General features: G+C 43.2%; 2 protein-coding genes across 5 annotated transcripts; one reads left to right on the top strand and one right to left on the bottom strand.

Annotated features, from left to right (window-relative positions):
• Positions 1–20,291: 20,291 nt before the first annotated feature.
• Positions 20,292–37,286, top strand: FDX1 (ferredoxin 1). Of its 4 annotated transcripts, none has more exons than XR_007508810.1 (5): positions 20,292–20,572; positions 26,471–26,595; positions 29,395–29,524; positions 29,937–30,108; positions 34,716–34,810. XR_007508810.1 is itself a non-coding variant. In XM_049822853.1 (4 exons), the coding sequence occupies exons 1-4, from the start codon at positions 20,403–20,405 to the stop codon at positions 34,828–34,830; spliced, it is 540 nt and encodes a 179-aa protein (XP_049678810.1). In that variant the 5' UTR covers positions 20,303–20,402; the 3' UTR covers positions 34,831–37,286. The 4 variants fall into 4 exon arrangements, 1 of the variants encoding a protein (XP_049678810.1); XR_007508811.1 differs by having other exon boundaries at positions 20,294–20,572; positions 29,947–30,108; XR_007508812.1 differs by having other exon boundaries at positions 20,295–20,572; positions 29,962–30,108.
• Positions 37,287–63,298: 26,012 nt separating this feature from the next.
• On the bottom strand, positions 63,299–126,868 carry ARHGAP20 (Rho GTPase activating protein 20). The gene is made up of 15 exons (XM_049822800.1): positions 126,684–126,868; positions 116,550–116,635; positions 96,703–96,873; positions 91,185–91,334; positions 89,259–89,300; positions 88,192–88,276; positions 85,255–85,332; positions 81,187–81,253; positions 79,068–79,250; positions 74,429–74,607; positions 71,299–71,460; positions 69,797–69,906; positions 68,681–68,870; positions 68,078–68,189; positions 63,299–66,511 (listed from the first exon to the last, which is right to left on the bottom strand). The coding sequence occupies exons 1-15, from the start codon at positions 126,780–126,782 to the stop codon at positions 65,451–65,453; spliced, it is 2,775 nt and encodes a 924-aa protein (XP_049678757.1). The 5' UTR covers positions 126,783–126,868; the 3' UTR covers positions 63,299–65,450.
• Positions 126,869–144,179: the final 17,311 nt, after the last annotated feature.

The raw sequence follows: 144,179 nt of genomic DNA, 5'->3' as shown, positions 1-144,179 counted from the left end.
AGTTGGCAGCGTGGGTGTTTTCCATTCGAAGACCCGGGAGGAAATAACGTGCCCTCCTTCTTGGCTGGGGAGAAAAAGGCAGGCGTGTATTTCAGAAGGCCCTGTGGGTCCGATAGGCGCAGCTGAGGCATGGTGGGAGTCCAAATGTTTCGGCAGGTAGGGATGCCAGCAGCCAGGGGATGCAGCAGGCAGGAACGGGGCTTGTGGTGTGGTGAGCTGGGGACTGGGAAGGCTCAAGCTGTGATGGTCCTTGAGAAGAGGGAAGCCTTCAGAGAAAGAGCGCAGAATGCAGTTTGAGTGGAGAGCACTGACCTTGTTCCCCTTTTCCCTCTCATTGCACTGATGGGACCCTTGCTCCTTTTTGATCACTCGGGTGGGAGAAAGAGTCACGCTGGGGGATGGGATCAGACTTTTTTTTTCATATACATGTTTTCATTTTTTTGTATACAATTTCAATGGGGATGGAGAAGCAAACAGCAACAAGGAGAATCCTTCTGAAGGACAGAGAGCTTGAGGCAGTCCCAGCCCCCTCTGTGCTTTTGCAGTTTATTTTTGTTTGTAAAAAAGTGAAGGTGCTCCCTGAGCAGGGTGGCAACATAGCCAGGGAGGCCAAACAGCAAAGCTCAGTGCAAAGGGATCCACTTGAGCTACCAACTCTGAGTCATGCAGCTGCTATTAATACACCTCGCCCTCTGGCTGTCTGATAAATAAAGAAAGGTTAGGGGAAGAACTAAAAGGAATTTTCAATTAAAGCTGCTTCGAAAAGAATAATAAGAACATTTTAGGATGAATTGGAGGTGAGGAGAAGGGGAAGAAGAGGAGAGTAGCCTGGTAAACAGCAAGGAATAATCTCCGAGAATCTGTGGGAGCCTCACTGACCAAATTTTTTTAAATTTGTTTGGACAAAATTTAAAGAACATTCTGATAAGCTAGATGACTACATAATACAAACTATGATGAAATTGAATTATATAAGCTTGAGTTTAATTGCTTCTTCTAAAGGCACTTAATGAGTTTAATCTGTGATGATTTTATCCATTTTATTGTGTATTTCAAACAGGCATTTCTCTTGCATTCATCACCACAGAACCTGAACATCTCAGTCTATTAAAGGTATGTTCAATTTCCTCCCATGGGCTAAAATTTCAATTCCAGCTTTGTTTATGGCATTTTGCTCCAAGGATGAAGTGACAGTGGCTAATTCCTCTTTCTCTCTGTTGTTCTTCACCCTGAAGAACATCCTGGCTTGAAACAGAATATTTTGCAGTACATTAAACTTCTGAAGTGTCTTGCAGCCTCTGCAGATACACAGTGCCACTGACCAGCCACCATTAATATGCAACATACTCTTCCCTGTTCATACAGCCTTTTCCTGCAGGTCAGAATAAGATCCAAGGGAAATGGAAAAAAAAAAAACAAACACTGAAAACCAAACTCTGTTTCATTCAGTCACCTAAAGAAATTGTCTATGATTCAGTGCAGTGCACAGATAAATGTGTTTACTTTAGTTGACTGAATTAGAAGCTCGCTTTTCTTCCAGAATAGTCCATTGTGAACTGGCTCAAATACAAGATTATTGCACTAGGGCATGGTTTCTTTACTAGTGTTGATACCATGTGGAAGAAAGTTCCTTTCAGTTTGTGCATTATCACCATAGGATATGGTTTATCTCTTATGCTGTTACATGAAGAATATTATTGCTCAAAAATGTCAAGGTAAATAATAGTCTTATCTTCCTTGTCAACAGTATAATGCGGTTTTCTTCTCACCTTGCTTCTTTAACAAGGTGTAAAATTGCAGTTTGTCTGATAAAACAGGGCAGTAAAAACAAAAGTGTAGTTAGAGATCGTATTCTTTTTAGCCATGAAACTGAAACTACAGAAAGAACTACAGGCAATAAAGAGAGCTTTCAGATACCCATATCAACTTAAATTACACAGTTCTTTAAGAGGTAGGTTATAAAGATAAAGTTTACAAGAATGCCGTAACTGCAGTTTATGATAAGAATGCTAAAACTGCAAGATATAAAAGTTTGTCTTCCAGCAATAATGCCAAAATACAGCTCTTCATTAAAAAACAGATTTTAAACTTTCATTGCCCTACCTGAGGAATCAATTCTAGAATCGCTTTTGAAAGTAAAGATTTCTGGGCCAATGCTTCTCTTCTTTTTCAGTGTACCTGCAAAGGCATAAAGCATTAGTGAAGACCCACTTGTGTGTTGGACTCTGCTTTTACGAAAGCTAAATGTACAATCCAAGGGGCATTTACTGGACAAGCATTTTGGAAAGGAGAACTAAGGGAAAAAAAAAATCACCTTGAGGAATTTCTAAATTTTTTTGGCATCTTAAATGGTATGCAACACACCTTTACTTTATCCTCTAATTCAATTAAGATTTATGCCATCAGCTAGGATAGAAGTGTAGTTCTGCCCATATCATGCCCCTAACATGAAAAGTTACACGTGGACTTAGTCTAAAAGCCTGGAAGCTAGCCACTCTGTCCGGGAATATTTATGCATATGACTAAACACACACATACTCATCTATTAATATGTTTACAGAAGCAGACCTTACATAATCTAAAATTATTGCAGGATAATTTTGCTATTACTAATCGTGTGGTCTAAACCCAGATTATTTATTCTTTTGTTAGTATTTGAATAACAATAATAGGATATGTTACCTTAATGGACATTAATTGTACTTATTTTTCCAACAAGTATTTTAGATTGCTTTTTAAATTCTTTGCTAGAAACAAAGGAATTGAAAGAATTTGTGGTCATTAGATGAGTCCAATTCACAGATATTTTAAATATTTGGTGAAATTACAATAAATGTCTGAAGTAATAGTTTCTATGTCTGTTGTTAAATTTGTCTGTCATTTCAAATTAAATGTATCTAATTCCAGAAAGTATTTTTCATCCATTATTAAAATACCAGATTTCAATAAAAATATAACAGTTCCAGTAGCAACACTGAGCATTCCAAGTTGCCTTTATTGTGTGCATATATATAGTCTCAGCTTTGATCAAGTTCAAAAGGCAAAATATGGTCCGACTCTGGAGGGATTTGTCCTTTTCCTTTCTAAAATACCATAGAACACTTAGGTGTCCTTCAGTGCTGTGACCCCTCCACAAGCCTTGGCTCCAGGGAAGATGTCGGGGAGGCCAGGTCCAGGACTCTCCAGCTGGATATTCCCCAGCACCAGTGTTGTGATGAGGGAGGACAGACCTAGCGTGCAAAAAGTTATATGGAAACGGGATGCACCCTCCTCTTCAGGGACACACAGGAAACAGGAATGATAAACCAGCACCCAAAAGCCTGATCAAAACGCCAGAAAAACAGCGATCAGCAGGATAATCTACTAATGAACTGCTGTGTTGGCAGCTGGCTTGGTGTCAGGCTGTTCTACCTTTTGTTTTAATAACCTAGCTGAAGAGGCTTAGCCTCCAACATTGACATTGAAACTTGGCTGGCCAGCAGACACCTCTACCAGTGAAAATCTGTAAGGTTGTTTCCAAAAGTTTTGTCCTGCGGCCCAGTGAATTCCTGCTGGTGAAAGACTTCAGGAGAACATTGCTTCTCTTGATGACTGTGCCCACCAGAAGCAGACACGTTACCCTGGCCTAGCACCTGGGTGAGTGAGAAGCCCAAAGGCTTTACCACTGACCATCTCTCACACATGATGACCTCTTCCAATGACACCTCCTTGTTTTTCTCTTAGGTATTCAGTCTCTGGTACTACAGCAAAGATACCACAGTGGCATCAGCCTACCTCAGGGCCAAATTTTAATACCTTTTCTGCTCAAGATGGGAAGTAGTAAAATCACTTGTAGAGGAGTGTGTTTATTTAACAGTGTCAGATATGGATCTTACCAGTTCATTCTAAGTGAATCAGTATTTGCGTCTCTGTGGTAATATTTTCCTAATTTAATTTTTGTACACAAAGCATGTATTATGCGGTCCTTATGTTCCATCTATTATTTCAACCACCATTATCATTTTATGATTTGTTTTTATAACTGTTGGTAATTGCACAAGAGACAAGTTAACAAATTAAGCTGCTTTGCAGTTAAGGTTGGGGCGAGCTGTCTGATTTCCTGTATCTGAGATGGGACATATCTGCTCGTGTCACTGCTCTCGTGTCATGTCACCCAAACATGCCTTCACTGATACATATGGTTGTCATTTAACAGCTGACACTTAGCTGCAGTTCCTGCTTCTGGCTACTTAATGTTTTTATCTCATTCATATTTATAATTATTATGACAAGTGCAAGTTGTTCCACAGTGACAGCATTGTTTTTTTAGTGACAGCGTTTATTTTAGTTATAATGTGCCTGTAGCTGGGTCCTGTCCATGGCATTGGAAATCAAAGTCATTGATAATCATGGAGGTATTCACTTCAGTGAAATAATGTTAAGTATTTATAATGAAATAAAATAGGATGTAAGGTGCTAGCAGAGTTAAAGGCAGCAATCCAGACAACAGCTTTTTTGATGTAACTATTTCTATGGGGAAAAAAATGAATATGGTTACCAAGGAATTGGATGCAAGTGTTTGAAAGCTTGAAGAATATATACAACTGTTAGAGCCACAGCAAATGCTTTTGGTTTGGTTTTTTTTTTTTTCTTTTTTTTTTTTTTCTTTTCCTAAGGCACATGTACACTGTTCTGCAATACAGCCATACAACTTTCTGAATAAACAAAATCATATTAAAAAGTAGCACTTTTTACTAGGAATCTGTCACTGAAATATTTTTAGGTCCTGACCCCTTCTAATTTTTACTGCATTTACTTGCTTCCTTATTAACAAGCAGAAATAAGCAAGACTGTGGAAGGAGAGTTACAATTTTTCAGGCTAAATACATTCTCAAGACTTTGTGTCACCTCCCTGTTCTACCAAAATGGACATGTCAAAACCTCATAGAAGTCCACCTTTCCCCTCAACTCTAGCCAAATAGAGTGGCTAAGACTCCTTTTTTAAGACAGGAGTTTCCTGGATTATTTATATATATTTAGAAAAAAAGAGTGAAAATTGAAGTAGACTTAAGTTTTGTGTCTTCCAGATATGGGACATTTTTGATAGCATGCCAGTAGCATCACAAAAGATGAAAAAATGCCTGCAGAACCAAAGGAAATGCCCCATTACCTCTTTAAAGGGGATATTCCACAACAGTCTCCCCAACCCACTTTTATTAAGAAAATGTTTTAGTTAGAAGAAAACAGATAGCAATTTTTGCCAAAGTTGTTTTCAGCTAAACCCTGTGTAGCCCTTAATCATGAAACTCTGCTGAAGAAAACAATAGCAAAACAAAAAAATAGTCCCAGCATAAACATTATGTAATGAAGTAGAGACTGAATACAATTCCTCTCATTTTAAATGTTACGCCTCCACTGAAATCACTGGCTTATTTCAGAGTTAGTCTAGTAGTACTGAGTACAAGGTCGTAAGTCCGCAGACATTCTGGGCTTCTGAAGGAATTTAGGAACAAAAAGGCTGAGCTGATATTAGCAAAAGCATGTGTCATTGAAACCGGCTACAGTTCTGTTGCTGAAGCGGATACCCCCACAGTCTGATTTTTTTTTCACCTCACAAGCATGGCAAGTGAGGAATGTATCAAGGCATTTAATTTGCAGATCTAGATTAATCTCAAGGCTTTATCATCAGCACACCTACAAAGATGCAATTTTGAGTCTGGAAGGTAATTTAGCCTTAAGAGGGCACCTGCTCGTGCAGGAGTTACTGAGTTGCAATCAAACCTTACCAGAACAAATCACCTGCTATTAAAGTTCAGCAAAGAGAAATATAAGACAGGAAAGGGAGAAAAGCAAGATAATTCTAGGATGCTAAGAACTTCAGTGTGCTATATATGTCTCCCAAATATATTTTTAAAGGCTGTTCCTTTTTCATTTCACTGTGTATGAAGGAGGTCTGAAGGATTTAAGAGTATTTATTTTCTTTTAGAAAAAGTATTAAAAGACAGTCTTTGGCTATCCTTAAGCACACCTCAAAGGCAGTTGAAGAATCAGATGGGCTAGAGTACTACCAGAGTACCAAAGCAATGAAATATGATTAAACTGAAATGGGAAATTAGTTTGACTTAGTCCCTTTAAGGGTCTAAATTCTACTAATGGTTTTCTATGACACGTCATTCATGAAGTTGACTGGTAAACAGAGATTGAAAGGATGGCACATAAGGACAGATTTTATACTTCGGATGCTGCTGAAGTTGAAATTACAAAATAGGTAAGTTGCTCCATGAAACTAGATTGACTGAGGTTGTGTGTGTTTGGAAACAGAGCGCTATAACTAACTGACTTGGTGTAGCTGTAATTCTTTCCTGTGGCTGAGGTGAACTTGAGAGCTCTGCCTGGTGTGGATTCCCTGCTGACTGAGAAGTTATGAGGTCACTCAGTCAATCCTTCCCAGCTAGGGACACCTCAGTTGTCTTTTTCTTCTTTCCTGATGGCTATTTCCATGAAATTTGTAGGATATTAATTTCTTTCAAGGCCCCTACCTTTGTTGCATTTGGTTGAAATTGGCTAGTAGGTTTTAAAGTTATCAAGTAACTTGCAGAGGAACCTAGTTTGATGACAAAAGCTGGGCTGAAAATAGTTATAAAACTGAGATCCACTATGAAGGCAGAAGTACCAATCCAAGTCATTCATCTTGTTGAACAATGAAGAATTTCTTCCGATATCCTGAACTAATGTTCAGACTAGACAGTAGATAACGCATTTTTAAGTTCAACATTTAGCATAAAATGCTACTCACAGCCTACATTGAAACCAGCAGGTTTGGTTACTGCTTTTTCCATCTGGAAGTTCAAAATTATGTTACGTCCTGGAGTTGATGAATTCTGGGACTAGTTTGAACATCTGTCTGCTGCATACATCTCTATACCTCAGATGTTCATCTTTTGAGTTTAATTAGATGAGATGAAGCATTCCTCCTGCTAAGACCTCTGGTTTGGTCATTTTTTGTTTCTTTTAAACAAAATATGTTCCTTGCTCCCACTTAACAGATGAAGAGGAGAGTTACTCTAGTTGCCCTGCTGCTTGTTCATCATCTATATGGAGTTTCTTCTACATGAAGCCAGTCAAAACCACAGAGGCTGTGCATGAAAATGGAGGTTTGGTAGCTTGAAGATCTGCCCTTTCTTGCTTCTTTACATCATTTCCTATTATGTAAGTACAGCTGAGAATTTTTTTTCCTCATTGCTTCAGCTGAGCCCTGCAAACTTCATTTCTGTTGTTAATCTACAAAAGACTGGGGGAATTTCCTCAGTGTTGGTGTACAGGGAACACAATGGCAAATGAAGTTTGCAGAAGGCAGAGAATGTAACAAATTAATCTTGCACATTATATGTTGACAATATTGTTTCCAGAAGAAGACAGAGCTATCAGTGTAGATAGTACAGTATGTGGCTGTGATTAACAAAATGTTTAAGATTCACATATGTAAGATCATACAACCTCAGCTGAAATCTGTGTACAGCTCTGATTGTTGCAGCCTAAAAAACTACAGAATTAGGAGACATTTGGAGACACTGAAGGGGCACAAAAAAATTCCCTCTAACTGAATTAGAGCTTTTTGCCTAAGAAATGAAATAAATAAGAAGAGATTCAAATATGCAAGCCTGAGGCTTAGGGAAAAAAAACCCAGCAGCCCTTTCCTGAGCACTGTAGAGGAATGGAAAACCAAGAGGGGGTGAGTGCTCCATTGGCATCTTGCGGATAGAAAAGGAGTTGAACAGAAACAGGCAGGCTTGAAACCTTCCATTGGAAGTATCTGCTTTATTGTATTTCTGTTAACAAGTCAGCCACTGAGAAAAAGCATGGTATAAATTTGAAACAGTGATGTAATTACAGTAATGCGTGAAAAGCCTGGGCAAACTAACTCTGTAAATGTGCTCGGGGCTAGCAGTCACCCTAATCTAAAACCTCCCTTTCAGCCTGGGGTTGCAGCAGCTCCTAGAAGTGGAATGGAAAGCTCTGTAAAAACCAATCTTCCTTGGGCAACAAGGTTTATTTCTGTCTTTATATGTAATCCCTATGAAAAAGCACAAAATCACTAATGAGTAACTACTGAAAAGAAACAGCCAGCAGGATGGTCAGTAGGAAGGGATACCAGGTGACTCGGAGCAACCAACCCAAATTACATGTTGACACTTCAGCATGCAACAGCCTAAACTGGGGCAGATGGTCAATCCACTGGACTTGACACTAAGTACCAGTGAATAAAGTACTACCTAAGGAGGTTAGTAGCTGTCACCTGCCCTAAGAAATCAGAGGATAACTCTAAATTAAAACTACTGTCTTTTAGGGAAAGTGTAGTTGCTGTCCCATTTCCCTTCCTTTACTTTCCTTCTTTCTAAGTTCTGTTTTGTTAAGCTGTTTGTAAATGGGAAGTACAGTATTATTTAGGTCACTTTTTAGTAAATATTCCCTAGAAATACTGGGTCAAGATCTAGCAAAAGGCTTGCAAACAAAAAAATAGAATAGAGAATGTTGTTTGTGAGCTTTCATTTTCTTAGTCTTGTAGTACAAGAGGAGGCAGACTGTGTAGCTGACAACTCGTATATTTGAAACCGAGTGTTGTCTTTTCATCAAAGAACAAAATAGACTGTGAAACTCACTGTTCCAGGATGTTATTGAAGTCAAAACACACAGCAAGAGTCCAAGAGGAAGGGCAATATTCTCTTGTCCCAAATTACTGTATTTCTGGATATTCCTGTTACTTATATAAGAGGTATTAAAAGAGAAAAAAACCCAGCTTGAAACACAAAGTTCAAAGAAGTCAGTAATTAGGATGAAATCTCCATCACCCCAATTCTGTCGAAAATATATTTGGGTTTGTTTTGGTTTTGCATCTTCTCAGAAGCATTGGGAATTGACAACAGTTAGAGATACACAACTGGGCTAAATGAACATAATGCAGTGTGGCAAGTTATATGCTCCAGTGAGCTCCACATTTTCTTAGAAATAAAACTAGGTTTAGCCCAAAGAGAGAACATGTCAGTGATCAAACTGTACATGCCTTGAGGAAAAAAAGGGGAAGGAATCTCTAAGGTTTAATTCTGTAAAGCAAAGTTTCAAAGACACTACTGAAGAGCAAGTAATTACTCGAAACTCCCTCTTTCTGAAAGGTCAATTTTTAGTTCCCTTTAGGACAACGTAAGAAATACATGTTACACAACTGTTCAGAAAATCCTTCATTACTGTAGGAAGTCAGTTCTTCTACGCAACTTAGGCTTCAGGGAAATTCATTTATGCAGAGGTCCATTTCAGGTGTTACTGTACAACTACTGGGGCTCAGAAAACCTTGTTCACAAATGCAACAGACCATGAAAATGGTGAGTTAGATTCCTGTTTATAGCTCTGCTTAGCAATTAAATTTCTAACTTAAAATGCAATCACCAACTGTTGAGATCCTCAAAAGTGCTACCATTCCCTGTGGAAGGGTCTGTCACGGTTCCACCCGAGATTCTTTAAAGTTCACTGTATTTGCAAAGGCTCGTTTTGATATTTATTCTCCCGCACATACAAAATCTGATGGCAGTAGTCCTACTATACAACTCTGTATGGAAGAAGAGAATACAGCCCTTAGTGTAACCTGCTCATCCTCCAATAGTAGCATAGTCACACTATTACTGCTAATAGTAACAGAGCAGAATACAACATTTTTGCTTATGTGTCTTTTCCATTAGTAGTTTTATAACACTGAAACACCACATCCTGGAAAATACAGCAAGGCAGGCTGTATTGTTAAAGTGGTTTTACAAGCGAAATGAAGATACATCTGAAGTCTGCGTAGCAGCTTTTAATCCAGATATTGTGAGTAGAACGAGAAGCTGCATTGTCACCTGCACTGAGACGTAGGCACATTCTGTGTTTGCTTCTTCATCTTGCCACATAAGAACTGCTGCTGAAATTGTTTCATCAAGACAAGAGCCTTCAGAGCAATGCTATATAGAAGGTTCAGGCCTTCTTCAAGATGTTAGTATAACCAGATGTCATTTGCTTCTCATCACATTTTCAAAATCCCTGGAAGAGATTTTTAATTGCTAATGTTTTTCATCAGTTTAAGATACTCAACCTGCTAATCTGTATCTTAATATATTCAGAAATCAGTTACAAAAATAACTGTAGTACCTAACGTAATCTATTACTCAGAGGCTCACAAACTTCTATTGCAGTAAGTTAAAATACAGAGTAAAGTTAGTCTCACAAGACTTATGAGTCTCATTAGTAGTCCTGATTATTTCAGTCAAAGAACTTCTCATATGCATTTTAGTTTGCAGAACTGGTGATCTAAATTTTTCCAGATTCACTGAAATCTGAACCACTGGACTGGTATTTTTCCTACACAGTAGGCAAAGCCGCTAACAAATCTATAGGACAAGAAAGATAATTCTGCAAGTCCAGCAAAGATAGATTACAAGATACTGTTTACCCCAAATTAAGCTGGGACCATTATACTTCTTTACACAAGGTGTCAGAACTCTAGCAAAAATCTGGGAAGAGAACACAGGATTTCTCCCAGATGCACTTGAGACATTGATACTGCAGAGAAGGTTGTGGGTAATTCTGGTTTCATATCTGGTCTGAGTGGGTGTATCTCAGCTGCCCTTTGAGGGGTGCTCCACACTCTTCCTCTAGAATAGATGCACTGTCAGGCATAAACCCAGCTGTGCAACATCAAGACACCTGCTAGCGCATGGGGATCTGAAAGCAAGCAAGCACACCTCAGAGACTGGTTCACAGTACGTAGGGCTCCGTTCTGGGCACCACGCTGCATCGGTATAGAGACAGGATGCCCATGGGCTGCCCGTGAGCATTTCTGCAGGTGTCACACGGGCTGCTTGAGAGGCTGACATCTGCATGACGGACAGGCATACCTTGACACAGGCTATGCTCCGGTGTAGAGGGGGGTGCTGTTATAACTGCTAACTTCTGTTGTACTTCTATCAAAATGTAATATACTCAAATAAAAGCATGGAACTCTGTGACCTTGTGTTTGAATTGAAGTATTTTTGCTTGGGTAAAATTTGAGCGTTTTGTGATAAAAATCCAAGCATTTTTGCTTTAGCTGTTGTGTGATGACATCTTGGTTTTTCATGCAGTGAGACTAGTCTTTTGAATAAAACTATTCATAAGTTTGCAGTGCCAGAAACTTCAGTCTTTCATACACACCCTTTAAACTATTAACCCAGGATGGAGAGATACAAAAAGAAACAAGTTCAGTCTAGTTAATTGGATGTCCCAGCTAGCAAATGGCAAAGACACAAGCAGGTCTGCAATGACTGCAACAATGGTGGCTCAGGAAACAGCCCACAGCCCCCCACCCTCCCTTGATAAACAAATGGTAATTTCTGGAAAAGCATTTTCGTGTCCATTATGTAACTGAATAGTTCAAGTTTCTTCTACCTTAGTAAGACACCAGTCTACAGATAAAAGCTGTCAAGTGCACAAACACCAGTCCTGAAATCCCAACTGCAGGCCAGTCAGCAAGACCAGGATGTTAAAAAGAAACTTTTAAAAACATTTGCTTTTAAGATTACTAGAAGAAGCATCATGCTTAATCACATAGGGCATAAAAACTGGAGCTAGACATTGCTTTATTTGTCTTTGCACAGGCCTCTGCATCGTAATGGTTAGCCCAGCTCTGTGCTGGTGTAATGCAGCAGGACTCTGCTAACTTCACAGCTGTGCCAGTTTAAAACAAAGAATTTGCCCTGTTTTAAGGCTTCAGAGCTCCATGATTCTGTTACCTTTGTTTCTATATAGAAAACAGAAGTGTATAAAAAAGTAATAGGGTAGAGCACTACCTCAGCACTTTGGAACGACAGTGGTACTGCTATGGGTTACTAACTCCAAACTTGTGCCAGCAGTTTGGCTAAGAGCCCTAGGAGCAGTGCAAGAGAAACCTACTATATGATGTATATGTGCCAGCAGAGTGCTCTGCCTTGAAATAAGAGCCAACAGGCAAAGCCAGTGCAATACATTGGAAGCATTGTTTTATTGCTGCCTTACTGCTGAGATTGCTGAACAGTCACGAAAATGCCTGGCGCTGCTACTGCACTGTTCCAGCAGGACGTGACCTGCTGTAGGAGATGGCCGCATGCTGTGTCTGTTTGTTGTGCAGCAGCAGCTCGTGTAAATGCTGAAGAACTGGAAATATCAGACGAGTTATCTCTATGCAAGTGAGTTTTCAGCAGTTGGATTATTGCCAGCTAAACTAGCACAATTCAAAAGTAAAACAGAATTTCTACACCAGTCGGAGTGTGTCAGCTGCACTAAACCCACATAGGTCCCAGGGAAGCGGAGCAGGCCCTTGGCTCCTCACCTCAGGCCCACAGCCCACACTGCCAGCCGGGTCCCACAGCTTTGGGTCACTTTGTTCATTTCCCATGTTTAAGGGTTCTTGACTGCACACAGCAATCTTGGATTACAAAGGAGCATAGGCTACATCTCAACTGTTTTAACTGCTGCCAAGAAAAAAGGGGACTTGGGTCAAGCCCAAGCTAGCCAAGCACAGAATTGCCAAACCAAGGCTTTCAATAAATCAGTTCCCAGAAAGTCATGAGACTGGCATTAAAAAAAAACAAACAACAGCTCATGAGGCCTTAAGAATAGTTCAGGGTTCTTTTTATTTCCTCTCCTTGCTCTTATATTCAGGTTTCTCTTCAAGCCTGGGAAGAGAACTTTCTGTTTGCTTGGTTTTAGATTTCCAATTCCTAGCCAATTACCTGATTTTGAAATGACAGAAAAGAAGGCTTTGATTACAATACTTTAAAAATTACAAAATTTAGCAGCATTGAAAACACCATTGTTCACATTTATGATGTGATATACATGTTCCTAGGGTGTCAGAGAGAAGGATCATTGTTTCTAACTCCAGTTACACTGTCAGAGCAGAAGCATAATTGATAACCTTATTACAACCTGGATTCCCAGGGAGTCCCAAATGTGCTACTACTTACTGGTAAGCCTCTGGATGGTTTTGTAATCTTTTTTATATTTTTAAGACATAACAGATATGATCATTCACATGCATAAATATTTGCTGCATCAAAACTCTGTCCTCCACGTGTACATGGAAGTATGTAATTTGGCCTCTTACACAACTGCTGATGTATACCTTAAGAAGCTGAGTCCCAGCATTGCTTTATACACTGATTAGCATTTTTATTTTCAGTCATATCAATTATGACTTCCAATGACTGTGAATGACAGCAACAAAATTTATTTGAAATAACAGCCTTTGACCAGAGAACATTTTGACATATATGCCTTTTATTTCTTCACCTTCTTGCCTGTTCTCCACATTTCAATTTTTATTCCAGAAATCTCTTAATTTCCTACTTCCGGATGTAAAAATCTGATTAAAGCTTTAGCCTCCCTTCACTGCTGGTACGTGCAGTTATGTTCAGGGCTGTATGCAAGACGGAGCCCTAGCTTGCTATGCCTCCTGGTGGACACACAAACCTTCTGCCTTAGTACACTACCTCTGTGCATCACACTTTCCCTAAGTATCTTATACTCCTGTAATTGAGCTGCTTCTCATTACAAACCAATAGGCTACCACTAAAAGTAAATGCATTCTTTCCTAGAGGGCTATATGAAGATGTATTTTTCAAAGGTAGTGAAGACCAGCATGCAGGACCTTATACATCAGTCACTCCACTTGCTACTGACAGGACAGCAGGACTTGCAGCATGTACAGCAATCAACATCCTTGCTTAACGGAGAGATTTTGCTTACACTTTCTTGCATGTGTTCTTAAAAAACAATTGTAAAGACTCCTGGGAAGAGAGTAAAAATGTGTTACTGATAATTCATAACAGCATCATCCAGAGAAGAAAAGTGGGCACCAGTAGGCAAAAGGAGTGGATATCAGGCTGTAATTCATTGTCAACACAAATCTTGTGCTATCGGAAAATGGCTTTTTTTGTTTAATTGGACACTCTAATTACTGTCTTGATCAGGAGTTGGGACACTAGTAGTGAAAAAGATTGCCCCAGCACAAATTCACCACGGAAGGTGTGGTGGATTTTGGTCCTCAACTCCTCTCCTCCAGTAAGAACTCCACAACTTCAACTTCAGGGTGTTATTATATGCATGAAAATTAGGAAGGAGTTAGACCAAAGAAGAGTCCATTTTGTGTTATACCAAAGGTCCCTCAAGCCCAGTATTTTGTCTCGGCAACTGTGAAAGCTGACACCTGGGAAAGAATGTGAGAATGGAGCAAGCATTGACTTACCCAGAATACATTCCCATGTTCCAACAACTTGCAGATCAAGGACTTCAGACATGAGCTGGACATGGTGGTTTTGTACTTAATAGCCTGCACAGTGGATTTCCCTTCCATGACATTTTACAGTTGTATTTTGAACACACTTTAAGATCCCCTATTGATGGAGACAAATATTCACAATGGAAGTCTGGCTCTAACTCAGCGATGACAAATTCTGCTTTGTTTTGAAAATTCCACATTAAACTGTCCATGCACTTTTTCAACTTATCATAGGAAGGAGCTGTTGCTATGAAATGTTATGCATAACATGAAGTAGAAGAATTTCAGAAATTCAGAAGAGTAAGAAAAGTTTTCCTGTGGAAAAACTCACACATCTTTCTATTAAAGAGTATCAAGACTTTCAGACACCTAACTTTAAAATCCCCTACTCAGAGATGCAAATTCTCAAACAGATATTGCAGTCTCTTATGTATGACAGAACCATGGCTTTGAAGCAATGAATTATTTACATTTTAGCAGAATTCCATGGCAGTAATTCACCCTCCTGTCATAAGAGAGGACCCACCTCCTCAGCTTTCCTCTCTGAGTGGCTAACACCAAGCTCTGGCTTATTTCCAGAGCTCCACCTCTTTGACAAAACTCCAAACATTTCTATCTGTTTCCTGCTGTATTTCAGATGCTATAGTGAAACCAGCAAAGACAAAGCACTTGCAAACAAAACACCCTCCTGCCCTGTTGCACCACAGTTACCAGATCCTCACCATCAAAGTGCCAAAGTTCCAAAATTTCCCTTCAGCTGCAGAATCACTTGGCAGCAACACACACACTTTGATGGTACTCAGATTACCTGCCTTTTACAGAAAGGCTTACAATCCATTTTAAGTCCCCAAATAAAAATCCTTCATAGGTTGATGACCTCTCCTTAAACATTTCTGCCTTCTTTCAAGCATGGGTTATTTCAGATCTCACTGCTCTCAAGTCCTATGCTCCTGGGCTGAAGGTAACAACCAAGTGCCCCGCCTGTGTCTGCCACTCTCAACTACAGACTGAATCTCTGCGGGTTTCTGACTGGTTGGAGCTTCCTATGATCAATGACTACATTTTATTTCAATTTGCTTAAAATTAGATCAAGGTCTGCGATACTGAACTGTGAGGGGCAGGTGGAGAGACAGACCTTGGTCATTTACACTGTCTCAGAATCAGAAGAGCTGGCATAGTTTGGAGGAACAAATATGTAGAAAATGTCCTGTGTCAGCAACTCACATGACCACTCCTGCCCCCAGTCACATGAAGGTTGCCAAGGTGAAATAACATGACCTGCTGCTCTCCTGTCTTTTTTTAAGAGGGCTTATTTGCACTCTTCTAATCAAATTGTAGCCAGAGGACTGAACTGAAAGAGTGATGCCAAAAACCAGAGTGGGGAATCCTAGGATATCACAAATCAGGCCACCTTAGAGAAGTGACTTTGGATGCAATGGTTCTGCTCCCATGCTGGTTAACAGGAGACAATCACAAAAGGAAGGCTCCACATGGACCATGGATCCTTTCCTTTCTCTGGATCTCCTTGAGTATTTCAACTGAAAGGGATAATTTGACACAACTTTGCTTCCAAGAAAATCCAGGTTAAAACACATGTTCACACAGAACTTTGATAATGACCAGAAAAGCTAATCACACACAGAAGTCAGATTACTTGGTGGATTTGTTATTTTAAAAATCTCTTTAGAACAGCTGGATTTGCATTTTGTAAATATGCATTCATGCCATGTCTCTTGTAGGTAGAAAGCCAGGACTCAGAGAGATCTTCTGTAGTAACTTATAGAAATTACCTGCTGATCATTGGTATACATATGTAAAGTTTTTATCATCCTGAACCTTGGAATTTTATGCCAAATAGAAGAATATGCAGTACCTTTGCTCAGCAGCATAAAACAATCGAAGCTGGGACTGCTGTTCTCCCAGAATGCGTATTCTTGTCTTGCACAGGGGGTCTGTAGGCTGGTTGATGGAACCAAAATGGCTGGATACCACTTACTTTCTTCTTTTTCCTTTCCTTATTTTTCTTTTTTCTAGGTTATTTTTTGCATAGATCACGTGTATGAATCCACCCCAAACCTGGCTCATGAACACTAGGACAGAAAAAGGGAGGGAGAGGCAGGGAGGAGAAGGACCGTATCAACTTCATCCCAGATTTCTATAAATTGCCATGGGACTACACTCCATGGCCTCAATGGTGAAGCCGAGGACAGAAGACTGTGTGAACTGGTTTGCCACCTAGTGGTTTGTTAGCCTCCTACAAATATAAACTTAAAAAACAGTAAAGAATTGGATAACATAATTATAGAAAAAAGTTTGTATTACATCTGTTCCCCAATGTGCAAGAACCTATATGAATACATGGGAAAGATGAAGCACCTCTCACAGAGTGTTTACCATTAGAATGAGCATGCCATGGAGGCAAGCAACAAAAACTTGCACACAGCTAAGGTGAGATTCAGAGAGATGTTAGGTAAACACTGTTCAGAACTTTTCCCTTTTATTTCACTCTGCTACTCTTACTTCATTAAGGTATCCTGACCTAATTTGCTCCACCATTTTCTTCAAGCTTGCCCGCCCAAAAGCATACATGATATAGAAATTATGAAGGAATTAGGAGGGTTCTGTGTTTGGGGGTGGGGGGTATTAGGGAGCAACAAGAGTTGGCTGCTCTGCAGAGGAAGGTGTGCCGGGAGCTAAGCACAATACCAAGGTGGGTGAAAGCAGTCACCTCACCAGCAAGGACTCAGGATGCAGAGTGGCAAGCCAGGGTCAAGACTGGGTTGAGAGACAGTGCTCAGGGTCAGACAGAGTCCAGTGGTCATCCAGCAGGGCTGCAGTGACCAGGCAGGTCTGAGGCCAAGTCAGGATGCCAAGTCAGTGAGTCCAGACCAGGGCCAGACTCGCAGAGATGTGAGACGGTGCAAACAGAGCTGCTGCATGGCTGCACTGTGGCACAGGCAAGAGCCAGTGCAAAGCCTCAGCTTAAAAGTGGCCCTCAAGGGAAAGGAGAGGCAGGCCCTTGCTGCTAGCTTTTTTCACAACTGCTTTTATCAGCGAAGGAGCTGACCTTGGACTCTGCCAACTAAATTTCTGCAAGTGGGTAACGAGCTCAGCGCCATGACAGTCTGAGGGCCGGAACAGAGCTATGGAACGTGTCCAACACAGGGGTAAAGTTGGTTAATGGAAATGACCTTCTTCATTAAAATGGTGTATGAATGAAAATCCAACATGAAAGCAGATGAAGCAAAGTTCAAACAGCTTACTGTGTTCAGTTTGGGGGAACCAGGAACTCTTGCTGTTAACGACAGCTTCATTAATGAGAAACAACAAGGGACATCTGGGTTATTAACTGATTACAAAATTATTTGAGGCTACTAATTTGATGCATACATGGAAAAAAAATCAAATACAGTCTTAGGATGTATCAGGACCACACATTTCTATTACAGACACTGTACAAGACCTGCAGTGAATGCACTAACTAGTCACCCATGTTTAACAAGGGTGAATTCAAACTAACATATGCACAAATGGCTCAGTGCGATAATCAGGAGAATAGTAAGAGTTTCCTGTCTTATGAAAGGATACTACAACAGAGACTAAAATAAAAGCGCTGGAGGGGGCACAACAAATGATGTGTGAACTCTTTAAACTCATTGGCAGCACTGGCCAGGGACAAATCAGTATAAATAATCCTATATTAAGAATTAAACTAATAAATTAATTTATTTATTTAATAAATTATTAGGCCTTCTACCTTCCAAGGAGTGAAATTTTGGGACTGTTTTACAGTGCAGTTGATACCAGCAAGAAAACTTTAAGAAAGGGCTAAATACTTCTATGTTCAGTTACTTGAGTTGCATGTGACAGCAAAGGTTTACATTAGAAGGTCCAGAGGATCCCTTTCAGACTTATTTCCTGCATTAACCATTAATTTATGACAAGCAGCCTTCTGGTTAAAGTCAGACTAGATTGTCTGATGTGATCTGTTGGCTTTACAATATTAGAAGTCCACATAAAGTTATAAGTTGTAAGGCAGCTATATACTGCCTTACGTTACGAGTGTGTATATATGACCGTATGCTGTAGTGACAATATTGAAATAAACTGTATTATTTGTGGCCACATTCTCTTGTGTTGCAAGAGAGTGAAACCTAACAAAAAAGAACTCAGCGTGGGTGAGGGGATACTGAGGATCGTGCCCTCAGATTATTTATTTCAGTGACTGCTCTATGATATATTCGTGTTACCTGCATTTATATTAATATGTGATTTAATAAACATATTGAGTGCATTGATTTCAGTTATATTTAAAAACTATTACTTTATGAATGGTATATTTGAACAAACATAATTATTTTGCTAGTAATCAAAGAACAACTGAAAGCTATTCTGCCTGTATTACACAGTCACAACCTGTGTCAAGTTGCTGCGGTTTCTGTGACAGGTACAGTTTTTAAGGAAATTGCCTAGAAAAAATGGTCAGCCTCATGTCAGCTGAAATGTAGAGATACACTGTGCATCTAGATAATTGTAACACTTTTAAAATTCTATACTAAATCTAGATGGGCACAGCAGCAAATTTGTTTTTATAGAAAGAATACTGGATTGTAAAGGATAATGACATGAAACAAGTTTGGTAGAACAGGATTCATACAGCGTAGGTGCTATAAAAGCTACTCTGACGTAGCAGTAATTGAAATAAAGCTTAAAAGACAACATTCAGACTATGTAAAATCTTATGTTGGCCATATTTGTAATGGGTAAAGGGAATCCCTCTGACGACACTGAGTCTAACTTAGAGGGTAGAAGCTATATACCTGAAGCAGAGAAAACTAGCACATTCAAGTCACTTGGTTTATGGCCGGACAGTTTGGAGGCTCTTGACGTTTCCAGCACAACCTTCTCTTCTTAAAGGTCCTTAAAGAAAAAACACCAGTTTAAGTTATATAGTGTAATGTTACCTCCCTCTTTGCTCTTACTCTGACGCAACAAAAACACACTCCTGAAATCAAAAGGCATCAAAACAATCTTAGCTACCTCAAGCGCATCAGAGGTAGACAACATTTCCTCCTTTTCCCCATTTATTTCCACTCCTGTTTGAAAGAATTATTTTGAAGTAAATGCTCCATTTCTTCCTCATTCACTCAGCACCCTCCAGTCTGGGTGTGGTAGACTGAAGGGGATCTACACAACCAGCTAATCAAAACTGGTAATGTGTACATTGCAGAGAGCCAAATTAAGTCTACACGTGCAGTCTGTAATTGCTCAAGAAATGTCAAAATTTCCTACTGCGCATACTGATATTTGAGCCGTTTGCCACAACTGCTCACCTCCTGTTAAAACCTCTAATAGCACTGCCGTCCCATTGCCGATGCCTGGGTTTTAAAAGCTGATCCTCTGTCATAAGAAACAGTTAATGAGGAACTGGGAATTTCTCGGTGGTCCTACCTGGACAGCCTGGCCCACAGCTGAGACTCCTGAGCTGCCAGCTCCACTTCGCTGGGGCAGGGCTCCTGGCACTGCCTGGAGCCAAGGATCCCAGTCCCTTACAGGCCAGGCCTCCCAAAGGGGCATTTGGGATGTGGTGACGGCTCCTTGGGTGCCACCCCCACAGCGTGTCAGGGACCCCGCCGGGGCCCAGGCAGTGCTGAGCCCAACCGCACATGTCGGGCTCCACGGGACCACCTTCCCGGCGAGACTAGCGCTAGGGCTTGGATTTCGGAACCAGAGAGCGTTCACCGGCCTACGGTGCGGTCTGAGGGGAGCAAGAGGGAAGCCGCCGGCAAGGCGACGGCGGCGGCGGCGGCGGCGGGGCATTCCCCGCCGCCAACCCCTGGGGCGAGCAGCGCCCTGCGCCTTTTCCGTAAGGCCCGGGCCCTTCCCTCAGCGCATCGCTGCGCGCTTTGCGTAACTCCGCCCCTCCCGTCGCGGGGTCACCGCTCGCCGCCGCCGCCGCCGCCAAAAAGGGGTGGGACGTACGCCGCGTAGACGGCTGCGAGAATCGCCGCAGCCCGCGCCAGAGGCGTAACCGCCGGGACTTTGCCCCCGCCCCTTCCCCGGTGCCGGCGCGGAGGCCCCGCGCTCCCGTCCTGCTGCCGCCATGGCTGCCCCGGGGCCGGCCCGGCTCCTCCGGGCCGCCGCCGCCGCTTCCTCCCGCCGCTGGCTCTTCTCCGCCTCGCCGGCAGCCGGGACGAGGCCGGGCTGCGGCAGCGCCGCCGCTGCCGTGAGGACGGCCCGGCTGCTCAGCCTCTCTGCCCGGGCGGTGCTCAGGTAAGAGGGCCGGAGCCGTGAGGCGCCGGGCGGGCTCCTTCACGGCGCCGGCCGCCTTGCGCGCCGCGGCAGCGCCGAGCCGCCGCCTGGGCCTCGGCGCCGAGGGCACCCGGGGCCGGCGGCCGCCTGTGGCGCGGGCCGCCCGGGCGAGGACGGCCGGGCCGAGCCGGGCCGGGCCGGCGCTGCGTGACCTTCCCCCGCTGTCCCGGCCCTGCCGCTGTCCCGGCCCTGCCGCTGTCCCGGCCCTGCCGCTGTCCCGGCCCGCTCGGGGCAGGTGCCGACCTCCTCCTCGGCCCCCTCACGGCCGCGCTTCGCCCCGGCTCTCGCCGTCCACGCCTGGAGCGTCCTGCGGTGGGACCTGCCACCAAGCCTGTCCCCGGCTCGTCGGCCGGGGACAGCTGCGTCCCGCGGGGCTGCGCCGGGGGCTGCAAGCCGAGGTGCCTGTGGGCCGGCCCGGGTTAGGCACCGCGCCGAGCCAGCGGCGGGGTTGAGGTGCGGGGCCTGTGGCATCCGGCACCCCGTTGAAAGAGCCTATACGGTTGTGGAAGGCTAAACTAGGGTTCCTGATGTTCAAACCAGTGACCTTATCACTGGTGCTTTTCCATGCAGTGCAGCGCTTGCCTTTTTTTTTTTTTTTTTTTTTTTTTTTTTGGTGTGTTTGTGCATGTGTGAAAGTCTGACTAGGCTCGTGCTATAAGTACAGCACATATCAGGCAGAGCCCCGTACTGCAGACCTGAAGGTCTCTTCTGCCTTTGGTATAGTTTTTCTTCACTGAAGAGCACTCGTGCATCTGAGTGTGCAGAACCCCTCCTCTCCTCACCAGTATGTATGAGTAGGTGTTTCAAAATGTGTTACATCTGTAGACATTTAATATTCCACAGCCCACAGCTACAGATTTGCATCTTAGTACATGTAGTCAAAGACTGTTTACGCATAGCCTTATGGCTTGTAGTTTGTATATTCAAAGATAGGTCAGAGTCTACAGTTAACTTTCAGTATTTAAAATACAGAAGTTTTAAAAGCTTAATTCACTTGCTTGCTGGAGAAGTTTATTTGACTTGGAACAGGACACGCAATCAGCTGCCCAACGTCAGGGGCGTAGCCTAGCCTGTTTCCAGAGGGTTGGGTAGTGCCCTTGCCATCAAAGCTGTTTCAGTAGTTTGCCTTTAAACTCCCCTGTAGGTGCTCTTTTAGTTTTTTCCAGCAGATGATTTTAATATGGAGAGACGAACTAACTCTTTAGTCTAGGACTCCCATATGAGATGGGCAAGTTGCTCATTTAGATCTCTTCTCTGAGTGAACCTGCTGAGTACCTTAAAAATAAGTCTCCACTGAGTGTGTGCCCTGGCGATCGGTTATTTTGAGGTCCCTGATTTGCAGTTATTAATTCAAAAAATCAAATGGTCTTTGTAAAGTATTGTCAAGTTTTTAAAAGTTATTAAAATCATTGAATAAGGTAAAAATGGAAGGAGAAAGAATATTAAAAAGGGAAAACATTTCCTTACCTAATAGTAATGTAAGGCCTGTAATCCCTCAGGTCTTTCACAAACAGACAGTACAGATTGGAATTTATTCACATTCATTGCGCAAGCATACCAGCAAAAAAGCTCATGCAAACAAGTATTTCAGATGTATTGTTTTTATACTCCATGTTGTAACCTGACTGAGTGGGAAGAAAAAAAAAATCCTTATTTCTTTCCTATATTAGTGTTTTCTCCATTTATGTACCAGTTATTTTCTCTAGCCTTACCATTTCTGGACATCCTATTACTTGAGACCCAGGTCATGAACTTCATATAAGTCAGCATTATTCCAGTAAAAAGATAACATCATTGTTTGTATATGTAAAATTAGCTGTATTTGTATCTACAGGATGAAGACCTAGCTATATAAAATCATCAGCTGAGGTGATTCTTATGAACAGAGGTTCCCAAGTGTTTCAATGACGCATCAGGCATTATGTTTTCATTTCCATTTCATTCTTTTGATCCATTTTTATCCATTATTCTTCCTTTTCATTTCATGTTGAACAGTAGTTATCTTGGAATTCTTTTATACCAGTTTAGATAGCTGTACAATATTTTTTTGTGCACAACATAATTACTACATGTTTTAAAGATTAGTTCAGATTTATAACTTCTGTATTTTAGTTGAGGCCTGCATAATAGCTTCATTCATGAAACTATTCAGGCAGTTAGCTAGGGCTGTTAGATTTACCATTTAATAAAAGATCTGGGTCTCGCCATGTGCAACACCAGGCTACAGTTGTTATCTTTGTTTTGTTTGGAGGAATGTAGGAGCTGATTCTTAACTTGGAAGTAGTAGCTGAAGATTCAAAAGCGTACTTCTTTTAAGGGGAAAGAGGTAGCTGTCAGGATTCTTAGGGTACTTACTCTTTCTTGCATAGGAGGGCAAACGAACAGCATTTACAGTTCTCTGGTGCTCTTCTGTGTATTTGCAGTAGGCTTAATTTAGGGTATCCTAGTGAAACTTGATAACCAAGCTGATAGTACTGTGGTAGCTATATGAAGAAATTAATTGTATTTTACATCTGGTGAAAAGGGTTCATCTGAGCATGAATTGGGATATTTAGGCTTTATGCAGATTACACAAAATGTGTTTTGTTCTTCCTGATAATCCTGAGGCTATTTATACTTGCATAGACCTGGCACATGTTTCATGTTAATTGCCTGTGACTAGTTCACAGTATGGTGGTGTTTGTTTTATTTTTCCTCACACAAACAATGTCTGGGTAGACAAAAGCCATGTTTTTTAACATTTATAAAGCCTACATATTGTTTCATGCAGGTATGATTATTATTATTTTTATAATGGTATCTCCCAGTCATTGAAAATATCTGTGCAGTATGTGCTTTGATGTCTGACTAGTTCTGATTATTATGCACACAGACTTCTGAAAGTATTTTCACCACTCAGGCTTGTGCACAATAAAGCCTCAGTGATTTTTTTTAAATTAATCATTTTGGCTGTATGAAGAGTGGTAAAGATGGCAATAGCAGAAAAACAGATTCTACTGGAAGACTTAAGAAGGCTGTCTCTAACTTTATTACAAACAAATAAATTTTAGTTTCAGTTATCAACCAGGGTGGATTAGGTCCCATAGAAAAGATTAATTACTATGGTGATCTTTAACAGAATTCAGTGACTTAGTGGTGGTACTTTGGTTTGTCCCCTTGCTGCATGCTGTACATGTTAGGCATGCACAGCCACAGTGCAGTTCCACAACTGGCTGAAGCTAATGTAAGACTGTTACTACTGAAAAGGGGATCCCACTCCCGTTTCCTCATTTTTGTTCTGGGCAGTGGCATTTCTGTCAGTTTTGCTTGCTGGTTCAGCTGGGACTGCTTTGTTTTTATGGTTGATTTTCAGCCAGATTAGCAAAATGAGTTGACTTGCAGTAGTACTGGTATAAGGATGATGGAAGGGTGATTTGGAGTGGGGATCACCCAAACCCACGTTCTTATTAGAAAGGGATCGGTTTAAGATGGTGGTGAAGCTTAGATTGTGTTATTGCATCGTAAAGTTGCAGTAACACAATTGTTTTAAACTGATGTAAATTTCATATAAGGGGCAGATCTGCCAGAGTACTGGTTCTGACGTTCATATGGCCTTTGAGCTGTGAAGGTTGGGTTTCAGTCAGTTTTGTTTCCAGACCCAATTTACTGCATGACAGTGTGAGTGCTGGAGGTAGAACATGCAAAGGAGGGAGGGCAGCAGCATTCTTCTTGTGGCACTGCGGTGTTATGCCAGGTTAAAGTGTAATTGCAGGTGAAGACAGTTTCAGGTGTGTTTTGAAAACTGGGAGTAAGATGACTTGTCTTTTACAAAAGTTCCTGTGATCGAATGGATGGCCAGATATCTTGCTGTTTCATCCATGTTACTTGTGATCTCCTCATCCTATAATAGAGGAAAGGGTATGTTTTGGATATTGAACAAATATTTACTACTTGTCATGTCTATACATTGGGCAGATGATGCCCATAAATGCAAGTACATCTTGCATTGTGTCTCCTGTCAGGGTTGCATTTCTCATATTGACAGAAATATTTCAGTAAATGAGAGTGTATTTTGGTGAGCTCTGGAAGGGCTTTTTGAAGCAGTTTAAAATTACACTGTCAGTGGTTTACTTTGGCTGTCAGAATGTGGATCTATACCTTTGCAGATGCAATCTAAACCCATCAGTCTTAAACTACCAGTGGAGGTGGTGAATTTTGTACTAGTATATCTAAGAACTAGGTGCTTGTTTCCTTGGTTGGCACAGCAGAGGAGCAAAAAGAAGAGCAGAGTGGTAACTTGAACTCCCACAGAACGATTTGCTGGAGGTAGTCCTTTGATATCATAGGTGACTGTACAACATTAATTACATTTTTGTAAAGATATATCTTTAAGATTTCTGAATTTTATTATAGTTTGTGCTTCAGTTGCATTCTGCAGATTAGCAAGGTCAATCCTTCATTATTGATTATAATTTTGGAATGAATTTATAGTTAATAGTAGCTTGTGGCTGCCTTCCAGAGAATGGACTGAGGGATGATATGACAAGAATTGAACACGACATCATAATGAATCATGGTGCGTACTGCTGCCAACAGAGCTTACACTTGTGGCAAGTGTATTAAGTCTAGAGCAACAAACATTTGTTGTTTTTCAAAACAAGCTAGGACTCAGACTGCTAAAAACACATTTCCTTTTACAGCCAGTTCAAAAAATAATCTGTTCACTGATGTTTTAGTATGACCACTTTCAAATTTTTGCTTTAATATTCAGCTATACAGGTTAGTTTTCCAGGGGGTGACTTGATTTTCAAGCTTGTATGCTTTCCATAGGATAGATCACTCAAGGCTCACAGTTACTAAAAAGATTAAAGGTAATATTAAGCATGCTGTTCTTAAACATGGATTTCACATTGAAACATAGATTTTTGCATTAGCTTTCAGCTGTTCTATTTGTATCTCTCATCTCTTGGCAGGTTTCTTCACTGTCAATCCAACAAGTTTTGCTTGTTTTGCTCACTATAAGAAAGAAAATAGTCTGCTTAAAAACAGACAAACTGTATTTTATTTGTTAGTATATTAAAAGCTTTCCTTTAATTTGCATGTGAAATAACATCATATTGGACATAAACCCCCTCTATTTTTTCCCATATTAAAAGCTTTAGTCTTAAGAAATTTTTATGCAGGCTGCAAACGAATTTTCTATTAAATAAACATAATTGTCTGAAAAGCAAAGTAGGAAAACATAAAACCTTCTTTTTTTGAAGCCAGTGTCAAAACTTTGAACTTCACTAGAATTAATATTTACAGGGTGAAATCCTAGGAGTCCTAGGAGAATCTGTGCTCAAAAAAAGCAGAATGCTTTTGGAGTATTTCTGTTTTGGGGAGGAGAGGAGAATTAAATTTTGGAACTAATAAAGTAAAATGTCTTAAACTCTAAGCAGAAATGGGAAAATTTAAAATTGGCCTTAAATGATAATGATGAGAACAATTAAAATTGCATAAATCCAAAGCAAGAGTCTGCAGAAAGGTATGTAGAGAAGCATTTAAAATAAGCTCTTTTTTTTTTTTGATAAAAATACAAGTATTGTGCCTAAAATAAAATGGCTCTGACTCTCTTCGGTGAAAGGCAAAGCATCAGGATCCTATACAGCTTCTAGTGACAAAATACAAACCAAGGTTTTTTCTTATTTTTCATGGCCTTTGTTCAACGTACAGCAGTAAATGCCTGTACCTGTTACAGCTTTTAAAAGCCAGTAACTTAGGTTTCTGTGCTCTTAGAGTTGATACTGATTACTGGTTTAGTAGTGTTCAATCAATTTTAAAGATCTAAAAAAATCTAGAATTCTTTCTTTAATTCCATTATATACTTTTCTTTTTCAGCTCAGAAGATAAAATAACTGTTCATTTCATAAATCGTGATGGTGACAAACTAACAGCCAAAGGAAAACCTGGGGATTCACTGCTGGATGTTGTTGTTGATAATAATCTAGACATAGATGGTTTTGGTAAGTAGATTCACTGAATACTGTATTCAGTGTCTAGAAATTATGTTCTTTTACCAGTTCATTCATAAATATTTATAGAATCATGGAATCATTTAGGTTGGAAAAGACCCTTAAGATCATTGAGTCCAACTGTAAATGAATATTTATTAATTTATTTGTAAAACCCAGCTGTACTCTATTTGGATTTTCTCCCCATTTTTTTTTCCTGTGGGTGCATAAAAATTTTGGGTCAAGTTCTAAAAAAAAAATGTTTGTGGTGAGCCTTCCTTGAATGTTAAAGGAGTGGAATGTGGACAGTGCTGTTAAGGTGGAATCTTAAAGATGCCACCTGCAGACTCTTCTGTGCTGAAAGGTTCTGGAGGCAAAACTGGTGTATTTCTAACAGTGTCTGGTTACTTCTTTATTGCCATATTGTCTCAATTTATTATCAGGCTTTTTGTGGCACAAATTGCAGTAGTATTTGACTGCTAAGTGAAAGAAACGATCAAATTCATGTCAGTTAGCAGGGAAGAGGAAAAAATTTGATTCTTATTGGAAGACTGGGGTGAAGTAGACCAAGGTCCTAGCAAAATTCTAACTAGGTACAAGTTCTGTTTAAAGTCAGAATAGGAGGAAGTTACAACACCTCCAATTTCCTTCAAACCTGCACTTTCCGTAGTTAGTTAGTTGCAGTGAAGTTGTAGGATTCTGCCCATGCAAAGCAGTGGTATTTGGTAATGGCAATTAAATACCTCAGGATAGATATTTACGTGAACATGAGCTTCATGAATTTAATAGTACAAACTAAAGCAGGAAACGAAGTACAATTTGCATGAATGAATGCATAGCATGAAGCAATTGGAGGAAAAAATTAGTAGGCTAGTGTAGCACAGTTTGAAATCTGAGGTATGTTTTATTTAAGTGTAAATAAGTTTCACTCCTAGTATTAAAATTATTGCAAAGATTTTAAATCTCAGACTTATGTCTGAGAACAGTTATGTCTAGAGTTGCATACATCAGGGGAAGGAGAATTGTCTCTTAAAAATTGTAATGCTTTGGAGTAACTAGCTTTATGTATTGCTTATTAAATGTGTCTTACAGGCTTATGGCTAGTCTTCTTGTAGTCTACAGTAAATGGTCTCTCAGTTTGTGTAAATAGCAGCCATGTTAAAGCATTATGGTAAAGTGGAAAAAAGATAATGCTGTCAATGAACAGAAGCCAAACTAAAATTTGGAGTTACTGTAACAATTGTTAATTATAACATGTGCTAGTCCCATTTAAATAATCATTTTCTAATGAAAGGTCATATTAGGGCAGAGAAATAATGCAGTATAAATAATGTAAAAATGTATGTTCTGTTTTTAGGAAAAAGTACTGAGGGGGGAAAAAAGTAAAATGTAAACCTTACCTGTTTAGTCCTATCACTAGGGGGCATCCCATGTGCAGTAATAATAGAAATATCATTGTATAAAGACTTAGAAAACTGTTGAATGATTCAGCTGCACTCAATCTGTTTGCTACTGCTAGCTTTACAGTTGCAGAAGGACCTTCCACTCTTCAAATGGACTGGTCAGTGTTCTTTCTTCCCCCACCCCCTTCTCCCCTCACCTCCCCCAACATTAAAATGCTTAAACTGCTGATACAACAAATTTTACATTATTTGGCACTTTAAATAAACTGTACTTTTTCACATGCATTTGTATGTACTTGAAGGTGTGATATATTTTAAAAAAGCAAGTCTTCTAGTACAGTGTCATACTCATTGAATATATGCTGTTGATACCATTACTACATGTAACAGCACGGTGCTTTCTGTATGGTTCTTATGATCTGATTCTTTCCATAGCAGTGGAGCCTTGCTTCCCGTTGTTTCCATATGAGTACAAAGGTGATGTGGTCACAATACTCTTGGTTCTGCTTTCCCTGGAAATGAGTAAATAAATGAAACTTGGCTATGCTTCTATCAGTTTAAATCAGTGGTGGGGGTTTGTGTGCCTCATCCCCAATTTCTGCACAAGTATGAAGAGTTCAGCTTTCTCCTCCTCTTGAAGTTGCATGTTTCTTCTTCAACAAAGTGGAGAACTCAGTGCCAGCCCTGTACAGTGGCAGAGACAAATTTGTTAGTGTTCAAACTTCTTCTGTTCTGTGATGACCTAGCAGGTAGATGTAGTTGATGCTTGCTCTGTTGAACCCTAGCAAATTATTAGATCCTTGGCTTGGGCTGGATTGCCTAGTAATATGTTGTATTCTTTTAACACAAAGAAAACCATCTCTCTAGCCTGACTACCTTTGTTGCTGTGAATTAATGTTCTGTTGAGTGAGAAGAAATACCAAGTATAAAATCCCTCCTTCATGTACTTCTGAGGAATTTTTTGTATAGCAGGTGTCTTCTGTTGAACTTCTTGAAGAAGGCTTCTCAAAACCATGGGAAAGTGAGGGGCAGAAGGATCAGCCTTGGAAATAAATTAAGTAGTGTTGATTGACAGCATTGTCTGCTTTTTCATTCTTATAATAGAAACCTTTTATTTCTTTAAATGGTGGAAAGGGAATTAATTAGTTAAGTATTTTAACTAACTACACCATTCAAGTAAATCTCAAATCTTGTAGGAACTGTAGAAGTGGTATTGACAGTTGAATGCAGAGTAGATATGTGAACATGGGAATATATGAAGCATCAATTTTACTAATCAATAGAGATACTTCTTGTATGAGACAAACTTATATGAAGGATTTTTTGTGAAATTCTGCTGTAATTCTGTTGTAATTTGAAACTTGGATTTTCTGTTATCTTGATTTGTTTTATTTTTTTTTTCCTTTAGGTGCATGTGAAGGAACGCTCGCCTGTTCAACTTGTCATTTAATCTTCGAAGACCACATATTTGAGAAACTAGATGCAATTACTGATGAAGAGATGGACATGCTGGACCTGGCATATGGCCTCACAGAAACGTAAGGCAACATAATACTTCACTATATCAAAGAATAGAAGGAAGGGTTTGCAGATGGGGCAGTCCAGTTTTCTTAGAATGTCTTAATTGGCTTTTAATGAATAGCTGGATTCTGTTACAGAAATGGGACTGCCAAGTTTAAATATTGTTTATGTGAATTCATATTAAAAAGATGTCAGTATTGTTTTTGTAACTGAAGAGTGGTAGTTGTCAGTACTTGTTCTTCAGAGGTGTCTGATGCAGAAGTGTCAGATATTGAAGTATGACCAAAAACCCAGTTCCTTCAACAAAAACTGCCACTGCTGTTGTGTGTGAATTTTCTAGTTCTTGTTTCCCTTCCCTTCTGTTTTCTGTCTCCATTAGTCTGTAGCTAGTTAATGTATTTAATAAACGTGTTTACATTAGTATTTTAGTTTTGGTCAGATCTTCTTTTTGCAGAATCGCAGAAGGGTTGAGGTTGGAGGGGACCTCTTGAGGTCCTCTGGTCCAACCCTCTGCTGAAGCAGGGCCACCTAGAGCCGATGCCCAGGACCAGGTCCAGACGGCTTTTGAATCTCCAAGGATGGAGACTCTACAACCTCTCTGGTATTTATGTACATTGATAAGATCCTCCCCCCAAGCCTTCTCTAGGATAAACAGTGTCCCACATGGCAGTCTCCCCACTTGTTATGCTTTGACTCATGTCAGAGTGCTCTTGGTGCACAGAAGCTAGATTCCCTTTTGGGTGAAACTAATCCTAAAGTGTGGTCTGACTGCTAATGGGCATTTCAGTGCATAGGATTAGACTAGTGGTAGTCTAAAGTAACCCTCTGTTCTATATCTCCTCCACCATCACATGCCTTGTAATTAGGGTGTGACTTTCTCATCACAGACCCATTCCTAGTGGGTTGCTGTACTTGCTGGTGTACATGTAGCCTATATCATAGAACATACCCACGTGAATGGTAGGCAGCTATGCCTTACAAAGTTTCATAAGCCCTTTCCTTCATGCTTCAGTGGAACTGCTTGTTGAAGTTTTTGAGAATCTATCCATTGTCAGAGGGCTTTATACCTGGCCTGTATAGCATAGCGTTTTTTATGTCTCTGCAAAGAAGTACTCTGAATTAACTCGTTTATCTCCTTATACCAGTAATCGAATCCTGTACTAATTGTTTCTACATGAGATATGCTTCTCACTTCAGCCAAATCTTAACTTTTCTAGGAGGCTGTGAAGGCAAAGAAGTCAAGCTATGCAAAACTTGTTTCATTTTCTTTTGTTTTATCCTTTTTCCTATCTGCCAAAAAAACATTTTCAATTTCGAAAAAATCATAAGCCTATTAAGTGCAAATTTACTTCACTCTCACTATCTACCATAATTCTCGTAAGCGTAACTTTTAGGCTCTGGGCCAAACCAATTCCTAAATAGTTCTGGAGGCCAATGATCTAATAAAAAACTTTTTTCTTTGGCTATCTTTAATTAAAGGTTTAATGCAAGGAGTTTTTACTGAAGAACTGAAAAACAGTAGAAAGCCAGAGCACTCTGTTTAAATATTTCTGTTTTCTCTCAAGGTTCCTCAGGCCAAATTAAGTTTTAGACCCTCTGAAGTCTCTTGTTTCTTCTATCAGGTTTTCCTAATATCATGTGTTCTTCCTATGGCCAGAGATCTTTCATGTTGTGGGAGGCTGACTTTTCTGGAAGACAGAGCTTTAAGTGACCAATATTTGCTATAGGTTACCTGGTCTCCTGTGTTGATATAAACTTGTGTAATGGAGACGTACTGCTATGCTCTGTCATAAGGATAAAAGCTTTTTCTTGTCAGTGACTCTCTGTATTTGGGAAAGTTTCAGCTAGCAGCTGCCATGAAAGCTCATGTTTTTTAAAAGGAGGGACTAATTAGATTAAAACAAAATTGCTTTAACTGCAGAACAGTAGAGATTATTAAAAGTAGTGAGATAGGGGGGATGCAAATGCGGGCAAGTTAAGTGTTTAAAAAGAATACTGAAGAAAAAAATAAGCTGAGAAACAGATTGCTAAGAAGTAGAAAAATATTTTTTTTTCTAACCTATCAGAAGCAGGAAGGTTGTCTGCATGAAGAGCCAATGGGTGATGTAGAAAGTGCACTTAAAATATAAAAAGATAACATAAAAGCAAAGTTTCTTTTGCATTGTTATCTCTAGAGATGTTATGGGATATCCATGCACTGGACGTTTTCTTTGCAGAGGTCTTCCTGCAGTATCTGTCTCAAACTGATGTGTCCATTGAAGTAGTATTACAGCAAATAAGTAAAATGAGGAGTAACAAATGGTAATGACTAGGCAGCATTCACCCAGGCATTCTACAGGAATTCAGTATGACATTTCTGAACTACTGTCTGTAAGGCTTAGTTGGGTTAAAACTGATTCCACATCAAAGGAATGGAAGGTAGCAACAACTTTTAAAATTAGATCATTGGAACTGGAGAACAGTGAGTCTGATTCCATACTGGATGCATTAATCATGCGTGTATGGGCTGTTGTTTTTTTATAGTTTCTACTACATAATGGTAAGGAAAGAATTCAACAGAGCTTTTGTAGAGGGATGTAACAGATATGGGAGCTCTTCTGATAAGTCACTGAGCATGAGGAAAGATCTTACAGTTCATGTAGTTTACTTAGGTCCAGAAATCCTTTACTAAGTTTTGAGTTGCAGTGGGTTAAGAGCAAAGGCCCTGTAAAGGATTGGTAATTGGTTTAAAATCCCGCACATTTGAACAGGGTAGAAGTATTTGGCTGTCTGGTAAGTGTATGTGATCAACAGTGTGATCTACAAGTGATCAGTGCTAGGTTTTATGTAGTGAGCGTATTTGTGAAAGACTTGGGAAAAGAAAATGAAGAGTAAGGTTTGTGTATACTGCTATGTTATTCAGTGTGTGTCATAGTTTAACCCGGCAGGCAGCTAAACACCACACAGCTGTTTGCTTACTTCCCTGCCTGCAGTGGGGTGGGGGAGAGAATCAGAAGGGGAAAAAAAAGCAAAATTCGTGGGTTGAGATAAAGACAATTTAATAGGACAGAAAAGGAAGGGAAAATAATGATAAAAGAATTAGAATATACAAAACAAGTTATGTGCAATGAAATTGCTCACCGCCTGCACACCGATGCCGAGCCAGTTCCCAAGCAGTGACACCCAGCCAGCTTTCCCCCAGTTTATATGCTGAGCATGACATCACATGGTATGGAATATTCCTTTGGCCCGTTTGGGTCAGCTGTCCTGGTTGTATCTCCTCCCAGCTTCTTGTACCCCCCCCCCAGGCTACTTGCTGGTGGGGTGGTGTGAGAAGCTGAAAAACCTTGACTTATAGTTGTTGCGGAGCGGTGTTTACACTAAAACATCAGCGTGTTATCAACATAATTCTCATCCAAAATACAAAACACAGTGCTATACCAGCTACTACAAAGAAAATTAACTCTATCCCAGCTGAAACCAGGACAGTGGGGTAAAATCGAAAACTGTCAGTGAAGACACGCACAAAGATTTTGTGCTATTGAGCGATAGGAAATGACGTTTGGTGTTAAAAGGTGCAGATAAATGCATATGGGGAGGTGGGTAGAACAGTGGTAACTTTGCATACTAGAAATAGTCTGTCAGCTAGGTAGTGTCTTTCCAGCTTAAGGTTTGGTGTAAACAAAAAAACCCAAACAAACACACACACCCCCCCCCCCCCCCCCCAACAGAAAAAAAACAACTCAAAAGGTAAATGGAACATTGGCAATATTAGGTAGAAACGGGTGGAAAACCAGAAAATACCATTACATGACAAAATGGGGATTCACTATAGCTTTATATTTGTGCAACTCCAACTTCCTCTTTTGTTGTTTTTTCCCTTTTGTTAAGGTAGTAGAACGAGAGGAAATAAAGGGAAGGCCCATGGAAGTGGTTAAAGGGGGAATGGCTTTCATGCAGGGATTGACTAAATCATCTTTTTGGGGGTCCAAGGCTCTTCAGCTTCAAGAGGTGGGGGAATCTAGTTAAATATCTGTAAAACTGTAAATGCTGTGGAAGAATTTGAATAGAAGGTAGTTTGTTTCTCATAGTGTTATTTACTGCTGCCTAGGTTCTTTTTGTACTGCTGTGTAGCAGGCTCAAAACAAAGGCCAGTGCTATTTCACATGAAGTGAATCCATTGCCACACTACAGAGTACATATGCAATTAGCATTGGTCTTTAATGAAAAACAGACACTTCAGTAAAATTAAGCCTTATAGGCAATGCCCCTACATATAAGTATCAGAAATCACATCTCTAATAGATTTCATTTCTAAAGCTATTCTTAGGGATGCATATTCATGAGATTAAATCTTCTGGTAATGTATGTATTTATACATACGTTCCAGTAATTTGAAGTTGATGTATACAGTCATTTACATAGAAGTATTACTTCCAAGTATAGTACTGAATTGGGAGCTTTAGCAACAGTTGATCACTACATGCTTGAAAGAGCTCTGTATAGATATTAATTTTTTTTTACCATTTTTTTATAATATCTCTGCCTATGTTCCTATACTGATTAAATTATTCAACTAGTGCTACAGAACATTGCCCATCCTTGCTGATGTTTAAGTATTCTATACTTAAGTACCACAGCATGGACACTGAATTAATGATATCCCAGCAGTAAAAGCGGCTTGTGATATCTGCAGAATTTTGTTGTAGTATTACAGATTTTAATTGCTCACATACAACATTTTTTCATGCTGAACGATAGGTAGAAAAATGAAAGATTGCATCTCCTCAGGTGCCATGAGTATTTTATCCTTCTCCTTTCTATGTTTCTTGTCTTTTCACTCTTACCTTTCTGGCTTAATGACCCAATCTTGAGTTGTTTATTTTGAAAACAAGCATCATTCCCTGCACTTGACTGAACTGTTAGTGACCCATTGAAAATGGAAGGGTCACCCTTATTATATGTTGTCTTACCAAGTAGGAAGTACTTGCTGTACAACTTTCCAACGTACTGAACTCTGTTACTTAATGTAAATCATGATTATTGCCATGTGTATCTTTGCATTGATGTGTGCAGTTTACTATGGGTCTTGATTAAGACCAGGCACAAGAGTGGCTGTTCCTAGATCATAATGTGTTTGGTATGGCTGAACGTTGGAGGCATAAGGGGGTAAATGCTGTTGGATATATGATTGGCTAGAACTAATGACAATGTCCTATTTCCCTACAGATCGCGTTTAGGCTGCCAAATCTGCTTGAAGAAATCGATGGATGATATGACTGTTCGAGTACCAGAAGCTGTTGCCGATGCTAGACAATCAGTAGATATGAGTAAAAACTCCTAAAAGAAAATATCTTAGGGGTTTTAAAGAAGCTTAATTATTTTTATAACTTATTTTTAAATGTGTAATTAAATATGGAAACTTACATAATTGTGAGTTATTTTATATGACTATCAATATTAGACTAATGCTATTTTAATTTTCTTTATAGAACCTCCTATATTTTTATGCTTAAAATGCAATAATACTTCTTATAAGTGATCATTGGATTATAAATGTTAGCAAGTGTATTACAGATTTCATATGACATTTTTCTGCCAAAACCTCTAATGGTGTTCAAGAACTGGATCATGTCTACAAGACTTCTTCTGAAAACCCCTGGCGTTTCTAGGTTTCAGACCTGGATATGCAAGAGAACAAAACTTGTAAGACTGCATGGGGTCTCTTTAAAGTGTTGCCATTAAAGATGGTGTGCTCAGAGCTAATTCACGTTCTCAGTATATACGATACTTCCTCAGCAAATAGTGGATTTTCAGGGTAGGGATTTTCTAAACTTTGGAATCTTAATGAAATGTGGCAAATAGTCTTGCAAAAGTACTGTTAAAACCATGAGATCTAGGGGCCAATACAGAATGTTGGCACCTGCAGTTTAATTGCTGCAGTGCATCTCTGTTGCCCAAATCAGAAGTCAATAAACCTCAACTGTATTTATGTTTGGCTACACCACAAATACAGGGATACACATGACTTAGGAGAGTAAAGCCTTGGAGCTGTCTAGTGGGAGAGCATAACCACTGGAGGTAACAGTAAATTCTTGCTGTTCTCTGGAGATGGCTGAGTTGGGATTGAAGATGGCAATCTTTGTCAACATAAGACTTGTTCTGAAATCTTTATCCCTTTTTCAGTTATGAGCTTGTTTAGGAGGCAGTCTGATGTTAGTTAGGGCATTTAGCTTAAAGAGATTCCTAGATTCTGGGCCTTGCTCTCAGGATCATTTCGATAATGGTTGACGTAAAATGACCAAGTATATTTATTCCATAAAGATGGACTAGCTTCCCCAGAAGGGGTAGGGAGACCCCCATGGTGGGATAGTGTGTGGACCGATGATGAAGAGCTTTCAGTTGGATTTTGTTTTAATCTTTCTAAAGTAGACCAAAATAAAATAATGTCTTTAAGACTCTACTATTCTCTCCAGTTTTTGTTGCCTAAATATTTAAATGAAATGGCTGTCACCAACAGAGTAGTTGTTACCCTTTTAAGGTTATTTTAATATTTTGGGTGTATTTATGTAAAAAATATGTCTATTTACATTTGAATGATCTAATGCATTCATTAATGCCTTATTTGAACTGGTGACAATGATATCTAGACATCTTTTCTTGTATTATTGTATTTATGGGAGAGAGGAAAAAAACCCTATTTTTCCGGTATCGAATATTGGGATTATTTTCAGCTTCATAAAAAGGAAAAAAAACAGTTCCTTTGTTATAAAAAAAATATTTTCTAGAACTGTACTGAAAATAGATCTAGTTCAGATTCTTTGATTTCCTCTCTGAGTAGCTAGTACTTTGTTTCCTGGTGTTCCCTCTGGACTTTCCCCTAAACCAAGATATGCTTAATGTGCTCTGCTCAGACCTTAAGCCTATGGGGTTTTCAGAATACACTTCCTATCTCATTTGATTCAAGATGCTACTTCAGAGTTGAAATTTCCTGGCTTTTTGAAAGACACAGAGAGTGAGGTCAGGGAGGAGGATGGAAATAAATTGAAGAAATGTTCTGAAGATACTGTTGTCTTCCTCTTCAACTGCTGTGACTCCAACCATAATTTAGAGGTTACCCTCCCACAGTCAGGCGCTAAGGTAAATCAGTTCTCACTTTGTATTGCCTTTGTCCTGAGTTCATTTATATGCAGTAATTATTACTAAATCTTGAACTTTTTTTTTTAATGTGAGACATGGCTCTTTAGCTTCCAGGAGAGGGAACTCAGGTCATAACCAGATGTACTGTGCATTCTTACATCGGAAAGAAATCTGAGGTTTCGGTATAGCTGTGGGGTTTAGGGGCAGATGTTGGTGTTTGGGTTTGGGGGTTTTCTTGGGTTTTGTTTTGGGGTTGTTTTCTTTTTTATTTCCTTTTTTTACGACCAGCACCAGGCACTTCTCCACGTGGGAATCTTGAAGCGCTTAACACTGTGTTAAACAAATGTGAAACAGCTCTCATGCAACAGTTTCCTTCCTAAGCCAAGGTTGTTTCGTTGTGTGTTTCCTGTGACAGCTTCTCATAACAAAGACTTTGACTCTCCTATAGTGTGCCTGTGGAAGGAATTTAGCACAGCAAGGCAAAAAAGGACACTTGAAAGTTCTTTTTGAATTCTAGAGGTATCCCATATTGCATGCAAATGGAAATCTCGGAAGCCAAAGGAACTGACATGTAATCCCCAAAATGCACAGCTCAGAGATACTTGTTTCCTTATTGTCCAAATGATTTGCAAATAAATCTTATTTTATACCACTTTCTGATATGCCTTGTTTGTATTGATTTTTCTTCCCTTTTTCTCCAAGCCTTTGAATGCATTTCTGGATGTAAAATGGAACTTAACAGTTAATGATGCACATTCAAGTGTAAGTATGAATTATTGTGCAGTAACACACAAAGCATCAAAACTAGTTAAATATTTATTTACTTCCTTGTCCAAATAAAGTTTACAGGTAACTTGCTTTCTAAAAGCATTTCCGTTCTCTGTAAAAAACATGAAATCGGTGGGTCTCTTCTGTCTGTCTCCCCTCACAAATGAGGAGAAAAATCAGAACTGACTGTTTGTTTGCTTCTAAACTTTGCTTTACAACACATCCTTTAATTCACAAGCATTGGGGGTTGGGGGGCACTGCCTTCTGATTCATGGGGGTAAAAATCCCTTGGATTTGCTTGGTTTTGTGAGGAAGCCAGGCCAAAACCACCCTCTGGCAAAAGGAAGGGTCGTGTAGTCCCCTCTGCCTTTCTGAGGGGGGGGGGGGGGGGGGGGGGGAGCGTGTCTAGCTCTAGGTCAAGTCCCTTGCCCTCTACCCCCTTAAACCCCAGTCAAGTTTGGCGTCCTGCTGGCTTCTGTTCTGGGCAGGAGCCAGTAGTCCCTGTCCCTATCACCATTTCTGTGACATTTTGTGTGTGTATGTTTGTGTGATGTCTGAAGGGGAAAGAAGGAGGTGCGCTGCACTCCCATGTCACTAGATCTTGTTCTGCTACTGGAAGTTTCCGCCATCTGGACTGCAAGCCATCACTGGGGAGAGGAGAAGGCAAGTTCTCCAGGCAGTTTGTTACTTCTTGGAGAGAAATCTCCTAAATCCAAAGTTCACCATTTTTGGCTACAGGGCTCCAAAAGATTGAAGGCAGCTGTATCCAGACTGGATTCACATCCCAGTTGGAGGCAAGTTGAAAAGGCTATGTCCAAAAAAGCTGCAGTGAAAATGGCAGTGCTTCCCTCACTCGCAGGTCTGGGCTAAGGTATGGGGAAGACTCCCTACAGCCTGACTGTTTTGCCCTCACGGAGGACAATGTGGTATACAAAGACAGGGTAGACAAAACAAAAATGCTGATTCCTTGGAAGGAAAAAGGAGAAATAAATCTTTAAAGGAGAAGAGTTGGAACTCACTTCCAACTGAGTTGCTGAGGTATCAAATAGAAAATGCTGGGAAGAGGCTGCAGCTGCTGTAGCTGCTTTCTCCTCAAATGATCTGAAAACGTGAAAGGGAAACAGGGATTTCTTGCATCATGGGGGAAGGCTGTTGCTTCTATGGGTGGCCATGTACATCCATGTGCTGCTCTGGGCTGTAGTGCCTTGGTGCTCTTTCTCTCCCTGTTGCACTGCCAGGAGAGCAGCAAGGAGCATGGTTCATGCATAAAACAACAGGCATTAAAAGTAACTGAGATTTACTTTCTAATCTGCTGGCCACCACTTCCTTTTTTATGAAGTTAAATGTTTTTTTGATGTGAACCGGGCCAAATTTAAAAATGTCTTAAAAGTAATTTCTGACCAGCAGTGATTTAGCATTTGCAACTGGGGAAATCTCTTCAACTAAAGCTGTGGCCTCATTGCGCGTGGAGAAGTATCTCTGGAGTCCCCCTCCACAGTTCTGGAAGCTACCTTGACCCCAGCCCAGCAGCCAAAACTTTATTTTGAGCACTGTTTAATGCTGCTTGTGTGCTTCCACCAGCAACTGTGTTATCTCAGTCCGGCCAGCATAATCTCCCTTGTGCCTAACCCCTTCCACAGCACTGCGCCTTCTTCCCCCAACAGGCAGTGGGCTGCATCTCTGGCATCTGCTGGAGATGAGAAGGATAAAAAGGGTTTTGAACAGACTTGGTACAACCTTCCTTATGTCCACGCAGGTACAGCAGAGCTTTCCCCTTCCCATTTCTGACTCTCAGAGCACGTCCGTGCTAGAAAACAGGATACAGTCTGAAATTCTCTCCGCTGGTGCTGGCCCCAGGTGGTCAATCCCCGCAGCGCCGCGCCCGTGGGGATTAAACTTCGGCCGTGGGAACCGCGCAGGACGTTAAAAGCAGCGGTGCGTGTGAGCCCAGCGCAGCCGCAGCTTTCGGATGGAGCTGGTTACTGTGGAGCCAGCTCGGATGCCTACAGCTGCGAAAGAAACGTGGGTTCCGTGTTACAGTGGAAAAGAGCTATTGCTGGATCAGGCCAGGCTGCCACGGCTCCGGGTACCCGTGCCTGGCTGGCGGCGAGGCTGAGGATGTAGTCCCATAGACAGACAGATGCACAGACACGCAGACGCACGTGCATGGGCCATGCCAATCAACGCGGACAGAAAACACGGTGCCAGGCGTCTGCCCCGTGAGCCCCAAGCCCCCGCGGGCAGCAACCCCCTCTGGCTGTGAGCTGATGGGGACCCTCTGCCATTCACCGTGGGGCTGGCGGCTCCCCGTGACAGCCCTGCTAGCAGCCCCGGCAGGGGCTCAGCTGGCTCTGCTGAGGTTATGGAGGTTTTCCTGCCTGTCGTGGTGCCTTTGCTCCTTCGCGTTTGCAGGGGTGAGCTGTCAATCTTATAACCTAAGCACTGTTCAATGACAGGGCAGGACATCTGTGCTCCTGGTTTCTCCAGCACTGCAGCAGGCAACAGAGTATGTCTTACACGTGAGAAGTGACAACACTGTGGGACACTGGTGCCAAGTAAGTAACTGCTTCCAGATACTCCACAGAAGTCTGCGGACACCTGTGGCAGCTGTACCCAGGTTGTAGCTACAGCTGGGTGGGTTTTCTTCACCCTGGCAGCAGCAAACTGCTGCTGGCAGCTGGTGGGCTGAAATCTCTGGATTTGGAGAAGTCTGTCCCATTCCACTGAAGAAATGCCAGGCCATAGATGCCGTTTCTCCTTCAGGCTGTGTTTGATCAAAAATGGCTCTCCTTAAGGATCCAGATTTGGATCAAACAAATATCCAGACAAGTTGGATGTTCTTACTCCATCCAAATGCATCTGAGCAGGTTCAGAGGCGGGTTAGCAGCTCATTCTCATTTTACCCTTCCTCAAGTAACAGCCCTGCTTTGCACAGGTAAGCCAGCACTGGCTTTTGATCTGGTGAGTGCTCACAGGCTTTACTGGTAATGGTTTGGAAGAAGGGCATTGCCTTCCTAGAAAACTGGCTGGAGGGGATAGAGAGAGAGGGGGGGAGAGCGGACGCAAGATCCCAGTGATGCAGCTGCAGCCTCTTGGATCCAGGAGAGAGGCAGGCACATACCACCCAGGGAGCCAGCGCTGGGTTTTGGCTGGAGATAAAGGTAGAAGGTCTCATCTCAGAGGAATGTTTAACAACAGATGAAAATAGCTGTAAAAGAAAACAAATGGTGTCACAGAGGCAAGGCATATGGTAGCTCAGAGTGACGGGGAGGCTCATTCAGGCTGTGGTTCTCTTCCAGGGGACTGATGACTGTCAGAAGGGAGCACAGCAGGGGATAGCCAGAGCAGAAGAGTCTCTGCTTCAGATTTCAGCACTTTTTTTTTTCCTTTTCTTTCAGCCTAATTGAGTTGTTATGATCATCACAGCCATTGGATTTTTCATCAGCAAATTAGGAAAAACACATTCTTCCTGGCATGGAGAAATAAAAACAATCAATGTCCCTTGCCTTGAAGTTCCCTGCCCTTCTGGGGCTGTCCTTCAAGGAGAAGGGCAGCACAGGAGCCTCTGAGGCAAAGGTCTGGGGAAGCAGAGCTGAGCTGCCCTGAGGGTGAATGTTGTCCTGGCAGGGAAGCTCAAGAGACTGGGATCTTCCTCCGCTGAGTGATGTGTACAGGAAATGTTGTATTTCCAACTCCAACAGCCGTTGTCTGAGCATCGAACACGAGCTTCGCATTAGAAATGACCTTAATGAAAGACCTCATTGCCAGTCTTTATTCTCTACCACTTTTGCATTTTATGAAGTATTTGTCTCTGGATAAGAAGGATGGGAAAGGTTTATCTTCTGATTTACCTGTTACCGTACTTATTTTCAGAGGTAAAAATGCCTAAAGGAGACACAAGACATCAGAGACCTTTACAGCAGCACACAGAAATGAAGGGGGGAAACCAATTACCGGGGAACAGGAGTTAATTCTTACAATAAAATTACAGAGTAACCGCAGGTTATGTGCTATGGTATTTCATTGCTTATATAACTCGTTAATCAGTGCTGTCAGCCGCCCAGCACTAGGGTGCTACTGGTTTACCGTAAAGCCCTGCCTTCACCACAAATAATACATTTTACCCATTCCTGCTTCCTTCCAGCTGAAGAGCCCCTATAATGGCTCTAGATCCCAGGATCTTTGTAACATTAACCTTCCTCCAAGGGTCAGGTGCCAGAAATTCTTGCTCACTGGCAAAATAATTTCCCCAAATCTTTTTGCTAGCGAGTGAAAAATGAATCCCAGCTCTGAGCCTGAAGGGAGCTTGAGCGGCAGAATAATCAGTGCAGGTACAACTGCCCTGGCACTTGCCATATTGCACAATGCAGACGCAGTCAGCAGTTCATGGTTTCTGCAGTGAGATATTATTAACCAGTCTGATAGGGCTTTTTTTGCTCCTTCAAATCTGGAGTGCATTCAGAAACACACAGGAAGGTCCACTTGCTGAAAACTCATGGTTACCTTTAAGCCTGAAAGGAGACCCTCTTTATTTAAGGAGTTCATTCCTGACAGCAAATTTGCGTGGATGCTGCTCTGACAGCAGGTCTGATTCTGTAAACACAAGGGAAGAAAAAGACCCTTTAGCCAATCCTTGCCACTTGCTCCCCACCTCTCCAAAATAAACAAACTGTTATGTTTTGGTTTAGCAAAAATGTTGAAACAAATTACATATGATACAAGTCACGGTACTATTTCAGAAGTGAAACCAGCAATATTCCTTCCAGAGCACGCTGAATATTTCAATACAAAAATAAAGCACCTAGCCAGCGCCTGTTCGCGTGTGCGCTGAGCTCCCAACCCTCTCCTCTTCTACTTCGTATGCTGCTCCTGCCAGAGAGCCCCTGATTTATTGGCTGTTTCCCTCCTGCTCCATCGCCTGCAGCTCCTCAAGACTTCCACTCAGTGCGTACATCTGGTTTGGGTTTTTTCTGCTCCGTTTATGTCCTTTTTATGGTGTTTCTTTGTCAGAGGGACATCAGGTATCCTGCAAAAATTTCCTTTTTACCGCTCAAGTCAATATTTGCTTTAAAAGCAAACTGTGCTTTTTTCAATAATCATTAAACTCTTCAGCTTTCCCCTTCTTTCTGAGTCACTGTGATGCCCAGAATCCCGGTGGGGTAAACTGCTGGTAGAAGTAAAAGCCCCTCCAGGAGCTGGCAGAGGAAACGGGGAAAGGGCGCAGGAGCGGCTCCTGGCTCCAGTGCCGCATCCTTGTGTTCCAGTACCGGCTGTGGCCCCTCTTCGGGCCCCGGGAGCTGTGGGGGGAACCCAGGGCTTGTCCCCGGCACCACGCTGAGGTACGGCTCGGTGCACGGGGCTGCAGAGGAGCAGCCAAAATGGATTTGTGGAGCACGCGTTCTCAGGGCCATGCAACACCAGAAAACCTCATGCCTCTGCTGCATGGCTTTCACCAAAGCTTCTCCTGCAAAGTGCTGAAGATACGTCGGAGAGCTGAGCGTACAGCAAGAGGCAATTTAGTTAGTGACTACTTAGAAATCTCATGTCTGAACACTTCATCCAGCGCTGCGTCCTTTGCATGCTGTCTCTGCCAGGCACGGTTCTCGCTTCTATTACTTATAACTTTGATAGCCTGCTTAGAAAAAAGTTATCATAATTACTTCTGAAGAGATGAAGCAGCAGAAATCTTGAGCCAGCTTCTCCATTTTCTCCCAGGTTATCCGCAGCTCTGATGCCATCTGTAATGCCAATGTGCTTTTTCTAATTTCATAGCCTTGATATTAGTGCTTTTGAAAAAAATCCCCACTGCTGATAAGTTCTTGAGGTCCTGGCTGGGAGCTTTTTGATTTCCAAATGGAATTTCAGGCTACAGTATTTTCACAATTACTGCTTTTAGTTTCTCATGAAAAATGTGAAATAAATTTCTGACTAAAACAATTTTTTTTTTTCTTGAAAAAGGTGTGAAATTTGAATATTTTTCTTTTTCTATAGCTCTTCATACAGTGAAAGCTGGTCATTTAAAAGGCACGTGCAGAAAATCAATTCTGTTGGTTTACACATGAGACCATTTAATTCTGGTAAGCTTGTTCATAAAATTTTCCAAATCTGATAATTACTGAAATTGTCTTTAAGTCTTTCTACAGCACAGGCTCTGAAAGATCTTTTCTAAGATTACATTGTTTTCCAAAATGACGTCACAGGGCTATAAACCCAGGATATTGAGTTGGGAAGTCACACAATCACAGAACAGTTTGGTCGGAAGGGACCTTCAGAGATCACCTACTCCAGCCCCCTGCGTACTTGATTAGGCAACTGCATAAACTTTGTGCATCTGATAAGTTTATTGTGCAAAATTTCTAGTGTACCTGATAAACTTATTGCAGAACTTGTCCAGATTTTTTGAGGAAATTGATTGTATTGAAATTTGGTGTTTTCACAGACTTCATTGGTTTAATCTGTTAAACAATTCCCAGTACATTATAAACCAGTTGTCATTAACATTTTTTTTAATTGAGTATGATATCAGGAGTATTGCCCACATGGGACTTTTTCCCTATATCTATAGGGAAAAAAATTACTTTTTTTTCTCACTAATATCCCAAGAAGTATGACAAGTAAAACAAAAAGAAGTTGAGGTGTGGATCCCGTCTTCCTGGCCAAGGGCTTCTTGGGGCTGGAGCTCCGGGGGCAGAGTGGTCGTAAGTCTGCAGCAGGCAGCCACTAGACAACCCTTGACTTGTCTGTAGGGTAACAGAGAGATTTAGCAACATGTTGAATGGTGTCTCCAGTGCCTTTGAGGGCGTGAGCCGCTGTGGGGACTTGCTGGTACCCACAGACTGGAAGGGTACAAGGTGAACTGAGCAGTTAAGCGGCAAAAAGTATTAGAGGTGAAAACAGTAAGAAGAGGTTTAAAGGAAGGAGCTGTTGGTCTGAAGTCTACCAGCAGAAGTCAGTTGACATTCAGGCAATTCATAGAGAAAAAGTCCAGTGACAATTGAGCGTGGATCAGATTGCTGCTTCTCAATGGTGTTTGTTCATGAAGAGTCAAAGTGCCAATAAATCTAAAATTTACCCTAAACTGTAGTCAGTAATTTTGTCCCCATCTGCTTGGTTAACTTAGAGGATCTTGGGCTATGAAAGTGGTTTTGTTGCTGTTTTTTATAAATAGAATTCCCAGGAGCAATGATTTAGTTGAAGAGTTAGTTCCAGGGTTATTCTTAGTGTTGAGCTTCTGGTGTGACGTATGTGAACCCAGTGTGTCCTGCCCTGACGTGAGCTGGGTGGCCACACAGGGACATGTTGCTCTAGGAGGCAAAACTGTTGTCCTAGTGAAAGAAAAAAAAATAAAAATCTGAAAACACCCTTCAGAGATCAAGGCTGAGAAGGAGAAATAGTAATTGTTAGGAAACTACTCAGTTGGAAAAATAGCCATGCTCATGGAGTCCATGGTATTTAGTGTCTGAATTAATTATGAATTTCTCTTCCAACTTTTACCTTTTGAAGGTAGTTGTATTCCTTGAGAATCAGAAGCTGAGACCCAGAAGTGGAGTGGTGTGAATGCATGTTTCTTGTGGGTAACTAGATACTTCTAGGTCTTTATCAGCTTTCCCAGTTAGTCAGTTTTGGTGTCTAATGGTCATTTAGTTTTCACCCAAATAATTTCCACAAAAGCATTTTGGTTGAGTATGACTATCACCCGTGGCTTTTGGTGCTTCTATCACAGGGACACACTGTAGAGCTGTATCAGCCTGTTTTGTATGTGCTTTGTCAAGGTCTGTCTCCATTTGGTGTTGGTTGGACAAGAGGTATCTTGCTTCTGGTGATGAGATTGGAATGGGTGGGAGGTGCCTGGAGGGCCAGAGAGGTTGTGGTAGAAAAGATAGTTCTAAGTTATTTCAAGGCTATATCTTTTGGCTAGGTTGTAATTATCCAACATTTTTCAAGATATACCAAGAAGGAGGAGAAAACATGATCTTGGGTGGGAAGATGGGTCTTTCTGTTTTCCTGTCAGTCTGCATGAATTATGTAAATACTCAGATGGTATCATTTGTCTTGGGAGATTAAGGAAATTAGAGTGGGAGGATTAGAGACATTTTTAATCACCCCTGGCTCTGCATCCAAGGATTTTTTTCCATGATTCATCTTCATCATGGGCAAGGAATTTCTCTGCTGGGGCTCAGAGGGTACAAACCCCACGGCTGTGGCTGCATCACTGCAGTTAGGCCCATTTGCCACCGCTGAAGGGTTGACTCTTAACCTCTCCATTTGCGGTTCATGGGCTGTTTCGGCTGTCTACACGTAGAGAGTTTGATATGGCGCACCTCGCCCCCAGGGCTGTGTAACCCCTCCCTGCCTGCACTGCCCAGCCTTGTCCTGCCCGTCGCGGGAGCCTGCAGCTCAGGGACGGTGCGGGGGCACGCTGCCAACCTTCTGACCACTGAGGCACCTTCGTACTTATGTCCCTTCAACACCTTCTGTCTGGTAAAGTCCATAATGGCAGTGCAGGATGAGGGGTGATCTGAGGACCCTCTACGGTTCATTTCTTTCCCTGTAATCTCTGGTAGCAGCCTTTTTTTTTTTTTTTTTTTTTTTTTTTTGAGGGGTGCATTAATGAAGGGTGATAGCTTAGGTCCAGCCCAATACTTCATGACGGATCTTTCTGCTCCCTGAGGGTTTGCTGTGCCTGGATGTGGCTTAGGGTGGTTTTGCATCTTATATTTGATGGATCTCTATGCTCAAAATATTTACTAATCCCAGCTTTACCAGGGACTACACAACTAGATGCCTTAGTATATCCTTTCTACTTAATCTTTGTTGTTCAAATGGAATTTGAAGCTCCGCCCAAATTGACGCATAATCTCTTGTTTTGTACAGCATGCATTTTCAACTGATTGGTGAGGTGAGTGTGTGCTGCTTTCTTGTTTTCCAGGTTAGGACAGTCCTCTTCACAACAGAGACTCTTTCTATCCTGGGAAATGATCTTTGGAAGATGTCCTGAGAGCATATAAATATGACAGGGTTGGAAATAGAAATGTGGCATTTATTTATTGGGCCAAATATCAAGCAGCAAGCAGGGAGTAAAAAGGATAACACAGTAATTGTGTTATTTAAATGTATTTAGTGGATAATGCTGATGAGGGGTGAGGACATTATTGGAAAGCTTTTGTTACAGGGAAGGATAAAAATAGAATTAATATCTCCTGTAGGCAATTACTCTTAAAAATCACTGCTTGTTCCCTGTCTCAGAAGCGCAGTGGGATGATGGGGCTCTTGTATGGGGCCAGAAAGGATGAACAGGAGAAAACCTGACCCTTGCTCCATGCCAGGTTTCTCCCTGTGAAATTCCCCCCACCCACCCACACCTTGCTCTTCCCTCTACAAGACGGAGAGAAGGTCACCCCTAGGCAGCTCGAGGGGTCCAAAGGGCACCTGTGCACACAGTGGCCACCTCGGTAGTTCAAAGCAGGGTTTACGTGGTTGGTGATGGCTGCCACTGCCAATGGGTGGGCTGCAGTGCTTCTGGCTTTAGGCAACCTCTGGGGTGTACAAGGCAAAACCCCCTCCTGCTTCACCCCACCACATCTAAGTCATGTCTAGAGGGTTTGTGACTGCCCTTCAGTGTACTTCAGACAGTAAAACAGAGGTAATCATGGCTAGAACTGGTCCTTCTAAATCCCACCTAAAAGGGGATTTAAACTGAATTCCATCTAAAGGTGCCTAAATTTCCCCTAAATCCTAGAGAACCACTGAGCCTCCTGTATGGCACGACACCTATTTCAGATGATTCCTTGACTGAACTTCAGTTTCCTCGTGCCTGAAGTTGGGAGTGGGTGAATGCTGGGATGCCCTGCTCCAGGGGAAAGGGGTGGCCCTCTCACACCTAAGTTTACTGCAGTCCAGAGGGTTGCCTGTAACTCTGAAAAAACCTCTCACTTTTTCAACAGAAGTCAGCTATTTCCTTTAAGGGGAAGGAGGAGTGAATCCTAAGGAGGTGTTTTGCTATTCATTCCCTGCACAGTGAACGAGAAGGGTTAGCACCCAGCGTAGCTGGTCTAAATTGCTCTCTGGAGGCACCTGAGCTCAGCGTATGGTGAACAGGTCGGACCAGAGGCTAACTTCGTGTGTCCTGGATTAGACTCTGGCAACTGAGTCCCCACCAAGTGTGTGGGAGCCTTGGTGTCATGGTACACTTGGCTGTACTTGGAAGTACCTTCTGATGTACCTCCATCCACCTGGCGGGAAGGTGGTGGGACTAAATCAGCAATCAAGGCTCCTTTTTGGGGAGTTGGAGAAGGAGACATGCATTTCACCATGAAGAACAGCTCGGGGTGGGAAGAGGCACCTCTGAATGATACTTCAACTGTAGAGGAAACCCAACACCAAGCTCAAACTAATTCTTGGATGGTTGAAACTTCACCCGGGCTTTAGGACAGTGGGCCATTTCCTTCTCCTTCAGTTAGTAGCTTGAAATTCAGGCACAAATAGACATAAAGTAGACATCCAATCTGTGTGTAAATGACCTGGTTCATTAGTGAGAAGAAAGCAACAGCTGCATTTGGAAACTCCCTGCAATGAGCCTGCGTTTTTTCTCTGATGTAGGTACAGCTAAGGAAAATGCGGTTTTTGCATGTTTACTCATTAAACATTAAGGCCATAACTATCTCTTCATTGGGACTGCCTGTGTGATTGTCCCAAACAAAACGAGTAATCATTATGGAGTTGTCATTAATCACTGAGGACTGGGAGTCTCCTGTATCATTAAAGTCTGTTCCTCGGTAGTCATGAATGTCCTGTCTCTGCACTGTGGTCCCTGAGGCTGTCATGGATAGCAGGCCCCTGGTTTGCAGCACTTCCTTAGGCAGGATTCTCAGTAAAAAGGGTGCAGGACCGCTCGGAAGAAAATCTGAGGTGGCCATGACTGGATGGTCTGAAGAATGTGGAAATTACAGATGCACATGTTATCCCACAGTCCTCCTTAGGTCTCCAACGCATGGCACCTCCAGCAGCTTTGTCTTGTTTGTGTTGCAGTTTGTATCCTCTCAATTACCGCACACATCTTGTACTGAGCCCCAGATTCTCCTGCCATTAGTCTCTGGTCTATTCTCTTGTCCTACATGCAAGGATCATCAGTAAAGTCTTTTCCCTTTTGTAAACGTCTAGTCCCCACAGATAATGAGTCGTGTTAGAAAGGATGTCTCTGCTAGATGGATGAACATCACCTCTGTCCTACACATGTTGGCTGACTGGTGTCAGCCCAAGTTTAAATTTAAAGGAGTTAAGAAAATCTGGCACCCATAAAATCAGCGGAGCTGGGACAGGGGCACCCACCCTCTTTGCTTGCTGCCCCTGGACCCCTGAGTTTCTTCCCTGGGTGTTAATGAGCACAGAAACCATTCGGGCTACAGAAAGTCCTGCAGCCACCCTGAGAAGGTGAAACGTGCTCTTGTAAGGTCTAATGAAGGGATGGGCCAAAAGAATGGCAGCTCAATTTTTTCTTTAGCCTACGGCAGAGAGAGAGAAAGCCAGAGATTCACTTGGGTAACTCTCCAGCCAGAAACCAGCGTGGTTCTTCTGGAGGGAAGGATCTGAGAAATGTAAATAAATTGGATTGATGCGGTTGGTTAAGGGCATGTTATAGGAGCATTTGACACTTTCCCCCAAATGATCTTCTTTTAGAAAACAAGACTTTTGGCAGTTACGAAGACTGGCAGGCAAAGGAGTAAGTGGCTGTACCTCCACTGCTGGCTGTTGCCTCTGGCACAGCCGTACCACATGAGCTACGGTGCCAGCTCTTCCTCCCTTCCCCTTCCCTTTCTCCTTCCCCTTCCCTTTCCTTTTCCCTTTTCCTTCCCCTTCCCTTCCCCTTCCCCGAACAGCACATACTCCTGGGTGGGGAGCTGTTGAGTACCGCTTGCAATGGAAATGTCCTTCCTGACACCCTTCAATGACATGTAAGCAAAGGAGCTCTGAAATAGAAAAGAAGAATAGTTCATCATCTCAGGAAGGAGTATTAAGAGGCAATGTCCCTATTTCTGCCTCATGTTAGCATCAGTTCCCCCTCACCGATGCCTGAGCACAGCCTCACAGCATGGTGAAGTGCTCGTTTTTGTCACACCATGCTGGAGTCCAAAGCTGTGTAATGAGCTGCTTCAAGGTAAATGCAGCTTTAGAGAAAAACATGGGCTGGATCCAGTCGTGCATCTCCTTCAGCTGTGAGGCAGCTTTTTCTTGAGCCAGCTCATGAATCGGGGCCGCGGACATCATTCCTGAGAGGCCCTACAGCTCTGCGGGGTGTGTGGGGTGGTGGGACGGGTGCCCTGTGTCCCCAGGCCAGCATGCTGGGTCGAGGTGGGCGCTGGCACTCGTCACACTGCTTGCTCTGGAGCAGGAACCTGGTGGGAGCCTGTGGGGTGGCAGGAACAATGGAGGGGCTGGAAGACCCCCCCAGGAGAAGACGATGAGTCCAGCATAGTGGTGTGCTCAGTGTGAGATGAGCTATCCCCCTCCCAAGCTGGGCTGTGGTTATCTGTCCCTGACGGTTAATGAGAACAAGTCTTCCAATAATTATTCCTAAAGCAAGCTGCTGAATGGAGAGCTCTGACCTTCGTGTTTTAGAGCATTCCGAGATCAGCTTGCTTCTCTCTCCTTGTCTGAGCTAATTTGTCTGATGCAGAGAGAGGCTTGTTCTTCTTGCCCTGTTAGATGCTGTTCGGTGCGTCACTGGCTGCTGAGGGCGCAGACTGATGGTCATTGTTGAAGCACTTCCTCAACGACCTAATTAAGGAGGAAGAGTTCATTTGACTGGACAGAACTCATTAATAAAGCCCAAGCCACTGTTCTGGTGAAAAGTTCTCCATAATGTCCTTGAGAGGGAGAGTAATGATGGGTTTGCGAGCAGAGCAGGTCTCCCCAGGTGAACCCAGCTGAGCTCTCCTGCCCTGCATGCACACACGTGCTGGCCAGGAACCTTTCTCTCTCCTGCTCAAACTTTGCCCAATTCAAACATAGAAATTCGGAAAAAAAATTATTATTTGATTCAGAAAAATCTATTGTAAAAAACGCTTCTTGTCTGTCTCTTCTGCCCTCTCATTAATTTCTTACTCTGAGAGTCACCTGGGTAAAAGAAGGTGGAGGAGGCAGCAGATACTCTATATCTTGAGTTCTGATGCCAAGGACCGTGGCATGCTTACAGGGAACAGGGGAAATATGGCATGGACAAACAGCTGCATTTGGAGAGCAGTCACCAGCAGGTGAGGGGCCCCATGGCCGTCTGCACTGGAAGGGGCTCCAGGCAGTCTGTCCTTCCCAGCTTGCCCCTGTACCTTAAGACCATTTGGAGACTGGTGCTGAGAAGATGCTTTTGCAGACAACGCTAAGGTAAAAGGGATCACAGGCTGGGATTCAGGCTGGATGCGGGCTCTTTGGGTGCCCACCAAGGTTTAGGGGTATATACACAGGTGTGCACATGTGAGCTAAGTCCTGAGCTCCCACAGTAGCTGCTGGGGATCCAGTCAACGTGGTTAGCGGAGTCCAGCGCGTGACTCCATTCCCCTAAAGCAAGCACCAGGAAAGGAGCCGGCTGCCAAAGTGTCGGTGTCTAGTGCCACATTGGAGACTGCAGGCCCTGCTTGGTCTCCAGATGCTGTCCCAGGGGCGGAGGGACGCTGCACACCCCGGGTGGTATCTGCTGGCCCTCTGCAGGTGCATCGACTGTCCTAGCACATTTCAAATAACTGACGTTTGCACCACGTATCTCACCTGGCAACCCCCTCTCCAGGCCATTAGCTGTTGACCAAGGTGCTGTCTACGCTCTACTGACCGCAGTGGGGGCTGGGACGCCTCGCGCATGTGTAGACACCTGAAATTAGGAGTCTCAATCTTGAAGTGAATCCCATCAGGAAAACATAAATGCAGAAAGACCTGATGACACTGGAGTAATAACAAGATATCATGAAGATGATGTTCAGCCACGAGGGGCTGTAGGACATCCAGGGTGGGATAACTGTCTAGATCAGGAGGACTATCTGAACATCTTGGACTCAGGGCAGACAGCCAGGCCTTCTTCTATAGCTATATCTTAGTCAGATATTTTCTCAATTAAAAAAGGCACTTTACATCCCCCTGTCCTGCCCTCTGTCAGGGTGTGTCTCCAGATTCAGGCCGGGCTGGCCGGTGTAGCACTGTGTGATCGCTGATGGCTCTGTTCCCTGCTCAGCCACCCCATGTCCTCCTCCCAGCAGATCACTCGGGCTGCAAAGCCTTGAAGGCTTCTCAACCAACAGAGAAGTTGAAGGAAATCTCATGGAATCAAATGGAACATTTAATTCAGCCTGAGACACTGAATTTCTGTCTTTTTTCCTGACTTTTCTAAAAGTATGTCATAAATTGAAGCAAGATCTGATATAGAATTTCATTTTGCTTTTTTCATCTAAAATGTCAGAAGAAGATGTGGACTTCCATGGATAAAGGGAACGGGGCTTCAGCACTTTTTAAACAGAAAAAATTATGCAAAATTTATGTGTATTTATGAAATGTTTCAATAGAACTTAAACCCTTGTCTTCCAACAGAAAAATTATTTTGGCCAAAAATCTCCACCCAGCCTTTTTTGTGATCTGCAACTCCACCTGCAAAGAGCACAATGGACCTTCTGAAAACAAGCTCCGTAACCACCTGCCACAAGCCTTGTATTTCCCTTTTTGCTTGCAAAGAGCTGCTCTCTAGTCATTACTGCAGCAGTAATAATAATTGCCAATATTGCCAAGGATTTGCATTTCTGGTTATCCTGAAGCTTGGTATTTCAAATGAGAGGCTTCAGAGAACTGATTAGCACACAGGCTCATTAAATGCTAAAAAATACTCTCACTAGGTAGATGGAGCATCCAGGCTGTTAACCCGTTTCCCAAAGGCAAACGCATCTCTGCCTCCTTAGGCTTTACTCAGAGCAATCTGAAACCTTTACGCTGCGCACGCTCAGGGAATGCCAGTTTATACCACCTACCAGCTTTTTGCATCCGTCTTGGGAGGCCCGGGCGCTGCCCCATGGCCATCACTGCCCGAGCCCCGGCACCGTGTCGGCGTGGGGCAGGACCCCCGGCACAGACCGGTCGTGAGGGGCGAGGGGGTGGTGGGTTCAGCGGTGCCTCCCTCCCTGCTGGAACGAGCGGCCTGCCTGCGCTCCAGCACAGGCACGGTGTTGCCAAAAATGCCGTAGTGAGCCAAGCTCAGCCTGCAGCCAGTGTGTGTCAGCTGAGAGAGAGAAAACCGAAGGGAAATTATAGTAGCTCTGTGCTCACATCCCCCTCTTACTCCTTCTCAGAACCTAAAGAAATGGCTGTGGCTTTGTGTGGAAGTTAATTAATGATAGTAAATAATATTCCTTTGTGCTAAGAGTGAATAGTGCCCTTTATTTGGGGATCTTGGTGTGCTTAATGCTCTGTATTTAATTCAGCTTCACAGCAAAAGCTAGATGAATTATTCATTGCAAATAAATTATCTGCTGTTTGTGAGCCCAGCCTGCTTTCTTTGATGCCCTTTTCCATAGCCAGCAGTGTCTCTACAATGATTTGGGCAACCGACCCACAGCGCACAGCTCATTGTGCTGTTTGCTAATTGTGAGAGTGTGTGCGTATGTGTCGGGGGCGGCGGGAGGAGGGCAACAGCCTCCAGGTCTTGCTGATGGTCTGAGCGAACCTTTGAATGGGAGAGAAAGTAATAAGCAATGCTGAGCATGTTCCTCCTCTGTGCACATAGATGAATACACACATATGCATAAGTATACGGAGCTTTTCATACACACGTGCTTGTGTTCATGGAGTGCCCAGATTCCGGTAAGACCAATTGCATATGGTAAGTCTGCAAATAAAGGACTCAGATAACATCATTCTGGACTGATTTTGGTATAAGGCTCAATGTTACCTACAAAACACATCCATTTCCTGATATTCAGGCAAATAAAAACCTCTCCCCTACACCCTCAACCAGTAAAAAGCTCTGTATTGAAGAGCAGAGATTTAATTACTCAAAGCGAGCATGAACTCCATTGCTTCAGGAAAAGCAGCAGGCTGTATGCAACCCGGCCTCCTGAGGAGGTACATAGGCTCGGACCTACCCACATCTGGATCCCAGGGCTTTTTGGATGCCCTGGGCCTGGGGACACTTTGGTTGCAATTTTAGCCAGCTCTTCATCAGCACTTTGCTGCAGGTGGTGGATTTGAAAAAAAGCCCAGGATGCCTTTTTCATGCGGGCAGAGCTCAGCGGTGAACTCGCTGCTACCAGGAGGTTCGGGATGCCAAAAGCTGACGTGGACCTAAAAAACTTTTTGCCTAATTCACCTACATGGAAATGCAGAGGTGTCACTTGTGCAAGGAGGCAAAGGCCACCGCAGCTGGTGCCCCTCTCCCACGTCCCCACTGGCTGTCCCCGAGGAGGGAGAAGGGAGGCAGAGCCAGTGCCAGCTCCAGCCCTGATGCTGCAGGGAGGGTCTTCCCGAATGGACGGTCCCATCCCCAAGTGGGTGCATGGGACAGCCCTGTCCTCACCTTCCCACCTCTGGAAAGAGTTGCTGCTCTGGACAATTTTGTTAAAAGCATCGGTTTCATCAGTATTTGATGTGTTTCTGCATGTTCGTGAGCAGTGAACCACCCAGATCTGGTGGCCACCAGGGAGGGTCTCAGGGATGGCTCCCTCTGGGGGACGTTAGAGCTGGGCTGGACGTGGATATTCCTCAGCCAACAGTCAAAATGCTGGGCACATGGCAATGTGTCACTAAATCTCTAGTTTAGGTCTCATGGTATGTGAAAGCATGATTGAAAATCATGAATTTCCAAGATGTTCACACAAAACTTTTGCTTGCTGTTTTTTGTTGTTGTTTTGTCTGTTTATTTCTTTTAAAAATTAGGTCACCTTTGTAAGAAGGGCTTGTTTTTCTGTTTGAAAAGATCATTCCATGCAATTTTTTTTCCTTTGGAAATAGCTAAGCTGACAGAAAAAGAAATCTTAGGTGCGTGTTTTTGTCAGTTCCTTGTAATCAGTAACACCCACGTAAAAAAAGCTGAAATTAAGCATCAGCAAGGGAACAGGCTGAATCCATAACAGTTGGGCTGACCTATTTTGTAATCACATTTGCTGAGAGGAAAATAAATCAAATTAATCCAGCCTCCTGCCTCAAACCTGATGCGTTATCTTGGGTTTGTTGGGTGTTCGCCCAAATGCCCTCCAAGCACTGAGTGAGGAAACACTCAGACAGCTTGGCTGGGGTCCAGTGGGGATGTGATGCTCAGGAGACAGAAAGAGCTGGGTTTCCCCATCCCAGGAATGAGCCTTCTAAATGTGGTCCAGTCCTGAAGCCCCTTTTCAGTACACCAGTACACTGCTGTCGGATGTGAGACATTTTCATTTTCGTTTTGACTTGCAGATGTATAGAAATTCATGGTAAAATGGCTGTGCTTCTCTGCATGGACTCGCCTGCTGGAGCCAAACCCAGACCTGCTGGGTCTGGCACACACAGCCACCTTGCAGAGTTGAGTTATTCCAGTGTCACCTGGGTAGGAGATCAAAGCATGAGAGACTGGCAGAAACAAAAACAGCAGGGTGCTTGCAACAACAAAAGGATGGCAAGTTCTTCCAATGAAGGTGACAAGTGTGATATCAGAGCCATTTTGTCACTGGAAATACAAGAAGCGTCAGGGACCGGTGGTTTACACCGCTATTAACTGATGACTCCAGGTATGATGGACACTCTCCTATGAGAGAGCGTAGATGAGAGTGTAGAAGATCCACATTCAAGAGACAGGTTCTCCCTCCAAGGGTGGGATCTAGTCCCTCCCATGGATTAGGCATATTCTGTATTTGTGACTTTGGGAGACTAATGAATCATTCCTCCTATAGGTAGTGCCCATGTTCCCTTTACAGGCATGGATAGAAGAAAGTGGCCTTAAAGCTCCTTGGAAAGAGTCCGTGTCTGCTGAATTTAGGTGTCTAAATATAGGTGGAAAGGAGAGACCAGGGTAGAATCACAGAATCATAGAATAGTTTGGGCTGGAAGGGACCTTTAAAGGTCATCTAGTCCACCCACCCTGCAATGAGCAGGGACATCTTCAGCTAGATCAGGTTGCTCAAAGCCCCGTCCAACCTGGCCTTGAACATTTCCAGGCATGAGGCATCTACCACCTCTCTGGGCAACCTGTTCCAGCATTTCAACACACTCAATGTAAAAAATGTCTTCCTTGTATCTAGTCTAAATCTACCCTCTTTTAATTTAAAACCATTACCCCTTGTCCTCTTGCAACAGGCCCTGCTAAAAAGTTTGTTTCTATCTTTCTTATGAGATCCCTTTAAGTACTGACAGTCTGCAATAAGGTCTCCCTGGAGCCTTCTCTTCTCCAGGCTGAACAACCCCAACTCTCTCAGCCTTTCCTCACAGGAGAGGTGTTCCATCCCTCTGATCATTTTCAGGGCTCTCCTCTGGACCTGTTCCACCAGGTCCATGTCTTTCCTGTGCTGAGGACCCCAGAGCTGGACGCAGTACTGCAGGTGGGGTCTCATGAGAGCAGAATAAAGGGGACGATCCCCTCCCTCAACCTGCTGGCCATGCTGCTTTTGATGCAGCCCAGGATATGGTTGACTTTCTGGGCTGTGAGCACACATTGCTGGCTCATGTCCAGCTTTTCATCCACCGGTACCCCAAGTCCTTCTTGGCAGGGCTGCTCTCAGTCCCTTCATGCCCCAGCCAGTATTGATACTGGGGGTTGCCCTGACCCAGGTGCAGGACCTTGCACTTGGCCTTGTTGACCTCATGGGCCCACTTCTCAAGCCTGTCCAGGTCCCATCCCTTTCCTCAGATATGTCAACCGCACCACTCAGCTTGGTGTCACCTGCAAGCTTGCCGAGGGTGCACTCAATCCTACTGTTTATGTCATTGATGAAGATATTAAACAGCACTGGTCCCAGTATGGACCCCTGATGGACGCCACTTGTTACCAATCTCCATCTGTACATTGAGCCATTGACCACTACCCTCTGGATGCGACCATCCAACCAATGCCTCATCCATCAAACAGTCCACCCATCAAATCCATATCTCTCCAATTTAGAGAGAAGGGTGTTGTGGGGGACCATGTCAAAGGCCTTACAGAAATCCAGATAGATGACATCCGTAGCTCTTCCCTTGTCCACTGATGTAGCCACTCCATCTAGGTTGGCCAGGCAGGACTTGCCCTTGGTGAAGCCATGCTGGCTGTCTTGAATCACCTCCCTGTCCCCCGTGTGCCCTAGCATAGCTTCTAGGAGAATCTGTTCCAGGATCTTCCCAGGCACAGAGGTGAAGCTGACAGGTTGGTAGTTCCCAGGGTCATCCTTTCTGCCCTTTTTAAAAATGGGTGCAATATTTCCCTTTTTACAGTCACCGGGGACTTTACCTGACTGCCATGACTTTTCAACTATCATGGAGAGTGGCTTGGCAAGTCCATCAGCCAATTCCTTCAGGATCCTGGGATGCATTTCATCAGGTCCCATAGACTTACGTATGTTCAAGTTCCTCAGGTGGTCACAAACCTGATCGTCTCTTGCAGTGGGAGGGACTTCGCTCCCCCAGTCCCTGTCTTGCAGTCCATCCACTCAAGAAGTGTGGGAAGAAAGGTTGCCAGTGAAGTCTGAGGCAAAAATGTTGTTGAGTACCTCAGCCTTCTTCTCAGCCACTATTACCAGTTTGCCAGTCTGGGATAGAGTAGACCAGTTACCCCTTACGTCCTGCATGGACCATACATCTGAAGTATAGCCAGGAAACAGCCCTACAGAAGGGGATCAAGCACCCAAACTCTTGCAGGAGCGTCAGACAGAGGCATGGATGCAGTCCACCCATGTGCCAGCTCCTGGTCTGATGCTCTGACCCAGAGGAACTGCTGCCTGCGGTGAGATTATTTCCTTTTTTTCAGAAAACAATTCAGAAGAAGATGCTTTTGAACTGTTTTTCTTGCAAACAAGCAGCAATATGTCTCCTGGGATGCTTCAAGGACAGAGAAGCAGATCAATGTTTGTTCTGAACCTGGATCCAGGCTCCACACGTCCCTGGCCACCTCTGTCCCTGCCCTGCTCCAGAGGGTTGTCCTTCTCCTGTCCCTCCTCTGGAGGTATTTCACAGCCCAGCTGGGGACACAGACCTGAACACTAGAGACGTGTTGTCCCCTGCATTTGGGAGTTCAGCAGCCGATCCCACCTTCTCCCCTTCATTGCAATAAACCCCAATAAAACAAGTTTATTTCAAAATAAATAGATTTCAGGGCCTGATTCTGCCCCAGCCGCAGAAGAAAATCAGATTTGAGCGCATCCATCCCTTTATGAGATGAGAGCCTATGCATTCCTAACAGAAAGCTAAGTATGGGGACTATATTAAGGCTATAAATACCTTGGAGTGATGGGCCTGGACTAATGACCCGTTTTACAACAGGACCTGCTCTGCACCCACACCGTGTGGGTCTCCTGACCGCGAGGCAGGGCTGGGCTTTTGTTCACAGAGACCCATTTGCAGAGCTGTGGTTTTATGGCCTTTTCGAAGGTGAGAAAAGTGAAGAATTTACATAGTAAAAATTCTTGGCAAAGTTGGAGCCTCCAGTTTCTGTGTAATAAACCAATTACTATGCTGTTGAATTTACACACCTCAGACAAGTGTACTGTAAACTCATATCCCAAGGTAAAAAAATGTAAAATATTCAGACTTTGGCTTTGCCAAACATTTTATTGGAAAAATTATTATTTTTTTTTTTTTAATCTAGACAGGATGCATAAGTACTGGATACTTTTTCTTAGTTCTTACACAATGGAAGAATATTTTCAAAGTCTCTACTTTATAAAACAATAGATAGGTGTCTGTAATAGAAATTAAAATTGTAAATGGAAACTTGATAGGGATCGATTTTTTCCAGCAATGCAGGAACATCTGCTATGGTTTCAAATTTATTTAGAAAATAGGCACATGGGCTCCAGCCCAGCAAGGAACTTAAGCACATAAACAATCTTATGGGACTTCTCTGGGACTGCTTACCCATTTAGACTAAGCCCAAGCCCAGGGACTCTGCTGAAGTTGACTTTCCAGACTCCTCATGTTATCTCTGCAGGAAAAGTATGATGTCATTTAGATGCTGCATATTTCTGCAAGTATTTGGATATTTAGTAGAGGTATAGCAGTGCCTTGGAAGTATTCAGATAGGCCTGAGCAATGAAGAGCATCCTTCCATGCCAACCATCCATGGAGACCAAGTCCTGCTTGAAAAGGTGAGTTTGCGGCATGAACTTCCTTGGCTGCCCGCTCACCTCAGGTTCCTCAAGTCAAAGGCACTGGTGGACATGGTGTCAGACGTCCCTCTCCCAAGCAGATGTGCCAATAAAGCACCTGAGCGCAGCCCTGACTCCTTCCTACCACCCCCACCAAGTCAGCCCCCCAGCTCTGCTAGGGGAACGTTCAATGGTGCTTTCAGTGGTGTTTCAGATAACACCAGTTTGTTCAGGTAAGACATTTTAAGTAGGCTGCTTGCGTTAACGAAGCTGTTGTTGCCTGCTCTGAGGTTGGGTGTCCACACGAGCTGCTTCCCATAGCAAATGGGCGACTGACCCCTTGGTGGTTCCAGCTGGATCTGGGGGGAATCATCTCTCTCCCACCTTAAGTTCTTTCAGAACATTTTACACTACATCTTTTGTGCAAGCTGTCCAGGGGGCACTTGACATTTAAAAAACCCCTTCTTGTTCAAAACGGTTTGCTGACTATGTCGTAAGGTAGCCACTCACACACAGTGCTTGCACACACGTGAACAGCGCGGGCAGCAGGTACCGTTCCTCTCTGGCTGATCAAGATCGATGTTACCAGTGAAATACATACTCACACATGGAAAAGGGGTCTCTCTGGTGGCTGGCATTAGCTACTCAGTCTGTGCCAGAGCTGGCCTCAGGCCTGGTTTCCCCAGGTGCCGGTACCAGCACCCTCCAGCCCCTGAGGTTCATGGTCCAGCTCCAGCTGCCGGCACTTGGCTCTCATGCTGCTGCCCACTAGTCTGGCTTGAAGGTTGCTGGTGGTCTCTCACGCAGGCTCAGAACAGCGGGTGTGCCCACACGGAAGGTGGGTGGGAAGAATGTGAGAGTAATTAGTATTATTAGTAGTAATAAATAATTATTCTTCTTATCATGTAAGAATATTTAGTAAGACTCTAGGGCTGGCTGTGGTGATCAGGTGCCAGGTGCAGGGCTTGGTCAGACGAGCGTAATGACCAGCCAGCGGTTACCCTGACCAGCCCCTTTTATCCCCTTTTCCCTCTATTTTCTCACACTGGTTCCTAACCCCAGTCCACTTTGATCCCTCCCTTTCCCTGCCTTCGATCCTTCCCCTAAACATCCCATAACAAGTCTTGCACATTCCCACAACCTCCTTAAAACACCATATAAAGAGGAGAAGGAGGAGGAGAAGGAGGTGGAGGAGGAGGACAGCCCTGCCTTCAATGGTCACATCAGAATTACAGCTGCATCTGAGAGCAGATTTGTAGCAGGTTGACAGAAATAGTTTGTGACAAGAGAATCAAGTGCAGAGAAATAATTTCTGTATTGAAAACACCTCTCCCATGTAGGGTCACAGAATAGCTAAATTCTGAAATATTTAACTGAATGCAACTGGCAGCAGCTACCGGACTATTTGTCCTCAAGCAACTGCTGACATTTGCAGTGAAGCCACTATGAAACCCAGACAAAACAAGGCCTGGAGCAAACCAAGTATCAAGCAGAAATCATTAGGGAGTGCATTGTACGTATGTATAAAACACAAGTGATGCCCACAACCTTTAGGCCCTGTGTGGCAACCATGTCCTAACGGAAATATTCAACACCTTTAACTAAAGAGTCTTCCCCTTTGGACACTAGCAGGTCAATCAGTTTAGCTTGACTGTGGCCTCAATACAGAGATGTTGGTAACTCTTCTTGAAGAGTAAGTGAAATCATGCAAGCGCTTCTGTGAATGAGAGAGCTGGCTCGCTTCCCTTCGCGTTTTAGCCGGCAGACATCATGCTCCACCGCCTCTTACGCTTGGCAGGAGCGAAGGACTCTTCCAGAGGGAAGTGGCCTTGCACAAATGCCAAAGACAAGGCTCCACATGGCCGCTCGCTCGCTCGGCCTCTTCCTGCAGCAGCCCTTGGTGAGGGAAAAGCCCCCAGTGTGGCTGGTGCCTTGGGTCCTCTTCTAGATGATTCCTCAAAATGCTGCGAGTGCATGAGGTTGCCCAGTGGTGTCAACAAGGCTATCTCCTTATGTGTATTGAGATATTTTGGACCCAGGATACAGGGAGATGTTAAATACTGAGGGAAAACATCTGTCATAGTCTCTGCTCCTAATATAAAAGGTTATTGGGGTAACCTGAAGATTGGGCTAAGACTACAGCTTTTGCTGGTTTCTCAGACATTGTCTGGGTTCTTTAAAAAAAATCATCATCATCATCTGTTCCAAAAGATTTTATTCAGCTGTCTGAGTCAGCTACCTTTTGCTAAATTTCCCCGGCCGTGATGAACAGCAGTGAATTGCTGGGTTATTGCAATCCCCCCCTCCCAGACACGAGCTACATGGATGTGCAAGCCCATGTCAGGAGGTTGCACCAGAAACTTCCTGAGGCCGCTTCCAGCCTGAATTATCCCATGCCCCTGTGTTTTTATGGATGAAAATGAGAGGACGCTGATAGGTCCAGCTCACTGACGTTGTCTTGGATGTGCTGTAGATGCACAGGTCAGCCTGCAAGGCATGTGAAGCAAGTCTGTTTGCGTGGGTCATGGCAGCCTCACTGTGTGCACACATGTGTGAGTGCGTGTGTGTGTGTGGGGGGTCCCCAAAAGCACTGGCCACCTCCCGATCTCCCATGTCTGGTTATGCATGGGTGAATAGTTATGTTTGGGATGGGAGGAAGTACCTTCAAGCAGGACCTTCTGCTCCCTCCTTGCTCCGGACACAGGCATGGGACAGGGATGTGGTTGTCACAGAAAGTTAAGTAACAGCTCTGTGCTACCAAGCAAATTGGTTAGCAAGTTCCCCATCTAACACAGAGGTCACCACGGTCATAATAATAAACTCAGGGCTGTCGGTGGGTTTCACTCTTTTGCAGCAGCACCGTTGTCCAGGTCGCACACATACAGCACCCCACCCTGTGCTGGGTCATGTGCAGATACCAGCAACCCACCAGCCTGTCCCAGCAAACTAGGATGTTTAGAGAAAAGGCTAGTGGTGTGAAACAGGGAGTAGAGGAGGCAAATAAGTTTGCTAAATGTCATACAGCAGATCAGGATCAGAGCTGGAAATGAGATGTTGACCACCAGGTCCTGGAGCCACATACGTCTCCAGAACAAGAGAGGAGCCAGACCAGCAGGTATTAACAGAAATCTGGTAATCTGGAGGCATGGATAGAAGGACACCTTCAGTTTAAAGGCCATGCTTCAGCCCCAGGATCTATAATCTACTTTGCTTGAACTCTACAAACTCGTTTAAGCAGAGAATTGATGGGACACGTCTTCCCGCTTCCTCAACTAGGCTGTGTTGGATAGAGAAAGCTTGCAGGGATGAAGCAATAGCATTTATGAGACTGATGGAGAAAAATGGCAAACCCTACCAAAAAAAAAAAACCAAAACAACAACCAAAAACCAAACAATGACATTTCAGGCACATAAGCCCTTTACCAGGGCTAAAAAAAGGGCAAAAACTTTCAGTGCAGGTTGAGAACAAATTGCTCTAAATTTACATTATATGAATCTCTGAAATTATTTGAAAGGAGTATTGGTTAGTACTTGTGAAACAGAGGCAGGTTGCTTCTTAACGATGAGATCATGAACCCCTGTGGGACAGAAAGTCCAAGTGCGAGAGGTACTTTGTCGGCTGGCTTCATTTTGAGCACTTGACAGCAGTGAACGAGGAGTCATTGCCACTGTTTCTTCTCTAAATCAGTTATCTTTTTATTCTATTATTTTTCTGTGAGATTTTGCCACTCCAGGAAAGAAGAAAACATTTTGGAAACATCTCACCTACCATCTGTCACTAAAACTTGGGCAGCTCCTCCAAAGCAGCCACCGCAGTCGAGGGAGGCAGGCGGCTGGGGAAGACCTGGTGTCCCACGGTGACCAGGACCTTGCCAGGGACCCTAGCGTTGGGGGCACCCAGCTGGGGCCAGGGCAGAAGGGGGGGCTCAGCCTTTGGGGCCACCCTTCCCCCAACACCTTCTCACAAGCCATCAGCAGGACCATAAAAAAAGTTACAACACTTTCTTTTCAGTATTCCCTGGACCCAAGATCCTGTCCCAGCCCGCCAAGATGCCCAGGGGAAGAGAGCAGCAGGGACCCCCGTGCATTAAAATTTGGCTTCCCAACAACAACATACCTAAAGCTGCTGCTTACTGCAGTCTTCAGAGTCGCACCTGACACTCCGAAAAGTTTCCGTATAATCCATTTTGGATCTTAACAGCATTTAATTCCTTCAGTGAGGACTTGCAGACAGTGATCTTCTCCATTAGTGCTTTTTTTTGTGATTGTCACAGAACATGCCTCGTGCAGCAGCGGGGTGTATGTCTTGTAAGACAGAAGTGCATTTTAAATTGCACTTGGTCTACATCCAGCTTGTTCACCATATGTTTAAAGCTGAAAGCACTCTAGCATTAGCTACAGCTCAAAAGCAGACACATAATTTGTTTCCCACTGAAGCACTCTTGGATATACTTTTACTTTAGACTACCAGAGATAAATGACTTGCTGGAAGATATCATTTGTAGGACAGAACATTTATATTGCACAGACTAGAGATTTTTCTAAAGCTTTATTATTGTTGCAATGAATCAGCATTTGCTACTTGATGTAATCTTGGCAGCACGGCAATATGCTTTTTACCGTTTCGAAAAGAAATGCAGAGTAGCTGTTTTATTTCAAAAGAGCATCTTTTTTTTTGTTTTAAAGGAGATACATATGTAGGGCTATTAGATGACAGATCTCAAAATACATACAAAGGATTATTCCTTTGGAAGGTGACTACTACAGGTCAGATTCTGTGTATTATTACCATTTTTATTAAAATAGCTGAATTTGAAAAAGATGAAAAAGAACAAAATAGCTGAATATGATAAAGATGAAAAAGAACAAATTGCAGTGAAGTCTTTGAGCCTGCACATTATTACACATGCTGGTATAGTTCTAAGCACATGATGGTTTACTGCATTACGTGGGTCTCCACAAATGCAGCTCTGCTGACAGATACAACATTTGCAGGTTTAGAGCCCAAAATAATAACCCTCTGATCGTCTATTTTCAAGTAAGACTATTTCTAACTTTGTTAACAGACATTCCCCCCCCTCTCCAAATCTGCTGGAGAGTATCCGTTCTGTCTGATACAGAGCTAAAAACCTTTTAATCTGATAATACTTGGAAACAGCTTAGTGCACTAGACAGTGTTTACATTTTTCAGAAATGCGTAGTGACTTAGGAGCATAAGCACCTTTACGAGAGCACAGTTTAGCAGAATAGGATCTGATCATCCAGTACTGGCCAGTATTAACTGCAGTGGGGGAGTGCTTTTGAAAATGGAAAGCTAATGAATGAATCAACACAATTTCAGAAGCACTGTATGCATGTGCACACGCCCAGATGGGTTTAGTTTAGCCCTGCTGTTCCTTCTTGCTTGCTCCATAACCCTGTTAATATTAAAGAATAAATCTTGCTCTCACCCAGTGCCTTGCCCCCCTCCTTTCCTTGATCCCAGTCTTAATATCTATCACCCCAAAAGCTCTCTTTGCACCTCCATATTTTTAACTGCATTCCATCAGCTGAAAATACCCTCATCTCTCTAGATGAAGAACAAAGGGTAGGAATTCTTGTTTGAATATTACTAAAATTTACAAAAGTCAACAGGATGGTGACATACAGTATGAATGATGCCACCCAAAGTGGAGGAAAAATGCTGCAGTCCTTCCTCACGCAAGATTTGCAGTGGCATCACTGGGACTTTTGCTTCAGCAATACCTTGTAGAACTGACACCTAAAAAAAATTTACACAGAATATAAATTGAATTTATGACATAACAAATAATATTTAATATATAGCATTGAATGCATACACATCAATACCAGTGCTGTAACAACAAAACAGAACTCGTAAAATTAGCAGCAGTTTTTTGCAAGTACAAAAATACACATTTTTTTCAGAACATATATAATAGCAAAATTTATCAGGATATATTATACAAACTCAAAGCATTTAGATAATGCATTACTTTTAATATATTATACGATGTTTTAGATGCTGCATAATAAAATTACATATGTTCTGCTTGCAATAATACATAATGCCATTTACAGCAATGTTAAGAAACTATTCACAACTTAAACATGAACAGAACAGCCAACGAAGCACAATAAATGGAACACACAGAGTTGCAAGGTGTTAGTTACAAGCTTCAGCATTTCGGTTTACATATTTTTGAGCTTATTTTTTTCTTTCTTTTGCAGTGTGAAAGAAATAACTACACCTATCAAACATACTTTATAAACATACAGAAAACAATACACTTATTCCTTGGAGGACAATGAAAGTAATACCTATCAGTTTCAGAACAGTAGTATAATACCACAGTTATGGAATCTATGCTGACTTTGCACGCTACATCAAAACCACAAAGGACTGGGACTCACATTCGCAAGGCTCAACACACGAGTGGTCAAGGGGAGAGGACCAGCAGGTACCCCGCTGCCCTGGCAGGCTCAGGGAGCAGGGTGCTGCTCTTAGTAACCTCCTGGGACCCTTCCAGATTTTCGGGACATTTCTGTTTGCTTGCTTTTTAGCAGTTTTTATTATTCTTACAATGTTCTTGCAAAGCTTTATGTGGGAACGTTACTCAGTTTCCTAAAAAAAAGAAAACCTGTGAATCTGGGGACTGCTCAATTAAATTTGAACAACCTGGATATTAGACTTAAAATGAACACACATTAACACCAAAGGCATTTTCTTTATGGTGTTTATTTTAAGCATTAAGATTCCTCCACAAAAAAGCTTTGGTCAGTCTCTTCAAACTTTGGATTGCTGTAAGGCTCTTCTAGACCTCCTCTTTGATCTTGGATCATGAAGTCTGTCTCTTCCTGTGACTTTCAGAGGTAATGGCTGAATGTCAGGCTTAATCAAATAGCCGTCGACTCCGTCAGTAGGTTTCAGGGGTGCTGGCCTGCTGTTGGGCTCCACCAAGCCCCTCTCAGCCAAAGCATCGGTAGGTTGTGGAGATGGTGGCACCTTGGTGGGTGCAACCAAATAGTCATCAGCCGCTCCAGCAGCAGTGTCTTCGTGTTTCTTTAGCGACTGAAAAGTGCTATCGAAAGGGGAGGAGGTTTCAGTTGGGGTAAACACAGATTGGTCTGAAAACTGAGAGAAAGCACTGTCCAGAGAGCTCATTGACGACAGAGATGGAGACGTCCCTGGAGAAGACAGGCTAGAAGAGCTAAATCCTGAGCAAATATTTAATCCCTCTGGCGTTGGAGGCAGGAGGCAATGGGACAAGTCTTTCTTTTCAATGTTTTGGTTTGTGTTGTCACTTTTACCAACATTAATACCTATAATCAAGCTCTGATTGATAAGCTTTTGCCCTTCCATCTGCAATGACCGAAGCTGATGGAGATAGTCTTCATCTTCGTGAGATAGGACAACATCACAGCTGGCTTTGCGTGTTGCTTTCTCATGACCGTCACCAATGTGGGTGAAGCTGGGGGCAAGGAGGCCAATTGCGGGCTCTGAGGAGCGCCTGTGTCTCCTCAAGGTTTTGAGGGCACCTGAGGTAGCTGCTGAAGAGAAGCCCAGTGCACTGGAGCAGAGAGACTCATTCTCTGAGTTTTCTTGCGATGAAAACTTGTGGTGTACGTCAACAGAAATTGTCAACTGTTTCGATTTGGTTTTACTTTGGATTTCATCCACCTCTGTCTGCTCCGAATCACCGTCACTCAGAGTGAAGACAGACTCCCTGCTTCTGTTATCCTGATCTCGGTTCTTAATCCAATCGCTAGAAGAAGAGTCAGCTTCATCGTTCGCCTCGTTTTCCAGGCTGTCATAGGAAGAGTCATTCAGATGGAGAGAAGCGGCATCTGCAAGGACAAACCAAGTGTTAACACATCAGTGACTGAATCACCCTGCTGACAAGCAGCTGCATTTTTTTTTTCTTTTGGCAAGTACCCTTTACTTTCAGGAGCATTTGCCCTTTAAAGATTCATCAAGCAGAAATGCCAATGATTTCAGAAAAAATTACTGTCTCATTTTGAAATAGAAAAACTGAAATGAGTCCTAAGTTGCAGTTCAGTCAAGAAACATAGGATAATGGCACAAATAAGGGTTAGGTTTTTTTGTGTTTTTTTTTATGAAGTGGGGAACTTTAGTAGTCGGTAATCCAGCTGTAAACAATAATTTACATACAGTGTATTGAATCAGTAATTTACTGAATTTTTCTTTTCCTTACTGAGTATTGAAGCAACATTTAACCTTTCTTTCCTTCTTTAGACAAATGAAGAAAACAGGGCATACTTCATACTCTTATGGTCTTCCAGAAAATACAGTATTTTTAGGAGCAACACTATGAAGAAATTTCTAGTCTCAGTTTAAACAATCACCACATTTCCACTGAGGAGTGCACACCTGGGCCCTATTCCGTATATGCGATAATTGGAATTACATTAAATCTCTTTTGCTCTGGGCTATGCTAAGCTGACTTATCTCACATTTGCAGCAGCCAGAATTCATGCATGGGCAGTCACCATGCCTCAGTGCGTGCCTGAAAACTTGTTCAGCTGCCGTAACCTATCGTGAGTCTGAGCTCTCAGTCCCAGCACCATCCCAGCACAGCAGATCCCATGTGCTTCCACTCTTGGGGAGGGGGCAGCCCAGATTTCACTGGATTTCACCAAATTTCACTGGAGGCAGAGCATGAGGAGTTTGGGATGGCCATGCTGAGTCTGGCATGCCAGAGCAAGTGCCATTACCCCTTTTAGTATAGGCGAGCTGTGCCAAGATTTATTTTACAGAGATGCTGCTTTAGAAATATTTTAAGGAGAGACCCAAAACTCCAGTCAAAATTGATACTATCACAGAGTTGGAGAGAAAAAGAGCACTAATGATATTCTGGAATGCTCTGCCAACTAGTCTGTCAGACATTTTCAGTCACCAGTTGCATGAGTTTTCTGTGCTAGTAGCAAAATCTGGATGTCCCGTTCAAACTCTGGAGATCTCTCCCTTTTGATAATGAAGAATAGATGCTTTCAACCCTAATATAATGGTGTGACAGCTGTATTATAACCGTAAGTTGATCACTGACTTCCTGATATACTGGGAAAACATAGGCTGGGGCAAAAATTCTAGACTTGAGATGAAATCTCCAAATTCGTTTCGTTCTTTTTCTTTGTTTCCCCTCCCTCCCTTTTTTTAATATAGTGGCTCAGATGACTGTAATAGGAGCAAGGGATTCTTTGAGACAGCGTTTTGTGATATGGTCCAAGTCTATAAGTTGAATCAGTGATTATCACCAATACTTTGGGCAAAGGAAAGATAACAGCAGTGTGTGGGAACACCACATGAAGAGGGAACAGCATTCTTCCATAGAATATACTGATCTTTTGCCTGGCTGAGTTTAGCTAACAGGATCAAAACATCATCTGTATTACCTGAGCTGTTCTCTCTCTTGCATGTCATCAGTATTTCTCCAAAGAGGGAGGTAATTTCCTCTCCAAAAATCCTGCAGCAATTCTCAGTGAGGAACTGTACCAGACTAGAAATCTGCAACAAAGCAATGGGAGAGAAATGCCTTGTCAGATCTTCCATTATTCCACTCAGGGCAAGCTCACCGTACAGATGAGGAACAGGACCAAACTGCCCACCCGTGGTGTGGCTCCTGGCAGCCGGGAACTCCTCTCCTGATCTCCTGAGCTTGAGGAAAACAGCCAGGCCCAGCTAAAATGTCCCAGTATACATCCTTGTATACATCTTTTCCATTTCTACTCTGCCCTGTTCCAAGGTCACCATAACCAGAGATCTTTTTGATGAGAGAAGCACTTTGCTAATTAATACACTGGGTATTGCTTTATGATCTCTCTCCCCTTCTTCCAGACAGATTATCAGAATAGCTCAATGAAGGTTTCTGGAGCCCTGATAAGAGGCTAAGTCCCAATCTTGAAGAGGTACTGACTGTTTTCACATTTGTAACCAATAGCCTGGTTGAACAGGATGAAGGGTGGTTTGTTTTTTTACTACACTGCAGTGTCTCTTACCTTTTTTGTAAATTCACTTTCTATATCAGGAGCAGAGGAAACAGGAGGCCAGAGCAGGCTAGGTGCAATGCAGATAGCCAGATTAAAAGCATTCATCTGGTTCTCTTCAGATCGCATTTCTATACCATGCAGTACTCCAAAGATGTAACGTAAGAGAACAACATTAGCTCTGGGGAGCTGCTCTATTAACCTGAAAACATATACAAATGTAATTCTTCAAATTAGCGACTGGACAAAATAAAACCATTTTCCATAGATACACACAAGTCAAGATAATGAAACTAATTAAACCAGGGAGCGTGTCAAAGAGGTGTTCTTGCTCAGCTGCTTTCCCTCACTGTGACACATCTCTGAACAGTTTTCTGGGAGGACAGAAAACACTCTAACACATAATTAAAATCAGACTCTGTCAAATTAATGAACCAAGTACAATGTATGATATGAAACTGTATTTCACCTAAGTTGCCTGATAATTCACTATTCACTTAAACAAACAGTTCAGTTGTCTCTCCATGCCATCTAGTTGCCATAAGTACACATGTATGTAAGTACGCATGAGGTCAGCTAGCGACCAAAGCTCTGTTTCCCATGACATAAACTTTGCCCACTTCCTGTTTTATATCACTTGCAAGGGTGGAGGTTTCCTTTGTCACTATGCTCCAGTATTTTATTCACAATTCCATCTTGGCTTCAAAATGGTCACTAGAACTTGAGATGAATGAGGGGGAATATATGAGGAACTGATTTCAGCTACCCTTTCACCCAGGACCCCGAAGCTCCCTGTGGATGATTTTGGGTTTGCTATCAGGCAGAAATCCAGGTCTTGGACAGCGTATTTATAAATACTATAAATATTTTTCTTCATGAGAGGATATCTCTTTTATTTACTGGTATCCACAAAAGGCAGAAAAGCAGGACAAAAGAGAGTCAGAAAATTGTCCCATACAGGCTATCGCTTAAGTATATATATAAGTTTGAATGCTCTGTCATATACAAAGATATTTTTAGCACCTATTAAAAAAAATCAGTTGAACATTGTAACTTGAATATTTGGGATTCTGCATTCTGGGATAGAAATTTATATGAAAACAATACAGAGAATATATGTAACTTTACCTTTGGATGCTTTTTATCTTCTCTTCATTATTTCCCTGATCCATCACTGAGACCCACTTATCACAGAGCTGGGATGACAAAATGCTGCCTGGGATGTTGCGAAGAAAATCCTTATCAAGAGAAAAGAAGAACAAACCACATGAACAGCTGTTCTGGAGCACAGGAGGGAGTAGGAATGAGATATGCAGATACAAGAGGATGTATCAGTGGGACAGCATTAGCTGACAAGCATCTTGTTCCACACAGCAACCAAAACCAGCAGAAAATCATCTGAGATAAAGTACTTTGGATTATGCTTAAAGTGAATATTTTCCTGCCCTTTCCTCACCCTTTCCTGTCAAAATAGAGGTATTTGGATGCTTCATTTGCTATTGCTGAACTAAAAAAATCTGCAGTGGGACCAGTTATTTTGATGTTGCATAATTTCTGCCTTTACTTATCACTGAACTTCATCTGTAGTCCCCCTTTCTTCTCCTTATCTGACAAACTCCAATACCTCCAGACCATAAGCATTCCAAGGCACCCCTACCTTCCTTCCCCTAATCAATCCCTTTTGGTAATGGAGTACTTACACTAGCCATGGATAGTCTTGCGGCTCCAGTTTCCTAATACCTCAACCAATGGCGGGCAAACTGTTGCAACGTGGGAACAAGCCCAAATCCTAGCTTCCCAAATAAGCTAGGGTAAGGGAAGCTATGATGCACGTGAATAACACATTTGCACTTATGTGGTAACTCTTCACTGTTAGAAATGCTAAGCAACTGCCCCTCAGTGAAACTGTTACCATGGGATGAGTATTGCACACCAGCACTTTGCATGGTGCAGCTGTCCTGCCCTAAATGTACGTCCTAAATCCAGCAGTAGGAAAGTAATTTTGTACGTCTCACCCATGAAAACCTCTCACATGGTAGCAAGAGGTATGGCTTTCTGCAATAAAAATATTCCACCAAAGAAGTGCTTGCTTGAGAATGGAGATTACTATTTCTTTTAAGCACAAACTACACATAAACAGATGCACTGCACTAAAATGTGAAAAGAAATATGCTGATCCTCCTTGTAGCTGATATTTTACTGACTTATGTAGAAGTCTGTTGGAAAAGATAATGCATGGGAAATTAATCCAAATATTTTGGACAAAGCTATACACTTGCTAGGGTCTGTAGTATAGTGTATTACTGACAAGTAAGGAAACAGGTCTGCAAACCTGCCTTTCTAGTATTTCATTGACTTTAAGCAGAGATAAAGAGAGTAACAGGACCAGGTTGTAGCTGAGACCTCAGGAAAGCTGGCAGCAAAACAAGCTGGCTAGTCCTCTTCCCCATCCTAATTCAGTGGTAGCCTCCTTTGGAGATCCTCACAATGTTAATGTGCCATCCTATTCTTCTTAGTTCAGCCCACCAAGTCCTCTTTGGGCCTGTCCCTGGGGAAAAGTCCTACTTGTTTGTGCCTGGGATCGGCACTGCTCTCACCCAAAAAGGGGGAAAGGAATGTTCTTCACATACCTTAAACAAAGATGCTGTCACAAATATGGATTCACAGGCTAGGTCCACTTCAGCACCTGAATCAAGCTTCTCCTTGAGCTCCTTGCAGGTTTTTGCACTTCCAGAGCGTCTGAAAATACCCTCGGTGGAAGGGCCCTCTTGGTAAAGGAGGGAAAGCATGTCCTAAACAAAATTAAAAGGCAGAGAAGCTTTCTCAGAAATATATTTTATGGTCTAGTGGCATTAAAATGTAGTTTTGCCACTTTTGCCACAGGTGAAAACCTTTGAGTCCTAAACAAACTCACAAATCAAACACAAGTCAAGGCTCACCCTCCACGCCACACCAAACTGCACAGCAAAGCTGTGGTCTGGGGCACTGATCTTGGAAAAAAAATTCCCTCAGAAATGCTGTGCTGCCACTGCTGAGCACTAACCTCCTGCATGATCTTCCAGGATCTGTGCAAGTTTTAGCCAAGTCATTTAAATAAATAAACACTCTGGTATGGGAAAAGGAGACTGGTCTACCTAATCCAAAGCTCTGCGTGTGACAGTGGCCTCAGCCAGACAGCACTTTGCAGGAAGGTATGAGACCCTCACTGCTCATCAGTGTGTTCAGCACTATCACTGATCAGAGGTGAAGACTTCTGTTCCATGCCTGGATGTCTGAAAAAAAAGAGATTTCATCTAAGCTGGAAAGTGCTTTGTTTGTTAATGTCTATCTGCACTTCTACAGCAGATCAGAGTCAGATTTTTACCTCCTCTGCTTCTTGTGAGTGGTATCGTACTCTGGAAGCCACTCAGGGCTGTTTTAGCGAGCTCACCTCTGGGGCAAGGTGTTCCCACCTGGGAAGTCACCCAGAGGGGGCTAAAGCTTGGCTTGCAGCTCCTCTAAAGCCAATGAGGCTGCAAAGGAGTAAACAGGTAGGCAGTCCACTACATGAAATATTTAAAAGGAAAGGGAAAACAAGCAGATTCCTGCCTAGCTTTTAAAATAACAGGAGGGCCTGATTTCTTCTGCTGTGTAAGAGAGGAAAATGAGCAGAAGAGGAAATGCTGAAATCGGAGACCTCTCCTGACATAATATGTACATGAGATTTTCCAGCTGCTTAATTCTCTGTGGTCTCGTGTGGGTCATCTCTCAGACATGCTGGTCATCTCTCCCCAGGCCTGCTCCAAGCGATGTGGAACTTATCATGTTTGTCTCTTCCAAGGGGGAAATGCGTGCAGACAGTCTCTGGGATTATGTGCATGCACACAGTGGCCTGAGGACCAAGTTACCAAAGAGATGGCAAGAAATGGGACACAGGGGGAGAGTCTGTCATCATTAAACCAAGTTACTGTAACAGTAATGGCTAAGCAGTGGAGTTTGGTGACTTTCCTAGTCCGGGCTGTAAGGTAGGTCTTCCCAACACACAGCAGTGCAAATAAGTCTAATGGAAACCATTATTTTTACTTTTCTTTTTTAACATTTCTTTCTTGTTCTTGCAGAAGTTGAAAGCCAAGCATTCATGTAAGTGCAGACACTTCGTAGGATCACCTTTACGGCAGCAGGACTCATGGCAGCATTTCCATTTTCTCTGCAGGGATTTAGAGCTCTGCTTTCAAAACAGGCTGAGTTCCACAGCACAGGATCTTAGCGCATGAACAATTGATTTGAAAATATATTTTGAATAAAATACCCACAAGATAAAACTGGGAAGCCCCTCTTAAAGTAGTAAACCCAGACAAAATTACATGAATGAGGCTAATGGTGTAAGACAATTCAGTGTGGCAATGGCTAAAAGAGAGCCCTTCAGCTGCGAAAGCAAGTTTGAAGCTCTGAAGCAGAGGTATCAAACATGCCTGCAGCATTCATCCCTGATATTTTCCTTCTCTTGTAGGTGAATCCCACACAGTCCCTCAGATGCAGTATTCCATTCTCCAGAGATGCTGCATGAAATCAAAAGTAAGTTATATTTTGTGGCATAAACACAGTGGTTAAGATTCAAAGCACAAAGTCTACTAAGCTGTGAGTCTATGCTTAGTAACTTTGGGTTTTTTCAGTTAAAAATTTACTAATATTTATGTTTTGGAGAAATTTCTGAAATGCAGCATTGGCTCATCTCTCAGAGAGAATGAGGGACCAGATTCTTACAGAGTCCATCTCTGGAGGGCTTACTTAAATAACCTAAATGGTAAAAATGCACACTTCTCCCGCAAAAGAAAATAACAAGTCCACACTATTAAAAGACCTGAAGAGTCCTGGTTTGATTCACTATTCAGGCAGCGATAAAGGAGCACATCAAGCACAAGCTTAGGAGACAAACCATCTCTCCCTGTAAACTGCTATAACCCCACTGATTTCAGTGGGGTTCTGGCAAGCTGTTCCAGCTGAAAGTCGGGTTGTTAGGATGAGGGGCCCAATCCTGCGGGGCTCACTCCCACTTTGTAAACATTTCAACTGCTGCATTGACCAAAGGGCAGACCTCAGTCTTAACCAAAAATGCCACACATCTGCCTTCATTATGCCTAGGAACAGGCTCTAGGACAACCTTTTTCATGTTCCTGAACTGGTTTTGAGAGCACCCACAGCACTGGCACTTCCTCGAGACAGGATGAAAAGAAACTTCTGCAGCCTCTGCCTTCCCACCTATTTTTGCGGTGGTGCAGTCAGATCAAAAATGAGGGCCCAGAGTGGTTGCCTGCCCTCGGTTGCCTTCAAGAAAGGCTCTGAAACTGTCTACTTAAGGGCAGGTAGCATTTGTATGCACACGTGGACTGTCTATACGGGACAGCAGATGCCACATTTATGGAGCTGGGGATTTTAGAGAGATCTTGGGAGTGTTTTAAAAAGTATGTGTGAACATGGCATTTAGTTACATTGAGTAAGTGAGGATTAGGGAACCAGCCTTATAGTGTGGGCTATAAAGAAGAAATAGCCCTGAGCAGCAGACCGATCACATACATTTCTCAAGCTGTTTGTTATTAACCAGGCCTGGCCACAGCATATGTTAAAAACCAATGTTCTTGCTGAGAACCACAAATGAGGTTTTCTTCTGGTTTCTCTGCCTGGGTAATTTCAGTGTCGTGTTTACAAAGTGTCCCCATGTTCTCATTCACTACACAAAGAAATTCCACCACTATAAGAGCCAGCCCTGAGCCTGGGACTCACCAAGAGGGGTTTGGGCAGGTTGTCATCCTCACAGATGGCTGTTAGCAAGAGGCCAAAGAGCTTCCCAGGAGCAGCAGATGTTGAGGAGAGGGGTGCATTGTCCAAATGAGTGCCTGGGCCACGCCAAAAAGTCCAATTTATGATAGATCTTTTCCTTTTAAATGACTTTTGGCTTAAGTCTGGGAAAAGAGAAAGGTGTTTATTAGAAGAAATGCAGTTCAATTCTAATTCCAATATTTGTTTTGTGGTGGTTGCTATAGTTTCAAGGGAAAAAATGTCATGAACTCAACCAACTCCCTGGCATCCATCTCAGCCTAATCCACCATGCACATACCTGTGCGTGTGTGTGTGTGGAGAATGTGCTGCCTTACCCAGGCTCTTAAGAGGATCACCAGCATCTGCACTGCACTGCTGGGCCACAGTGTCAGCACTTACCGCTAAGTGAGGGATGGCAAACCTCAGCCCGCTGACTTCACACAGAGCTGGAGTGTGCTAAATAACTCATTTCCCACCCACAGGTGTAAAACCACAGACCTTATTTGGAAAAAAATAATACATAAACACCACTGCCCTCACCTTGGCTTGCTGTCCGGAGGCATCCTAGTTCTCCTGGCAATGGGGGAGAGCACCTGGTCTCCTCACAAGTAACACCAGAGAATGAACTAACGGGGTGAGACATTTTCAGACTAGGAAAAGTCACCGCCTTTGCTCTCTTCTCCACAAAGCAAGAGTATCATTAAAGTCCTCGCTCCAAGCATTTGCTGACCATGGCCCAGGGATGGTGCCTGCCCTTTAATCAATGCCTTCCAGATGGCATTTCAGCATGCTGCCAACACGCTGATGGGCTCAGTTTGTCTTCATTTATTTTAACGTATTTCATGAGATATTTAAAGAGCACCAATAATTGAAGCTCTTATTTGCAGTGTATAGAGAAGGAAATACTGATATTGGAATACAAAAAGGGTTTTTTTCATATGACCTTTCTCAACATCAGCCAGTGTAAAGTCTTCTTAACAGCATGGGCTACTGCTAAGGGTGGGTTGAGGCTGTTTATGATGAAAGTGCTAACTGGGAAAAACTTATTCTAATATATTTTTCCTTTTCTAGATGTTTTCAAAGCCAGTCAGCTTTGATTTAGTTGCTTGCCTACCCTATGCACCTTTCTATTAGCTGATTTTTCCACCTGGTCAAACATTTTGCTTTCTACTCTTGCAGAGGGCAGAGGGTAGAAGCAAAGCTTGCAGAAGTAAGGAGTGTGGTATAATACCATTTTTTTTCTCTCCTATGCTTTACTACATTTGTTTTTTAGCCCAAATAGTGATTTTCATTATATGTCATTCCATTCTAGGAGATCATGCTCCCTTTGGGAATGGGTGGAAGTCTTTTCATTAGAGGCTTATAGGATGAAAAGTTACAGTTTAACTCAAAATGTGAACATATGAATGTGAAAGCCTGATGAAAAATTCTCTTCATAAAAAATAACAAGGAGGATATACATTTTAAGCAGTCCAAAGCTTCATGAAATATAAGCTTGGCAGTGTCTAAGGCTTTACTTGACATGTCGTGTTTGTGGAGAACATGACTAACCTGTAACTTTCAAAATGACATTTTTTTCTTTTAGTTGAGCTGGATATTAGCACATGAATATGGTTTGCTTCACTTGGAGTTCTATTCACACAACGGCAAATACATAATGGTGTTTTCTTCTGGCACCCCTGTAGATCTCAGTGGAAGTAAAAATTAAGAAGAGATGCTATTTTGGAGAACAAGGGATAGCAGAAGTGAAAAAAAAAAAGGGTCTTAAAATTAGGAACTTTTCTTAGTGGCTCACTTAGTTTGCTCCACTCTTAAAAGCCATGGCTCAAATGGACAATGTGAGCAAGGGGTAATTGTGATGAACTGCAGCTCTCTCCTGGGACAGGAAGGAAATCAGGGTTCTTCAACATACCAGAGCAGAAACCAACAACTGATGTACAGCAACGAAATGCCATGACGCTTACAAAACTAACATTCACTGAACAACAGGGAAACTCATCCCTTTCATACCCCCTTTTCTAAGGGGGTTGAGAATTCTTAAGGTAAAGGGCAGATGAGAAGGGGAGGACGTACACTTTCTTCTCTTGAACCTGTGCAAAGTTACAACACTAGGAGAAGCCCGGCCTCCTCTCAGCCAAGACAGATGCCAATTATTGCTCTGCTGAAGTACTACCATACAAAAACATCAGGGCTTTGCTCTGGTGGATTATTCTAGGCCACAATCAGGAAAAAAGCAATACTTCTTTGGTTGCAGATCTTGCTCACAGCACCCATCTATTCTGCTAATATTTTACATGCAGGAAATTTCTATTCATAGGTAGTATCCCAGCCATGCAAGTGGCATTTCCTCTTCTTGCAAACTAATCAGAAACTTCTAAATAAAACCTCAGATCTATTTAACAAATGTAGCATTCTTTCTGATCAAACCTCTGTCAGTTTTCAAAGACCTTCTTTCTGTATTGAGACCAACCTGTTGAAATTTTGCTTTCTCTTTCGACAGATGATTAAATAATAATTTGGATTACAGGCTAGCCACTGACAGCAGTCGGTTCTTTCAAGTTAAACTTTAAGTGAATCAGTATTTACAATACTTTGTAGACATGTGCTCATGAGCATTACTTAACGGCTATGTTTAACCGGTAGGTGACCATTCCTGTTACGTGCTGAAAGGCTGCAGGAGAGGCAACAGAAACACTCCAGTTCTTCCACACAGTAAATTCTTCTGTACTTTTTTTAAACCATCCTGCCAGGACAGCTGATGCAACTACACCACCACAGTTGGTGTCCACACAGCTACTTATTTGACATGACGGCCAGTTGTCAGTCATGTCTGCTTGTCAACACCTACAATGCTGCCTAACCATGGTGCATGCTGGTACAACTGGGCAGCTACCCCTTGCTGCCTCCAGAACGGACAGCATGTCCAGCACAGCGGTGTCAGTGCACAGAAGTGATGGCAGGGAGGATAACACAGCATGTGTGGCAGTGAAATGTGGGGTTACAGACTCCGCTCCCGGTAAATTTGCCCTGTATGTGGTGGTGTGCCTAGTGGTTACCTAACAACAACACAGATTTTGGCTTGCTGATCTGAAGATGAGCCCAAAGACAGATCATAGCCTTGGCTTGCACACAGGTAATCTTTGCCATTTTCCAAAACTGAAATAGGTAAGAAGGAGTTAGGACGAGCACAACGACCAGCGCTATATGCAAGATAATCTGGTTTGCAAGCAGCCAGACCTATACATCACTTTAAAAGGTTTTGTCTGATAAAGTAGGAAAGGTGAATGGACTAAAAACCTCTTTCTCCCACTTAGCGCAGTCCCTGTGTATGACTTGCAGGCTGCCCCAGGCTTCTGCTGCCCCAAAGCCAGCCTCGCCTCCCCTCCTGGGGCTTGCACAGCACCACTGACAACACATCTGCATTAGAACTTTACAGGCCTGATTTACATTTCTATTTTCTCTTGCCAGTCAATGTCAGCTGCCAAGCAGGGCCTGTAAACCTAATTACACCCCTTTGCTAGATTGCCTCATTCTTAAAATATGCCATGAAGTAATATATGATACAAATTACTGGGGAGGGGGATGAAGGCGTGTGAAAAGGAAATTAATTTATATAAAATGCAATCAATTTCTGGAATAATTTGTAATAGACACTGGTATAGCTTCATTATATTTAATTTCTAAAAATGTTACAAATGGATTCTATTCATATATTGTGGGAGATCTTGGCTATTGGGGAGTGCACAGGATAACAGTGTGCATGTTATTTTTATTATTATACGGTCATTAATGGTGAAGTAGGGCAGAGTTCCCCACCGAGCTGAGTATGCCAGTGTGTTAAGCACAATAAAACCACACCATGGGATGCATCCTTCCCCTACAGAGTTTTTAGTCTAAAGCCCCAATCCTGTAAAGATCTCGTTTGTTGTACCCCTGAGCAGTGAGCAGTCATTGTGTCATTGACAACAGAGTGCAAAACAGAGAGCAGGCGCTCATATTTCTGCAGCATCAAAGCCAAAGGCAGAAGGAAATATTACTGTCTTCATTTTACTCAGAGAACTGAAATAAAGGAGTTGTATTCGCTCACTTCATCTAGGTACTCAAGTACGTGCCTAGGCTTTGCCACGTGAGGGTCCCAGTGAGGCAGGTGTGTAGTCCTAAGTACTTTGTCGAGATAAAGGATGCTGCCAAATGTTGCATGGGAATTCTGTGCCGAAGTCAAGCCTTGACTCCTGAACCGTAAAACCGCTCTGCCTTGCTACAGAGCACAGCGAGGGCTGCAGAGAGAAGCTCGGCTAATAGACTTACAAAAAATTGCAGAGGAGAGATCTTGTCTTTCTTTCACTGGTTTTAGAGCAACCATTTGACAGGCAGCTTGTCAAAATGTAACTTACAAAGATGACACGTATACAACAGCACACTTAAATCGGGGAGAGCTACACTGCAAAATCCCCCATGCAGCTGGAAGGTACATCTGCGTGCTCCCCTTCGCTTTCCACCACCTTCATATCCCGGCGCGTTTGCTTTCTGTAGCAGAGCCGGGCAGGTAGCCGGGCTCTGGGCGAATGATGCTGGGGCAAGGGGGGCAACGGGGGCAACGTACCGTTCAGCTGCGGGCACACAGCCAGGCGGCTTGGCTTCAGCACAAACTGGCACTGCAGCTCCTGGGGCAGCTGCTCCGTCAAGAAGGACCCCTGAAGCTGCCTGGGGCAGGCACAGTGCTTTGATCCATGGGGCATAGCGTCACGGATGTGGCTCATTTTAATTCCAAAGGGATATTCATGTCCTGTTCAAAGAGAAATCATAATATTCTGTGTTGGATTGACTGGAGGCTTGCAAAACTCCATCTGCCTTGGAGGAAAAGCAGATTTTGCATACTGGCCTGCAGCACTTTCTCTCTCGGTAATCTCAGAATTGATGCTTTTCTGCATATTTACGTGGACATAAATCATATACTGGCAGACACGGAGTTACTGTGTTTGGTGTAGTTAAACAGATATAAAAGTAAAATCAGGCCTATTACAGCTGTATCACATAAAAGCCCATGAGAAAAAATAAAAGTTACTACTTCTGAATTAAATGTTTATTCTTTCTACTGCTTTACTTGTGACACTGAAAGTTTAAGTACTGGTTGCTCATATCGTTCTAGCGAGAAATGAGATTTCGGCAGCAGTCAATTTTCTGCTGAGCATGCAAAACCAAAAAATCCAGTGTGAAAGTGATCTTCCCTCCCTCTCCATGGTAAGTGCAACAGCCATCAACTCAGTCAAACGAGACACAATTATGGTTCCTGTCTGAGGCTGAAACGGGAAGGAAACGTTAATCATAGGGCTAATGTAAATGAGCTACACTCGGCATTAACCAGCATCTTTGGGGACTACACAGAGGCGATTCATTTCTGGAGGAGCTTTCAAAAATGCCACCAGGAAGATATTTTTCGGACTTGCCTAAAGACCTGGTGGTTGAAATATATTAAATATGGGCACAATGATAAGATGTTTTAGTTAACTTGCACTTAGGCTTGAACACTGATAGTGGAAGAGATGTTATTTGAGATTATAGGTAGTGTGAAGCAGAAGCACAGTCTAACTCTGTTTCTGATGTCTACCTGTGATAAAAGCTGGCTTTATCTAATAAACCTTTGCATAAATATCAAGAACAGCATCAGTTTTAGATCAGGTTCTTCTTTTCCAAGGATTGTAACTTGAAGTGAGAGAGAGTCAGACAATTAGAAAGGCCTTTCCCATTTCTGAATTCTCTGGTTCTATGTTTAAAACCAAATTTTATCTGAAGAAGTTACACATAATAGTCAGAAGGACAAAGTCTGGTATGTTTCAGAGACAAACCGGTTTGCACTGTCTATGAGGTACACAAGTTAGACATTTTATAAATGTTAATGTTGTCTGACTCCAGCAAAGCATTTGTAGCTAAGGCCGCTTTAAGAAGGAATGCTAAGATTTACTGGGGTTAGATTTGCAGGAGGAAAACAGAAAATCCACAAATTTTTCTTGTTCTAATCATCTGTGAACTCATATAGTGCAAGTAATGCCAGGCTTCTTACAGGGAAAGGTTCTTAATAATGGGAAGGGATTTGTTCTCAGTGAATCATGGGCCAAAATCGAATCACTCCATCCAATCACTTCAGAGCTTTGGGTTGATTCCTGGGGAGGAAAGGTCTCAAAAACCATTTTAGAAAGTGAATAACCAATAATTTTCTCCTAATCAGAGGGGACCTGTCAGCCAGTAAGAGAAATACAGGATTGGAAAGCACCTCTTGAATCAGTTAACTTGAGTTGTAGAAGAACAGAACATTTCTCAAAACCCTGCTGACTTTTGCTGAGGAGGGGAGTAAACAATGCTATGGAAGTGTAGGAAGAAATATGGTAAAGTTGGACTGGCTCCAGGAGAGGAGGTGAGTGAGTGGAGAGGCTGACTCTGTAGAAAGACTGAGACTCGTGCAGCAAAACTGGGGCAGAAATAAATGAACTTTTTTAACTTCTTAGTGACAAGCAGACAATTGCTCTTCAAAACAAAGGATCAGCATCTGACTAGCTCCCCAAATAGGCAAAACTGCGTGACAGGGAAGTAAGAGAAAAAACCAGGAAAAAACCCAAAACAAAACAAAAGAGGAAACTGCATTTCAGTCTTCTCTGTATTTCTTGCTTCCTTCAGCACTAAAAACTGAGTGAATGTTGAAAAACAAAACCATACCAAGGACTTACCAATAAGAGGGTAAGGAGCATCTTCTCTTCCTGAAATCACCCACAGCTTATAGTCTTTTTCAGAGCCCTTTAAAATCAAAATTAAGAATAAGTTTGCCAGCCATTAAGAACAGGTTTGCATTAGGTTTCTCACAATATAAGGATAATCTGCACCTTGCCAGTGGGGTCAAAGAAATCCCCTTTACTTCTGCAGTACCCAAATTTGCCACCAGCAAAGCTTCCAAATTGTCTCTGTCAGATGCAATGTGGTTTATGTGACCACGGTCCAGCTCTGAGCAGTGAGAGGGGCTGGACCCCATCATTTCTGAAGGAAAAGGGGGAGATTTGCCCCAGTTCTTTCACTGCTCCTGAAAGCAGAGGGATAGAGGTCAGAGCCTGACAGGACTCAGGATGGCTTCTGGGGCCAGACCAAGATGTCAGCCGTGCCAGGCCCCCCCACAACGTGGCTGAATCGGTCCCCAGCCCGCATGCCTCCCCACTCCCAGGAGGTGGGACACGAGGCAGCCCCCAGCATGAACGGGACCTCTGGCCCCGGGTGCTGCTCCTGGCCCCCAGCGCCTCTGTGCCCCACTTCTCCCCGTCATCGCTGAGCAGCACCCAGCCCCAAGGAGAGACAGGTCTGATCCCCCAGAGGGATTACAGATAAGCAGCATGAAGCAGAGACCTGCTGCAGAGTGTGTAGCAGACAACGGGCCGTTCGTGTGAGCTAAGGTGACCCTTCAGCTCCATCCTGAGTATCAGGGCAATCGCATCCTCCAAGACATGTTCTGAAACAGGAACCCCCAGACTCACATCCGAGACCCCTGCTCCACCACCTCCCCAGCTCCTCCGCATCCCCTGCAAGCAGGAGGAGCTCAGGCTTGCCCGCCAAGAGCATCCTATGCCCTGCGCTGGAGAGCAGGGCAGGAGCACCTTCGCCTGAGACCTGAGCCCACGCTGATGATGCCAAGGCGAGGATGGCACCCAGTGGGCTCCTGGCACTCAGTGCTGCCGCAAAATCTCCTCCTAGGGCTGCCGTCAGCCCTTTTGTGCAGCCCTTTTGTGTGCAAGGGCTTGGGAGCGCTGGATGGTGCTTTAAGAATGCTGAGCCCTCTTTTTAAAAAATTTACAGTGGGAGAGGATAAATTTACATCAAAGGAGACAACTTCCAGAGGACTGGGGAATGTGAACATCTTTGGGAAAAGCTGTGTAAAACTGCTGATTTTAAAGCAAATTCTAAATATCGCCTTGAGCATAAATACACAAGACAATGTTGCAGTGTAACTGAAGAAGGAGAATAGTACATTATTTCAGATATGACGATGAGACAACAGAAATAACAAGAATGACATTTAATATAAACTACTCTCAGGACAAAAGCAAGTGGATAAATACACTGTGTGAAAAGTGGTCTATTATACCTTAAATCCCTTTTCAGTGACACTGCTAAATCAGGATAATTAAAATCTATAAGTTTTCTGGCTACAAAAGATGATAAATACCTCACGACAGTTTAAATCCTACCTCCTTTTAAACAGATTTGCCTACTATCCTGCATTGGCTGGATCTTCACCCAGTGTCCCCAAAGCTCTAGAGACTCTTTCTACTTGCTGCACGCACCGGGTGTAATGCTGATACACCCAATAAAGCCTTTGCAGTTTGGTCGCTGACTGACAGAGCTTTCTGGCCCATATTAGCACTGCTGTTAAGTTAGCTAGCAGGGGGCAGAAGGAAAATAAATAGGCTTTGGAGACATCTCTGATGCCTCAGGGCAAGCAGCCAGGAGCAAATAAATACAGCTGAGGAGCACAAGAAAGGGTATTTACTTTTCCTTTTAAACATATATATGAAAGGGTTCGTTGCTGTGAAGGGGAAGCAGGGGAAGGGGAAGAACTAGCAAGCACAGTTTCAGAAGGCAGACTGCTCATCTCTCGATTGCAAATGTTGTCCTTTATGGGCTTACGAGGCCATTTGTCAGCATAAATGTGACTGTCCCAGAAAAATCAGGAAGTGAACTTACGGAGCTAGGAAACCCAAGGCCCTTCTTTCTGCCCCACTTGATAATTTGGAACAGATGATCAATGCCATTTTGCACAAACTAGTTGTCATTTTACTAGAGAAACCACAGAGGGAAAAACCCTGATGTGTTAAACCAGAGTGAACTCAGCCAAAGTAATAGCCCCATTAATCACACAACATGTGAAATGTAGTTTTTATAATTGCCATTGAAAAGTCATAGAGCTCCTTTCAAGTGGTTCTCTCTTGACATAAATAAAAAACCTCAAGACGGCGCATAAGGAAAAGCTTCCTCGCAGTCAGAACAATCCTTTGAGGGGGTTGGGTGTTTGATTGATACACAGGCTACAGCTTAATTTATTTAGCTTGTTTGATTTTATTGCTAATCTTATGATATGCTTCTAATGAAAAAGGCCTTATGCTACGAAGATGCGGTGAAAAAATGTAGTATGTTACTTGGGCAAATAATTCCGCAGGCAAGATTTTACATCTTTTGGATGGCTTTCATTCTTTTTCCACTTGAAATAAAAATGTAAAGAGGAGGAAACGGTTGATTGTAATACACACAAAAGAACACAAAGCTGAAAACTAACCAGCTCCTCCGCCTGCTCATCTCAAACAAAATATTCTCTTCCAATACTACCATTTTCCTATTTCTTCTGTACACAAAACAAGGAACTGCAAATGACACCCATAAAATGGGTAAAAATGAAGCACATCATAATAAGGACTTGCAGTTGTAATATAGCACAGTCTCTTGATTTTTGGTGCAGACTGAGGGAGACAATCTGCAATTAAAATCCTAATTTTAACTCACATCTTATCCTTTTCACCTTGCAGTCCCTTCATCAACTCCAGACCTACCTTAATTGGACAGACTGCTGGATCCTGAGCTCAGGCCAGAGCCCCAGCTCTGGTGTAAATGGGATGACTGAGCCATAACAAGATGACTAGACAGAAATCGCTGTGCCTGGGAATACCAAGCTAGCAGAATAAGCCCCTGGATGCATTAAAAGCCTGTATAAATTAGGGATAATGAATGCTAGAGAAGACAAATTCTGAGGTTACTCCAACTTTTGCTGGGGGTCTCCAGAAGCCACAGGGAAGCACAAGAGTGGCATTTTGGTCATATTCGACTCCTTACACTCAGGGTTGCGGTAAGGAAAGAATTGCCAGATTCCATGCAATGAGATAAACATATGCATCATGAGTAAGACATTTAAAAAAATCTTGGTACCCAAACAGCAGACTGACAGGCCAGTTAAAAAGCTGTCATCCAGGAGCTTCAATGACCATCAGTGTTGGTTGGAGCCACATTGTGAAACAATAAGAGAAACAGAATAAAGGAGCCAGAACTCTTGTCCCTGGCACTGATTTATTACTACACCTAAGGCACCACCATATCTGGTTTAGAGCAAAGGGAGCCAGCTGAGGCAGTACTTGATCTATTAGGAATTGCTGCATCTACTTGGTGCACCACCCTGCATTATCATAAGTCCTGTAAAAACCTTTTTCCAAAACAGCTTCAGGACATTGCTTAAATTGGGTGCATTCAGATTCTGTGCAATCACTCAGTTATATTCATATCTCACATAACACTAAAAGTCCGTGGATATTTAGAGTGTCTGATTCGGACACTTGAGAGCAATGCTTGTACTTGTAATCTGGGGACACAGCTGATCATGCATGTTTGCACATTTTTAAACCAACTAAAAGCAGGTCAGTAGGTTTCCTGTTCACAATGAAGTACGCAAAAGGAGCTGTATCAAACTTTCACTTCTTGTGTCAAGATATCTCCTCTCAGGCATCAGCAAAACAGATTTAAAAGCAACTTCAGATGTGATGGATCCTTTACAGGGATGAGAGACTTATTCAAAACTTTTAAGGCACTTGATGATCACTGGAGGTCTATATATTAACAACGCACTTTTGCTTCATTTCAACAACACTGAATTGCTATGATAAAGGATTTAATTAATGTTCATATCCTAAAACTTGGAAACAGTGCAAGAGAAGATTTGATTATTAAAAGTGACTATAAAAAGACTCATTAAAACTGGTGCAAGGACTTACGTTAACTCCCAGTTGTTGCAGGGCCATCAGAATTACATCATTTGCTGTATCAACATTGGTTACACTTAGGGTTTTTGACTGTGAACAGAAAAAAGGAGAAGGGGAAAGTGGCATTAAAAATTTGGATTTGCAAAGAGAATCTGAAGTGCAATAGCTCTCCATAATTCATTGTTGGAAAAATTGAGAGCATCCTGTTAAAATTTTACTTGATAAGTAAGTTATACTACATAGATAAAGATCCACCTGTCTGAGACCGAGGTTTGATTCCTCTGCTTTGTCACATACTTTCTGTATTTGCTCCCTGCTTCCCCAACAGCTCCAACAGAAAGAAGAGTGTCGTGATTAGTGGGTATGAGACCTCCACATTAAATTCGGTGAAAAGACACAGCCACTAACTGCACTTTAGACACTGCATAAGGAAAGTGTATGATTTGATTAATTTAAAAGCATGCAAGTTTCCTTTGAAAAAATGAAACGTATCAGTGAGATTTTTCAGTGAAATAAGAGGTTCTTGTATCAATTGTTAATTGTTTCTGTCCTTTTCTACTGAAGATCTCCCTGGTAAGAAAATACTGTATACAGGCTGTTCATCTCTATATCATTTGCCACATTCTATATAGATTTCTCAAAGACAGATTTGGCTTAGTACCAGAAGCACTTCCTCGTGGTAATCTTTCATCCAGTTAAAATGCTATGTCTCCAGCATCCTCCAGAGTCTGCTGATAGGCGGTATGGAAAAGCGTGGATCAGCAGAAACACTGCTTTCTAAATAGCTACGGCGACCAGCACGAAGCGCCAAGCTTTGTGTCGGAGGTAGTGCTGCCTTCCACAAGGTAGTCTTTCCAGAGTGAGATTTCAGCACCTGCTGCCTGGCACCAGTATTACTCCTGTACAGCTGGGCAATGCTCTGTACCTCAGCACCATGGTCGCTCTTATGCAGGGCAGTGCATTTCAAATACACCAGGATTAATGACTCCATCCTCAGCCCCACCAGAATGTGGCAGCACCACTGCCATCACCTTGCAGAAGCAAGAACAAGTGGGGAAAGCATGTCCAGAGTGGTTTTGGCTTGCACCATCAGAGCCACGCTGGCCTCACTTCCAAGCCGACAGGCAGCTCCCACACATCAAGCACAAGTTACTAAGCCCTCTTTAGGGGCAGGCTAGTTTGGCTCCGCTGACAAGACTACACGGCTTTGGATTGCAGCTGGTTCATGGTCAGCCTAAAGCCCTGGCAGAACAAACGCATGCCTGCTGCAGCAAACCGCCCAGGCATATCCAATGGCCCAAAGAAGGGAAGGTGGCAGAGCCGGGATGTAAATGTTCACTGCCAGTCCCAAGACAGTTTGCTATACCCTGCTACCCTGTGTAGCATACCAATTTTATACTGGCCATAGGATGTTCAGGTGAAACAACCCCTTGACATTTTGCATTTAGAAAAGATCTGAGCTGTACATTTGTGTAAGTCCCTGATGGTAACAAGCTGCCATGGCAATCAAAGGGAAGTAGTGAGAATACTGTATATCTTGCTTCAGGACATGTCTGAATGCTCATACCATAAAAAATTTAACATTTGCCTGAAGCAATGACATCTGGCTCTCAGGAGTAGGTCAGCACATTTGCATAAGTTTTGCTCTTGGCTAGAATATAATAAAATGGTTTGTGCCCTGTGTTCAGTCTTCCCTACCCTCCAAAAATGGAATAATTCTTGGGCATCTCCAGCTGCTGTAGCGCAGGGACCACAGTGCCATAAGAACTATTTGCATCACAAAGTTTCCATCTGCTCCTCCTCTGTTTTATTATTGATAATAGCTAGACTACAGTGTGTTGCTTCTAGGACTGTCAGCATCAGGAAACTGTATTTGGCACATGAGCTAATTATAGCTAAGGAGAAAAGACATTTTAAAAAAAACAACAACAAACCCTGGTACAAGAGGGCAACACCTGAGTGCACGTATGATTTATAGACATTTACCCCTGAGCACATCTTGATCTGCATTTGAGCTATCACAGTTATTGTTATTGTTTATTAACATTTGCCTTAGCAACCTGGCAATTCTAACTATTATTGTTTACCTTAATAACAACTTTCTAAAAAAAAGGCAGACTCCTTTATGCTTATGTCTATGCAAATACAGAATTCTAAGAGGAGATTCACTGTTGGGCAAAGACCTCCAATGAAGTCTAACTTCTGTGAAAATTTCTCGTGTCCTTGCAAATGCTCTTTAGGCTTCTGAGCATGAAATACAAATCTTAGAAGCACAGTTAGAAAGAAAAGACAAATGTATAAGAAGCAGAGGAAGAATGGATGGATTATCACTGAATGCTAGGGTATCCCTAGGGAACTGGATACGTACAAGAATTTAGTTTAAATTGGTTAAATATGACTTAGTAAAAAGGGTGCAAATCATCCTATGGATGACCTTCCTTTACCAATTTACCTTATACCTATAAATTTACCAGCATCAGTTAGTTGATGAAAAACATGCTTGAGGCAATTTCAGAGTGTTCATATACACAGCTTTACTGACTTACAATCATTATAAACAATAAAACTCATTGCAACTTTGCAGAATTGAATGAAGGCAGCTGTGGGTTTAGATCAGTTATACAAGCAAAAAAAGGGTACATTGTACTGGCATTTCTGAAGATGCTTACGCATAAGTTCCGCTAGAGGTGTTTCTTAGGACTTCAGTCTTTAGTTTGTGTGCCAGAACCAGTATTTCTTACCAAGCACACTGTCTTTAAAACAGAACTCATGTATTAAACACAGGAAACAAACATTTCAGGGCTGCATGTGCCAAGCCTTTTAAAAAGGCTGGATTCTTAAAGGAGGTTGCAAACCAAAGGAGCCCTCCCAATATCCAAAGGGTTTACAGGTGACTAGCACTCATAGGTGATGTGGATTTAGACCCCCACTTAGGTCAAAAGCACTTACATATGCACAAGTACCCACATCCTTTGCAATTATCTTCAGAGGAATGCTTTTAGGATAGTCTTTTTCCTTCTCTTCTCTTATTCGACTGCAAAACAAGTACAAAACAAGTAACTTTTTAATATCGTAAACGTAAATACAAGACAGAGATTTAAATAGCAATCAAGCAGTAACTGGATAAACAGCAGATTTTTTGCAGATGTACTGCAGCAGAAAGATCTCTGAGGACAAGAAAGCATCCAGCAGCATCTGGAAGGGATGCCGACTGTGGCTCCCACTAATGCCTGTTGTATTAAAGTTCATTGTACAAATCAGAGTACGCAGCAGAGAAACTGGACTTAAAAAATCAAGCTAAAACTACCCACCATTGTGATGCCTCAGTCTGCACTACATGCTCCTACTGGAATCAGGTACACCCCATTGTACGGACCAGTTCAAAGGACTGAACAGAAGAGTGAATTAGAAACCATCCCCAGCAAGGATGATTCAAACAACCCCAGAAACTCTGAAGAATCAGATAAAGACACAAACTTCAACCAGCAGAACTAGGTGACCAGAAAACAAAACCACCACTAGTAGTTTTCTGTCCACTGACTGAAATAAGACAGCTCTATTTACACAAACCTCTCCACCATTCCCTCCAGCTTGTGGTACATTTTGTAAGACCAAAATACAGCCAGCCATTAGGAGCAGATAGGTTAGAGCAGAGGTTCCTGAGCTGGGCTTGCTTAGATGCCATCACCATGGAAAAAGCCCCAGGCTCAACTAGAGTGATGGTGGCAGAGGCTCCTACAACTGTGTAGGGAAGGGACCATGTGTGATAGGAATCGCTCCAGTTTTGTGCTGAGCCATGTTCAGACACAGGGAAGCGTTTCCCTCCTTGCGTAGGGATCGTTGCATGAATGGCACATACCACCTTCTGCAGGGAGAAGACATGAGATCGTTTTTTTCTTAATATCACTTTGAAAGAGCTTATCTATCATGATGGCATAGGCACCACAGCTTGGGAATCACTGGTCTAGATGACGGGCACTCTTTTCAGTGTCTTCAAAGACTGTGTAATAAAGTACCTTTGCAAAAAAGACAGCCATGTTTCCTTTTGTTCTGCAGACCTGCAGGAATTAGAGAAAAACAGGGACAAATCAGCCATCATCCTAATACCAAAATAGCCCATGTACAAACCACAGTGGAACGGACTGACTCTTGGTTGCAATTTCTATAAATACCTACAAAAACTAAAAGGTTTTTCAAAATTTGAATGAAAAATCTATTTCCCTGTAAAATAAAACTGAAAAGCCTGCCACGGGGATCCAAAGGCCCAGTTACCAGTTTTTATCACAGAAGTTAAAGCTTTACCAGTGAATTCAGTAGGCAACGGTTTGAGTTCTTAAACTAATGTCCAAATAGGAGGGCACTTTAAAATGAGGGCTTAATTCAAAAGTTTAAAGGTATCTCCTCAGGTACATAGAGTTCTTTCCACTTTCACTGTTCTAATTCTCTTCTTATTTATTACTTGGTTTATCACCACATCACAAAGTACCGACAAGCCACAATGAAAAAAGGTCCCATTGTACTTAGTAGGGTTTAACTTCAGACATTTTAAGGCTTATCTTATTTATCTTTATCTCATTTATACAATTTCAAGGATACAAAACTGTCCAGCTAAATGTAGCTAATAATAGGATAGTGCAAGGAATCTAACCTAATTTTGCTTCAACTTTCTTGTTTTAAATCCTGTCCCAGATGGGAGTAACTGCTATTCCCACTGCTGCTTCTGCAGATCAAGTTCTTCAAATTTTCAAAGCAGGTATTTAGGAAGCTACAAGCCTACTGAATGATGCTGTGAGGGTAATGCACTTTATATACATAAAAAAATGTGATTCTGCTTTGACTGCTTCAATTCTGTTGGATATGCATCTACAGACTCATGCATAGCATTTTAGATTTTTTTGTGTACCTTCAGACATAAAGTAATTTCACTTCCATAAAATCTGATTCTGTTTTTATTGAAGCTATTGCTTTCATATCCAACTATTTTCTGATAGCTATAAAAGATCATGTACTGTCTCTAGATCAAAGCTCATGTTTGTTGGCAAGAGTTCAACTGAAAATCAATAGAAAATTTCAGCTTTGTTTCAGGACTATTAAGTGAAAAAAACATAAACAGCACAACCAGCTCAATAGAGAGCAGTTTGTGCACAGCATTCTCTTTGGATATGGACAATGTGACATACAAATTAAGCTGCATGCGTCAGCTTTTGCTCTCTGTTGGTAAAGAGGAAAATGTATTTTTCAAGACCCAGCCAAATTACTGTGGCTACGCAGCTGGGATTTCAGGGGGATGGTGCCCTCCCTTATCCAAAGTGACGACAGAGCCCTCCCGCTGAGACTAAAATTAGTCTAATCACTGAAATTACCTCTACAGCCCTTATGTGTTCTACAGTCAATGCTGCAAAGACAGACCAAAAATCTTTCTCTCTATTAAAATTCAGAGATTCTGCTTTAAGAGGAATTTTGACATGTTCTCTGGCACAATTAAACTAAAAAGAGAAATAGGACAAGGTCAGTATTTCACTGTATGTTTCCTGCTACTTCCAGTCCAAGCTCTTCTGTTTAAAAGTGTCCTACAAGAGTCTCTTTGATCCTTTCATTAGCTTGGCTGTTTACTATTTGTAGTTCATCTCATTAATTAGACAAGATGTTTGTCAAGTTATACTAAAAAAAAAAGAATTTCCACTGAGCAAGTCTGCAACACAGACAGTGCTTTGCCAAATCATTTATTTTCTCAAATTCTTAAGTGATAAGCGAGTATCACTGCCACATTTGCAGAGAGACAGAAGGGTGACTTGCTCACAGCAGAAGGCATCGGTTTAAGAATCAGTAAGTACATGCTTCTCACATTCACTAGCGCTGAAATGAATCCGTGACAGTCTCGTTACCTGTCAGACTAAAAATATTTAAGTAACTTAGTAAATAAAACATACCTCAGTTCTTACCTGAAATTTGCCACACAGTTTGTGGTGGGCCAGCCCAAAACAAAGGACCTCTCTGGGTCTGTGCTGCCTTCACAGACTTCTTCTGTACAAAATGCTGTCCACATCTCACAGAGACGTGCTTGGCACTTTAGTTTGAAATGAGAGTGTGACCTGCCGGCAGAAATTCACAGGTATGTCACACACATGAAAACAGAGCAAGGCAGGTTAAACAACTCAGAGTTTCTTCTTCCTTCAGGCACATGTGAAGCTGGCATTGGAGCTGATGGAAGAAGCACTTCTGCTTTAGTTAAAGAAAACAATGTTTTACTTGAGTTGCATATAAAAATATATCAATTTCTGATCTAAATGGGATCAACAGATATCTTATATGCAGGATAAATAGGTTGCTTGTGGCATCCCTGGACATTCCCCTTCTTCAGGGAAGACTGCCCATGTCTAGAGCTCCCCTCCAAGTCTCACCATGAGGCAAAGATTGCCACTTGTGTTGGACTCTCAGTGACTTTAGGGCCATTGAGGAGTTAACAGTATAGCTGGATTGCTTAGCCACAGAGTCAACAACTATGGTGAGTTTAAGTAGTGACGACTAGGCCAGAGCAAATGAAGCAATCCTGAAGAAAGAACAAGCAGAAAACTGCCATTTGTGTTAATTACAGCACAGGTCACATACAGCCTCCACGAAGTAGCTGCATGGTAGCTTTAGGCCCACACCACTTGGAGAATGAGCCAGGATTTTGTGCATTCTGAAAATATCTACTCATCTACAAGGAAGATACATAATTTCCCCAATTTTTTTTAAATTTGGCCCTTCCTGTATTTTATCCTACTGAACATTAGAGTACATAAAGGTCAAATTTACAGAATTTCATGTTTTAATTTCAACTATTTTCTTCCACTTAATTTCTCATAATAAGTCTCCTTCGTTTGTAGGATCAATGGGCACCAGTGCAATGTAAGAAACAAGTAAAATCTCACAAAGTCAGTCCAGCTCTGTAGCAATGCAACAGCCACTTATTTCAAGCCTTGCAGACTGAATTACCTGAGCTATGGTTCTCCTGGGCCAGCAGAGAAAGGCTGGAGGAAAAGCGTTCCCCCCAAAAATGTTTTTCCCTTCTAATCCAAGGACTGCAAGCAAACGCATGTCAGTTCATCACTGTGTTGCAAATGCGGATGGGGACAGTGCGAGGCATCATGGGGATTAGTGCTCTATAAATAAATATGCCAGGTAAGGATTTCTTAGAGCTTTGATACACATGGACTACCTTCTCTGAGATTAGTCTCATTTACTAGGTATTTGATTTAGGATAGACTGAACTAATACAGTCTGAAACATGAAAGTACTTGAACCTTGTGGCTTTAAAGAGGACATAGATGAACGTGAAGTACCCCGACTCATCTGAGGTTTCCAGCTGACATTGTGCTAACAGGTGTAATGGGGTAATGCACCACTAATAACCCAGCAGTGTTTACAGTGGTGGGCCAGAAAGGACCATCAGTGCATACAACACCTGGTAAAAAGGTGCACTTCAATTAGATTGCCATAAAATACTGTAAAATACCATCTCAAGTTCATGTATTTTTTAAACTAAAAGCTAAACGCTATGGTCAGCTAAACTAAGCTGACCATGGTGTTTACTGGTCAGCTGTGCATTTCACCTCTCTATCACGTTTTGCTACCCCATCAAAACTAGAGGAGAACGTTTCAACATGCTCGTCAACAAATCAGTTTGTGATGCAACAAGTAAGATCTGTCAAGAATACAGAAATAACTGTAACTGACTGACCACAGAATGAACTGTGAAAATGCAGATTTACAAAAAAATACAGCTGTGAATTCTAATGTAGATGTTAATAAATGGATGCCTGGTCTGACTCTACTGAATCAATCTGTTGACCTTCCCTTTCTCCTCAATTTCTCTTTCCCATTACCCAGTACAGTGAACTCTCTACATGCTGTTTCACTTTTTTAACATTTGCAGTTCATAAAGCCAGATCCCTACAGTGCCACTCAGTAGCGGGTGTCAGCAGGGTGTTGGCAGAAGCACAAAGATGTTCTCCAATCATGCTTGATGTATATTCTTACCCCGTTTGCCATGCCTAGTCACAGCTCTCAGCTATTATCAGTATTCAAGTGGCCTGGTTTCCAGACGCACTGAAACAGTAGCCTCCATTAACATCTAAAGAGCCTGAAGTACAATTTTATCTCTACCTGCCATGTTCTTCATGCAATCCATGGGTTCTCAGCATTTGTGAAATGTGGGTCTTCCATTTAAGTGCCAAAGCGTAAGCTCTAGAAATGAATGTATCATCACTGACTAACGAAGCAGCATGACTGAACATTTGAAAAATGGGAAGAGTAACAATTTAATGAAGTGTGGTTGTTTTGTTTTTTTTTTTAAGGAAGTAAGTCTCCTTGCAAGTGTTACACTGTAAATATCAGGCAGATCCAGAGTCCACTGAAATCAACAGAAAAATAATGAACATCAATGGTGTAGGTATTGACACACCACAAACTGTGCCACCTCTGCAGACTAAACTCAGTTCCTTTTGCTTTCTGTAAGTGGCAATTGGATACCTTGCGGCCGTTAACAGATGGAAGATTAACTTCTCACTAGATTTGCTAATCTCCTTAATAGGACCCTCTGACAAAAGCATTAATGGATCTACCGTGAGATTGCTACTGTAATTCCATGTCTGCACTCCACCATTAATTTCTACGTCCAGCCACCTTGGGAAAATAACCTTAAAATGCATGTATGTATTACAAAGGAGAAAGAGGAAGACATTTCTCTGTGCCTCCCACACAAAAACTTATGTGAGGAGCCTTGATCATTGAACTGACAGATCCTTGAAATATTTCCTCTGCTAAATAAAACCACACACTCTCTGTAAGAAATCTAATCAATAAATAGAAAACAGTGTAACATTTTACATACTTAACATTGGTTTAGTGAGAAAAACTCTTTCAATTAATTAATGTATGACTTAATCCTCACATGAAGTCAGTAAAGGACAGGGCAGCAGAGAGAAAAGCACAGCATGTGAGTATTTTTCTTATTTTTTTTATAAGCTGGGCTAATGCATGATTTGAAAAGATAACAGTCTACACTTCAAAAATGATTAGAAAGTAGCAGAAAACAAACCCACAGGCACCTTGTCCAAAGTCATACATGGGCTGGTTGTGGAGAGGACTTACCCCCCCAAATTTCCATGGGAGCAATGCCAATTTGCTGCCTTTAAGCATGAGCTCAGTGCTGTACAGGAGTTTACTCAACAAGTTCAGAGGCCACAAGATACTTGTTGCCCTCTTCAGGAAAAATTTGTACCCCTTTGCTGATCATACAAAGTCTAATTATACATGAGCATCCTTTGTACCATGACTGGCTACCCACAGCTGAGCTGACACCAGTAGAGCAGTAAGCTGTACCTAAGATATCTTAGGTGTTCACATGCCCCAAGCTGAAAAACTACTTAACACAAAAGAGTATTACAAATTTTTAGCACCTTCACAAGGAATAATTCTTAAGTTAAATCAGATTCAACTGTATCATTAACTCTGTCCTGGTGACCTGCTGCCTTGACTGTGCATCAGCTATTAAAAAGTCAGTAACAGTCAATACTCACAGCCACATAGCAATACACACCACTCAGGTTTTCCCTCTAGGAATCAGAGATGGTATTTTAGCATGAGATAGCTTTAAAAATGCTGATTTTTAAGTAGTATTCATTAGTGACAGCTCTGATGCTTTAATTGCTGACAGGGCAGCTGTAGAGAGAACATCCAATTAGTTCTTTAAAATAAATGAAGTAGTATCACTCAAAATACTGTTTTTACCATTTCTAGCATAGACTTGCCCCCCTCCCTCTTTTTCACATGCAGAAGCACAATTTGTTCTCTTCCACCTTCTTCAAACATTGCAGACTCTTCACCACATTAAATCAAATGCTGTAAGAGATGTTACTACTCCCTGGGGACCAGATTTTGGAGTGGTTACACTGAGTAGTGCTTTCCTATGCAAATAGTCCCACTGGGACCCAGCCAAACCTGCAGTAATATGCAGCTCAGTCTGGGATTGTAACATTGCTTCTGCTCAGCACACTGAGCAGGGAAGGAGGGATTCATCCCTCTTGAATTTAGTCTTCTACATTGCAGGAGATAAGCTAGTGGACTATGCCCACTGAATAGCCAGTGGACAGAGCGAGAGACCCCCAAGAGCATGACTCCCCTCACCCACCATCGACACTCTTTCAGGCCCAGGTGAGTTCGCTGTAGGAAGGTGCTGGTTTTCCCTCAGTGACTACAAGAGGACCCTAGATGACTAGGTAAGTTGCAAATATTTAACATTTTAAAGCTTAAAGTAGGTGAGGTGGCCACCCTAAACATGACACAAACATAAATAAATACAGTAACAATGCTATTACTGCTACTGCTGGTAGAATAGCAGGATTTCCCCTAAATATCCTGATGTTCACCAACCACTCGTAGTAGAATACGTTTTGGGTAAAATGTTCTCTGTGTTGTCACACCACATCAAATGAGAGAGTTCAGCTGGGGGGGTTATGTTTACCACGTGTGATTCAAACGGACACAGCTCAGATTTCTACAGAAAACACAGATTTATTCTGGCTTTTCCCAGAAGCATCTGAAACAACTGCTTAAATGAAAAGACACATTGCAAAAGCCCAGGATTCACATCAAGATTACCCACCCTGTGAAACCACAAACACAGCGCCTAACAGAGAACGAAGCTGCATCAGGATTTTTTATTATTATTTCCCCATAACCCAAAACAACAAGTGAAAGCAACCTCTAAAATTGCCTTAAACCACAAATGCTGCATGAAGCTGGCATGCTAGACATAGCTTGTAAATCTGATTTAATTGTGAATGGTAGAGTGAATAATCAGATCTCAGCAGCAAGCCTGATTACACATGAACACTACCCAGACTGCTCAGCATCACCTCCCTTCCCCTTCCTCTTCCTCATGCTCCTCCTGGCACAGCACAACCTACAGAGATGGACACTGCAATGCCACTGCAATCTCTATTTTTATACAGCTCCTCACCACTGTTGTGTATCAAAGCAGCTTCCAGGTAAGCGTTAAGACCTCTAACTCCTCTGCGACACAGCCACCGGTATTACGCACACCCCACAGGATTGAAGATGACCTGTCTAAAACACAACAGTCAGTTGAAAGTAGTGCAACGGATGCAGTCGAGCACCGATGAGTCTTTTCTATGACACTGCTCTCCCCAAGCAGGGAAGATGATACAACACAAGCAATATATTCAAGAACATCTGATGCTTCTTTAAAATATTGCATCCTGGAATTCCTCCATGGCTATGGGGTTTCCAAAGTGCCTGGAGAGGTCAGGCACCTAACACCCATTGACCAAATAAAAAGCTTCCTTATGGTTTAGGGAAGATTTACTACTCAAAAAGCATTATGGAAATCTGTGCTATGCTCCACTGAGAAAAAGGGCTGCTCTGTAGGAGCAGTGCCTGAGGTGCCATACTTACTTGGACTTGGCAACAACCAGAAGATCTGTGAAGAGGAAAAGGTGTCGCTCCTGGGTTTGCAGACCTGTCTTCAGCTGCACATGGCCGTCCAGGATGAACGTTCGGTTGTGGCACATGAAAGACTGCACAAGGGGACATGCCTCTGGGCTGATGGGGGAGAAGCAGCCTTCCCTGCAAAAGGAAATAAAGGGATTAAAGGCAAGCAAATCAGACAATTGCCTGTGAGTGAGAACCAGGCAGTGACTTCCCGCACCTGCTGCCAAAAGGCAATTTATTTGACCACATTTCAGTGAAAGGTGAGAGGGACAATGAAGATAATTCAGCAGCCTGATTCTGACACAAAATCTGTTAGGGACTGTCCTTGCTGAGTGTTTTACAGCCCAAGGGCAGGGCTAGCATTTAACAAATTACAATAATTTAAATATAACCTTCTCCATTTTGTTTATTTGTATTTGTCTCCCTTTGTACTGAAGTCTTAGAGAAAATACTGCACTTTCTGTAGGCTCTCCATAAAGAGAGAGGAGACATATGCATGATGAATGGATAACTGCACACCTACCTTGGTCAGAAGAGGACTCGTATTCAGGGTTAAAAGCAATTTATAGAAATTATTCAGGACAAACATAAGGTGCAACTGAACCTTGCTAGAGAGAGACCACGTACTAGATGCAACATGGGAAGAGGCTGCTCAGCCTCTCTCTCTCCCAGCACATGACCCACAAGCATTGAAGTAAGCTCCTGTTGCAGGGTTTGGTTGTGTGACTGGACCACAGCTACGCTCTTCTGTGGCTGTGGTATGTAGGGGCTGCTGGATAATACAAACCCAGGTCTACAGGGGAAAGATCAGGCTCCCTCCTGGAAGACACTGATCTTTTCTAAGGAGGTATCGGGTAGGTTGCAGTCCAAGGTTACTGATGGTGGAGACATGACTCCCTCAACCCCTCCTGATCTAACTGTTCTACGTAAAGTAGCTGAATAGTGATTGAGGCAGAAACTAGAGTTTCTCTAACATGATGGTCAGCTAACTCACCCAGACAGGATATCCCTAGTTTCTGAACCCTGCCCTAGCAAATGTCTATTTATATGGAGCTGAACTGAATGAATGCGAGGGTCTGAGGGGAGGACACTCCTCTTGTAGGGCTCTCTAGATGTTGGTTGCAAGTCAGGCTCTCCCTTGGAAAGCCAGAGAAATGGCTTCAAATTCTCCCAGGCAGGTAAGAGAACTGAACCTGGGTCTGCTACACCCTTGTGTACCTTAAATAACGAATTTCCGGATTAAAGCCAGGACCCATCAGTTATCTTTGCTCATGATTGTTAAATGCAACTTTTCAATTATTTGCTTTCCCTAGAGGTGCCTCCAAATGAACCATTTCCCTTTGGTTGAATGAATCGGTTCAATTTTTATTCAAATGTATTTACTTATTTTTTCATGTTAAAAAAAGAAAAGCTAACACTTGGCAGGATCAGCTTGGCAAGGAAAGGCTGAAGTGACCAGCTTTGCAATTATAGTTTATTCCTGGTACCACTGGAATGGATGACAAACACCTAGCGACTTTGCTGGGAGAAGAAACGGACATTATACAGTGGAAGTCACAAAACAAATGGGAGAGATATGAAAGAAAACAAGAGTGGGCACAGAAAACCTTCCAAGAAGGTCATAAACCTTCTTGCACCTCTCTTGGAGCCCAGATGATTCCCAACACTTCTCTCCTTGATGCCTGTGGCTAGATTACTCAGGAAATTATTTAGGAAATCCTGACAGCTGGGAGAGAAAGGATAAGCTCTGAGATTGGCCTACATTACCAGGACACACTTTCACTGATCTGTAAGGAGCTGGTGAGGATCTCTACCTGCTGGGGAGAGCCTTGTTTGGCCTTGGATTCTCCTTTCCAGCTGGGAGCCTGAGTTTTTGAAAGAATTCCTCAACTTAATTTGTCTTAAACTGTGTCTTAATCTTGTCTTTCATTACCTACCTCTTTAGGGAAGAGAGAAAGAAGGGGAATGACTTTCAGAATTAATAATGCAAACCTATGTTATTTGATCATTCCTAAGCAGAAAGGGTGTCCAGGAGCGTGGAGGTTAAAGCAGGGAGAGGAGTTTTTGTCCAGTACAACAGTGATACATGCTGTGTGGCCAGCAACAGGAGTCAAGGGAACAGCAAGCATCTCTCCTACCCTGCCACTTCTGTGGGACTGGGAATTCACCAATTCACCAGTTCATCAGTGACTGATAGGTTACTGGGACTTAATTTCACAAACTATGCAGCAGCACTTGGCACAGAAACTTAAGCAGGAATCAGGATTGACAATGAGTCCACCTGCATGAAAGCCATGCATGGCCTTTACCTCAAAGATTAAGTCAGGGAAATACTTATATTTGAACGCAGTAACAACAATGGTTAGAAAAAACCCTTTCATGTTACACTGCTGTACCCAAATCAGCAGAAACATTCATAAAATCATGAATTTATGATTTCTTATCATAAATTCAAACACCCCTACTGACATTCCTGTAGGGTCAGGCTCTTATGTCTCCATACGGACCACTCTATTTGATTATTCCTGTTTGTACATTTTCTACATCCTGATTTGTAAGCCCAGGAACCTCCCAAATTAAACTAAACAAAATCTTTGTCACGTAGGTAAGCAAATGAAGGTGTAGTAGGTTTATTAATGCCAGCAGGGTCAAGCAAATTGAACTTGGTTTTAGAACAAGAAAATGCAACAACATAAATTAGTTATTTAATGAAATCTGCCTTTTAACCAAGCATATCATCTCAACTTTAATAAGCACTCTCACATACTTTAATAGAGTTTACCTGATAAGCCTTGTAAAATAAAAAAGTGAAAGCCTTATTTAAAAAAAGTGAAAACATTTACTTCCTTTGAAACAAAGCAGAAAAAATCAAAGCCGTTAATTCATCTAGAACCTTCTAAAGCCCCAGGACGAAGGAACATGGAGGAAATTCACCAGCAGTGACAAAAATGTCTTTTGGAAAGCATGCTTTTGATCCTCTCAATTAATGTTGCATTGTTACAAGACATGAATGAAACCCAAGTTTTGTTACATTGAAGAAAATGCAGATCAGCAATACCCTAAAGCATAGGGATTTATATAAGAGAGGTATTTTTGGAGTTCAGCTTTTAATGGCTCAATGATTTTTCCGGCCAGTAAATGGGTCTAATTTTGAAAAAGTACTAAGCACTCAAATACTGATTCTTTGAAAATTCCTTTTCATAGAATTATGCAAAACTCAGTACTTAAGTCAATGTGATTTCTGATATAATTTAAAAAGTAAAAGTCAGTGATGTAGGGCCTTCTCAGCCTTCTCTGTTGTGTTCCCGTACAATTAATTCTATGATTAACATATGTAAAAAAACCCCATAAAGTAATATCTTTCCAGTTTGGCAGAAAAAATAGCCATCATCCAGGTTTGCTAAGAAGGAACTGTGAACAAATTCCCAAAAGATGGGGATATCCTGCAGAGTCAGCAATCAGCCATATTTCACTTCATGTTGAAGCAAGGCTGATACTGATGTTTAGATGGTATTGCCATTGTAACGCTCTAGTCTCAAGTGGACATTTCTTCCTAAAAGTACTATTTTGGGGGTCTGAAATTCCCATGCGTGGTTTTCACCAAGGTATAAATTCTGTAATTTGAGGATATCAACAGATATATTCTTGAGTTACTCAGGAAAAGACTAAAATCACTGTACTGGCTGAAATTAGTAGAAAGATAGTTGAAGATTTTTCCCCTAGCATTTCCAAAACCTCAATTTTTACACCTATTATTTTTCAAATTAATCTAAATAGGCATTTTGTGCCTATTCAAAAGACACAATGATTTAAAATAACTCTTGAATTTTGTAGGTGTAATATATGAAGTCGAAATCCAAAGTAGTCAGCCAAACACTGAAAAATACATCCCTGTTGCATTTAGTGTGAAAGCAAATACATCACTGCTCACTTCGTCAATCCTGTATTTACCGGAAACAACAAACGCACAAAAAATACTTCTTCTTCCCCCTGCAGAGCTTCCTTAGGGTTTCTCAGTAAAACTGATATCTGAATGGCATGACCCCCAAAATGTTTATTCTTGGTGTAATGGAGATGTCAGGTTTATTCTCTATTTGTAGTGAAAACAATGAAAGAAATTATACTTTCCAAAGGAGAGTTTAGCAGCCCGTGTTAAGTGGTGACTAAATCCATGATCCAAATGTCATTTATGCCAATGGGAAGCTTTCCCTTGATTTCAGTTGGTGATGACTTCAGCCTATCTATGATTTAGATTAAGCTATAAAGTACCTCAGAAGAACAATCTGTTCCAAGGTACCTAAGCTGGAATGAGCTATTGCAGGTATCTCAGCTAAATGACATCCCTCTCACAGACTGCTCATGCTCCATTCTAAACCCCACTCCATTGTTTTGGTTACTGTTCCCTGCCAGAAACTCTCTCTGTGGTGGTATCTCGGCAGCCACAGAAATTGATTTTCTCTTATGATGCAGCACCAATGCTCTCTGCATGACTGACACCTATTGTAATAAAATATCACTTTGCTCTTTAACCTCTGAAGTCCTTCACAAGAGGTAGGTAAGAAATGCACCATTTCATTAGCAGAGCAGTAAAATGGCAGCTATTCAAATCTGAGTCAGCCTAGCCACGTGAGGGGCTGCGCTTGGTCTGTCAAACATACATACATAATAGCTTTCCAAATTCCTCTCACAGTGAACAACTTAGCCTATGCTCATTTCACGCACAGGTACCATAAGCGAAAATACCGCATACTTGTGCCAGTGCTGAAGCCCAGGTAAGGACCAGAAGCTTCTACCAGTTTTGTGCCTACACACGTAGAACTCGCAGCTTGCGGCATAAACCTAACTTTGTTTTGGCTACAGGCTAGAGAGGCCACCAAGCAGAGCACCTGCCAACCCTCCTCATAGGGTTCAGACACAACAGACTTATTTTGTATATCTCAAAGGCCAGTTTTGGATGGCTCTAAGGAACCAGCGATTTATCTTTTAGGAAAAATAAAGCCAATGAATTTTCAACTTCAGTGTCTCTCAGTAAAGCATTTACTTTACCATCACTGAGTCACAGCATTGGGCTAGAGCAACCCACTGAGAGAAGCAGAAGCTATTCACATCCTTTCAAGACTAGCGAAAACAGCAGCTATCTGCACAGTAAGAAATGTCTACAGCCCAGCCCACGTTACAGATTTTTGCCAAAAGGGATTTATCAGTCAGGGATGACATGTGATTTGTGACCAGCGGAGATACCCCCAAAAGTAAGCCTGATCTAGAAGTCAAGTTTCTTCATTTTCTTAATAGAGCTTATATTGGAAATCAGGTAACAATATTTGCAGGTTTTTTTTCTGTGCCTCCTACTCAGACCCTTAAGCTCCTAAAAATTCCTTTGAGAAGGAACTTCAATAGCAGCTTAATAGATGCTTGCTTCATATTTTTGCTAATAAGGCAGGCCCTGCTAACTGGAGCTTGGAAGCCAAGATGGTTTAGTGCTGGAAATCCTTTAACACATAAGACATATTACCCATATCGTGTGGCTAAAGGGTAATTTGCATTCAAGATAATTAACTTAATAAGGTATTGAGAACAATTTTTTAACCAACCAAAAAAAGAGCTCCAATTTGGTGTGCAAGGGCTCCTTGTCTCCCCTGAGATAAGGTGGAAAAAAACACCCCAAACCTGTAACACACCAGTTAAGTACTGATCTGCCTTGCAAGGCTGCTTATAGTGCACTCAAGTGCAATATTAACATTTCAGGACTTCCAACACTTATCTAGTTTCATCATAAGTCATAGTTTGGACATGACTTGTACAGTATCCTAGCCAACTTGACAAAATCATGATAACAGATCTTGATGTTCTATATGCAAAAAGCAAAGAGTGAAAAGCAAAGTGAAAGAAGAGCTTTTCTTGTACACGGAAACCAAATGCCCATGCTTGGGACTGAACACAAGACAATGAGGATGGCACTGCTCCTGCTCCTGATGAATTTAGCCTCTATCATGCTGACAGCTCATTAAAGCACATGGCTTGAAGAGTCACTCCCCGTGCTAGAAAGGCTGGGGAGAGCAAGGAGGCTACAGCTGCTTTAAACACAGCAGATCTACTTCTGAAATTTATCATCAAGGGACTTTGTCTTTGAAGAACGGTTGTGGAATAAGCAAGGCACAGTGTAGGTACTTGATCATTTGCTCAAGCCCACTGTAGATGGAAAGGGGCAGAAACTGGGAGACACTACATGGTTCTGCACATTAATGGTATCTAGCTGGAGATGTCCTTGTGACATGGCTTCTGGCTCAGCGCAAACTCACAAACCCCTTATAGACGGAGTAAGGAGATGAAAACGGGGATGCCAACAGCCATGCCCAGTTCCCATGACTTGCTTGGCCCAGTCTGCACCGTCCCCACTACCTGTTTGGCATGGCCATGCAAAGACCTGCTGGCTCCAGGGCCGAGCGTTCACAGCTCCTTTCACCACAAACAAGGCTCCACACAGACAAGGCTCACCCACACAGAGCAATCTGCAGCTCAGAGCCCTATTTAGATAGGCAGATATATATATATATATATATATAAAAAAAATCCTCTGCATTTTTAAAGGTGTTAACTACTCCTTACTGTCACTGCCTTCCAGCCACAACCAGTGCCCTCAGAGAGTCACTCACGTGCTCAGGATCTTCCCACTTCAACTCCTCATGATTCAGAATATGCATTTCATCTAAGTTTATACACAGCACTTTATTCTAATAAATAATAATTACACCTGGAGGGTGAAAGTAAGCACAAAAAGTATCAGCCTGGAGCGTAGGAGAGTTTTCCAGGAAGGTGGTAGGTAAGATATGGGCCAACAGAAAGTTCGTATGCTGTTGTAATCTTACACTGACTATTTATAGAAGGGACGTGGATAGACAAGCATAAAACTCTCTTAATCACATGGGCTGCCAACCCATTTCTGAAAATCTGCTGTCTACTTGATCCCTGCTATGCTAAGGGAGCTTCTTTCTTAGGATGCTGGGCATGTTTGCTTGCTGTTATCTATGGTAAATCTTATACAGTTAAAGCAGCACTTTGAAAACAGTGCAGCATTCCAGAAATAGCAAGTCTATTTTCTGCAGCACTCTGTTAAAGTCCCGTAGGCCATTACCATCACGTACAGTAGCTTTTGTACAATGAAACAAGTGAGATCTGCTAGGTTTTTCAAAGAGCATTAGTACTAAGTATTAAAATGCCGGCTCCTACTTTATAAGTGTGCTTTGCTGGTTGCAACTTCTTTTTTATGAGTAAAGTATTTCAACAAAACCAAGGCAGTCACCTCTCACCCCTGCGTTTTCCCTTATGGACTGCGGCTGTGGATCTCACAGAAAGCCTCTGCCCTGGGCTCACGTCGGCCCCAGCTCACAGCCTCTAGCACAGGGCTACTACCCGCACTCTCCCCGTGCAGGCACCTGGACCTCAGCAAGCTGCAGCAGAAAACACTGCACCCAAGTAAAGCAGTGAGTCCCAATAGGGTCACGGAGCCTTCGGATCAAAACGCACTGCAAACCCCTCTCCAGCACAGGCAGGGCAAGCACAAGCTGCAAGCCTGCACAACGGAAGGAAGATGAATATTAATAGAGACTGAGACCAAGTTTCGCTCAGATAAACAGGTAAATTTACATTTTAGGGGAGAAATATAAGTGGTACCACTTATATTTAGGAAATCAGGTACCATTCCCCTGCTTCTAAAACTGTGTACACATTTTAATTCAAAATACATTATGCAAATATTCCAAATTAAATTATTCCAGGATTCTAAAAATTGTTTTATAAGTATCTGAAATCATCTTTGCATGATGTCAAAATCTTACTAAAAATAATAAAAATTACGATGATGAATAACATGGTTTACACTAAATGTTCCAGGTGTCGAGGCACATAAGTGTATTATTTTTCTGTAGTCTTCCAAAAATCAGTAAACGATTAAGATTTGCAGTAAAATATCACATAGCTGTAGGGTAAAATGCATCATTAAAAAAAAATCCTCACACATTTCAGGATGGAAGCTTGGCAGCTTAACTGAAAACAAGCTGCACTTAAGTAATTTCTACATAGCCAAAAGGACAATATTCTCTGCAGAGCAAATATGTACTACAGCGTGGTGGCTGGAGACAGGAAACACGCTTGTGGTTTGGTTTGTTTCCAAGGTTTTTGTTTTATTTTAACAAACAGCTGCAAGGTGTTTACTCTGAAAATTTAGCACAAGGGCAAAATTCTCTATTGGTATAAATTAGCACCACACGTTTTGGTCATATTTTGCCTATTTCCACCAGAAAAAGAATTTAGTGCAAGTTATTTAAATCCTACTGAAAAGCTCTTGCAGTGTGGGTGTCCTCCAGTCCTGCGGCACAGCTCTGCTAGCAATCAGCAAGTTCAAGGGGTTTTGGTCCAAGTCCCCCCGAGCAGGGGGAGGACATATTCACATGCAGAAGTCAAGAAAACCTCTTCTGGCCTTTGGAAGAATTGATCCTCTGTTCCCCACTGCAGTTCCCACTCATTCTTACTGAGTGACATAGCAGCACCACCTTGAGTTACTCTCCCATTTCAGTTGCACCAGGGAAATGCCATTCCAGGCATTGTCTACCCAAAGAAAGATTTCATTGTTCAGATGAAAAAAAGTCAGGAAAAAAGTGACTTGGGGGGGGGGGGGGGGGAAGGGAAAAAAAAAAAAGAAAAAAGTAGTACGAACAGAGGGCAAAGAAAACTCCAGAACTTAACACCCCAGCACTGCAGTTCTGCACCATGGTTGTCTGCGCTTTTTGGAGCTTCTTGTGGCCTACAAAAGGTCTGGAGGCACAAGCTGCCTTTGCCACTTCCACCCTGGCTCCCTCCTACCCATTCCAAGGAGGCATACAGGGGAGCACTCTGGGATCTTGGTTTCACCCATGACCCCCTAGGAGGATCCAACATTATTTTAGTAGCCTGAAGGGATAAGGTTTCTGTCCTACCTTAATTTTGGGGGGAAGCAGCAATCACAATTGGGACATTTAATCCCACTTAATCACAACTGGGATATTTAAAAGCTTAGCTCAACTCTGTTGATTCTGAGTTACCTCATGGACAAAACTAACCTCTCCTTCAAAAGGGGGTTTCAAATATCTTCTTGCAAACTGTATTACAAGAGTTCAGTGCAGGTCATGTAATAGCCAGGAATTCTGGGCTACCAAAAATAGTCAGGACATGCTGCAGACCTCTGCAGAAACAGGTCATTTCAAGCTGAGGTGCACATGAGGTAAAAAGATGGTGTGGGCATCTTTAATAACCCCTTCTGGACCATCATGCATGGCAGTTAGTGAGCCTGCATCTATCTGCCTACCCTGTCATCTGCAGCTACATATTACACATGCTGTAGATGGGCACAAATAAGGCACGTGTGTGACCATGTCCTTTTAACAGGGAAACAGCATTTTCTAGGTGACAGCCTAGGTTTATTGTCTGTCAGTCACCTCACTCAATTATCAGGTAATACCAGCGGGGCTGCTCACGGTCTCTCAAAGTCTCATTGCTCAACAGTCATCCCCCCCTTAGCCTCTGATTTTCTCATTCTTCAAGAAGTTATGCAGCTAGGCTCTTCCCCTCCTCGGCTCATGCCACCTGGGTAGAGTCTGCAGTTGGGCAAAAACAAGTTTTAAGAAAAACAAGGGCATTCAAAACAGTGCAAGACTTTAAATATGTGGCCAGGTAAAGCAAACCTGAAATCCACCAGCTGCTGTTCCCTGATTGCCCTTTTTCAGGAGAAAACTTGCCAATTATGAACAAAGTAATCACATAAAACGTGACCTATAAATAGCTGCAAGTACTGCCTTTAAAAGATAAGCCCCTTCACCACACTTTATCCTCCCGCAAACTGCAGCTCTCATTGAAGCCACTGCTGCCCGGCCATGCCTGTATCCCCACAACTGTGGGACACTGTGGGGTGAATTCCACAAAGCTCCACTGTAGATGTGAAGGGAGGAACTGCCTAGCCCTTGTTTTGGCTTAAGTTTTTTAAGGACCACTTTCCTATGAGGGACAACCAATATGGGTGCTGCATGGAAGACGGGATTGTCACTTCACTGCACCTGTCCCAGCTGTAACAGGAACAAATCTGGCTTTGGTTTGCCTCAAGGGCTTTAAACCATATTTTGACACTAGTACTACAGCACAGGAATTATCCTATTACAGTTAAGAGATTACTCGATATGCCTGCTGCTGCCAGCTAGTGCAAGTGTAATGACCTAGATTCCTTATGAACAGCCAGCAGACAAATTAGTTGCAGCCACATGCACCTGTTTGCTCTCCTATAACTAACTGCCTACATATTCAACAAGTTTTTCGCATAGCTACTCAGGCAGGTTAGTCAGAGGTTTCTATTCCACCAGTGATCTGAGCTGGGGAAAAAAGCTGTTAGAGGATTCCCCACATCCCTGCACTTGATGGTAATTACTTTACATAAGGGAGAAGCTGGCACAGGCCAGTTACCTGCAAAGAATGGCAGCCTGGAGGAGGGGGAAACACAACAGCCTTTCACATGATGACATTTTTCTGCATGTTTAGTTGAGCCTTTGATATACGAGAAGAGCTTGCCCATGCCTGATTAGTGACCTCCTTGTAGAAATGCATGTCACACTTGACACACCACACACTGGGAAACCTGTCCTGCTCTTGGGACAGCAAAACTGAGGGGAATGGGTGTGAGGTTGCTTAGTCTGAGGGGCTCAGAAACCAAATGTGTTTCCAGAGGAGCTCTGATGAAATGAGATGCCTTGCAAAATACTGGATATGGGTTTACTACCAGAACATGCAGAGGGAAGAGAGAGAAGGAAGGTGGATGAAAACACCTCAGCTCTGCTTATTCATTCAGGTGAAGGTCTTTACCATTCTCTTCTGCATTTTCTGAATAATCCTGCCATGAAGACCTAGGATGCACCTCGATGTACTTAGGTACCTAGTCCCGCTGAATGCAGTCAGCGTTTAGTGCACAGGCTCCCTATAGAGCGCACAAGGATCCAAACCAGCACAAACATCTCAGTACTTACAACCACTTTCAGCTAGGGGACAGGACAGGCTGAACGTGGATGTGTCACTGGGTGATATGCAAAAATAATCCCGGGAATAGATGTAGGCCTCTCCCCTCCCAGGTAAGTGCTTTTACCATTCATCGATGGAGCCAAGCTCGCTCCTGTGAATATAAGGGGTTTGGTCCCAGGAACACTGCATGCCCTCTGCACAGTGCCCCAGCTTCAGCTGCAGGAGGGAAAAGCAAAGTCTCCACTCACTCCAAATACCCTCTGCTTTAGTAGTTACATCACTCCTGGGAAGCCGAAGATGAACCGCCTAAGGAGGCAGAGAGCTGAACCTGGGTGATTAATTTCCTTTGAAAGCACACCCATTTCAAGGCCAGCAATTTTGCAAAGAGCAGTGGTGGTCTGCGGAGACCTGCCTAAGGAACAGGCTAGAAACACCCACCTTAGCTTCCACTAAGCTTGCTAGATGGCACAAGCCTTGGTTGCAACACAGACCATGGCCTATCCCTGCCAAAATACCCAACGAGCCAGACTCCTTCCTACCTCAGCCCTGATATTGCAAGTTTGGACACCACTGCCCTAAACAATCATTAAAAAACACTCCAGAAAAGTGGACTCAGCCAGAGGTTTAAAAGTGAGCAACATTTGCAACTGTTTTTGTGAGGGCCTCGCTCTTGCACAGGTAGGTTAAATAGGGTCTGCGGACTAGTGGATGGAGCTTCTCAGGAGCCTCTCACGAAGCAGTGTTTAGTTCTTTGACACAGACCTGTTCAGTGCTGCCAACAGTCATGCTGTGCTGGGATGTGCAAAAGCACAACTCTAGGTGTTGGGGGAGCTCTCTGGTCAGGAGAGTGCCTAAAGAACAGAGGCACTTGAGAGGTCAGAAAGACAGAGGTGATGTTTTTTAAGTCATGGTTTTAGATTCAGGTACTGATATTATTCCTGTGTCTTGCCCTTGAGGCTTATTATCCTTTATTGAATCTAGCCCCCAGTACTCAAACACTTAAGACATGGGCACAGAAGAAATCTAAAGACAGACTGTTACTCCTGTGATGTGATTAAAAACTCCTCACCATCAGGTATGCGCACCATGAGGAAGCAACCGGACCACGCAAAGCAATGTCATGTCAGCCAGGAGGAGAGTTCAATGCGTATTTAATGCTGGCCCTTGCCAGAGGTGAGAGCACCACTGGCTGCACATCAGCCTGCACATCATTAGAGGCTTTCTGCTTGTTTACACAAGATAAATGACCACAACACAGTCTGAGCGAGTTGGTCTGTGATTTCCTCAGGTATGCCGCTGCCCAAACTGCTTGGCCAGACTGTCATTTGGCAGAGATTTTATTGTCTAAAATCAGGGATACACAATGGCTGGACAACAGCTGCATTCTGCCAGACCTCAAGGCCTAATCCAAAAAGCCCCCAAAATGGGCTGCAGCCAAAAGCACATGTGGACAGTGAGACATCTGGACAAGCAGAGCCCTGCACTCATCCCGATGAGCAGTGCCCCTCACTGTCTTCGTCTTAAAACTGTCACAACTCTATCCAAAGGGAATCGGCTTAAAGCGCTGGTGTTAAACTATTAGTCATTTATTGTAAAATTAATCCCTCATTTAAACTGCAATCCCTCCAAAACCCTGCTTCCAAGCCTTCCTTCTTGTTACCTCTTAGTTCTTTTCTTTTAATAAAAAAGGCAGCATATCTCTGAGAGCCGCAGTTCATTTCAATCTCCAGATGTACAAACATCGCTATAAGCCAGTTTGTATGTCATAAATGAAGAACTGATGGGTTTTATCAAAAACAAACATATGCACACATACACACACACTCACACACAAAACAAAACAGAAAAAACACAGCAGGGGGACAGGAATGCCAATCTCTGAGTTAAAAGGCCATTTGAGGCCTCAGAAAGTTCACTTTGTTCCTTGTTAACAGTTAATAAAATTTTATCCCCAGCTATTACTACATAAAAATAACTTCTGCGTTCAAGCACATGGTTTAAGGAAACAATACTCCAGTGTCATAATTAGCTTAAATCAAGCATGAATTAGAAATACTATAAAAACGACAACTTGTACAATATCATCACAAGTTATTTTAATTATGTGCAATTCCATTAAAAAGGAAGAGCAATTTGATAAAGGTAGTGTTTTTTTAAAAAAACCAAATCACTATTTTTCTACAAATTCATGTATCCTTACCTTACATAGGGAAACATGACATACTGAGGGGTGAAATCTGGGCAAGTTCTCATACAGAGATTTCTGGCCATTCAGATTAAATATAAAATGTTAAAACATTAAAACTTTTCATGAAATGGAAAATCTCAGAAAAATATCCTGATCAGAAGTTTCAAGGCTGAATTAAATCTAAAAACTAAACCCAGAAGCAAAGAACTTTTCATTTGATTTGTTGACTGAATCTTTAGAACAGGATTTACCCTCCATCTCGATGACTAGAAACTTGATTTCTAATGAAACTGTGCTTTTTATAACCACATGACTCCTGGAGCTGGAGTTTTATGGAAAAAGCTATGAAATATCACAAGTCAAGGTAAAATGAGCGGTGCCTGTACTTAGTCCCTCACATTGGGAAACTCTGTTTTGTGAGATTTTGCCCTTTTTCTTCCTGTCTTTCATAAAACGGCTCTTCTGTATTCTCGAGTATACTGGAGTCTCTCAAAGGACTGTAAGATGAGGAGTGGAGGACACTGGGCTGCCCCCGGGGTGCTGCCACTTTGATTTTCACCCAGGGGAACCACTCTCACAATAGTGACAGCCCTTGTGCTTCCCAAAAAAACATGAGCCCTGCGGCTTCAGAAAGACTGCCTTGCAAGGGCTCCCTTCCACACCATGCCTTTTCCCAAGGGTGAATGAAGGCATTTAAGAGCCCTCATCTCTTGTGACCATGCCATTTGGGTGGCCGAGAGCACAGGGGAAGGCTTTTGAGATGTTGTTTCAGTTGTGGACATGCATGCCTACGGTTAGCTACCTGTCCCCCCACCACCCGAGTGGGCCTCTCACAAACCACGGGGCGGTGGGTGAGGGCTACACCAGGGAGCAACCCCCAGGCAGGGCCTTGGCTTGCCCGACAGCCACTTCTGTCTCAAACACTGTAAATCTCCTACCGCCCACAGCGCCACTTTCAGAGGGACTCGTTACCCCATTATCCTCTCCCCTCACCTCCCTTTTGCAGCCTTCAAGGGAACCCCCTCGCACCCAAACTGCGACACCTGCATTTGAGATGGAAGGAGGCTGGGACAGTATCTGGCCATGCTACCTCCCGTCCTGGTTTTGAGCCCATCTCTCCCCACGCCACCACCGCTGGTGGTGTGTAACTGCCTTGAAGACAAAACCCCACACCGATCATACGTGTGAGGCTCACGCAGAAATGGGCACACAGGCAATATGGCGGCCTTTGTCTCTCAAAGCCCCCCAGATTTAGCCACGAGGCGTCATCTGTCTCACACCATCCCAGGGCTGTGCCCTGCGGCGGGGTGGCCCTAGGCCATGCCCCACATGCCACCAGCAATGGCACCATCATCGATCAGCCAGGCTGTGGCAGCCCCGGCCAAGGGTCCCGCTCCTCTGCCCGACAGGTTTTGCTGTGGTGACCGATGGGGACAGGTGCCCCAGCAGCAGGGTGGCCTCAGCCGGGTGGGTGCCATCCCCACTGCACACTCAGACAAATGCTGTCATGGTGCCCGGGGGGCTGCATGAGAACAACACCTGCCTCTGCCATGACGGCTGAGGGGACAGTGGCTGCTTGGGGCGTACAGGCCCATTTACTGTGACAGCCAGTAAATAAAATGGCTGTGGGGTGTGATGGGGTGGCAGGAGCTGCCTCTTGATGCCCCCTGTACCGTTCCGAGGTGCTGAGCCGCATCAACCAAACATGCCTTATGTAGGTTATTTTGCTAGGCGAAATTATTTGCTACCATGGAAACAAGTGAAGAATGAGCAAAATCATTACAACTGAAATACCGATTTAACAAGTTAGTTACTTGCAATGAACTTTTATTCCCTTCCTCCCCGCAACTGGATTTGCCTGAAACTTCAAATACTCATCTTCCCTGTGAAAAAGAGACAGTTAAGGCCTTCTGGCAATTTACATTTATTAGAAGACTCTATTTTTGTCTTCATCTAGTCACATAGCTTGGATCATCCACATGTCTTCTGACTAAAACCCTGAAAACACAATGTCCAAGGCTTTGGGAACACTCTGTATTTGACTAGCGCCAAGTGGAATGTATTACTAGATTACACATATGATCTTCGTTATCTGGGATATTTAGCATTTGGCATGGGACCCCTAGAAGATAACATGCCAGAATCACTTACTGTGCATTGGGAGAAGAAAGAGCAGCCTCTCCGTGAATGGCACAACACTGCTTCCACATACAGAAGGGGAAAAAACACCCTGGAAACTTGTAAAATCCTCAGTTCTTACCTTTAATTTCTTCAACCATAAAAGCAACATAATAAAACTGGGTGGGGGTGACTTTTTAGGTACTTCCTTTTCAGGTTCTTTAAAGATTGGTTCATAAAACCTTTTAAAAATTATGCTTATTTTTTTTTAAAACAGCCCCTGCTTCTAGTTCACACCAAAATAACATTATAAACACGCTTCGTGCTGTAATAAAGAGTAGTTTCATTACTGATATTATAACACCTTTAGCATGTAGATACATGTATCTATAAATGGTCATGCAGACTCAGTATTTGTGAAATTATATTAATAAGTTTCAGCATGTAAAAATATCACTTCCAAAGGTCTGGTGAGGCGTGTATTAGGAAAGGGGAAGCTGTTAGTGACTGCTGCACAGAATTTGGCTGTCCCTGTGAAATACCCGAGATGCGAGCAGAAGTCCACCAACGCAGAGCAGAAACATGGTAGCTTGGGCTTTGTCACATGTGAAAATTGTTTTGAGGGACAGCAGAACAAAGGCTGAAAATTTGGCTCGAAACAAGTCTTTGTTATTCTATATCAATTATTTTGAGATGACGAGACCTGATGCTTAAATTCAGGCCTCAGACATTTCTGTTTCAAGCCCATAATTTCTGTTGCACTGAAGTATATCATTAAGTAAGTTGTGCGGTTTTCATTAAAGGACACCAAGAAAAAAGTAAGAGAAAAATTACAATGGCGGAACAGGTCCAGGGCCAAATATAACTAAGCTGAATCCTTTGCTGATTTCATACACATTAATGGAGTTAACAATCAAACTTATTTTTCCTGCATCTGAGTATCAGCCAAGAAATATATCAAAAACTTACTTTTCCAATATATTTGTAAAATAACTTTGCTCAAAGTGCTTCCAAAGAGGACATCGGGTGATGTGAAACAGTCCTTACATCCCTATTCATCACTGTTTTGCGAAGAAAGAGAAACTGTACAGAAAAAAGGAAGAGAAGCAAGAACAAGAGGCAATGAATAGCCTGCATATTTTCATCTCTTGGAAGTAAGGGCCCAAATTCCACTATAATATCTGTACTATTTACCGTGTTTTCTGCTGCTTGCAGTTAGTCAACTGAGGCAGGGATTACAGCGTGGTTGCACATCTGTGCACCACTGTGCCATACAGCCATCCCAGAATTCTTCTGGAGGCCAAGTATCTTTTAACTCCTTTTATATGGCTGACATGGTAAGGCAAGATTTGCAAGGAAGGCTTAACTTTCATTAAACCAAATGATACAGCTGGAGAAAAAGAAGACAAGCTTTTAAGCACACAAGACTTTCAGATTTGCTTCTCTTTCAGGACTGAAGAAGAGGACAACAGCACAAAGAAGCATCTGCTTTTTCCAGCTAGATCATCTTGCCTCACTTACATCCTCATGCCATCACAGCTACAACACCACTACCGTTAAAAACCTTAATGCTCTGAATGCTAAATAGCCATGTCCAGACGTCACAACGGTTTCTTTGAATAAAGTCCATTAATGAACTTTAAAATGCCCCAAAGTAAGTCTGTCCAAAGTGGGTGCCACCACATTTTATGAAAGTGCCCTGTATATAAACCAAGGACACCTGACATATAAAGTGGTATAAAAATACAAACTGACTTGTGCTTCTAAGTATTTCCTGCTCTTTTGAACTTTTGCACTTGTTCATTAATTTCAACAAATATTGAGGTGAGCCAGCTGCTGAGGTGAGAGGATTCATATAAATCCTGCACAGATGTTTGCTAACTTCAGATAGGAGCTTTATTATCTACAAGTCATTAATCAACCATTAACAAGTAAGTGTTTTGGAGTCCCAGTATTAAGGTTCACTGCCAGAGGAGAATAAGGGATTTTGCAGGCTAGCTGTGTCTACAAGAAGGGGAACTAAGAGCTAAGACAGGTCTGAGATAAAACATTTGGAGGAGATTAGAAAACATGAGAAGTCATTTTGTTGCTCTTCAGCTAGCCTTAAGAGTAAGCACTTCACAAGAGTTAAGCATTTGCACAACAAACTGAGTGGAAAGTTCAAACTTATCCATCAGTTTGGTGATGAAGAGGAATGTGTTTTGCACAGCCAAACAAGGAAGTTAGGCACAGGTGAGAATTACTGCTCCTGTGAACAATAATAAACACCATCCAAAGTGTTACGCTCTAACTGATAGACTTTGAAGCTACAGAATCCCCTGCTCTGGCTCCAGGATCCTCGGACTTCACCCAGTACCTCTCAGTATGGCCACAGACTGCAGTTCAAAACAACAGAAGCAGCTAAATTGTTGTATGCCACAGGCAGAGGACAGACATTACTGAGGCAGCATCCATCAGTTGTGAAAGCTGCAGGGTCTGTCAGGTAGGCAAAGCATTGCACTTACTGCAGAACAAGGAAACATTTTCCTCCCTTCAGCCCTCTCCACCACAAAGTTTCTGCCAACTAGCCTTACAAGAAAATCATTCCACATACCAGATCTGGAAATAATTCTGATACGGGCTATACACGCAAGACATTTATACTTAAGAAAGCGTAAAATTCTGAGGAGAAAATGGACATGCTGAGTATTATCCCACTCAGTGTCTCTCCATCTATATCCAATTTCTGATACTTACAGAGCAGGCAATAAAACAGACAAAAAAAGTAAAAGTGAAGAATAATGTTCATGTCTGAACCCCAGCAGGCGAATGACAGAAGACTGAAATATAAGCATCGAATATAGTTAATTCTCTTAATATTGAGGAGCAAGTCTTAAGACAGCTTGAAGGGAAGACATTATGGAGACATACGTGCATAAACTGCAGGAAACCCTGAAGTCCAAGGGCTGAGAGATCCCATCTCTTGTCCCCTGTACACTCCAGGTATTGCTACTCCCCATAGCAATAGTCCATCTCTAATTTCACAACCTCAGTTATGAACATGTCATCTATTCCCAAAAGGTGGTATCACAATTATGAACATAGCTACAAATAAAAGGAAGAAATAATAGTAAATGAAGAATAAATATGGTAGTACAGACAATCTAAACAAATTCAGTATTCTCATGAAGGGGCTACAAAATACCCATTCATCTTGTTTGAAAGACCTGGAAACAAAGTCATGGCCGCAGAAGAAATTTTACAGACAGAGCCAGAACACGTTGCTGGCTCTCAGTCCTAGGCTCAGGCCACTAGACTACACAAAAAGGTGCAAACGCCTTTAGGAATTCATTTCTAAGTCTCCTCTTTTATGTCATAGCCAGCAAAAAGACCTGCAAGTAGTTTCAAGTCATTTCCTTTCCTATGTTGCAACTCTGATGTTTTCACAGAATACTTTCACGGGTTTCTGAAATACTGTGGAATTCTACACAATGACAAATATGAAACCAGGTATTAGTTAGATCAAACACAAAAAACTTTCCAAGCTTGCATACTGATTACTTAACACAGCACAGAGTAGGAAAAAATACTCCTTACAAAGCCATATTTTAATTTCCCTCCATAACGTTTCTTCATAAAGAGCTCTACACAGCTGGAAGCACTAACAGCCTACCAGATGGTTCCCTTCTCAATAAACACTTATATTTTGTAAGTTTAAAGTCTAATGAACTGTAGTGCAGGAAGACAAAAGTTATGTATGCAGAATGGTTCAAATGGCAGGTCAGGGCTGGGGCTGGACAGGGGACTAGCTCCACAGAAACTCCCATTTCTGTGGTAGCTTTATGTTGGCGTAGGGAAGGAGGAGGAATGGCTGATCCTGGCAGAAGATGAAGACAAAGAATGCTGAATGCTTCACACCCACACACCCCCACATGCTCAGGCCCACAAGTGCTAATGCTGGACAGGAGAAGGCAGTGACCACCAGATCCTGGCCCACAGCATTGTCCTAAACCAGCAGGTGCTTCCAGAGCCCTGGAGAGCCTGTACCATGCAGCAGGCCACGACAGAAACTTAGCTCAAATTAAATTGTACAATCCCACAATAAGCACGCCCGAGTTATGCCTGGCACTGCATAAGCGTACCAGGCAGAAAGTAGGAAACAGTCATCTTCTTCTGCCCATGCCATCTCCCCAGCAGACAACCATACTGAGCAGCCCAAATGTTGCATGCCTGGTTGCAACTTGTGGAGCCGCTCTGCTTGCCCAATTGCATATAAACAGCCAGCGTGCCAGTACTGCAGAAACTCCCTCTAGAAGATCAGCCGGCGTCTGGGCTGGGTCTATCACATCTTCCAGCAGGCTTTACAGTTGTGCAGCTGTCGAGCAGCCTGGATTGTGTTCAACAGCCTGGTGCAGACAATAGCTCAAAAACATTTCAAGTTTTGGGCTGAGAAACTGGAAAACACTACAGCCAGAAAAACTCATTGACTCACCTTGAGACTGATCTAGATCTGTTAAGTGCTTTGACAAAGATCAAAGATGGTGCAGACTGGCGTCTTTGAGCCAAACTCTTCATTTTCTGATTGGAAAGAGAAACAAAATGAAATCATAGGTGAGATTGGGAACAATAACTGCATGCATACAGACTTGCCGCAGCCAGACTCCAATTTCAGACCATGGGGGAAAATGTTTGTAAAATATCACATATTGAGAAAAACAGGAGCCACTGATAAAAAAAAGCTGATAATTAGTGACTATATACAGATACCTGAGGTACACTGCACACATGAAATAAACACCTAGAGCTTGTCCTCAACCCCTTTTTGTCCCTTAATATTCTATGGTACTTTAAATTTATCAAATAGCCAGATGGTGGTTCAAATTTCAAATGCTTCATACATTTCTGTGTCAGGTCTGACATTTACCATAAATCAAGGTTTGGATTCTACCCACCTAACCTTACGTGCTACACTGGGCTACCTTTTTCTTCCAGATCTTTAGAGATGAGGGCATTTTCCTTCTCTACTAATCTAGCTAGAGCATTACGTCTTGTCTCTCCTGACTATGTATGGGACAAAATAGGAAAGTGAGAGGCAGGGCAGTTCTTAGCACAGAACTAGGAAGGGAATGGGAAAAAGGAGATGCTCAGAGAAGGTAGCAGGAAAAAAAAAGACAAAGCATAGGGAAGAGATGAAAATGTCAGTGGCTATCAAGGGAACATGGATTCCCATTCAGTGAAGTTGAATACCACAATAAAAATACACATTTCCCTGAACACAAAGGTATTCACCATTGTATCCTTTCCCTCTTGCAGCCAGAAGCAGGACAAAGGAGTCCTGACCCTAACTTTGGAGCTGCTCTCTAGAACCGGTTGTGCAACCTGCTGCCAAGGTGCATGACCTCTCCTCTCACTGACACTCTACCAGATGGGTGGTTGTTACCTTATTTAGCTCAAATATTTTTTCAGAATAAACTGGTGAACAAAAGGACCAGGGCTGAACTCCTCCTGAGACCCCGACAGGACAGTATGCAATGCTAGAGCGGTCCCTTACACCAGCTTGGTAACCACTGAGAGCCCACAAACAGGTGAACCTTTGACAGTCATGAAGTCTCTGTTCTCAGCTAATTGTAAAGCAAGACTTTCTTCCTTTATACTAAAAATAACCACTGACTACCAGGAACGGGTATGTTAGGAAACAACTGATTCTTCTGCCAGTGTATGTGCTCAATGCGGCACACATTTTGTTTGGGCAGGTGCACAGCATGCTCCCCTCAGAGAAATGAAACTCTACAGTACTACGTGCTTTACTTGCTTTTAACAAGTGCATTTCTTTTACTCATTGCAGTGCATTTGTTATCATGTCATTGTTTTGGTTCTCCCTTTATTCATGTAAAGCATGCTTGTTTGTTTTGTCAGATACTTAGTTACAGCTATTGTGCAGCAATTGTTATAAATTCAACTGTGTAATTTCAATTCACTTTTAAAAATCATCCCCTTCTCCCTCTTTCTTTCATCAAAAAATAACCTTCTCAAGACTGATAAATTAAGCCTGGGAACATTTAGCTGTCTTCTATCCAATCAGAAAATAACTGGATAATAACTTAATAGATTATTAACAACATAGATGCCCATTTTTGCTAGCTTTGAGCAAAAAAGAAAGAAAATACTTTGCTAAACTTTTCTAGTGAATTAAATCGGTTTGTCTTACTGATAGCAAATCTGAGAAGCTGTTAGCATTTTAAAAAGTAGCACATCTACAAATATGAAGGCAAAAACAGATCTGTGTAACAATGCAGTCCAACATCCTACAGAAGATGAGCCACAGACTTCCCCCAACCAGCATTTTTGTAGGATATAAAGCTTCAACTCCCAATTGGAAATTTACTGCAGGTCTGATTATTGGGCAGGTGGCTTTCAGGGGGTGGTTAAAACTAAAGCATCTCAGGTCCTGCGAATGCAGTGAAGGTTTGGTTATGTTTTCAAAGAGATCTTAAAATGCTTTGGCTTCTCAGTTCTGAAAAGGAAGCCACTGAAAAAAATGCTGCATTTTAAAATCTCTCTCAATTATGGCAATTTTTTTCATGCTTGGTTTAGCAGCACTGAATAGAGCCTGTGGCAGTGAGATGTCTTGACTTAAATATCTGAGGACCAAGGTAAAGATTAGGACTACGGCAAGTTTAATAAGAGCTCAAAGGACTGGCAGAGTCACAGAATAATTCAGGTTGGAGGGGATCCAGGAGGTCTGTAGTCCAGCCTCTCTGGACCTGCTGAGAGCAGGCTGCTCCAGACCGCCTCCAGTCCAGGTCTGTGTTATCTCCCAGGATGAGATTCCACAGCCTCACCAGGCAGCCTCTTAACACAGACCTAAGCTATTAAGCAAAGCTTACAAAAAAGAGCCTTAAAACATAAAAAGATCACTGATGAGATTTGGAAGAGGAAATTTTTCACAGCAAATGTGAAGTGAGTCAGGTCAGCTGTATGCAAATAAAAACATTACACAGAGACATTGACTACAAACAGAAAAGGTTTTTGTTTTTATTTTGCTATGTACAGAGTTTGGGAAGAGAAAATAAGTGACCATCATGATAACTTGAATTAATTTACTTTGAGAAGGAAGAGGACAAATTAACTTTTGGCTAAGCTGGACCCAGATGCCTGCTCTTCTCAGTTTCACTGCGTTGACGTGTGCAAAGATGTCACCCTGGCAATGCGGAGAGGAGAAGACACATCCTGGACAGCTGTAGTGAGAGCAGATGTTTGGGAGCAAAAGGAGATGCAATGACCAATTATCTAAGCGTGGGACACAGAGAAGCATTTCTCAACATGTGTCCCACATCATAACCTCCCATTTTTTCATGTAAATATTAGAAAGGTCAACACAGAGAGAAATCCTCATACTTGCTGGCTGAGTCACACCCATGTGAAATGTATCATAAAATCAGTATCTATAATGAATGTTTACAGTGTGCCAGATGCAAAGATGATAATCTTGTATCAGTCAGGACAAACTAGAATTATTTTTGCCTTCCTCATGTTCAAAAGCTTGAGTTCCCACTCCCCTTCCCTCGGATTCAGGTTGAACTTCATAGTTTCTGCATTTCTGGTGGTGGTTGTCTTGACTGCTTTTTTAACAGAAACAAAAAGGTTTGCTTTTTCAGTTGTTGGACTGGTAGTAGTATTTGGCCAGTTCCTCATCTGGCATAAACAGACATAAGTTTATAGATTTCAAAAGAATTAATTTACACCAGATAAAGATCAGACCTACACTCTGAAACACTGTTTTGTAAACTGTGATGGTAGCTGGTTCATGAGCAGTTCAGCCCACCATGCTGAGGACAGTAACCTTGCAAACCATCACTGAAAATGTGCTGTCTCCCCTCAGGAATAAGAACCCCTATGGATTGCAGGATTACAGTAGAACTTTCACAAGCATCTCACAAGTCATCAGCTGGAGGAAAAATCTATTCCTGACTGCTAATATTCAACTAATTTTGCCTTGCAGTTGAAGTGGATAATGGTATTATAGGGAATTTATGTAAATTAATATATTGCTGAGTTACGATATTCATTCCCATTCTGTGAAAAAGATAACATACAAAGCATCTGGACAATGTCTTCAAAAAAATTGGAACTGAAGATAAAGCACTCTCTTGTACTTTGTGTATATCACTTAGCTATATTAAGCTTACAAAGAGAATGGCAGAGCATGAATTAAATAAAGAGCGTGTGAAGAAATTCATGGTACTTACTATTCCTTTTGTGATCACAAAAAACTCAAGTAACAGATACACAGTGTTTATAATATTTTACAAGTATCTAGAGATGTGAAAATCTATGCAACAAGCAGATACCCTGCTGCATCTACAGCAAAGGTGCAGGAGGTCAGCGCAGGTGGGCTAATGCAGGGGCTGTGTGCTGTGATTCCCCAGGAGCACGCTGCCCGTGCTGCCAGGTTATGGTGCCTGACCGATAACGATGGTCAGAGACGTGCAGGAGGATTCCTCTCACCCAGCCTCTGACTTGCACACCTGAGCTGTTTGCCCTGTGCTCCTTTTATAGTCAACAGAAAGAAAAGGACACATTTAGCGCACAGTTCATCTTGTCCTAAAAGCGCTAGAAGTTTTCCTCCACTGGCTAAAAGAAAACTAAGGTGACCAAGAAAATTGAGTTAATCAGCTCAATCCTCTCCTTGCTATCTGAGCAAATGACAGGGAACAGACAAATTTGTGAGCTCAGTAACATAAGGAACAATTGTCTTCTCAGAGAGTGGTTTGAGCTTAGGATGAGAAAATTCTATTACCCAATGTCTATTTAAGAGATTCATACACGAAATAGTGGAAAAATGTATTCAGTTCCTGACTGACAGGTGAACGCAGCAGAAATGCCTCTTCGGCAATGTGCAGACACCCTTGTAAAAGCCTCCCCAGAGATGAAAGGATTTCAGGCTCCTGATTTACAGGCTGGCTCGAGAAGTGGGTCAAGGCTGGGGCATCTGCCTGGGTCATTTAACCAGGTGGCAGGGACAACACTCAGATGTGCCAATACCTTGAGCTGAGGATTGCACTCAAGTGGCTAAGCTCTCCCTCTCACTGCTTTATTTTTCTGATGAAAGGAAGCCTGATTTTAACAAAGCCTACTCTTTAAAAGTATCTAAGTTAATAACCATGAGGGATTTCAACCATGCAGACTCTGTTCTTATTGTCTGAGCAACAAAACCCACCTGTAGCACGCCGTTTCTGGTTTAGCCAGACATGAACCAAAGAACAGAGCACAAACCTTTACCAAAAACTGTAAGGCAAAGTTCAACTAACTGCCTGACAATCAAAAAATCCAAACAATCCTCAGCACCTAGCAGTTAATTTTCCAGGACCATTGGGCATCACTCTTTCCCCTGTATCACTGGGCTACTTAGGAGAGGCAATAAATAATTTTTTCCTACATGCTATAACCCAGTATTTGTTAGACTTACAGTGTATGGTTGTCTAAAAATACCAGAAATAACAAAAATCTCTTATACTTTGGTAGAGCAAGAAATGGCCCTGTACTGACCTATAACATTCCTGAGCCCTTATAAACAGGGTGAGAAGATGACTGCATTTGAACTGCTGGCTCAGGCAGCAGAGATGTCTAGGTCCCACGGAGAGCTCATTTACCATAAAGGCAGAGCAGGTGACAAAACTATGTGCTTTTGTTTATGCTGGCAGAATACTTTTACTTACAAGGACTTTCCTAAAAAGAAAGCCATTTTTGGATGGATAACTGAGGAGAAAACAATTGCAGGGGCACAAGAGGAAAGAGCTATCGACACAGTGGAAGCAAAAGCACATCATCATGGAGCAGCAGCTGCTAGAGCACAGAGCACAGAGAGAGACTAAAGGCCATCTCAGAGTAGAAAGAAAAATGGATGAAAGAAACTAGGAGCAAAAGATGTTCTACCAACTACCTCCCAAAGGATACAAATCTTTGGAAACACTGATATGGATGTGTTCAAAAGATCTCACCCATCTACGTCAAAAGCTGGAGGTGCGGAAGATTACTAAAAATGTGGAGGAGAGGAGGGCCAAATAGTTAGCTTATGGGTCCACAGCGCCCACAGTGCTCAGACCAGCGACTCTGGTTGTGGTGGTTTTGATGAAGCCCAAAGTTTCCTTTCAAGCCTGACACAAAGCAGGAAGGTTAACACATGGACATGATTCTGTCCCAGTTTCGGTACAGAAAGGCTTTCGCAGGAGCGGTTTACAGATGACAGAGAGAGGAGATTCCCCCCACTCCACATGGATACTACAAGCAGCATTAAGTAAACAAGCAATAATTTGATATATGCAGTTCATGGGTATTAGATTCCACATGACCTGCCAACTCCCTCTCTTTCCTACTGCCACCGTGAGGGACAAAAAAAACCCAAAACAAGACTAGGAAACTCAAGAACTAGAACACATTGTTTTATGCATAATTTTCAGTTTTTCTCACGGACAGAGAGAGGAAGGATTGCTAACGCTAGTTCATAATTAAAGCACCATCAGGAGGTACATCACAAAAGCAAGTTATTGTAAGCCAGCACAGCCTGCCAAGGTGATTTCAACCTAAGGACCAACTGTGCAGATGACTTCATTAAAATAGGGGCTTTTTCAGTCTTCATCAGAGAAAAAACTGCTACAGCATATGTCTGTGGGATGACAGGAATTGTCCATCACTTCACTAAACAATGCCAGAGTGTTCCTGGACAGCCGAGATTCCCAGCACTACCAGGTGTGATTATGGAAGCAACTCACCAGATCCTCAGCCAGGATCATAGTAAACAGGACAGAGACTTGCAAGAAGAAGAAATCTCTGCTTAAGGAGCTTTATGTTAAAAAACTTATATATAAGGGTATGAGATCAAGTTATCATCAAATATAATGGCAAATACATACTTGATTCATCTTTGCAGAGTCAGACAAGTAAAGGGATGAAGATTATGTATGACTACCTTTACTCTTCCAATGCTGTTAATTTGCTTGAATTTTTATCCAGTACACTGTTGCTGTACTTGTGATCAGAATCACAAAGAAACACATTTTTATGGTAATGTGATACCATATTTCAAGTCTCAAACCATAAATACTATTTTGCTTAGGGTGCAAAATGGTTAATTTTCTGCACACGTTGTATGAGTAAATATTAAAAATTGCTGAGCCTCCAAAACATGGTAAGTAGTTACTTGAAATCTTCAAGGAGGCAGCAAAAAATCCTAAGAGTGACTCCTTGTGTTACCAAATATTGTCTTATGTAAAATACTCAGGGTTGGTTGGAATCTAGCCCCTCTAAGAAGAGAGAAGTAAAACACCAGGAACTTATAAATACGGCTAAATGACTGCAGCTGCTACTGCTGACACAGTTACACTGGCATAAAAGACGTCTCTGCTGCATAGTTTGTTTTGATAAATTTGTAGAAATAAGCTCTATCAGTATAATCACTCTTACTCATGTTACTTCAATCCACTTCGGAGTTGCATCAATTTACTGGTATTGGTTACTAAACTAAACAGTCAGTACAAAACTTCTCTGTAGGTCAGCCACACATAGTCCAGTGACTCCAGTAAGTCCAGCAAAGGAGGGAATCTGGTCCAGAATTTTCCAAAAGCATTAACAAAACGCTGCACTTCAGTGTCACCTTTTATCAGGGTGTTTTGAATGCCTTCTAAGCATTTAACAGGTAGAACCTCCCAGTGTCTGTGAGGTAGGTTAGCAGTTCAAACCACTTTGCATGTCAAGAAAATTAAATGTTTCCAGGAAAATAGCTTGAATCGTCACACAAAATACATGAAAAAAAGTCCTAGACAATTTCTGTCTCTTGGTCCTATGATGTGATCAAGCATGTGATCCTTCAGCCAAGCAGAAGATGAAGTAGGAGTTCAGACAACCACAGAACAATGTAGCAAAACTCAGCTAAATAAATTTAATTTGAGAAAGGTATAGTCACGATAATAAAAAGGAAGAAAGGTTCAGTGGTTACTTAGCATGTGGGGCTATTTGTGCCAGAAAGTAAAATAGTTGATATTAAACACATATCTGCAACAAAATTGTTCAACTTGACATGCTGTGTCACCAGTATCAAAACTGATTTCTTGCCAACACATTCTTCCATTTAACTGTATGTAACCAATAGAAGCAGTGTAATTTCCCTGGTAGTAAGAAAGACCTTTTGTATTGTAAAAAAATACGATGCTTTGGCACTGAGTGGAAGACAGAATAGAGGTATATATAGAGTCCACAGGACCCAAGTAGTGACAAAATATTCAAACTGTCACTGACATCCAGCTTCAGGCAAAATTAGGACTACCCCACTGCTGCACACACATAAAGGCAGGAATCTTCTTCCCCAGACAGGTACAAAGAGACAGTGTGCTGGTAGTCTCAAGGGAGCACCACGACCGTGGACAAGCAGCTGAGAGGTTGGCTGGATGTTGGTGGCTGCCTGTGTTGGCTGTGCGTGGTGTGCAAAGCTGCCATATGTTGCATGGCCCAGCCAGGGTCTCAAGCTGCTTCTCCGCAGGAGGATTTCCATCTGTACCCCCACCGCATGTGCTTCCACGCTGAGGAATTCCAAAAGGGCTGCCAAGATCCGTAAAAAGTAATATCCCCGCTCCCTTGTCAGTGCTGGCAAAAACAAGGTCTGTGTTCCTTCGACTGCGGGCTCTTTGGAGCAGGAATAGGAAACACAAGTGCTACCATTAATATTTGTCCTCAGAATGCTGAATCATGTAGAACCTGTAAGAAAAAAAGGTTCATCTTCACAGTATTTGAGCATCCCTTCTCATTTCAGGCGGGTACCTGGCATCAGGGCTCTGCCAGGTTGGAAGGTACATGGTACTCTCGTCTTCGGCAAAAGTGAAAGAAATTATAGAAGAAAAATCAAAGCCGCACGTTTAGCCATCTCAAATTAGATTGCAGTACTTGGGAGAGGATGAGTATCTACTCCATGACTTTGTCCAGCTAGGCAGCAGAAGGTACTCCACCACTTTGTGTAGGTGTATCACACTGCCTCTTCAGAAACCAATCAGGTATTAACAGCAACAAAGCATGGTAGAAGTCTTGGCCAAACACTCTCCAGGCAACAATTTCACCATTGGCAGCGGCTGCCATGCGAAGAGGTCCCCCGCGCTGCTGTCAGGCTGGAGTGCTACGTGCCTTGGTGGGACACAGTACACACGGACACAGCCCATCGAAATGAAAAGCATTGCTCCCAGGCCCAAAGAGACGCTTTGGCAAGAGGAGAGGGACCGGGACTCCTCTCCGCACCACTGTGCCATGACCAGCAAAGCCCCAGCCACCGCTCAGCAGCAGGACTGGACACAAGCTCAGCCTCTACTACCACGCATCCTAAACTCATGTCACCAGGTGGACAGATTCAGTAAAGGACACAGTAACCTGGCCAGTCATTCTAGTCCTTCTAGCCTGCTTGGCAGTCAGTAGTATTGTGCACCTCCAAAGAAAAGGCCATGCATAGATTTAAATATCATTGTGAGGCCAAATTGGTAAGGCAGGAAGGTACCAGCTCTGCTTTGGGTAGAAAAACACTACAGCGCTTGCTAAACCGAAGAGAAAAAAAGAGTTCCTGTTTTACACAGTGGGAAGAATGTGGTTGTTACAGCTCGTTCATTACAGCCAAGTATAAGGCAGAAACAAGTACTTGGCTGTACACAGAAGTGAGCATTTTACACTTGATCGTGTCAGATGCTGAAAAGCAATTCAAGACTTCAAGCAGATTTTACAACCGGTTTTGAAGATGGGATGACGCTCTTCTGCTATCAATTGTGATGTACTTGGAGAGCGTAAGGCGCTTCTTCGGGAAGGTGCTTTTACGTTTCTCTTGTACAAAGCACGTGCAAGAGCAGCCAGCAAACCCCCTCAGCTCTAGCAAACCCTTCCCCCTCTCTCCCCGGACACGCACGCAGCAGATCCCTCTCAGATCCCCTGGATAATCGTTCTGCAAACCTCCCCCCAGCTCCCTCTGACACCCACCTGGCAAAACCTCCGGACATCCATGCAGCACAGCCCCCCTTCAGGTCTCCCCAGGATATCCATGCAGCAAACCCCCTTATCTCTCCAGCACATGCATGCAACAAACCCCCCCCTCCCCAGCTCGCCGGGAAATCCCTGCAGCAAAGCCCCTTGGCTCCACCGAACGCCACCCAGCAAACCCTCCCCTACCTCCGCGGGACGTCTATGCAGCAGCGCTCCTTACCTACCCCGGACAGCCAGGCAGCAGCCTCCCTTCGCTCCCGGGACAGCTGAGCAGCAGCCCCCCTTAGGTCCCCGGGGCTATCCACCCGGCAGAGCCCCCCCGAGCTCCGGCCGGGCACCGCCGCGCCCCCCGCTCCCCGGGCCACCGGTGGCAGCAAGCCCTTCCCGCGGTCAGCCCCAGCCCCAGCTCCCCCGGCAGCTCCCCCCGGCCCCGGTCTCGACGGCGGCGTGCCGCCCAGACCGCTGCCCTGGCGGCGGCGGCGCAGGGCCCGGGGCGGCGGGGCCGGGGGTTTGTCCGGCGGGGACGCGCTGACCCGCGGAAGGCGGGGAGGGGGGGGTCCAGGACGGGGGCGGGGGCCGAGGGGCGCTTTCTCGCGGGGTCTCCCGGGGTCGGCCTCACCTTCTTGCTGTCGGCGGCGGCGAAGACCCTGCTCTCGCCGCTCACCGAGGACGAGCGGCCCGGCCCGAGGTGCTCCTGTTGCGGGGACATCACGTCCATGCAGCCCCGCGCCGCCGCCCTCCCGCCGCGGGGACACCCGCGACGCCGCCGCCGCCGCCGCCGCCGCCGCCGCCGCCCGCACCATGGACAGGGCGCGCCGCGCCGCGCCACGCCCCCCGGGGCCACGCCCCCACCCGCGGGCCACGCCCCTGGCGAGACCACGCCCCTCCCCCCCGCAGCTTCGCGCCCCGTTCTTGTGGAGAAGGCGGTATGGGAGCAGGTGGGGGGAAGGGGGAGACGGAAGGCGGCGCGCATGCGCCGCCGCCTGGAGTCGGGGGGGGAGTGCGCTCGTGCCGGGGAGGGGGCGCGCGCCCTTCCCCTGCGCCTGCGCGCTCTGCAGAGGCGGGATCCGCGCGCGGCGGGACCCGCGGGGACGCGGAGGCGGCGGGGAGCGGCTGCGCGGCCCCGGGAGCGGGGGGGGGGGGTGGTGGTGGTGGTGGTGGTGGTGGTGCGGGGTCCCCGGAGCGGGGTGGGCGTCGGCACTGCCCCAGAGCTATCCTCCCCCACCACCTCCCTCCGAAGGCGGGTCGGGGCCAGACGGGGTCTTCCCCAGAGCCCCTCCTGAGGGATGGTGCGCCTCGGAAGAGCACGCCGTGGGTTGGGTGCGGGTAGAGGCGCAGGGGTCCCTGGAGCGAGGGAGAGGCGGCCATGGCGGCGCAAGCTCCAAGGAAGTCCGCTGAGGCAGCCCAGGGGAGGCTGAGGGGGTGCCGTTGTGCTCCGTAAAGCCGTGAACACGAAGGAGGAGGAACCGCTAGTTAAGCTCAGGGACGACGCTGGCCCAAGAACAGATGGGTGTAAGTAGGCCATAACTACATCTCGGCTGGAGAAGGGAAGGAGGCGGACTGGTGGTGAGAAGAGGAGGCTGTGGAGGAGCGAGCCCCGCCGCCCAGGAGCGAAAGGGCGGCGGTGGTTTGATACGGCTGTTGTGTTTCTATGTTACCGTATACCCTCATTAAATATGGTGTCTTCAATAGCAGGGGGCTACTCCTGATCACCCAGGAGGTTCTTTCTAATCCTGCCTTCCCACACTTTGAGAGGGATGTTTTTATCTCCAGCCTTTCCAGCCGTCACAGGCTCTACGTGCATTTTCTCCCATGTTGATCACAAAAAAAAGCAGAAAAAGATCCTGCCATCTCACGTGCAGCTTTCCATACCTACCACTTTCCTTCTGCGAGAAGGGTTTTTACCTCCCTGTGATGAACTGGATTGGGAATTGATCCAGCTTTAACAAGGTTACTTTTCATCTGGAGAAGCCAGGCTGGTTCGCCTCCTGGAAGCAGAAATGTATGTGCCGCTTCCATAACGTGGTGGCAGCTGCTTTTGCCATATACAACTGAAATAGCAGTAAATGGTGAATTTGGTTCCGTGTTCTGTACCCACCTGGATAGGTTATTTAGGCCCAGCATGTCCATGTGATAGTGCTTCAGTGATCTCTTTGTTGAGATTGATGTGGGCTCCTGACCTCTCCTTGCACCCTCATTTCTGCCAGTCAGTGAAATCATGTGAGTGTAAGTAAAGGAAAGATGAAATATTAAAGCCTGGGATGCAGTATGAATGCTTCTGCTTCCTCAGGCAGAAGCACTGGGGTTTTCTGGATCCAGCTGTTAACTTTTCCTCCCTACTCTATGCCTAACCAGTAAAAAAAAAGCCATAGACATCTATGACCACTGGGAGATAGCTCTTGGGCAACATCATGCCTGTGTGTCTGATCACAGAAAGCCCACCAGGCTGCCCCTAATGTCTTTGGGAAAGAGAAATGGATGGTCAGGGCAGAGGTTTATATGCATTATGTATGCTGACGTGTCGTGGGTTGCATCATTTCCTCTTCATTGAATTTCTAAGGTTTTACAGCTGAAGTGTAAAATGATGCGTTCTTGGTATCTGCACTAATTTACAGAGAGATGACCATACATCACTAAGTTAAACTAGCATATAGAAAACCTTTTGAATTTTTAAAGCATGAGTCTCTGAAAATCATTGTGTCAGCTAATTTTTGCACCTCTGCGCCTTGGTGCAAGTTACACGTCACTCTGGGTGGCGCGCACCTGCCCCACGTGCCATGCAGACCTTGTCCTGGTGCTCTTGCAGGTTCTCCCATCCCTCCACTGCCGTCCTTTTGGTTGTGTCCCTGTTTCCCCTCATTCCACCATCGTGCCGGTCCTGCGGGGGGTTAGCAGCAAGTGGAGAAAAAGTAGAGTCCTAGGCCTCCCCTGGCGCAGCGCCCACGTCTATAAAATCAAGAGACAAGTCTCTGATTACTACTGCGCAGCACCCAACCCAGTGGGATGCCATCCCCAGGCAGGTCTCTGAGCTTCTGTCAGAGGGCTAAGAAAAGATCTATCAGGGTAGAAAGGAAACAGTACAAAATGTCTATTCGAAGCCTGGAATATATTTAGCAAGTTGGCAACTTCCTCCCCAGAAATATTTGCAAGTGATGATATTCTTGGTGACATTTTGGAAACAAGGCTGTAAGTATATGTTTATTTTGCAAAGGAAATGTTACATAAGCTTTCCGAAATGCTCGCACATGCTTAGAGGTGTTCTTTTATCTGCTACCATGAACACATTTCTCTTCATTGAATACTGACTCTTTCAGTTACTGACTGAGATAAATAGATTAAAATCTTGCCATTTGGTGAGCAAGGCTGGAGAAGCTTTCTTCTCTGCACAGCACAAATATGTTTGCTTATGCAAACATACAGCCATCAGGTTTCTGTTAGCTGCAGTACTTCCCTGGTGCTAACTTTCCCATACCTTTCCTTAACCTGCTCTGCCAGAAAAGTGGACGGGAAGTTTAGCGCTGGAGATGTGAGCTGGCAGGAGTGACTTGGAGGGAGCAGGGCTTTACAAGGCGCACTTCCCCTCGCTGCGGCGTGAATGACGGAGGCGTGGAGGGAGCACGCGGGGTACAGCAGCACTGTGCAGGCAGCCTGGAGTACCCTGCCTGTAAAAAGACCTCTGGTGTGGCGCTGGCAGTGAGTGGGTCCCACGCCTTACGGTGATTAATCTCAAAGGCTAAAAATAAATAAACAAACCCACTAAGAACTGCCAAAAACGGGAAACAGGAAAAATAGGTTCTCCCAAAGGACTGTTTGGAGCTGACTGTTCGGAGCTTAACTGGCAGTTTCTTTCTGGCAGATCAGGACTTTGTTTATTGATTTTAGTTTGGATTTTGATACACCCTTGAGAATTGGTGGCGTGATGGAGGCTGGGGACAGGATGCGATTGCAGCCTGTGCAGCATCCCCAGTGCTGCCTCTGCCCAACTGTTAGCCTGCCTCTGTGCAGAGATTCCCAATGGATAAACCACTGGCTCTCCCTCACTGCCTTGTCCAGGGGTGCAGAAACTCCCGCATGGGCTGGTGCAGAGCCAGACACAGGGACGGGGCTGCTGCTGCCAAAATCAGCCCGGTCCCTGTGCCACCCCACAGTGCGGAGCAGGCACTCTGACAACGGCCAGGCCGCAGGGCACCTGCTGGGTGCTTCCTCTCATGACACCAATGCTGTCTGGGTTTTGACATCAGCCTGGCTATTTCTGACCCATGTCGGTCTGAACTGAAAAGCCCAGGTATATGATTGCACCAAACTATCCTTAAAGTGCACCAACTATTATTACCACCAGCTACAATCCTGCTTGAGCCTTGCCTTAAAAAAAGACATACAAAGCTCAGAAAATAACATGCACGTTCATAGAAAGATTTTATTTCTGTTGCCTTGGCCACAGTGTTGTGCGAAGAAAAATACCGGGGAGACAGAGGGGGGATTGGGACAAAGAAATATATGGGTGTTGTAGGAAAATCACTTTCGTGCACAAGACAGAGGAGAATTATTCATGGGCAAACCCATCCAGATGGAAATATGACCCCTGTAAATCTGCCATATTAGGGAAACCCACAGTGAACTGTTAGCAAATGCTAGATACACAGGCTGCAGCTACCTCCAGTTTTTATGAGCTTTCCAAACACATTAGCACTAGCAGACATTCCCTTCCAAGAAAATCATGATATCCAAGGAACTATGTGAGGCTAGAAATGAGTGAGCTGTACTTAACTTGCTCTGAATAAATAAGCGTGACTCTACCAAATCTGCCCCAAAAGGGTATATTTGCCTGAACACTAATTTTATAAACCTTGCAAGTGCCTCATGCAATTAAAGCCATGCAGTAGATCTGAATTGGAAACTCCAGAGGCAGTTGTATTTCAATGAGATCTGATGCAATGACTTTCTGTTTTAATATCCCAATACCTAGAATCTCATGCTGCTCATGCATTCTGAGCAGCTAAAAATAGGGCCATATCTTGGACAGATTGGAGCTACTCAGATGGAGAAAAGCTGAGCTGAAAGGAAAGGTTGGAGAAGGAGAACAGGATGGATGGAATGGATGCTGGAACTCAGCACAGGAGCTCTAATGGCCAGGTATTTACCCTACGGTGTGAATCCTTCATTGCTCATCTTCACAGTATTTGCTGCTGCTCCTTGCCAAAAAGGTTGTGGTAAGCTGAGAGCATCCTCCATGCTCTGTGGTCCCAGAGGGTCTGGGCAGAAGAAAGCCCAGGTACCAAGCCCTGCCCTTCTGTTTTGATAGCAGCTTGCTAATAAAATTGTTAAATGCTGAGCAGTCGCTAAGTGGAATTCACGAACGTCCTGGGATTCAGGCCACAGCAATTATTAATGCTTTGTGCAGATAGGTTCACATTAACAGGAAATACCCCATTCTGTCCCTTCCCATGCTCTAAAGTTTGCAGGGCCTTTTGTGCCAGATGCTCTGCTTCAGAGAGTCCATAAAGGCTGAGAAACACCTCACTTGGGTAGTTCTGCCAAAGCTTGTCAAATAAACAAAGATCTACCCAACTCTCTCTATCCCAGAAATACAGGGTGGCCCCATGTGAATGTGGAGTCCAAGTTTGCAGCATGTGGCATGTTTCCAGCAGCAGGGACAAGTGTGCACATTGAATGGGGACCGCAGCTGACAACTCTGCTGTAGAAATGGGGACAGTGCAAGTACTGGGAGAGTCAGCCTTGGGTGCTCCACGTGATATCACCACTATGGCCAGCTACAGCCATCCTCCCACAGCCATACCTGCTGCCCAAATATGAAGGAAGACTTTCACAACCCAGCCTTACAGAGGTACCTACCAACGATCCTACCAATTCTTAGTATCTCTTTCAACCTTATTACACATGCCGTGTGAAATTCAGTTCAGCGCATCAAAGGGAAGTTTGCCTTTGAAGAGCTGCATGCTTCCTGCATGCAAATGTTGCTCTGATTTAATTAAGCTTGATTTTATAATCAGTGTAGTTAAACCAGTACAATGCTTGTGAGCAAATATGGCTGGCATAAGCAGCTCAACGTGCATATGGCCTGATATCAACACTGCCCATAAGCATGTGACATTTGAATTTTCCTACCATTCACGTTTTCTCTGTTTTTCCTGTATCTTACTTCTGATTTTTATGCATTATTTCTTTTGTTCACATTAATACACTCATAAGATGATTGTTTATTTTTGGTTTCTCGGCGGTGAAGATTTTCTTACTGTCATTGTCCGGAGTTCAACCTTTCAATTGCAAATTGTGAGGCAAAGTTAAAAGTCGGTAACTTGATATTTATCCATGAGGGACCTCACGTAGGAGCTAAGTATTAGACATGAAAGGGTAGCATTTCATTTAAGATAAGGCCTAATCTCTTCCCTTTGTGAGCAACATTTCTGAACTAAATCTAAGCACTTGTGCCTGGAGCCGTTATAGTTTGCTCTCAGCTGGGTGGGTAGTGATGGAAATACACAGAACTGAATCTGCAGCATAATCCTGAGTACAAAATGCAGGTGCCATTAAGAGAAGGGAGGTTGACTTTTGGAAACATCTACTAAGTGTACAGATATGTGCAGGACACGCATTTCTTCAGTACAAGCTTGAGCTTTCTTGGATCTCACTGTACCCATCACACTGCTTGACTCCTAGAAAACCCACAGTCCACAGCACTCACAGTGATGCTCAGCATCGGGGTTGGTTTCTATTTATCAACATATTCTTGAGAAAAGATGACCTATTACCTAAAATTTGATGAGGGGGTGTTTTCAGATGCTTGCCCCAAAATTATGGTTGAGAAGCATGTTTATCAGCATACAGATCATAAATAACCTGTACTATTTTTTGTGTTACAGCCAGGTGTTGCTGACAGACTCCCTGGAGCTCCACAAAGCATTGGCCACGTAGACAGCAAAATTCCCATTTCATTGGGTTGAGGCATAGAGTGATAAATGAGGTAACATGAGTCAGGTTGGCATATATGTGCCTGGTGAGAATTTTACATTCATAACAGGAATGTTTATAGTAACTAGAATGGGAAATTACTGGGTTTGCATTAAGAATAGAGCATCTTTGTTTTATGGCTGCTTATATAGACTGATATTTATTGCAAGCAGAAAGTGGACTGTTGACATTGGCTCTTTAGGAAACATGAAGGAAGCTCCCATGAATAGAGGACCCTTTCAAGTGTAACATGCACTCATCCATAAAAGTTATCACATTATCATCCTTGCTCTGGATTCATTTCAGGCTTTGCTTTCTCTCTCTCTCTCTAATTCACAACCTAGACAGTTTTTACTGTGCGTGTGTTTAAGAACCCAGAGGGCCATATTTTTTGTCAGTTTGTGTTTTTAACATACTGATGGATTCTATTGTACTTCTGATCCCTCCCTGGATTTACTATTTTCCATTCACAATAGAGAACTCCCTTTTCCTAATAGTTTGTGGGACTGTCAAGCTGTGAATGGCAGACATTAAAAAAATGATGGGCAAGATTTTTAGTTGTCCTTTCATTAACACGCTGCAACATTTTTCACTGCAAGAGTGGGATGCTTTCAAAACTGACTCAGATGAATAAAAAATGAGCTAGACATCCTCCCGCTGACTGGGGATCTGAGAGGAAATGGCTCTGTTTTTCTTGTACACAGTGTTGAATTACTCAATATAACCTGATGTACGTATCTTCAGCTTCTGTAAGCCAAGGTGGGAGCCCAAACTTCACTGCACTCCATCGAGCGAGGACTTGGCTCTTCTGCCTGTCTCAGCCTCTAACCACACTGCTAGCGGTTTACAGATTAAATGGTCTGTTATACGAGTGTGGTGGGTTGACCCTGGCTGGATGCCGGGTGCCCACCAAAGCCGCTCTATCACTCCTCTCCTCAGCTGGACAGGGGAGAGAAAATAGAATGAAAGGCTTGTGGGTCGAGATAAGGACAGGGAGAGATCACTCGCCAATTACTGTCACAGGCAAAACAGACTCGACTTGGGGAAAATTAATTTAATTTATTGCCAATCAAACCAGACTAGGGTAATGAGAAATAAAACCAAATCTTAAAACACCTTCCCCCCAACCCTCCCTTCTCCCTGGGCACAACTTCAGTCCCGATTTTCTCGACCTCTTCCTCCTCAGTGGCACAGGGGGATGGGGAATGGGGGTTATGGTCAGTTCATCACATGTCGTGTCTGCCACTTCATCCTCCTCACCCTCTTCCCCTGCTCCAGCATGGGGTCCCTCCCATGGGAGACAGTCCTCCATGAAATTCTCCAGTGTGGGTCCTTCCCACGGGCTGCAGTTCTTCACAAACTGCTCCAGCGTGGGTCCCTTCCACGGGGTGCAGTCCTTCAGGGACATCATGGGCTTTTCCATGGAGTCACGGCCATCTTTGGGGGCATCCACCTGCTCCGGCATGGGGTCCTCCCCAGGCTGCAGGTGGAGATCTGCTCCACCGTGGACCTCCCCGGGCTGCAGGGGGACAGCCTGCCTCACCGTGGTCTTCCCCACGGGCTGCAGGGGAATCTCTATTCCGGTGCCTGGAGCATCTCCTCCCCCTCCTTCTGCACTGACCTTAGTGTCTGCAGGGCTGTTTTTCTCACATCTTCTCACTCCTCTCTCCAGCTGAAGTTGCCCAGTTGCACAGTTTCCCCCTCCCCCTCTTCTTAAATCTGTTCTCCCAGAGGCGCTACCACCGTTGCTGATGGTCTCAGCCTCGGCCAGCAGTGGGTCCGTCTTGGCTGGACATGGGGGAAGCTTCCAGCAGCTTCTCACAGAAGCCACCTCTGTCGTCCCCTGCTACCAAAACTTTGCCATGCAAACCCAGTACAGCAAGGGCTGAAATTCCTGGGTCTTCTGGCTGATGCGGACAATGAGGACTGTCGACCTCCAAATGGTGTTTGGCTTTTGCTGCAATGCAAGAGGGTTTAATTGCCAGAAAGGGATGGCCAGCGGGAGCACTGCAGAGGAGTGCCCAAGGTCCCTGGTAGGCTCCCATGGCAGCCCCTCTGCCTCTCAAGTGCTACTTCCAGCATTGTAACATTTTAAGGGAAAAAGCGATCGTTTCAGAGTGTATCCAAGCTGTTGCTGACTCCAACACTGTAATGGTAAGAAGCAGATTTTGGAAGGACCTCGGAAGATCACCTAACCTTGTCATCAAACAGCTTTACCTAAGTCTTTCCTAAAGGCCTCCTGGATAACTTGTTCTAAGAAATAAGCAGTGATGGGGATGTGCAGCCTCCCTTGTGAGCCTGTCTCTGCATTGTCCCCACAATTGAGAACTGTTTTCCCTGATGCCGGACTGAAACCACCTCTTCCTCAGTTAAGCCTATGACAACTTGTCCTAAGCCCAGGGGATATGAAAAGAGTTTATTCTTTCCTCCTTAGAGCTATCTTCTACATATTTGGACACTATGTCCCCACAATCCTCTTTTCTAGACTAAACAATACCAAATCCTTCAGCTTTTCCTTGCAGTTGATGATTCCTGGTCCTCCGACCAATCTTGTTCCCTGAATTCTTTCCGTTTGGTACATTTCCTTTCTAAATCATCATTTCCAAAGCAGGATATGTTTTGTTTGTAAGGATGACATGCACATGTTTCTCTTCCTTTCACACCCCACCTCTGAAACAAATGTTTCTTTGCTTTTTTATTAACTGAAGAAAGGTGTAGCTGTGGGGAGGGGTACGGGGAAGTTGGCAGTCCATCCTTAATATTTTACAAAAACATTTGTTATTCCCCATGATGCAGAAAGCCATTTAGCAAGGAAAAATGTATTAGTTTCACATTTCCTAAGTGTCATTATAACTGTTGAAGCCAGAAAATATACGTAAAGCTATTAAAATATTTGGATAGTGTAAGTTTAGATAAGATTCCAGCAGATATTCCTATCATGCTTATTTCTCAATATGAAAGCTGTGACCCAGCATTTCTCCTGAATCAGCAGGATACCGGCCCTGGTTATCAAGCAAAGCTAAATGGTTATTGCTTTTAAATTAACAGAAAGGTGATCACTACCAAAGTGCATACATTTGGATGGAAACCTAAGCCGTAGAGTAACTGTGAGCTCGAATTATTTTAGGACTCAAGCTTGAGGAAAAAAAAGGGGTTGTTACTGTAATAACTCCCAAACCCTTCAAAACAAAAACTGTTTTGTAAACTTTGTTAAAAATTAAACTTTTTTATATCACAAAGTAGGGAAAAAATAATCTGAAAAAAAGGTTAACCTATTTTGGAAAAAAAAAAAAATTCCTTCAGGATGCTGGAAGAATGAAAAAGTTCATTGCTGTGAATGCACAGGATTTTGGGCAGAGGAGTAGCAGGAGAGGACCTGAATGGGTGGGAAGGAGATGCGGGAGCAGAGGAGCCACGGAGCTGCGGTGCTGCCGACTCAAGAAATGCCATGTGCAGCAAGAGCGGACAAGGAGGTGTCAGAGCCCCAGGCAGCATCGGCTTTGCTGGGTTGCTCTCATGGAGATCATTGTGGGCACACAGCGGGTCAGCAACCTGGATGGGGAGGACGGGATACCTCCGGACTGCTTTGCCTGGCCCCCACTGCGAGCAGGGAGCAGCGTCAGCTTGGCAAAGGAACAACTGGATCTTCCCTCAACCTAAAAATAGTGACATAAATATTGTGTATGCATTAATTACAACTATTACAAGGGTAGGATGTGGAAAAAAACCTGATTAATGTGAGGCAAGTTCAAGTGACTTCACTGAAAGCCATGCTTGTTTGTTGAAGGAACATGACTTTTTTTTTCCCCAGATGCTTTTAAATATTGCACTTAGACGATCTAGTTCTCAGGGGGGCTTTCCCTCCAGAAGACCCTCAGGCATGGGGTCGGATAGCTGGTCACGATAAAATACAGTATCAGGAATATAGCATTACCACACATTGCAATACTTTGCACACCACTTGAATACAAGAACAACTTACAATTATTTTAATGTAATTGGGATATAAGCTAATGGCAGGCCTGAGGAGAAATAAAACATGTAGCATAGATAATCACAATTAGGTGCCCTGGGGACCATCGTCTTGGGACAACATTTGGCTGTAGGGGTGTGTACTTGGCCACAAAATTAAAAATAAAAAAAAACAGGCTAAAATTAGTGTCAAGAAGAGCACTGTACATTTATTAAAAAGAAACCTGAAATAGTAATCACAGGACTATCATGTTCATTCTGCTGCCGTTCAAGGTTCACAGCTTAGTTCAGCACTAAAGAGGCTTGCTGTTGGCTCGAAGACTTACAGGTCAGTGGAAACTGTTGATCCTGAGAGGCCTGTCAAGAAAAATGAGTGAATTATGGGTTTTGGCCAAGTCATGTGCTTACCAGGCCAGTTTTGGTAACCAAGGCAGCAAAAAATCCATTTCAATGAACTGAAATTAAAATGCATATAAATGTACAGTCTAGGTTTTGCAGGATTTTTAATGCTTTGCATTATGACAGAATGGCACATATTTTTATGTCCTCAGAACAATTCTGCCGGTTTCAAAAGGTTGAGCTGATGCTGATGTCACATTATCCATTTTTTCTACAATATATTCTGGCCTTGCGCTTTGTTTAATGCTTTGCAATGGTATTTGGATGCCATAATTTTACAGTTACCTCACCGGATCGATGAGGAAGAGTGGAAAGCTGCCGGGGGAGGGTTATTTCAGAGACAAAGTCATCAGCAGCCCAGGCCTTTTCTAGCTTACCTTTCCTTCTCCTCCACCTGAATGCAAACCCACTAAAAATGGTCCAGGAAACTTCCGCCTCTGCATTCACAAACAAGATGCTGGTAAATCCTACTTCTTTAACCGGGGTTTATAATCTGATGTTAATGAAGACTCCAGGGTAGCACCGTGTTTGAGAAGGAGCTGGCGCCGGGAAGGAGGTTGATGTATGGTCGCATACCTCCAGTGTTATCAGTGGAAACCCTCTGAATTACATCAGCGCAAGAGCTTTCCCGTTCTCTTTGGTTCAAAAGTTGCTATTGGCAGGATAATAAAAATCCCCCGCCGCATCTTGTGAATAGTTTACACTGCAAATTCCAGAGCCCTGGCTGCTCCGCCGCACGGGTCCCAAAACACAGCAGCCGTGCTGCTTCCCATCTGCTGCCAGGCCCCGTCGACCACTCCAGCCGCGTGAAAGGCTCCTTACCTCACAAGAAAGATGCCTTTCATTTAAGACCCCCTTTCCAGCGCTGGGTGAAGGGGAGGAGACCAGACTGCAGATGCAAAGCTGTGCTGCAGCCTTGCAGGCCTTCGCAGGGAAATTTGGTGGGTGCTTTGCTAGGTGACGTGGTGTTTTGCAGGGCGTAGGAGCTGCTCCTGTGCCTCGTAAGTCTTGACCTGAAGGATTAATGTCAGCTCTCTAAGTTGTAACATATAAGCCCGTCTCTTAAACTCCAGCTCCTCACACCGCCCAGCAGATCAAGGTCACTTGCAGACTCATTAACCTGATGAATAACCAAGATATGCCAGAATATTGCAGCCCCTGCCTGTCTGCCCCCCCCCTTTCAAGCCCTCTGAAAGCAGAGAGCTGCTGGTGCTGTGTCACCCCCCCAAGCCACCCCGGCCACCCCACGACACAGCGCACCCCATCCCCATCTCCCCTTGCGTCCATCCCCTCCGATCTGGGGAGGCCACCCTGCATTTCGGAGCAGTCGCCGCTCGCTGTAGACAGAACCGCACTCAGCGAGGGGTACGCGTATTTTCAGCCATGTCTTCATCTGCCGCCTAACCCAACCCAAAAAGTTATTTCTTTAACCTCCGTGTCTTGGAGACTGCGAGAACGAAGGTGAGCTTGACTTGCCAGCCTGTGGCTTTGATTGCTTTATTGCTTAATTGGCGTACATGGATTGATGTGTAATTGGCACGTGAGCGTTAGCTAATGAATTATGTGCATGGCAATGAGGATAACAGGGATTCACTCTTCCAGAGAGCTGCACCAAAAGGCTAACAATCAGAGCGGGCTGGTTACTGAAAGCTTCTTTTACTCAGGGCTTGGAACACTATAAAGTACGGCGGTAAAATAAATACTATGTTAGGGAATAATAGCGTCCTGCTGCTAAATTAATACCTAAATGACATCGTGGAAGGATTTCCATTATAAAACTGATTTTTTTTCTGGCCTATATACTGATCCATGTGGAGTGGGTATCATTTTGCCTGCTAGTTGTTGCTGTTGTCAAGTGGGAATGATCGCAACCAGGAGCTTTCTTGGCTGAAATGCCACTCAGCTCCCTGCATAAAGTATTGTAAATATACAGATTCCAGACTGTAGCATTATATCAGCCATGGTGTACATTTTCATATTGACCAGTAAAGTTGCAATGTTCATTTCTGAGTGGTACCAAAGAGTTATTGGAGTAAAAACTCATATTCTCACAATACTCTACAAAATTTCACGGGACGGTCATAAATATAAAACAAAAAATGAAGTGCAGCTCAGTAGAGTAATTGTGGCTGATACAAAGTCACTGGTGTCTTAGCTGCTCTGCATGAGGGATAACAGGGATGGTTGTATCCAAAAACCTCTGAGAAATTTGCTTTTGCTTGATTTCAGCATTGAAGTTTTCTTTCCACATAATCACTTCTTCCTCTTTGCTTTCTACGGTTACCTACAGCAAAGAATATTTTCCCAGGCATAAAAAAAAGTATTTTCCCTTGTTTCACCCCAATTTATTGTTTGTTCATCTTTCTGAATAGCTGCTAGCATTAGTCATTTCTTCTCAGTGGTGCTCACGTCCTGGCTGTGCCTGGAGGACTTTGAGGATAGCTGGCAGCAGAAAGCAGGCTGTAGGCCAGATACTTCGTTCTGGGCAGTATATTACCCCGCTCTGCAGGTTGGCTACCCCTGGTCTTGGCTGTTAGACCCAGTTTTTCTGTAAGAATGAATCAAGGACCAGTCACTCTGGTCCCTCATGAGGCTTCTCAACTAGATGTTTTGATATCCTTCATAGCACTGTGTTTGCAACTCTCCAGCCAGTTTTCAATCCATGTGACAATGTTCATTTCCAGGCCAGTTTTGATTATTATTCTTTGGTGTGAAATACCCTATCATTTGCTTTACTAAAATCCCAGAATATTTCCTTTACGTCATTGCCTTTGTCCAGTAATGGTAAAACTCCATCATAAAATGTAATCAAGAGTGTCTGGCAAGATCTTTTATTTAGAAACATATGTGGCTTATCACACATAATTCCACTGCCCTCTTGAAGTTTCATGATTATATTTTCAATCTTAATGTTATATTAATGTGGAGGGGAGGGGACACACACACACACATTTGTTTCATACCTGACCAGTCATTTTTTATGCATTTACGCATGTCCTATAATGCAGAGCACATATGCAATGCAGGGGAGCTATGTTATTTTTCCATGTGGTTTAGGCTGTTTGTTTATTTTATCATTAATTCTCAGTGAGAAGGTCATCCTTTCCCCCAGATGTTTATTACTTTCGCAAACCAAAAAAGATTTCCCTCATAACTTGCATTGCAGATCTAATACTTCTAAAATGCACAAGTGATGCCAATGCAATAATGGTTTCAAGAGCTTTCTATATGCAGAGCTGTGGTTTACCACCCCACCACAGCTTACCACAGTTTAGCAGAGAGCCATAGCTTTTAATCAGTAAACCAAGTCTTGACCAATTTGAAAACACGGTGCTTGGGGCGGGGGGGGGAGGGGGGGGAGATTTGGGAGAGATTTGCTGCACTGGTTTCTTTCAGCTTTTCTATTTACTTCAATTTTTTAAATTATTATTGCAGATTCCTAGCAAGGAGAAAAAGGGTGACTCAGGAAACATTTGGATGTTGGCAAAATTGGAAAGACTAGTCCAAATTTGTCAATTATATTTTCAACCTTAACCTTTATACCCCTCCGATCCTTTTTAGTTATATATACATTTCTGAAAATGCAGAGTGCATAAGCATGGAGGTTTCTGAGGTTTAAATATATTATCTCCAGTCAAGAATTTTCCCTCTGCAAAGTTTTTGATCACTTTGGGTGTCCTCAGCTACTTCTGCATAGTTTACTACTGACTGCAAGGAGAGCAGACTTGGAAATAAACTGATGTATACATAATAGAGAACTGACAAGGACAAGTAAATACCTTATAGTTTCATATATCTATGAGCCGGGGGTAGGGGTGTGCGTGTATATATGTATACATGTTTTGCCCTTGGAAATCTTGCAAGCATGTTTGATTGAGGAAATGAAAGATGTATATTCAGTATATAATGTAAAAATCAACTGGTTGTTTGGAAGGGGGCGGCTCATATTTCTGATATGTCTGAAGTTTAATTTCTTCAAATAGAATCTCTATTTTTGCCTTGGTAACATGAAAACACTAGTGGGACTTGCTAGAGAGATTTATTTTACTAGCTGAAAGCTGAGTAGGCATCTCTGAGCAGCTGGTGGTAAGGACAGGAGATAGGTTGAATTAAATCACCATAATGAACAGGGTTTGATTTAAGATGAAAGAATTTTTTTTAATGACATCAAATTCTACTTGTCACTTTTTCCTCAGCAGAGACAAGCTGTAACTACTTTACATTGAGCAAGATATAAATCTTTTGATCTGGTACTATAATAGCCAAGATGTCAGAGATAATGTTGCTTGATTTAGCGTTTGTGGCATCCACTTGACAAGAAGAGGCAAGAGCCATGCTGTAGAGCACTGCAGCAATAATCGCACCAAACACCGGGACAGAAACAGTTTGTTTCTTTTCCTCATTGTGGGATTTTCACTACAGACAACTCCATGCTAAACCAGTATTTTACGTCAGTTGTGCTGTGGGCAAGGACAGCAACTGTCTGCAATTCAGCATTTTTGCAGGTTTGGCCCAGAAATATTTTCAACTGAGTCTGCTGCACTTGCAGAGAGGCTGAAATGTCACACTGATCGTCATCCCACGTGCCTGGATGGGCAGACTGTGGGCTTCGCTGAGACATGCAGTGAGTCACCTGTGAGAGGGTTGTGACATTTCAATACCTCAGGGATGGGGAATTCGGATCCTGCCTCTAAATTGTTATCCTCTGGAAAACTGCTGAGTCAGCCACTAAATTACCTCAAAACTGTTTTCTGTTCTGAAATCATAACACTCAGATAAATGAGTTCAGCTCACAGCAGTAGAGCAGGAAACAGTGGTACCCAGCTGAAAATGAAGGGGTGATGTCCAGGGGAGGGGAGGAGCTGGGGACAATCAGGCTCCAGTCTGAGGGAAGTCTGTCTCGCTAAGCCCATTACTAAAACCAAAAAAACCAGCCCAAGCAGGTCAATGGGATTTGGAAGATCCCATTTGGATCTGAAGATCACTTTAGTTAACAAACTTACTAAAAACCAGTTTAATTCATAAAATTCAGCATGTGTGTGTGGGTAGACGTTGCAAAAAAATCCATGCACCTTCTGATGGCTTGTCTTGCCTAATCTTCACAAAGAACCAAAACATCAAGTATTCTGGTAAATTATCTCAAAAGTGGTGCAGTAGACAGAAGTCTCAATTGTTGTTTGCACCCTTCCCAGCAACGCTGCAGTTGCCACCCCTGGAGACCTGCAGGAACGGCCTGGACAAGAGATGCTGGAGGTCAGCCCCTTCCCATCTTAGTGACAGCTGTTAGGAGAAATAATCTCACAAGGTAACAACCAAAACATCTTTCTATAAAACTGGTATTCTAGAAACTTGCTTTTGTTAGGCAAGACTGTGTCTCAATCAAAAGAGTAAATTCAACCCCCTTCCACAAGCTTTCTGCTGCATAAATTGGAGAAGGTGATTGTTATTGACTAGCTAGCTGCTTATGCAAAAATGAAGAATTTTGACAGTGGGGGCCTAATTTTGGCGGAGGATTTCTTTCCTATGTGTTGAAATTGTGAATGGAAGGATATGGGATGAACATGCAAATGCAGAGAAGAAAATAGACAATATTTGTGTGCAAGACTAAAGAAATAGGTATTTTCCAGTTGTTTATGGTTGTTGTCGTCCACAGGCAAGCTGATCATAAACGATGTCTCTGCCTGTGCTTGTCCGTAGTGAGCTTCCCACTTCCCACCATAAAGACAGGACCACCTTCCCTTGTGGTTTCTAGGTGTGACTGCTCCTTACCACAGTGTGTTCATGCATTTCTCATCTTGCCTCTCTTCGTCTGTCAAAACTCAGTATCACACTATACCAACTCAGCCTTTCTGGATCATTACAGTGGCCGATCAACAATTTTTTACCTTGATCGCCATAAAACAGTAACAACATGTTTCTTTTCCCCATGACATCACAGGAGAATCTCCTAAGTCATTATAACCTCTTCTGCATGTCCTGGAGGGTTTGCTTGTATGCATTTCTGGCTCTGCGCCTTCCTCGGCCCCTCACATGTGCACACATTCGTGTGCGCAGACACCTGCCTAGATGGTTTCATTACTTTCCTGCCCACCGCCTGCTCTGGTTTCCTCCTGCAGTTTTCAGCTGAGGGCTCTGGCCACCTGCGAGGCAGCGTGTCCCCGGTGTGCAGGCTCCCGACCCGGTCTCCCAGCAAGTCCTCGCATGTTCCTCCTGCTCGACCACACCACAGGCAGCTGCAACAAGAACCAAACAGGTGGAGCTTGGCATTGCACAGCCCTTCCAGGCAGCTGGTTTGTATGGAGACCCCATCGGCTGGGAACGCGTCAAAATCCCTCGAATGCCCGTCCCTGCGCTCGGAGATATCTGGAGGAGACCTGCGCCTCTCGCTGCACTTTTGCAGGCAGCGGCAGCGGCAGAGGACTGGCCGCTGCAGGCTGGGGATGCCGCGGGGCTTCGCTGCTGGTTCTCAGCTCTGCTGAGTGCTGGGTCACTGCTGGCACATGATTTCATGGCTTGGCCTCTGAATTCTGGGTTTATCTGGAGATGCTTCTGAACTATGCAAAGAAGATGGAAGCTATACACTACCAAGTGTGAAGACATTTGCAAAAGGAGGCCAGGTGAGGCAAAGTGGTCCTTTTTCTTGTCTCCGCTCACATCCATCCCTGCAGTGGCGTGTCGAGCAGAGATGAACATTTCCTCTCTAAGTAAGAAATCATATGTTGATCCGGCTAACAAATTGCCATAGTCATTCCATGAAATGCCTCAGACACTAAAT

This window comes from Accipiter gentilis, chromosome 19 (genome assembly GCF_929443795.1).
Source record: "Accipiter gentilis chromosome 19, bAccGen1.1, whole genome shotgun sequence".
Taxonomy (NCBI): Eukaryota; Metazoa; Chordata; class Aves; order Accipitriformes; family Accipitridae; genus Astur; species Astur gentilis.
Note: the sequence above shows the minus strand (reverse complement) of the source record. Positions and strands in the feature narration are given on the sequence as shown.

Coding starts and splice junctions, on each gene's coding strand:
- FDX1 (XM_049822853.1), top strand. CDS start 20,403: ATGGCTGCCCCGGGGCCGGCCCGGCTCCTCCGGGCCGCCGCCGCCGCT. Junction 20,573..26,470: donor TCTGCCCGGGCGGTGCTCAG/GTAAGAGGGCCG, acceptor TTTCTTTTTCAG/CTCAGAAGATAAAATAACTG. Junction 29,525..34,715: donor GCATATGGCCTCACAGAAAC/GTAAGGCAACAT, acceptor ATTTCCCTACAG/ATCGCGTTTAGGCTGCCAAA.
- ARHGAP20 (XM_049822800.1), bottom strand. CDS start 126,782: ATGGACGTGATGTCCCCGCAACAGGAGCACCTCGGGCCGGGCCGCTCG. Junction 89,301..91,184: donor AACTGTGTGGCAAATTTCAG/GTAAGAACTGAG, acceptor TAATTCCTGCAG/GTCTGCAGAACAAAAGGAAA. Junction 74,608..79,067: donor TGTGTGCCCGCAGCTGAACG/GTACGTTGCCCC, acceptor CTCTTTTCCCAG/ACTTAAGCCAAAAGTCATTT.